Source organism: Schistocerca nitens, chromosome 1 (assembly GCF_023898315.1).
Source record: "Schistocerca nitens isolate TAMUIC-IGC-003100 chromosome 1, iqSchNite1.1, whole genome shotgun sequence".
NCBI classification, from domain to species: domain Eukaryota; kingdom Metazoa; phylum Arthropoda; class Insecta; order Orthoptera; family Acrididae; genus Schistocerca; species Schistocerca nitens.
In genome coordinates, this window is record NC_064614.1 from 135,889,205 (window position 1) to 136,033,383 (window position 144,179).

The 144,179-nt window shown below is 41.0% G+C and overlaps 1 protein-coding gene across 2 annotated transcripts; it reads right to left on the reverse strand.

Moving 5' to 3' along the window:
• Positions 1-9,103: 9,103 nt before the first annotated feature.
• On the reverse strand, positions 9,104-108,477 carry LOC126243247 (nuclear factor NF-kappa-B p110 subunit). Of its 2 annotated transcripts, none has more exons than XM_049948150.1 (20): positions 108,433-108,477; positions 108,047-108,151; positions 97,469-97,629; positions 89,457-89,626; positions 81,760-81,901; positions 69,431-69,572; positions 54,934-55,038; positions 54,599-54,835; positions 53,354-53,584; positions 53,127-53,234; positions 49,495-49,562; positions 40,517-40,638; positions 39,637-39,751; positions 36,436-36,646; positions 25,871-26,037; positions 12,197-12,310; positions 10,997-11,230; positions 10,699-10,819; positions 10,425-10,585; positions 9,104-9,399 (listed from the first exon to the last, which is right to left on the reverse strand). In XM_049948150.1, exons 2-20 carry the CDS (start codon positions 108,135-108,137, stop codon positions 9,292-9,294), a joined length of 2,808 nt encoding a protein of 935 aa, XP_049804107.1. In that variant the 5' UTR covers positions 108,138-108,151; positions 108,433-108,477; the 3' UTR covers positions 9,104-9,291. The 2 variants fall into 2 exon arrangements, with proteins under 2 accessions (XP_049804107.1, XP_049804106.1); XM_049948149.1 differs by lacking the exon at positions 108,433-108,477 and adding an exon at positions 108,245-108,418.
• Between the last annotated feature and the right edge of the window lie 35,702 nt (positions 108,478-144,179).

A 144,179-nucleotide genomic window follows, 5' to 3' on the forward strand; every position in this document is an offset into this window, starting at 1 on the left:
ACATTCTTCTTGAAGTCTGAGTATGTTTCACCTGCCTCATACATCTTGCACACCAGATGAAGAGATTTAGTGCTCTGTCAAATTATTCCTGTAGTATTGTCTCTCTCATGTCATCATCTCCTTCCACGTTTCAACTTTCCCTTCTCTGCTTAGAACTGGTTTTCTGTGTGAGCTCTTTATTTTCATACAGGTGTTCTCTTTCTCCAATCGTCCCTTTAATTTTCCTGTAGGCAGTATCTCTCTTTCCCCTAGTGAAATATGCTCCTGATACTTAAGTTTCTCCTTTAGCCATCCAGCTTAGCTATTCTGCACTTGCTGTCAATCTCATTTGTCTGACATTTATATTCCCTTTCATTTTTAAATTTTCTCCTTGCATCAATTAAATTTCATTATCCCGTGTTATCCGAGGATTTCTATTAGGCCTTCTCTTTTTATCTATTTGATCCTCTACTTCCTTCACTATTTCATGTCTTAAAGCTATCCATTCCTCTTCTACTATATTCCTTTCCCCTGTTCTAGTCAACTGTTGCCTAATGCTCCCTCTGAATCTCTTGACAACCTCTGGTTATTTCAAATTATCCAGGACCCATCTCCTTCAATTTCTACCTTTTTGCAATTTCTTCAGTTTTACTCTACAGTTCTTAACCCACAAATAGCAGTCTGAGTCAACATCTGCACCTGGAAATGTCTTACATTGTAAAATCTGGTTCCGACATCTCTGTCTTACCATCATATAATCAATCTATAACTGTCTGGTATTTCCATGTCTCTTCCAGGTACACAACCTTCTTTCACGATTCCTAACCCAAATGTTAGCAATGATTAAATCATGTTCTGTGCAAAATTCTACCAGGCAGCTTCCTCTTTCATTTCTTTCCCTAGTCACAATTGAATTTTCATTTCCCTTAACTTTCTGCATAATTTCCTTTAACTCATCATACATTTCTTCAATCGCATCATCATTTGCAGAGCTCATTGGCATGTAAACTTGTACTATTGTGGTAGGTATGGGGTTCATGTCTATCATGGCTACAATAACATGCTTGTTATGCTGTTCATATTAGTTTACCCGCATTCCTATTTTCTTATCCATTATTAAACCCACTCTTGCATCACCCCTGTTTGACTTTGTATTTGTAACCCTCTGTTCACGTGACCAGAAGTCCTGTTCCTCCTGCCAGTCACTAATTCCTAATATATATAACTTCAACATATCCATTTCCCTTTTCAAATTTCCTAATCTACCAGCCAGATTAAGGAATCTAACATTCCGAGTTCCGATATGTAATATGCCAGTTTTGTTTCTCCTGATGAAGCACCCTCCTGAGTAGTCCCCGCCTGAAGATCCAAATGGGGGACTATTTTATCTTCGGAATATTTTACACAAGAGGGCACCATCATTTAACCACACAGTAGAGCTGCATATCTTGAGGAAAAATTACAGCTGTAGTTTCGCCCTTGCTTTCATCAGTTCACAGTACCAGCGCAGCAAGGCCGTTTTGGTTGATGGTACAAAGCCAGACCAGTCAGTCATCCAGATTGTTGCCGTTGCTACAACTGGAAAGGCTGCTGCCCCTCTTCAAGAACCACAAATCATCTGGCCTCTCAAAAGATACCCCTCTGTTGTGGTTGCACCTACGGTACGGCTATTTGTATTGCTGAGGCATGCAGTCCAGTCCACCAATGGGAAGGACCATGGTTCAAGGGGAGGGGGCAGATGTTTCATACATTTAAGAAATGAGGATTGCTGAGCTATCGGCAACCTAGTTCCAACTACTTTACGAAGTCATGCAGCTACCCGCTTTTGGCTACTTTTGCAAGGTCACCATTCAAAAGACATGCATAAGAAAATTCTTTTAGGATTTCTGATAAAAGTTAATGAATCGAAAACAAATATTCTGGTACAGAATCTTTATTAGGGTATGCACATACATTTATGCACAGAAAAAACTCTTTCTTTAGTTTGTTTGGTGTAGTTTAAATAACTTAGCCCCTATAATTTAAAACTACACCCAGATCATGTAATTCTTTTTCAGACCTGCCAAAATCAGTCAATTTTGTGCAGAAATAATTGATTTTTACCAAAAGCAACCAATTTTATGTCAAAATTCTGTCAATTTTGGGTTGAAATCGGCAAATTTTGTGTCAAAACCATTGACTTTGCATCAAACTCTATTTGTATAAAAGATTTTTCAGAATTTTAGAAGCGGTATCAAATAGGTGTTTGAAAGTCCAGGAAAAATAAGCCCTAGACTGTAGGGAAAGATGGATAGTAAAGACATATAGAAGAACCTCCGGGAACCACAGGTATGTAAGTCCAAGAGAGGGAAGTGCTCTGATTGAACAGGGGGCTGGTTTTAAACTCTGCAAATCACACCTAACGACAATAACAACAACAAAAACATCACAGAACGTTTGCATCTAATGGTTGTTGCATCACCGAGTGTTTTGCATTATACACGTCACTGGTTCTTGCAGAAATGTATGTGATTGGGGTTGCCAAATTGAATATTGCATAATCACTCTGTAACCTGCCACAAGATGCCAAAGACCAAGGCTTGACTACACAAAGCAGGTTTAACTGGTTGTAGGTTGTGGTATTTATGCAGAGATGAAGAGAAACTTGTGCAGAATAGTCTAGTGGGAAGAACTGCACTAGTTCAGCTTTAGTGCATTGTCACAATGAGGGTGGCTACTCAGACTTGGAAAAAAAATTCCCTGAGAACTCCAGATGCAAAAAGCTCGTGATAATGGTGAGAAGAGGGGAGGGGCATACCACAATAATGACTTTTGTTTCCTCTAAGGTGAGCTATATTCCAGCCAAAGCAGTAGTTTAACCACAGTTTTTAAACATTGGAACTTCATATGGATTAATATTCATGTAATTCTTGAGTTTCTCCCGGCGTATTTGATAATCAAAATATCCACTGGTGTACTGCCGTTCTACAGTGTCCAACGGGCACAATATTTCGGCGATCATACATGTCGCCATCATCAGGTGAACTGACGGACTGAGCTCCTGTGAACGTGCCGGCACGGAGATCCGTACACTATAATATAATTGTTTTTATACTTGTATTTTCATCATTTAATACTGTTACATTGAATATAATTGTTTTTAATATAATTGTTTTTATATATATATAATTGTTTTTATACATATAAATATAATTGTTTTTATATAATATAATTGTTTTTATACTTATAATATATATAATTGTTTTTATACTTGTATTTTCATCATTTAATACTGTTACATTGAATTTTATTTTTTTAAATAGCGTTTCCAATCTCACGAGATCCGAGCCGTTACTGTGTGTGCTCCGGAGCGCCAATGCTTTCCTGTTTGGAATGGTCTGCTTTAGAGTAGGTATAGAGCATTTCCTGTGATTTAAGAAGTCGAAAGTAGTTAAGTTGTCGCAGAAATGGCACCCTAACAATAACTATGTCATTACATATCATAATTTTAAGTACTACTGTCTATTACTATTAATTACTCATTCAAAACTTAAATATATGCGGATGCGGAACTTGCGGATGCGGATTAATTACTGTGGATGCAGATTAGTACCTTGCGGATGTGGATTGCACTTTTCTTATCTGTGCAGACCTCTAGTTATAGTCTAGCTCATCAAAGAATCAAGTCTCTGGCCCAAGCCTTCCACTTGACTCAGAACCAGGTGGTCACGATCTGTTCTGGGGACAATGCTGCAGACTGTGAGTTTTGTTGAAACTTTGTGAGCAAGGCTGGTATTCTCAACCTTCTCTAGCAGTTGCTGGAATGATGCAAGCTTGACCTCAGAGTCCATATGACAGGCATCACTTGTTCCAACATGCACCACAATCTGCAATTGTTTGCATTTTGTTCCATCAGTGGCTGCTAGAACAGCCTCTTCAACACGCTGTGTGAGAGGCCTCCAGGCATACATGCACCTGGTGATCATCCACAGGAGAAATTATAGCTCAAGTGTAAAAGAATAGTTGACCATGCACTGGATAGGTATCTACTCAGTAGAACAATCCATAATTGGAGGTACCTTCCAGGATACACTGTCACTGTCAAGAAACTTCTAATGAAACGGACCGTACTCTTTAACATATATAATAACAAAAACAATCAATTTTTGACAAAGTAATTTAATTGGACAGAGAAAAACCTACTCACCAAGTGGCAGCATAACACACACATAAATTATTACCTTCTGTAACAGATATGAAACCAAACATAAGACCACAGCAGGAGAGATGTTAAATGAAACCCATTTGGCTGTCTGTCAAGACAATGTGTGATGCCTTCATGACCATTGTAGCAGAATATTGTTAAGTGATCATTCACCAAACCCATGGCAGTACGTAAAGGCTGTTAGTTGTACCAAAGTTAGTCAACAGTCAGTCAGGTTGGTTGGTTTTGGGGAAGGAGACCAGACAGCGTGGTCATCGGTCTCATCGGATTACGGAAGGATGGGGAAGGAAGTCGGCCGTGCCCTTTCAGAGGAACCATCCCGGCATTTGCCTGGAGTGATTTAGGGAAATCACGGAAAACCTAAATCAGGATGGCCGGACGCGGGATTGAACCGTCGTCCTCCCGAATGCGAACAGTCAGTCACCAACGAGACAAGAAGAGTAGCAAAACAAAAGCTGAAATGCTCAATTCCATTCTGAAAAGTTCCTCTACAAAGGAAAACCCAGGAGAAATGTCCAGATTACTCCTTATACCAACGAAAAGATGAGTGAAGTAAGTGATACTGTAGGTGATGTTGGGAAACCGTTGAAATTATTAAAACTGAACAAACCTCCAGGACATGATGGAATCCCCTCAGAGACTGTACTGAATTTGCAGTTGAGTTAGCCTTTCTTCTAACTATAGTCTATCACAAATCCCTTAAACAAAAAGCTGTGCCCAGTAGTTGGAAGAAAGCACAGGTCACATCCTTTTATAAGAAGCTTAGTAGAACTAATCCATAAAACTACCGCCCAATGTTCTTGACGTCAGTTTGTTGTAGGATCTGTTCACATATTCTGAGCTCAAACACAATCAGGCATCTCAAACACAGTGACCTTCTCCATACTTACCAGCAAAGATTCCAAAAACATCAATTGAAACCCAACTCACGTGTTTCTAACATGAAGTACTGAAAGCTTTGGATCAACGCAGTCAGGTAGATGCAGTATTTCCAGATTTCCGAAAAGCATTCAACTCGGTACATCTACGATTACTGTCAAAAGTACGATCATATGGAACTTCAGGTGTGCTCCAGGGAAATGTGTTGGAACCCTTGCTGTTCACATTGTATATTAACATTGTATATTAATAGTAACAACGGACTTTTTGCAGATGATGAAGTTCTCAGTCTGAAAGAAGCTACACAGATGTTCAGACAGGTATTGTTAAGGTTTCAAAGTGGTGGAAAGACTGGCACTTTGCTTTAAATGTTCAGAAATGTAAAACTGTGCACATCACAAAAGGATAAAAAGTAGTGTCTTATGACTATAGTATCAGTGAGTCACAGTTGGAACCAGCCAACTCCTACAAACACCTGTGTGCAACACTTTGTGCAGATACGAAATGGAATAATCATATGCTGTCAGTCTACAAAGGAGAGGTAAGTGGGTGGGACAAATACCAAATAGGACAAACAGGGGATATTGAGTGCATACAGAGAAAGGCAGCACAAATAGTCTCAGGTTTGTTTGACCCTTGGAAGAGTGTCACAGATATGCTGAAGAAACTGATCGGGCACACTCTTGAATATAGATGTAAAGTATCCTGAGAAAGCTTGCTTACAAAGTTTCTGGAACCAGCTCATCAATTATGACGACTCTAGGAATATATCAAAAACCCCTATGTATTGCTCACCTAGGGACTGTAAGGATCATTCTTCCCATGCTCCATACATGAATCAAATGGAAAGAAACCCTAACTAGTACAGTGGCACGTACCCTCTGCTGTGCGCATCACAGTGGTTTGCAGAGTGTAAATGTAGATGTAATATCACTTGAGGTACCTTGATATCTCTGGTACATGATACTCAGCAGCCCTCCCTAGCCATTTCACGGCAGTTTGCAGTTCTTGACAGCAATCCGGCGATTTCCACCTGTTTATGAACAGCAACTAAGAGCAGTGTATCCCATGCCTGATAACAGCACACACAGTAGGGCTACTCTGCAGCCGATGCAGTATTTTACAGAACAATAAAGAGATAATTTTAAATTAAGTTTGCTGTTTCTCTTTTAATTTATGGGTTTGATATTTCACAGATACTACCAGTAGTCATTTAGAACAGAAAACTTGGTAAAAAAAAAATTAGTTTCTCTTAAACATTTTTCACATTACGGACACTTCACTAATTTTACAATAGTGTTAATTTACAGTGAATGCACAAAAAGTACACTGCTGTTAAAAGGTAAGACTAATGTGACACTATATGTTAGTTATTTACAGTAACTGTAAATTACAAATGCCAGTTCACTATGGAATAGGTTTGTACAACAGCTGTAACTAACAAATATTCTCCGAAATGTACATCTGCCAGTGTCCAAAAACGACACTCGTAACTTCAGAAAATTCCCAAAAATGTACTTTTTTTCACATTGGTATACGGTGAAATTTTGTGTGAACAATTTTTTTAATGAGGATACTACTACTGGAATTGTATAAAGAACTAATGTTGATTACAAAATAAGTTTTTCCATGGAACAGTGTAAAAAAATACACAATATATCACAACTCATACACAAGTTTTAAGACAGTCACCTTAGTAGTGACATTTCATGCCATGTTTTTGGACCTGCATTTCTGAGGCACTTTCATCTGATATAAACAAATTCATTAGGTCACCAGCAAATTCCAGTCACTAATATACAGTATCAACACACACTATACTTGCCTCCATAGCTAAGGTCAAAAACACGGGTCCGTGCAGTGCTGGTTTGAATTGTGTTAGTGGGTGAAAATTTCACTGCCAGTATTTGGCTGGGAAGAGGAACAGAGGTAGTGATACGAAGTATCTGACCACCAGTCTTTGCGCTAATGTCTTGGGTTAAATTCCAAACCTCTCTGCAGTGCCTCATCATGTGAGGATCTGTGGCACTGTAGATGGTGATCACAGTTTGGCTTCAGTTGCTCGAGAGTGCAGTCGTGTGTGTGTGAGTTGCATTTGCGTTTGTGTAATATCTTCACTCGATAGAGAACAGAGTTTCTTCTTGTTATCCATCATTATTGAACAGCAGCAAATTAAATAAAACACTGTACAAAATTTGAAAGAGTCTGCCGAGATGATAATGCATTGCGTAAATTTTGCCTATGATTGATTTTTGCTGATACATTGTAGTGAATGAAATGTAGGCATCGAAATTTTATTTAAATTGAGCGCAGAATGATATTTTCTTTTCAAATTATTGGGTTTTACAACCAATAAATGGTTGGACGCAATGCGCCCAGTTCCACCCATGCAGATTGCCGGCTACGATATGGTCGTCTCAGTCATGCAGCTGGATTCGTGATTTCCTGTCAGTATAGAAGACAAGGGCTTATTTTTAGGAAATATGGGGCGAAATTGTGATTTAGTGTGTTTCAGTGCGCGATGCACCAGCCTCATGGCAGACAGCGGACGAAGGCTGACTGGCACAAAATGCAGGTGTGACAGTTTTGAAACGAGCGTGGATATGTGTGTACGTGCACGGCAGCCATCAGAACGCAGCGTTAGCAGAATTATGCAGGTGCGGACCACGTGTGGCGCAGTTGTGTTAGCCAACTCGGCAAGCTCGGGTTAGGGAAGGATCAGGAAGGAAATCGGCCGTGCCCTTTCAAAGGAACCATCACGGCATTTGCCTGAAACGATTTGGGGAAATCACGGAAAACCTAAATCAGGATGGTTGGAGACGGGATTGAACCGTCGTCCTCCCGAATCTTTTGTCTCTGAATGCAAAAAATATTTTGATGACTTCAACCTGCATAGGGAGAAACAATCATCATAATAAAATGAATGGAAATCAAAGCTCACACAGAAAGACATAGGTGTTCTTTTTCTCTGCATGCTGTTTGAGACTGGAATAATAGAGCACTGGTGTGAAGGTGGTTCAATAAACCCTCTGCCAGGCACTTAAAAGTGTGAGTTTGCAGAGTTAACATGCTACCACTCCCTAGCACACTGGAATCTACATTGCTTTCACAATGCTTATTACAATGGCCTGTTGCTATGGCACAATGTATTGTTTCCTAGCTAAGGTTGCCTACAGACTGGTTCCCGCTATCAGTATATTCTGAGCAGCAGCGTAAGCATGAAAAATGAGTTCTGTTCAACCCTGACATCATTATGTCGCTAACTTGTCTCACTTCCTCAGGACTATGGAATAATTGACAAGGAAGTCTTAAAAACTAATTTGAGCCATATCACAGCGTGTTTGGGAATAGTGATCTTAGCTGTACTCTTACTAGAACCATCATGCATACACTCGTTAATACATCAGATGCATAGTCTGATGTAACATAACTTGGTATCTGGGGAGTTTGATGCATATAGACATTTGAAATTGGGGAGTACATTTCTTACAGTCGTCTTCACTAACACCAGCACTATGAATTCTGCAAGTAGGAATCTTGCTCCAACATATCCTTTGAACCCACAATACCCCTGGCCTCAGTATCTGTTGATGGTTCCTGTCCCACACAGAGATGTGTGTGTGTGTGGGGGGGGGGGGGGGAGCACGAGCAATGCTTGTCGCTCTTTTCCCCTTCACCTCTTTTTCATGTTTACTCCATTTCATCAAAAATAACTGCTGCCCCCCCCCCCCCCCCCCCCGGCAAAATTTTTCGTTGTGTGGTCAAGTTCTTGTTTATATGCTTAACCATAAGGTGCCTTTGCCAGAAAGCTCTACATGAAACCATAATGATACACATATGGCAACAAATTAAAGCTGGAATAATTTGAGCTTTTAAAGTTACAACTGCAAATTAATACTGAAGAACTTGCCTCCAAGCTCATTAGATAAATTTCACCCATTAAGGGAAAATGTTTAGTACATTTTTTGAATTCACTGAACTTGATATGCAGGAAAAAGGAATGGTCAAACTGCATCTTGTGAAATAAAGACATAACTTACATAAATTCATCAGTTCTGTAAGTTCTATTTTACATATAAAACTGTCATAAAATCAACCACAAACAAAATATATTTACATATGGTAGGTATTGTATTAAAACATACAATAACATTTTTTTTGTAAAACTAAGACTAAAAACAATGGCACACTTATGGTGGAATAACAGCTTATACAAAAAAACTGTGATCTCAAGATTCCTGGCCGGCAAGCATGAGATCAACCAGCTCCACTGCCTTGTGTTCATCCAAGACATCCAAAAAATTTCGAATCTCCCTCACTGTCGCATTCCCATCAACCTAGAAAAATAGTTAAACCGGTAAGAATTATTTATAATAAATTACTATTGTACATTGCAGAATAAGTTATCTATCTTGGTAGTTTGCATGTGATCCGAGATTAAGAAGAAGGGAGGACTGATGTTAACTAATGGAAATTCTTGTTTTTATTCACATGGAATAAGCAAGCCTAAAATGCACTAGAACTTCTATCCTAATATACCTTGTGTACTTGAACATGTATCCAATTTGAGAAATTGTCTCATTTTGGGAACATAGAACTATGAGAACATAGAACTACCAAAAAACTGTCAAACTGATTTAGTCCAATGGTGATTCCTAATATGAGCATACTACAAAATCATTTTAACAACAGAAATGTTACACTGTACAATACAAGTGAATAAACAGAAGAGCAAGAAGAAAGTGCTGGAGGTCGGTAGTGAGAGAATGTCTCTCCAGGGCATCTAGAGTATAAATTCATGGGAACAGTTGTACCTATTTCTGAACAGATGGTCAATATTTTTAATCCAAAACAGAACAAAACTAGAAAATGAAAGCACAGAACAAATACTCCGAAGACAATTATTTTCAGTTGGCATAATTGATCAAAGCCACTTTAACGGATGGTCAAAAGATAAATTAAAATAATTCTATAGAACAGAAGCAATTTGTAGTTATTACTTAAAATGTTACACTTGAGAGTGCAATTACAAAAACAATGTGAAGGTAAAGGCATAATATTCCCATCACACATGTAACAGTGTCAATGCCATTGTAAGAATACTTGTAGAACATATTTCTGTGTGTCTCCTGATCTCAATCTTTCTTGCACTGTCAACAGCCATGAAATGTAAGATACTGCCAAAGACAACTTTACCAAGAGCTTCATCTCCAAAGAACATATTATGCTGTATTCATTACCCTCTTTGTGTCCTCTTTTGATTGCCAATTTTTCCCCCCAACTTTCCAAAGACTAAGATGATAAAGAAGATGACAATATAGCTACTGAAACTATATATAATAAATGTAGTTGATTTCCTTACATCAGCGTAGTTGAATAGTAGTCTTGATGGGCTTGTGTTGTCCTTAATACTAGCAATCAGGAATGTATAACCCAAGAGCTCGGCCAGATCTTGCCAACTTCCTGATGAATCCAGGATGTCACATAGCTGAGATAAAGTTTCGGCATTGAAGAGCCCATTTTCTGTAGCAAGAAAAGATTTTTATCTTAAAGTGATTAATTTGAACCAAGCCAGAAATGAATAATTAATTTCTTTAACAGGAAACTGTAGGCAGGAGTCTTAACACCATACATACCATCTGGAATTGTACATTCGGATACTGGGCTCGGAAACATCTCCTCCTTAACTTCAGTAATTTCAGGAGACTTTGTACGTCTTTCTGGTGACTTAGCCACTCCTTGCAGGAGAGACATAATCTGAAAAAAATTAACATGTTTTATTTCTGTATCACATCAGAAATTAACTTCATAAAGTGCTCCCTTATCTATAAAAAAAAGGTGAAGGAGTGTAGCTGGAAAACTGGCATTTTATTTGATAGCATATTCATCCCTAAATCACACACTTCATGTACACATTTATGACATCATACTAACATGTTTATTTTCAACTTCGTCTGGCACAGGGCTTTTCATTTCAGTACTGTTGCTTTCCTTATCTGTGTTGTCGTCATCGTCGTCCTCTTCCTCCTCATCGTCGTCATCATCATCATCCTCATCAATGTGAAGCTCGTCATCACTATCCTCTGGCTCTTCCTTTACTCTTGATAAATCTAACCCGATGTTACAGACGCCTTCCATCTGTGCTTCCACACTTTCCAAATTTGCCCACTGTAACATACAATTAAGGCCAGATACGTGGTCAATTGCATTTTCACTTTTCCATGTGCGTGCGCACAGGCATACTTTCTCTCTCTCTCTCTCTCTCTCTCTCTCTCTCTCTCTCTCACACACACACACACACACACACACACACACACACACACACACACACACATATAAATTGTTTTATTTATACAATTAACTAAGGCAGGCAAGGTAGTGTACGGCCCTCCGTATGTGCCGAAAACTGCTACCCAAAATTAGGTAGGTATAAGCTTCACAGCTTTATATACATAGGGAATTATCATCAAATTACTTATCATTATAAATAACAGAAATTTTATTAAAGATTCAGAATGAGCTATCAGTGATGGTATATCTTACAATCTACTTTAACGCAAAAACTACTGACTAATTTGCCAACTGAGACACTTCACAGTGAGATAGTGATAATTTGCAAATATGTGAAAAATACCAACAAGTGGAAGTTGTACATATAAACCAGTTGGTATTCAGTGATTCTCAGGAAAGTGTCGTATGTGACAATTAAAATCGAAAGTTCTGCTATTACCCATTCCTTTACTTAAAGGGATGTTTCACAGCCAACAGTGGGAATAGCATGTTTTGTTACATGAAAAACAATCTAAACTATGCTAGCTTATGGATTTTCATTGTTTGCAAGCACCTATGTGACATTTCAAACTGTAAAACAGTTCCACCAAAAGGATCTTTCTCTTTATGGAAGGAAACTGCAATTGAAGATGCACCTTTTCTTATTTGTCAGTACGAAAATATGGCTGCAATGGAATTGTATGAATCTCTGACATCTGTACAAGTAAACGAAATGATCATTAATCTTCCACATTTACTTTAAAAAAAGATAAATGTAAGGAAGAATCACACACAGAAAATTATTTCATGCCTTAATATCTGTCAAAACTATTTTTAAGGTGGAGAACAATGACTTAACTGTACCTTGGTATGATCCAAAATCTGACACAGTACTTTAGCAGCGCGTCCTCCTCTTGCACGTGCTCGGTCAAATGCTGTGTATCCCACCTTATCCTTTTTATTTACATCAATGTTTGTCTGAAATGAATTAAAAGAACATTTTGTAAGAACAGAAACTACAGTAGTAGCAAATGTAAATGAAAGATTGCAAAGCAAAGATAATAGCAACTAGAATTAGAATTAAGGTTTTGACAGTATACAGGCAGCTGGTAATATCAATACATTCATCTGAGCACTCAAGAGTCAGACAAAGGAAATGAAACATGAATTCTGATTTACTGATAGCATGAGACCACCCCAATGGCAGATAATTATGACTGGTTAAAACAAATGTAATATGGATTCATGTGTGACAGCAGTTAACTATATAAATAGGTAAGTAATGGTTTTCCCTAGACACAAATTTTCTACAAGAGCTGTCCTAGAGAGAATGCAGGAGCATATGGCACTAACAGAACTTATGTACATAAGGTAAGGGAAACATATGTATTGGATCTGCCTCTGCGGAACTATAAAACTAAGAAATACTGTTTATGTTACTGGCATATTTCATAATAAATGGTTCTTGCAGTCAATAACTCTGAATAAAGTATTTTTAGCCAGACTACCTTCTATCAATAACCTAAATAGACCATTAAATTTTTGGCCTAAGGCTGACTCAAATTAGGTGCATGTGCTTGGCTCCTCCTGGTTTGGCTAATAAAATATTTTATGATACTATCTTCAATAAACTCTGTCATTAGAAGTAATACATACTACTAATGAGAGAGACTGATCAAGGAAGTAGAATGGACATCAAGCTGTGATTCTTAATGTTTCAAGTTCACTGAGAATAGACAATTTTATACAGAAAGGTGTCTGTCACTTGAGTGTATCCAGCGAGACTTTTGCATTGAGCACAAAGAAATGTATCATGTAACAAGCCATGAAAACTTGATAATTTCAAGTGTCTGACTACCAGCAACCATGAAGTTCCTGAACTTCCATCTACTCCCACTCACCTTCCCAATTTGAGTATTACTATGTTCTCTAAGGAATTTGCTAGTAGATCCTAAACCTCTGAGCATCTTTGTTTCACTTCTTGTATTTCCTTGAATAACCCTATATCAAAGTGTAACTCTTCACAATGAAGAATGGTGTGAGAATTTGTAGACCTATAAGCACATCACTATTTGGCTAGCAGTGTTCTATGTATCTTAATGCATCCTGATTTATAATCATGTTCAGGTGCCGTAAAAAGTTGGGAAAGGTTGTTTTTATTCCCATTAAGTTTATGTAATCTGTTCTTTATGTGTATAAGCCAAGCACAGTGTGTTACCTACAACTAGGGATAATGAACTGAAAATCTTCAGCAACATTTTGAATTATTCTGTCAGCTGACCACAGACCTGCAAATAAGGATGCAGTCCTAAAAATAAAATGGCTATCACTGAAATCTGTCATTACCAAACTGTTAGAATTCAAATTTTTACACAAATTTATGTTTCCTTAGTGTAAGTAAGGGAAGAAAGATTTTTTCATAGCAAAATGTAATAACATTTCTACTGTGCAATTTGCTGTCCGAAAGTATTTCAAGCTTGCAAAGTATGAGGAATAAAATGTCTGTGTTACTTTAGAAGTCTAAACCAATTACGATAAATGAAGACCACAATGGTTTACCTATCATTTGAACCATGACCTTGGTTCACATGCAAAACATTTGGCACAATCCTCCTCTAGTAAATGATTGTCTTAAGATCAAAGATTAACAATGCAGCAAAAACAACAAAATGTCTACCAAACTGAAATCACCATTGTCTTTTCCTACACGATGGCATATGGGCAACAATCACCAGTCTTTAGCACTGAGGATGCCTCAGATACCCCCCCCCCCCCCCACACACACACACAAACTTTGTAAGCTGAATGAAGACAAAGAATAACCTAAGGGAATGTGTGTGCACTTAAAGCCACAATACAGCAAAAGCAGTAGGGAATAATTTGTTTATATTGGAATAACAACAACAAAACTCTTTTAATGCAATGTTCTCCCAGTAAAAAAGAACAGGATGATAATAGTTGAAAGTTGAGTATATGCCTTAACCTTAGTAATAATTAAGAAATGAAAGTATGAACTTTTACAAGTGCAGGATGTAAAGTAGGATTACCACTGTTTTTCAACTTTTGCATCAATGAAATTCGACTTGTGCACCAAAGAAACAACAAAAGAAGTGAAAGAAAATGCTGGGAGGTGCTCAGCATACAAGAACCAGTGCTAATGTTCTTGAATGACTTGATGGATTTATGCACACATCACCATTTAATCATAGCAAAACTACTTGTTTAATGATGATGAAGGAAGGTTGTATGCATGGATAAAGAATCCTAGAGACAGCACAAGCTATTTTTACATTGTGTAACAGTAAAGCAGAGATACAGAAACCAGATTTAGAACTGTGAAACACTTTCACAGGAGGAGATTTGGATTGTTAACCATGACTTGTTCATTATAGTTTACCAATTAAAGCTGAGAAATTGCAGAAAGGTAGGGAACTATGGCAATGTGACCTGATTACACTGTCAAAAGGGACCATTAGTTAAAAACTGACTGAAACAGTCAAATAGATACCTTTACAATATGTAATACTGAAGTCAACAGAGGATAAAATTTGAAAAAAGACAAACGTACAAGTAAGAATCCTTGGATAACACATTTACATCTCCATTCTGCAAGTCACCGTGAAGTGCATGCCAGAGGGTACATTCCATAGTCCCAGTTACAAGTGTTTCTCGACATTTCATTCACACATTAAGTGCGGGAAGAATGGTTGCTTGAATGCCTGTGTGTGTGTGTGTGTGTGTGTGTGTGTGTGTGTGTGTGTGTGTGTGTGTGTGTGTGTGTGTGTGCGCGCGCGCGCTATAATTATTCTTATCTGTCCTCATGATCCCTATGTGAACAATACATATGGGGGTTTTAGTATATTCCTTGAGTAACCATTTAAAGCTGGTTCTTGAAACTTTCTCAGGATAATTTACTACCTTCAAGGGTCTGCAAGTTCAGTTCTTTCAGCATCTCAGTGACATGTTTTCACAGGTCAAACAAAACCTGTGACCATTTGTGCTGCCCTTCTCTGTATACGTTCCAATATCCCCCGTTAGTCCTATTTGATACAGGTCCCACAGGCTTGAGCAATATTCTAGAACTGGCTGAATGAGTGACTCGTAAGCAATCTCCTTTGTAGACTGATTGCACTTCCCTAGTATTCCACCAATAAACCGAAGTCTACCACCACAACAGAGGCTAAGTGATCATTCTATTTCACAAAAAGATAAAAGGAAAGCTGCTGCTCACCATATAGCCGATGTGCTGAGTTGCAGGTAGGCAAAACAAAATGGGTCACAAATAAGCTTTTGGGCAGGGCGGACTTCTTCAAAAATAGACACCCCCCACCCCACCACACACGACTGCAGTGTCTGGCAACTGAAGCCACACTGCACACAGCAGCACCAGTGCATGATGGGAGTGGTGACTGGATGGGGATAAGGAAGAGGCTGGGGCAGGGAGGGGGAGGGATAGTAGGGTAGGGGTGGCAGAGAGTGAAATGCTGCTGGGGAGCACACAGGGAAGAGATGGAAAAAGGGTAGGGCAGCTATGTGCAATCGAGAAGTTAAGACGGAGGGCAGTGTAGGGGGGGGGGATGGTTTGTGGAAAAAGAGAAGACTGGGTGTGATGGTGGAATGAGAGCTGTGTAGTGCTGCAGTTGGAACAGAGAAGGAGCTGGATGGGTGAGGACGACGACTAATGAAGGTTGAGGCCAAGAGGTTTACAGGAAGATTGGATATAATGCAGGGAAAGTTCCTACCTGCGCAATTCAGGAAAGCCGGTGTCAGTGGCAAGGCTCCATATAGCACAGGCTATAGTAGGTAGTCATTGAAAAGAAAGATGTCAAGTTTGGCAGCGTGCTCAGCAACAGGGTGATCCACTTGTTTCTTGCCCACAGTTTGTCAGTGGCCATTCATACGGACAGGCAGTTTGTTGGTTGTCATGCCCACATAGAATGCAGCACAGTGGTTGCAGGTTAATATTGTATATTGTAAATCACATGACAGGTTTCACAGGCAGCCTTGCCTTCGATGGGATGGCCGATGTTTGTGACTGGACTGGAACAGGTGGTGGTGGGAGGATGTATGGGACAGGTCTTAATATATTATGTTTATTACCAGGATTTGAGTCATGAGGTAAAGGGTTGGAAGCAAGGGCTGTGTAAGGATATATATTATTTAGATTCGGTGGACAGCGAAATACCACTGTGGGAGGGGTGGGAAGGTTAGTGAGCTCATTTCAGCACACGACGAGAGGTAGTCTAAACTCTGGCGGAGAATGCAATTCAGATGCTCCCTTCCTAGGTGCTACTGACAAGGGAACCTCCCCATCGCACCCCCCTCAGATTTAGTTATAAGTTGGCACGGTGGATAGGCCTTGAAAAACTGAACACACATCAATCGAGAAAACAGGAAGAAGTCGTGTGTGTGGGGGGGAAATTAGACAAACTGAGTAGTCCATGTCCAAGATAGGCAACATCAAGGATGATATGCACTCAGGAGTGCCGTGGTCCCGTGGTTTGCGTGAGCAGCTACGGAACGAGAGGTCCTTGGTTCAAGTCTTCCCCCTGAGTGTAAATTTTATTTGTATGATCTGTCGTTCGTTCATTGACGTCTCTGTTCACTGTAATAAGTTTAGTGTCTGTGTTTTGCGACCGCACCGCAAAACCGTGCGATTAGTAAACGAAAGGACGTGCTTCTCCAATGGGAACCGAAAACATTGGATCGCAATGTCGTAGGTCAACCGATTCCTCCACAGGAAAACACGTCTGATATATTCTATACGACACTGGTGACGGAATGTGCGTCACATGACAGGAATATGTTGTCGACCCACCTAACTTGTACACTTGGTGAATGGGTAAAAAGATTCTTCTACGGACTTAGGAAGCATGTAGAAGGTAGGAGTGTAGGGAGTGGTATGGGCGAGGAGAGAGGTGAACTCTTGGAGAGGTTCTGGGATGGGCCTAAGGGTATGAGGAGAGGAGGTCCTGCTAGATTTCTGGAATGGGGTCACTGTGGCAAGGTTTGTAGGTGGATGTGTCACACAGTTGGCGAAGTCCTTGTGCCAGGTAATCCTTGCGGTTCAAAACAACAGTAGTGGATCCTTCGTCTGCAAGTAGGATTATAGGTAGGTATAATCTTATCTTTGGACAAAGGCTCTACTACTTTTGTTTTGAACCACAAGGATTACCTGGCAGAAGGACTCCGCAGCTGTCAGATACATCCACCTACAAACCTTGCCACAATGACCCCACTCCAGAAATCCAGTAGGATCTCCAGTCACTCCTCAAATCCTTAGGCCCATCCCAGAACCTCTCTCAGAGTTCATCTCTCTCCTCACCCACACCACTCCCTACACTCTTACCTCCTACATGTTTCCCAAGTCCACAAACCCAACCACCCAGGACGCCCCATTGTGGCCGGTTACTGTGCTCCCACTGAGAGAATCTCTGCTGTTGTAGACAAACACCTTCAGCCTATTACCTGGAACCTACCCTCCTACATAAGAGATACAAATCACTTCCTCCACCGACTCTCCACAGTTCCTGTTCCTTTACTACACAGTGTCCTGCTCATCATTGTTGATGCTACTACCCTTTACATTAAACACCCCTAATGCCCATGGCCTTGCCACAGGTGAACATTACCTTTCCCAATGACCAACAGATTGCAATCCAACAACGTCCTTTCTAGTCGCTACGATCAATCATATCCTCACCCACTCACTTCTCCTCTGAAGGCATCACCTACAAACCAATCCGGGGTATGGGCATGGTACCAACCGACTTATGGACCATCTTGTGGAATCCTTCATAAACACCCAGAATCCTAAACCCCTCACCTGTTTCAGATTCATTGATGACATATCTGTAATATGTTTTGACGGTGAGGACACCCTATCCACATTCCTCCAGAACCTCAACAGCTTCTTCCCCATTTGCTTCACCTGGTCCTACTCAACCCAACAAGCACCCTTCCTAGATGTTGACCTCCACCTTTAAGATGGCTACAACAGTACCTCTGTCCACATCAAACCTACTAACCACCAGTAATACCTCCACTTCGACAGCTGCTGCCCATTCCATACCAAGAAGTCCCGTCCACACAGCCTAGCCACCCACGGTCATCACATCTGCAGTGACGAGCTGTCCCTCTCGAAATGCACTGAGGGTCTCACTGAAGCCTTCACAGACCGTAATTAACCTCCCTACCTTGTACAAAAACAAATCTCCCATACTTTAGCTTTCCAGTCTCCCACCATCTCAGTAAGTCCCACTGTCCAGCCACAGAGGAGCATTCCCCTTATAACTCAGTCCCACCAAGGAGCAGAGCATCCGAATTGCATTCTCCGCCAGAGTTTCGACTACCTCTCATCGTGCGCTGAAATGAGAAATGTTCTGCTCACTATCCTTCCCACCCCTCCCACAGTGGTATTTCGCTGTCCAGCAAACCTAAATAATATATATCCTTACACAACACCTGCCTCCAACCCCTTACCTCATGGCTCATATCCTTGTAATAAACATAAGATGACAAAACCTGTCCCATACATCCTCCCACCACCACCTATTCCAGTCCGGTCACAAACATCAGCCATCCCATCAAAGGCAAGGCTACCTGTGAAACCAGTTGTGTGATCTACAATCTTAAGCTGCAACCACTGTGCTGCATTCTATGTGGGCATGACAACCAACAAGCTGCATGAATGGCCAGTGACAAACTGTGGCTAAGAAACAAGTGGACCGCCCTGTTGCAGAGCACACTGCCCAACACAACTTCTTCATTTTAACGACTGCTTCACTGCCTACGCCACACGCATCCTTCCCACCACAACAAGCTTTTCTGACCTGTGCAGGTGGGAACTCACCCTGCAATATATCCTATGTTCCCGTAACACACCTGGCCTCAACCTCTGTTAGTCATTTTTCTCACCCATCCAGCACTAAACAGCCCTCATTCCACTATTACACACAGTCTTTTGACTCTTACTTTTCCTCTACCCCCCCCCCCCCCACCCCTCCCCCCACCTCTCATGTCCTGTCCTCCGTCTAACCTCCCGACAGCACGAGCTGCCCTACCCTCTTTCCGCATCGTCCCTGCATGCTCCCCAGCAGCACTTCACTGCCTCCACTCCTATCATACTATCCCTGCCCCTCCCCTCCCTGCCCAAGCCTCCTCCTTACACCCAACTAGTCGCCACTAGAATAAGTGTGCTGCTGCTCATAGTGTTGCTACACTGCAGTCGTGTGTGAGCTGCGTTTCTGTGTGTCTCTGTCATCTATTTTTGACGAAGGCCTTACTGGCAGAAAGCTTATTTGTGACAGGTTTTTTGTTAAGTCTATCTGCAACTCAGCATCTCTACTGTATGTTGAGTAGCAACTTTCATTTTTATAATATTGTTACAATCCATCCGGGTTTTTCCATCGTTCAATATCTCATAAAAGATCAGTTTTGGTTCTAGAGTTGCATATGAACATGCTAGGCACACTACTGACTCTGTGGCTTGTCTGAAATATTGAAGAAAGACAAACCTACATTTATAGAAATATAGATAACAGATAGCTACTGTGTTAACTGGAATACTTGAGCTTTTGAAAATAGCAGGGATAAAGCACAGGAAATGAAAAGTTATTTGCAACTTGTACAGAAACCAGACAACAGGTATAGGAGGGAAGGACATGAATGAGAGGTTATTATTCGCCCTGGAGAGTGACCAAGCAGTGAAGGAAAGGTAGGAGATATTTGGAAAAAGTTCATAGAAGTCTATAATAATACAAAATTCAATGTTTGCAAATGTTCATAGAAGTCTATAATAATACAAAATTTTTGCAAATGACAATGTAATTAGTATGACCACAGAAAGTACAATCAGAATGGATAGCGTCTCAAAAAGACATAAGATGAATATTGACAAAAGAAAAACGAGAGCAATGGAGTGTAGTGTAATTAAATTGGGTAATGTTGAGGGAACCAAGAGTAGAACATGAGAGACTAAAAACAGTAGAAGGCATCTGCTGTGTGCCCAGTATAATAACCGACAATGGCTGAAGTAGTGATACTATTATGAAGATCATAGACCGCTAATCACCGTATACCGGAGATGCTGAGTCGCAGATAGGAACAACAAAAAGACTGTCACAAAGTAAGCTTTCAGCAAAAAATGCATTCATCTCAATGACTGACACACACACACACACGATCACAGTCTAGCTTCTGAAGCGAAACTGTGAGCAGCAGTGCATTATGGGAGAAGCAATCTTGGTTGTGGGGGTAAGGAGTAGGTTGAGGCAAGGAGTACTGCTCGTGGAAGCATACAGGGACGAGGTGGAGAGATGGTAGCATAGCTATGTGCAGCCAGCAGGTTAGACAGAGGGTGGCGGTGAGGGCAGCGGAAAAGGAGACAAGGAGAAAGATGATTTGGTGGAACAGAGGATTGTGTACTGCTGAAGTGGGAACAGGGAAAGGGTAGCTGGGTGTAGAACGACGACTAACAACAACTGAGGTCAGTAGGGTTATGGAAACATAGGTTGTACTGCAGGGAGAGTTCTCCCACCTGCGCAATACAGAAAACTGGTGTTGGTTGCAAGGATCCGGATGGCACAGGCTGTGAAGCAGTCATTAAAATGAAGCTTGTTGTGTTGGGCAGTGTGCTCAGCTACTGGGTGGTCCAGCTGCTTCTTGGCCACAGATTGTCAGTGACCATTCGTGCAGACGGACAGCTTGTTAGTTGTCGTGCCCATGCAGAATGCAGCACAGTGGTTGCAGCTTAGCATGTAGATCACATGGTTGGTTTGACAGGTAGCTCTGCCTTTGATGGGATAGGTGATGTTTGTGACCGGACTGGTGTAGGTGGTGGTGGGAGAGTGTATGGGACAGGTCTTGCATCAAAGTCTGTTACAGGGGTATGAGCCATGAGGCAACCCCCGCTCCAATCCCTTGCATCATGGCCCATATCCCTGTAATAGACCTACAGATGCAAGACCTGTCCCATACATCCTCCCACCTCATCAGTCCAGTCACAAGCATCACCTATCCCATCAAAGGCAGGACTACCTGTCAAACCAGTTGTGATGTGCAAGCTAAGCTAACCACTGTGCTGCATTCTACATGGGCATGACAACCAACAAGCTGTGTGTCCGCTTGAATAGCCACCGACAAACTGCTGCCAAGGAACAGCTGGAGCACCCAGTTGCTGAGCGCACCGCCGACACAAAAAACGAACTTTTCTGAATTGTGCAGGTGGGAACTCTCCCTGAAGCATATTCTACGTTCCCGTAACCCTCCTCACCTCAAACCTTCGTTAGTCACTGTTCTACACCCACCTATCCCCCTTCCCTGTTCTCACGTCAGAGCTACACAGTCTTTTTACTTCTCTGCTTTTCGCTGCCCCCTTTCTACCACGTTCTGTCTAACTTCCCCGACTGCATCTAGCTGATCTACCCTCTCTACATTGTCCCCGTATGCTCCCACGAAAAGCACTTTGCCATCCCCTACCCCTACCTTGCTTTCTCCCCCCTTCCCTGCCCCAGCCTCCTCCTTATCCTCAACACTCAGATTGCTTCTTCCATCATGTGCTGATGCTCGCAGTCTGACACCTTTTTCTTATTTAATTGGATAGATAAAAATCTACCCACCAACGGGTGGCAGAACACACTCATAAAAAGACTTGTGATTGGCAAGCTTTTGGAGCCAGTGGTTTCTTCTTCAGACAGAAGGGTGAAGGAAAAGGACTGCAGAGGTTTAGGAAAAGGGATAGAATTTGGGAAAGTCACCCAGAACCACAGGTCAGGGGAGACTTACCGTAAGAGAAAGGACTCTTCCTTCTCATCCTGTACGGTCTCCCCTGACCCGTGGTTCTGGGTGACTTTCCCAAAATCTATCCCTTTTCCTAAACCTCTGCAGTCCTTTTCCTTCACCCTTCTTCCTTCCCCCTCAACCCTTCTGTCTGAAGGAGGAGCCACTGGTTCCAAAAGCTTGCCATCACAACAGTGTTTTATGTGTGTGTTCTACCGCCCTTTGGTGAGTAGATTTTCTTTTATCTAGCCAATTAAATATTTTTATCAATAACTGATTGTTTTTGTTGTTATAGGTCTATCTTTTTCATAATATTGTCATTTCATCCTGGATTTTCCATTGTTTAAAGGCTGAAGTATTGGAGATATAAAATGCAGACTTGCACTAGTAAGAAATATGTTCCTGTATACAACAAAGTTGTTAACATCAAATATATAGTTAGGAATTCTTTTCAGAAGGTATTTGGAACACAGCTCTAAGTGGAAGCAAAACAAGGATGATTGGCCTCTCAGGCAGGAGCACAATATAAGCTTTTGAAATACGGTGCTACAAGGGAATGCTGAAGTACTGATGATCAGGCCGAATAACTAATGAGGTGGTGCTGAACTGGACTGGGGGAAAATGTATTTCTGGCATGATTTGGCTAAAGAAGGGACTGATCAGGAGAACAAGGCATCAAGGAATACACACCACTTGTTTGATAATGGAGGGTAGTGGTGCGGGGAGTCCAATAGCTCTAGAAGGCGTGATTACAGTAAGCAGGATCAAATGGATGTAGGTTCCTGCAGAGATGAAGAGGCTAGCACAGTATAGATTAGCACGGAGAGAGCTGTATCAAATTACTCTTCGGATTTTAGGTGATCCCAACATCACCTAGAGGAAGGGGATAAAAGTGACTGGATGCACTTAAAAACTTCTCGGTCTAAATCAGCTATGGCATGGATGTGCCTTAAATCCCCCCCATATTTGGAAATTGTGATTCGAGTATTACGAGGACTGCCCCAGGGATGTGTGACAGGACCACCTTTGTTCTCTATACACATAAATGATTTGATGGACAGGCTGAGCAGCAATCTGCAGCTTTCTCCTGATGATGCTATGGCATACAGGAAGAGCTCTTTAAATGACTGTAAGATGACGAAGAATATCTAGTTGGTGTGAAATATGGTAGCTTGCCCTAAAAACAGAAAAATGTACGTTAATGCACAGTAGGAAAAGCAATTCTGTAATATTCAAATAGTAGTATGCTATAATATATAGGCATAAAGTTCCAAAGAGACATGAACTGGAACAAGCAGAGAGGGACGGTAGTAGAGAAGGCAACGGGCCAACTTCGGTTTATTAGGAGAATTTTAGGAAAGTGTAGCTCATCTATAAAAAGATGCTGCTTATGGAGACTATTGCAATCCATTCTCGAGTATTGAGTTTTTGGGATCCTCACCAGGTCAGATTGAAGGAAGACATTAAGCAATTCAGAGGTGTGCTGCTCAATTTGTTAACAGTAGGTTCAATCAGTATATGAGCATTAGAGAAGTTTTCTGAACTCAAATTTGAATCCTTGGAGAGAAGATGACATTCTTTTCAAACTATTGAGAAAATTTAGAGAGAACTGGCACTTGAAGCTCTGATTGCAGAACAATTCTACTGCTGCCAAAGTATGTTTTGTGTAACGACCATGAAGATCAGAGAAACTTGGCTTGCACAGAGGGATATACAGTTGTTTTTCCCTTGCTTCATTTGTGAGTGGAGCAGGAAAGGAAATTACTGGTAGGTGTACAAGGCACCATATGCATCATACAGTGGCCTTGTGTAGTATGCATGTAGATGTTCTTTATGATGCATTACTCCTGCAGCAATTAAAAGAGACTATGTTATATAAAAATCTACACAGATAAAAGTTTTTTTCTTATCAGGGTAATGTTTGCCTTCCTGTACTCCTCATACTGTAGGTGCAAAATTGAAAGAGATTCACTTCAAAAAGCTAGAGAATCACTTCAAAAAGCTTTCACCTCTGCAATTAGCTGTGGTAATTAAGTTTGTCCTCAAATATAAAGTATTATCTAGGTGGACAAGTTGAAGCTTGAACAATTTATTTTTCACATGTGCCCAGTCTCCCAATATGGAGCTTAGTAAAATATTGGACAATGACTGGACTAAATGTATTGATTAGGTGACTGGACAATCACACCAGATCCTTAGTATTTGTCAGAATGGGAACTATTTAACCTCCCACGCAGAAAATGATACACTAAAAAACTGACAGAGTTCTGATCTTCATGTAACACCATCCCTGACGTGCTATGTAGAAGATGTTTATTCTGCCTAATGTAATGCATTTATTAATAAATAATGCTGTTTGTTCAACACATTTATTATTAAAGAAAATAAGTCGTCTGTCACTAAAATTGACAATTTAAATATGAATGAAGGCTGTGTCAAAACTGTTCAAGATGTTTAATTTATGCTCAAGTTGTAAGCTTCTTAGGTGAATAAAACTGGCTGTTTACCACAATACTGACCCTTGAAAAGTAAAGTGTATTAGCTCACAAGAGGTGTACAAAACTGATGATGGCTGACCACTATGGAAGCTATCCTTTATGCTGCTTTGGTAAATGAGACTTTACTAAAACATCAACCTGTTCTCTCCTATGATCATCAGAACAATACGACGTGTTTCATTTTTTTACCAATTCTACACTAATTTTACGATGTTACAATTAGAAATACATATTACAACACTTTTTGTGTTTTTGTGCACACTTGTCCTCATATGGGTGTTGGAGTGACCAAACTGTGGAATTTACTTTGCAAGAAAATTGGAAAAATCTTACCAATTTGTAGTGGGACAAAGGAGGTTGTGGTCACAGTTTATATCAAGAACAATCAATGGGAAAGTGCTTCAAGGCAGTATCTCCTATGCAAGTAGAAAATTACCCACATTGCTGTATCATTTGCAAATGGTGACCTGAAATTGTTCCCAAGTAATATTGACATCCTTTGTTGATTGTGAAAGAAAATGTTGCTGCAATATGGACCCAACATAGGGAGAAAGCTTAGTTTTGTTCTGTCAGACAGGTAAGCTTATGTTTCTCTGCACACGCAATTCTTGCAACTAAACAAGATGACATGAAAGCAAAGATTTGTATCTTATGGGCACTACACTCTTTGAAAGAGGAATAGCGGAGGAATGATATATGTGATGAAATGTCATCATCATCAAAATAATAATATTAAAAAAAGGGGAGGGAGGGGGGGAGGGAGTTGGTGTGCACTTGTTGCTGCCTGGAAAATATATAATTATGTTGTGTCAAAAGAAGAGAATGATGGCAGTAGTCTTCTTCATTGTAAAAGGAGTTGTAAAACAGACACATTTATCAAGGAGGGATAAAGCCACAACACATAGGAGAAAAAATTACAATGAGTAACTTGGCTGATACAAGAGTCCCAAATGATGCAAAATAGTCAGTGAAAAGTTGATGACTGGTTTCTTAGGACGGATAAATGCTCCAAATGCTGTTTTCTCAAAAAGTAAAAGAAATGGAGTATTTATTCCATAGCTTTCGTAGTGCTGTATTTGAACTCTTGCTCATCTACTACCATCTGAGTATTGAGTGGATCCTTGTAACTCTGCCACTTGATGATGACAATACTGCCAAAATACAGTGGCAATCTATTGATTAGGTATGTTGCTAATCTGAAAATAGTTCAAGAATTCAGCTAGCAAAAACAAAAAACACAACTTCAAGTTCCACAACATACATGTTTAACTAAATATTCTGCAATTTTTTCATCGTCTCCATCTGCAGCAAAGTGCAGCACTGTTCGACCATTTGTATCTTCTTCATTTACATCCGCACCAGCAGTGATGAGTCTCTCTATTGCACCAAGATTTTTGTGGAGGACTCCAACATGAAGTGGTGTCCAACCTACAAAGAAAAGAAACACAAGTGGTTAATTGTCACATTAGTGTTCAACTAAGAAGCACAGAATGAACATATAGTACTATAAGTTACCATTAAAGCCCCAATTTTTTAAAGAATCAACTCCCATGTATGTTTTATACATGCTTCAAACTTCTGATTACTTTACAAAAGATTTAATGTTTGAACTATTTGATGTTAAACAAGTAAGTGAAAGAAAGTTTGGATTAATTAAATTTGAAGTTTTTGTTGGGTCACTAAGTGATCATTATCAAACTATAAGTGAGTGCTAGTTTTTTCAAGCATCTCAATGTTTATGACACCGTATCTCCTGAACTACTTATCATACAATGATACAATTTTGTAGGTATGTTCAGTGGTCTATGTGGATACTGTCTGTAAAATATGTTGCAAATAATGCAGTAAGTGATAACATTTTTTCCTTTCTTTTTGCAATGAATGTCAGAGAAAAACTGTAAGCATGCACTTCCACAAACATACCTCCAGTCTTGTTTTGCTGCTATCTGTGTTTACACAAAAAATACAGGGTCCAGAAGTATTTCTTTTGGACTTACAATTACTGATGACATACTTGAGCATTAAGTTGATGAGTACTATGACATCCGTTTGTTTATGTGGTTACTCAAAAGGTTGCCTGGCCCAAAATAGAGGAATAGCGATGAGTAAAAGACATTAAACATATGACATAAAAACATACCCGCAGAAGAACCTGGACAGTTTCACAATAAAGTGCACCAGTAATATTAGATGGAAAATATCCTGCAAGAAAGGCCATTTTACATTTGGTGGAGGAGAAGCTGTGTGTTGGTCACCATATTTACATGATCAATCATTGCGTTAGCTTTGTGATAGCTGTAACCCTATCAAATTTGACAACACATTGCACTGGAGCACAAATGTGTATAAGGAGGAACATCCATAAAGTTGTATCTGCAGAACTGGGGGAAAAAAATACAATATCTCAGTATTAACATGGTGTGATGACCGAAAAATGGGACAAAATGAGAAATTAGTTACATCTTCACAGAGTTTCATCATACAACAGTAGAATTCATGCCATCGAGTAATCTCAAAAGCATTGCCAATTCTCCAATACAGTATCACACATGCTTTCTTATTACTGTGAAAAGAAGGCTGACCACTGGCATCAATACTATTTTTCCACATAATGGGAAGTCCATGGTTTCTATTTCCGAAAACGGAATTTGCCTGAGAGCTTCAATGTTTTGGCAGTATTTTTCATTGTGCCTGTCTGTGACTTGATGCCTCCTTCATGTGGTGAGTAGCTATCTACCCTCTCCATACAGTTATATTCCAGATAATTTACATGCTGCTTTTCAATGTACTGTATCTCCAATGGAAATTCCAAGAAATATAAAAAAGAAAGCTCTTATGAAAACTTGCTTTGTGTGCAAGTGGGAACCAACTGAAGGGAAAAAGCAAGTCATGAGGAAGAGAGACAAAAATTAAGCTGAACAAGGGAAAGCATACTGATACAAGGTATGAGTACAGACACTGTCCAAACAATCCTGCGTTCTGTACAATTACACACGGTTACTAAGCAAATTTGTTTTGTAACGGATGTTCTTAGTATTCCCAGGGAGGCCTTTTTTTTGTAGTATAAAGTCTGAATTTAAGCAATTCATGTTTCGTAGCTAATTTGTTGTTTTCCGAACCTTTTCTTTTCCTTGTCAAAAATGATGATTTGTTCATCATCTGAATAGTGGCTTCTTTGCTTTGGGAATAGATCAGATGTATTATTGAGACTGCTTATAGTAAGAAGGCCTGACCTCACTCATAACTGAATTTATGTTGATTTTCAAAAGCAGAGATTACCCTCTCGAACGTTAAACAGAAAATATATGAGAAGTTAATAAATATGGGAAATTTCTGTCTGTTAATACATTATCAAGTAACCATATGTTATCCACTGTTACATCCAAGTATTTTCACACTAGGATCAGTTCGAAAATCTTCATGGGCAACCCCGACAGTTTTCCATCATAATGGGGCTGGTGGAACATGATGTTTGAATGAATTACTCGGCAAAAGATAGTCCACCAAACGGACAACAAATAGTCCACCAAATGCATCTCATGTCATTTCACTAAAAAGCGAACAGGTCATGATAAGTTTGAATGACGAGCACTTCAACAGTGAACGTACTGGAAACGAGCAGAAACGAAAAACTGAAGAGACATGGACAAGCTACAGTAGGGCAATAGCAAAACACATTGAAATTTCGCAAGTGTATACTGTGCATTTTATTCATCAGACCTGCCCACAAAAATAAAGACCTTTCTCAAGGCGGTACATTGTGGCTTGGCCTAAAGTGGAATACGTCTACAGCCCAAATGTTTCAGAATATAAGCAGCAACATAATACTGATTATTTTTAACGCAGACAGACTGGCAGTTTGCAGGTAGGAGTTGTGACAGTATACAATTATGGGCAATAGTTACAGTTTGTTTTCCATAGTAATGCATGTTAGTTTTGGCCAGCATTCTAGGTCCTGTACACAGCAGTACAAAGTCGAGCAAACTTTGTTTCTAGACAGTGTCTAGAGGCAACCAAGCGATTTTGTACATAGGCAATCGAGAGAAATTTCTTGCCTATAGATATGCTTATGCTTCTGCAACAAAATTGTGGAACTTTATAGATATGCTTATGCTTCTGCAACAAAATTGCGGAACTTTTGACTCTTATTTGAAATTAGTGACGTGAGACAATTCTAACGACAATGTTGCGCAACATTTTTTAGTGTGGATGTATATGTTAGTCTTTATTATTTTTGTATTTCTTATTGTTGAACAACACTTAACACAATGTGGCCAATGCAGAAAGTGTCGCTGCAGATTGGAGATTTTTCATGTAGTATCATGTTTGTGGGAAGACAGTAATTCTGAATATTAATATCATAACAAGAAGTCCTCAAGTACATCGCCCTTGTATAGACCCTCTACATACTCTTTCCACCTTCTTGCTTTCACTTCTTTGCTTAGAACTGGGTTTCCATCTGAGCTCTTGATATTCATACAAGTGGCTCTCTTTTCTCCAAAGGTCTCTTTAATTTTCCTGTAGGCAGTATCTATCTAACCCCTAGTGAGATAAACCTCAACATCCTTACATTTGTCCTCTAGCCATCCCTGCTTAGCCATTTTGCACTTCCTGTCGATCTCATTTTTGAGACGTTTGTATTCCTTTTTGCATGCTTCATTTACTGCATTTTTATTTTTTCTCCTTTCATCAATTAAATTCAATATTTCTTCTGTTACCCAAGGATTTCTACTAGCCCTCGTCTTTTTACCTACTTGATCCTCTGCTGCCTTCACTACTTCATCCCTCAGAGCTACCCGTTCTTCTTCTACTGTATTTCTTTCCCCCATTCCTGTCAATTGTTCCTTTATGCTCTCCCTGAAACTCTGTACAACCTCTGGTTCTTTCAGTTTATCCAGGTCCCATCTCCTTAAATTCCCACCTTTTTGCAGTTTCTTCAGTTTTAATCTACAGTTCATAACCAATAGATTGTGGTCAAGAGACCACATCTGCCCCTGGAAATGTCTTACAATTTAAAACCTGGTTCCTAAATCTCTGTCTTACCATTATATAATCTATCTGATACCTTCAAAGAAGGGAAAACAGAAAGGTGGAAAGAGTATATAGGGTGTCTATACAAGGGCGATGTACTTGAGGACAGTATTATGGAAATGGAAGATGAAATGGGAGATACGATACTGCGTGAAGAGTTTGACAGAGCACTCAAAGACCTGAGTCGAAACAAGGCCCTGGGAGTAGACAACATTCCATTGGAACTACTGACGGCCTTGGGAGAACCAGTCCTGACAAAACTGTACCATCTGGTGAGCAAGATGTATGAGACAGGCGAAATACCCTCAGACTTCAAGAAGAATATAATAATTCTAATCCCAAAGAAAGCAGGTGTTGACAGATGTGAAAATTACCGAACTATCAGTTTAATAAGTCACAGCTGCAAAATACTAATGCGAATTCTTTACAGACGAATGGAAAAACTGGTAGAAGCCGACCTCGACGTAGATCAGTTTGGATTCCGCAGACATGTTGGAACACATGAGGCAATACTGACCCTACGACTTATCTTAGAAAATAGATTAAGGAAAGGCAAACCTACATTTCTAGCATTTGTAGACTTAGAGAAAGCTTTTGACAATGTTGACTGGAATACTCTGTTTCAAATTCTAAAGGTGGCAGGGGTAAAATACAGGGAGCAAAAGGCTATTTACAATTTGTACAGAAACCAGATGGCAGTTATAAGAGTCGAGGGGCATGAAAGGGAAGCAGCGGTTGGGAAGGGAGTGAGACAGAGTTGTAGCCTGTCCCCGATGTTATTCAATCTGTATATTGAGCAAGCGGTAAAGGAAACAAAAGAAAAATTCAGAGTAGGTATTAAAATCCATGGAGAAGAAATAAAAACGTTGAGGTTCACCGATGACATTGTAATTCTGTCAAAGACAGCAGAGGACTTGGAAGAGCAGTTAAACGGAATGGACAGCGTCTTGAAAGGAGGATATAAGATGAACATCAACAAAAGCAAAACGAGGATAATGGAATGTAGTCGAATTAAGTCGGGTGATGCTGAGGGAATTTGATTAGGAAATGAGACACATAAAGTAGTAAAGGAGTTTTGCTATTTGGGGAGCAAAATAACTGATGATGGTAGAAGTAGAGAGGATATAAAATGTAGACTGGCAATGGCAAGGAAAGTGTTTATGAAGAAGAGAAATTTGTTAACATCGAGTATAGATTTAATAGTCAGGAAGTCGTTTCTGAAAGTATTTGTATGGAATGTAGCCATGTATGGAAGTGAAACATGGACGATAAATAGTTTGGACAAGAAGAGAATAGAAGCTTTCGAAATGTGGTGCTACAGAAGAATGCTGAAGATTAGATGGGTAGGCCACATAACTAATGAGGAGGTATTGAATAGAATTGGGGAGAAGAGGAGTTTGTGGCACAACTTGACAGGAAGAAGGGACCAGTTGGTAGGACATGTTCTGAGGCCTCAAGGGATCACAAATTTAGCATTGGAGGGCAGCGTGGAGGGTAAAAATCGTAGAGGGAGACCAAGAGATGAATACACTAAGCAGATTCAGAAGGATGTAGGTTGCAGTAAGTACTGGGAGATGAAGACGCTTGCACAAGATAGCGTAGCATGGAGAGCTGCATCAAACCAGTCTCAGGACTGAAGACAACAACAACAACATGTCGCGTACCGAAGAGCTCTTTCGATTTCTTTCACTATCCATTGTCACCACTGCACAAGCTGCGGTTGTAACAAGGTCTGCCATATTTATCAAACAATGGAAAATACAGGACGGAATGTAACACTATTATGAAAAGGATAGTTGCTACTCACCATATAGTGAAGATGCCAAGTCGCAGATAGCCACAACAAAAAGACTGTCACAAAATAAGCTTTCAGTCAACAAGGCCTTTGTCAAAAGGCTGTGAGAGACTATGGTCATGTGTGTGTGAGATGCACTTCTCCCTCTCTCTCTCTCTGTGTGTGTGTGTGTGTGTGTGTGTGTGTGTGTGTGTTTGGGGGGGGGAGTGGGGGGGGGGGGTTAATTTTGACAAAGGCCTTGTTGGCCAAAAGAGTATTTTGTCACAGTTTTTTTGTCGTGCCTTTCTGTGACTAACACTTCCACTATATGATGAATAGCAACTATCCTTTTCATAATATCAGCCACATTTATCAAATGCTGAGGAACAAGTCATTCAAATATGTACACATGACAAAGTCTAGACTCTCTTCTCTTTCGCAACTTTTGACACTCGACATTCTTGTGAGGGTTTAACTGCTTGGTCAGTGAGTGTAGGAACTGAAGAAGAGCAGGCAGCCTGGGATCCTCAGTCTGTGGTCCCTTCAGCCACTGGCTAGTGTTGGGCATCTGATCTCTAGATTTCAGGGGACAGGGTTTCCGAGATGGTGACCTGTCTGCAAGTGAGGTGGTTGGTTCCCGAAGATAATGCTGTAGGAACAACGAGGCGGGGAGGAGGGGGCTATCACTCCCCACAGTCAAGTTTAATTGCACTGACTACTGGAAGTAGACATCCAGGCCGTAAACACATCATATACTGCTGACGACCCTGCCAAAGTAAACGCAAAGTACCCACTGGGACTCGGTACAAATCATCTTTTTTTCCCCTGAGTTTCAAAGAGTTCCTGATTTTGCATTCCTTGAGTAGGTTGACACACTTCTGGGATCAAAGAGGATGGTCGCTCACACAATTGACTTCAGACCAGTGGTAGCACAAGCGTTGAATTTTCATGAAGTGGCCAGCAACAGTCTCCACATATGGGGTCATGTATACACTGGGAAGACATATCCCAAAGCAGTGGCATTTAAACCACCACACTGGATGTAAAAAAAAAAAAAAAAAAAAAAAAAAAAAAAAAAAAAAAAAAAAAAAAAAAAAAAAAAAAGAGGCTTCACATTGTAGTGTTCAACACAATTCTGACCTTTCCTGGAAGTAACTCTGCCTAAAAATCGAGGCCAGTGTCTACCTTGTTGTCTGACACGCCTCTCAACGTACACAATGTATGAAGATGATCCCTCACCTCTTCACATGTTCACACAAATCTTCGTTCATTTACAGCGTAAGTGAAAATTTAATTGCTATACCTTGCTGAGGTACTTATGGAATGTGAAGGTACACCATCAAGGCGTTTAAAAGAGAGTAATACCTGGGACTAGAAAGAATTTGCCACCGTGATTAAAGACGGAATCGTTTTTGCAATATGCTAAGGGAAGAGAAATTGTTGAATACATAAAAAAATTGGTTTTAAGACACAAACGAACTAATGACATCTACTAATAGTGGGCAACTGATTAAATAAATGGGGAAAGCTGAGTTTATGCTGGACCAGGATTCGAACCCAGTCTCCTGCTTAGTAGGCAGATGCTTTGACCACTGATCCATCAGGATAATGGGCACGAGGGCCTACACTTGTAATGTCTGGATATGTTGGGAATTTGGGTCCTTTGGGAGGCGTGTTAGGGTAGTCCACGCAATTGTGATGAGCACTTTGTCCAGATGGCACAGTGGACAGTGCATCTGCCTAGTAAGCAGTAGGCTCATGTTCAAATCCCGGTCTGGCACAAATTTTCAGCTTTTCCCATTGATTTAATCCATGTCTATTGGAAGCTAACATCATTAATTCCTGTGTGTCTTGATTCACAGTTGCTGCAGGATCAAAATGTTACCTGTTCTTTCAGACATGTTCGAATGAGCATACACCAAATATATGACGGGGGGGGGGGGGGGGGGGGATCAATTATAAATGGGATTTTTGTTCCTGAACATCAACAGTTGGTAGAACTGGCCCCACACTTCTGCTCTGTTTTGTAACATCACGATGCCTGAGCAATAGGTGCACCCCTACATTGTGAAACCCATAATCATCAAATTTCTTGGTCGTGGAGGAGTTACTGCAGCGGAAATTTGCCAAAGATTGACTAACTACACAGTTCGGTGATTAATCATTATCAAGGACGCGTATGTTTGCCTGGCATACGAAGTTCAAGGAAGGACAAGAACATGTGGAAAATCAGAAACATGATTGCCTTCCTTGGACATGCATTACAGACAAAAACATTCATGCGGTTAAAGAGATTATTGACGATGATTGACTGGCAATAGTATCAGATATTGTACAATAAGTCTGAATCAGTTATGGGAGCTGTCAAGCAATCATTACAGACGACCTACAGTTAAGAAAAATGTGTTCCAGATGGATCCCTAAACTTTTGACTGAAAATCTGAAGTTGAGACATTTGGAGGCCTGAAAGAGGCTTACAGCAAGGTTTGCAGAAGAAGGTAATGCATTTTTGAGTCAGATTGCCACCTGGGACGAAACATGGGTTCACAAACACACTCCAGAATCGAAACAAGCCAGCAAGGAGTGGCAGAGGAAAGATCACTGAGGCATTTTGCCTATTGATTTTTTGAATGAGCGATGCACAATCAATTCTGCTTACAACTGCGAACTGTTGAACAAGGCCAGAGTTACATATCACCACAAAAGACGACCAATCGATCCTCCACGACAGTGCATGACCCCCATACTTCAGTTACTCTCCAGGCTACAGGAAAAGCACTGGACTACACTGTATCATCCTCCTGACAGTCCGGGCTTATCGTCCTGCCCTGCGATTTCCATTTATTCGGACTGCTTAATGAAGCTGCAGGAGGGCGACGATTAGAATATGATGATAGTGTGGAAGACTTGTGCGCAACTGGCTGCGGATACTACCCAGTTCTTTTTATGATGAGGGCATCAAAAAGCTGCCTATACACTGGGACAAATGCATTTCCAAAGCAGGAGTCTATGTGGAAGAACAAATTATAATTGCCTAAGTTTTTCAGTAAATGAATTTAAATAAAAAATAAATTCCTGTTTATATTTGATCCGCCTTCGTATACCATCAGTTTCACTTCGAGAAAGGACTTCCACCTTTTCGGATGCGAACAAGGAACTCTCAGTAACTGTCGAGAAGTTTGTTGGTTTCTTTTCCTTCCATGGCATAGCAAAAGAGGGAAAGTTTCTGCAGTCACAAAGATTCACACTGAACTGTGGCTTGTCTGACTGAAGACTGATGGGTCCTCCATGCCACTAGATGATAACTCTGGACATTCCATAATGCCACCTACTCAGAACGAGGGCTCTCACCATGGGTGTAACACAGCTGGAACAAAGGCTACCTGGTGAGATGGCCAGTGCCTGGAGACTCCAGGCGGCCACCTACTCCACAGCATGCATGACAGCTTGAGAACCAATAGTGAGACCCTGTGTGGTCAGGGAGTTACCACCATACGGGTACCAGACGATGCCTCTCACAGGCTGGCTACTGTGCTGGGTAGAGGGCGAGCTTGCCTACACAATCTAAAACTTTATTAATAGGGTAGAGGCTGAGTGGGGGCTGAAAGTAGTAAACCAATATACGTAGTGCAAAATAAAGGAACAAAGTAGGAGTATTCAGAATCGACATTCTATGAGTGAGCTTGGTTGTCAGCAGGCAGTCTGTTCTAGAAAGAGTAAGTTGCAGACAAGATATAGTTGGAATGTAAAACTGCAGCAGGAAAAGAGAAATTTGAGCTCCAGGGAGAGGGGGGGTCAGAGCCACCTAGGTTTGATGCTTTGTAGAGATACTATTATTTTACACCAACAGATGGTGCTGGCTGTATGAACTTTATACTAGTCTATGTTACTTGACAAATCATAGTGAACACATTCCATTACGTTGTTATCTGCTGCTGCCAAATTATTGTGTTGTGGTGCAATATTTCTAAGCAGACAAATTTCATAAATTTAACACACCTTTACTTGGTAAGTTAATGCCATTCATTTTTTTTTTTTCACTTAATGAAAGAAAACAATGTTATCCCTAAATTACATTTAAGGAGATAAAAAAGGACCATATTCTAAAAGCTTAATTTATTTCAATTTAATATATTTACACATTCCTCACTTAAATTAACTTTTAAACTTTTTCTGTAAACTGCTCTGTGGTTATTTGTGTTTTTCGTAATTTGTATAGGTGCCGTACAAAATGGGAGCTGAATGTGAAATGTTCACTGGCAGGTTCAATGCCTCCATGGTGTGAAATGTCTCAACACCAAAATTGCTCAAATTGACTGGCCTGGAAACAGTTTAACCTAAACGCTTTACAGCACTTGTGGATAGGGCTATAAGATGCAGTTTTCGAAGAACCTCATCCATGTGACACACACCAGCTTATTGCACATGTTCAGGATGATGATGACGATTGGTTTGGTTTGTGGGGTGCTCAACTGTGCGGTTATCAGTGCCCGTACGAATTCCCAACCTTTGTTCAGTCCAATATCGCCACTTACATGAATGGTGATGAAATGATGAGGACAACACAAACACACAGCCATCTCGAGGCCACATGTTCAGGAGCCATCAAACTCAAGCCACCCCTGAAGAGAGAGCAATGCTTGCACAGACTTTTTGCGCATGATTGAAGAAAGTTTTCCCAATCGTGGACACCATGTAAAATACTTAAAAGAGAACAGATAACTGTCCAATCATTCTATCAAATGTAGGTTTTTTTTTCCAGCAGGGGAGGGGGAGCTAATAAAAATATTCGAACACTTCTAACCCTTTGTTTTCTTTCTTGTCGTGTGAGAAGGGAATCCAAGAAGTCAAAGTATTTCTGATACACGCTGTAAATAAATTTTCTCTTGCATTGGAAAGCACAGTGGAGTTATATGTAAACTTATTCTGCTGCGTTTTGACGACAAAATATTGTAGCTCTCAATATTAAACACTCCCTTATGTCTTACTGAATGAAGATAACAACAGAACCAATAACATACCTGTTGAGTTTTTCTTGTTTACATCAGGTTTCATTTCCGATTTATAATTTGACGGTGTCAGCAGCTCCTCAACACACAAATTGGCATGATGTTTCACCGCAACATGAAGTGGTGTATCGCCATTTTCATCTTGCCTGTCAGGATCCGCACCTGCGTTTAGCAGCCATTTCACTGATACAGGATTCCCAGCTGCAGCCGTGTGCAGAGGTGTCTAGAGAAGAGACAACATTGGCATTACTCTGTTGAAGCACTATAAGAAAAAAAGGCATATTTACATATGGAAACAAATAACTTCTTCTCATGGGTATCACATAGCTTCACAATACTTTTATCAATGACCAGTGTTTGTCCTAAATTTTTCGCATTTTAGTATTGTGACACCAGTCTTCGAAGTTCTCATCAAATAACACAAAAACTTAAGAAATTGCAGATACCTTTTCATATCTAAAGTCTAGTACCGAACGCCGCGCAATTTCAATTGGCGCCAGACGATATGGACGTCAAAGACCCCTAGAGGTCTCTGCCGTGGCGGCAGGCGCTTCCTGGCATGCATTTAGTGTGAGAGTCCACAGTGGGACACATGGTCCCAGTGGCCAATAGCGGCATCCTCTATCATGGATTTAAGTGCCTGCCTTTCGCTCAGCCAGTCAGTCTAACCTTGCGTACATCTTTGGACATATCGCCTCGCCGTAAGACAATAAACTTACTTTCGTGTTCTGTTTACGAGTGGACATGGTTGTCTGGTTAGGTTTTCTTGTGACTCAGTTGTTTCGTTCTTGATGTTGTCCTAAGATCCTTCATCGGTCGTGTATGTCTTCTCCCGTTTGAGTTGTTCGCGGACCATGCCGTGCTTTCCGTCACGTCGACCCCGTGACCGTTCCGGTCGCAGTTACAACATTTTGGCAACGAGGTGGTCATTGTTGGCATGGAGGCAAAGTTGGTCTGTCTGCTGAAGCAACAGCAGCAGCTCATGCAGCAGCAGCAGCTCCAGTTAGATATCTTGCAGTGGCTGCTGTGATTGCTAACGGACAAAGTCGGTGCCTGGGGCGCATTACCAAAACAGCTCCCGAGTCCTCGGGGTGTCAGATGCGTTCCCACATCCGACGTCGTTCCCACCATTTAATGACGCTAAAGAAGACTGGAAGACGTACTTACATTGACTGAAACAACATTTCACAGCTTTTCAAGTCACAGACAACTCCTTGCAGCAGTCGTTGTTTATGTCTTGGGCCTCCCCAGACACGTTCTTTCCTCTCTGCAAGTTGGCACTGTTGTTCGATCCTGTGGCTCCCTCTTTCCAGGAGATATGCCTTTTGCTGACAAACTATTATTCCCAATGCTACCATGTGGTCGCCTCTCGGCTGGAGTTCCACCAGTACCATAAACAGCCTGGTCAATCCTATCTTTCCTGGGTCATGGACTTATACAAGGTCTCAGCCATCGATGGCAATATTGACCGCCTGATCCGTGGGTGCACCATGTGTGTGTGTGCGCGCGTCACCAGGCAAGCCGCCCCCCTCAGTCGTTTGCACCCTGGCCTGTGCCTCACTGGCCCTGGGATCGCATCCGTATTGATTTTGCGGGCCCGTTTTTTGGGGTCCATGTGGTTACTTATCGCTGATGCCTACTCAAAACACCCATATGTTGTCCGCATGGCGTCCACCAGCACGGAGGCTACACTCACAACCCAGGCCCAGGTTCTCGCCATTGAGAGACCGCCACTCACTTGGTCTCCAATAATGGCCCCCAACTCACGGCGTCGTCCTCCCACAACTTCTGTCAGGCCAACGGTATCAAACATATCCGTAGCCCCCCTTTCCGCCCTTCATCTAATGGCGTGGCGGAGAGGTTTGTCCGAACTTTGAAACAAGTTGACAAAGGCGGTCGACACATCTCCAACCACGGTGGGCCTCACCCTGTTTTTGAGCATCAATCGCACTACGCCAATTGACGGACGCAGTCTGGCGGAGCTCCTTCATGGGCGACACCCGCGGACCCTGCTCAATTTTTGATGATGCCATCCCCCTCCTGCTCCCACTCCCAGCCCTCGCAGCGTTACGCCCCCGGCACGGCCGTGTGGGCCCACGAGTATGGGCACAAGGCAGGTTGGACGCCTGCCACAGTCGTCGTGGCCAATGAGCGACATGTGACGTCGGTGCAGACGTCAAAAGGGTTGGAGGGCAGCCATCATAATCAGCTCCACCCGCATGCCCCTGCGGGACTCGAGCCGCCGCCTCATCCCCTACCTCCTTTGGGTACAGACGTGGTCCTCGAGTCGCCACCCCTGCCCCCAGTTGCCATCTCCCCGCGGGCCTGCCGTTGGCCCTTCCCGCCTCCGGGGTGATCGGCAGCTCCCCACCCTGCCCTGGACTCTGGGTCGGCCATCAGTGATACAGCGGGCATCCTTTCCTCATCGCCAACAGTGGCTGACGAGCCTGGCTCTTCTTCCCACTGCCACCCACCTCAGCATCGTCTGGGGCGTTCTGTCCCTATGCGCAAGTTTCAGGGGGGGAGGGATCTGGTACAGCGGGCCATGGAATTTGAATCTGCGCCAGACGATATGGACATCGAAGACCCCTAGAGGTCTCTGCACCATTGCGCCATAAGCCGTGGCGGCGCGCGTCTCCTGGCAGACATTTAGTGTGAGGGCGCCACAGTGCGACATGTGGTCCCAGTGAGCAATAGCCCCCAATCATGGATTTAAGCGCTTGCCTTTCATTCAGCCAGTCAGTCTAATCATGCGTATGTCTCAGTACATATCGCCTCACCTTAGACAGTGTATTTACTTTCATGTTCTGTTCACGAGTGGATATGGTTGTCTAGTTAGGTTTTCTTGTGACTCGGTTGTTTCATTCTTGTTGTTGTTGTCGTCATAAGGTCCTTCGTCGGTCGTGTCCATCTTCTCCTGTTTGTGTTGTTCGTGGGTACCGCCGCGTTTTCCGTCACGTCATCCCCACGACCGTTCCGGTCGCAGTTACAAGATAAAGCAAAACGATTTTTTGAATATGTCGGACTTTGAAGGAAATTGCAATGGCGTCTTATATGGATGTATATTATGAATGCTGGTATGTAACTAAATCCTGGCACATCCTAGATCTAGTGCTAGTAAATTGCTGTAGGGACCTGTGTAACACATATCCAATAATAAAAATTAAATAGAATACTTGATAACTGAAGTTTCAATAAATAAAAATAGCTTACCTGCTGGCTATCATTTGGGCAATTTAGCAAATAATGCTGTGGTTCCCTGGCCAATACATCCAACATGTGTCTTAGTAAGACTTCTTGCTTATGGAGTATTGCAGCATGAAGTGCACTGAAAATCCAATATTGAAAGATTATTTTTCCAAAAAATTCCATAGCACAAATAAAAATAATAGTAATAATGTCTTCTCAATCATATCATGCACTGTGCATACATTATTTACAAGGAGATGATAAACCAAATATGTAGTAGCTCTCAAAATTGTAATATCTGGGTAACAATCAACATAAAGAAAATATATAAAAAATGGTTTTTACATGGTTCATGAGACCTAAAGCTCTGACCAACTCTGAAGTTTTCCTCTTTTGTTCTCCGAGTTAAGTGGGGCAGTTAGCACTCTGGACTCCCCTACGGGAGAACAGAGTTCATGTACCCACCCAGCTATTACCATTTCCTCCCTAAATATCTGAAGGCAATGCATGGGATGATTCCTAGTCTTCCAGCTATCCTAGATGGTGTTCATGACGTGTGTGACCCAACACTAACAATTAGTCAGAAGACAAATTATACTGGATATTTCTTACATAATGTAATGGAAATGTTGTCACACAGCACAATAAAACTGTTTCTTAAGATACAGACTATGTAATAAATATAAATGCAGCCATCCCATAAGGGGCATACCTGGCAGTAAAGCAATAGTTTCTCAAATAATTTGTGGCTGGTTGTGGTCTGTTAACTTTCTTTCTATTGGCATTACTTTTCTGCTGATGACTTTACATTTTATTTCGGTTCATCAACATCAATCAAATTAAGAGTCAATGCTTCAATTTACCAGATTTAAAAAACTAAGGAACAAAAACCTACTGTACTTACGTATTGCCATCATGCGATTTCTGACTGAACATTTTAAGAACTCTTTCTGTAAATACAGGCTTTCTCAATGAAGCATTTCGCTTCATTTCATCCACTATTTGTCGAGCAAGCAGGGGTTCGTCCTGAAAATTTAAATTCATTTGTTAGGTAGTGCTGAACACTTAATGCATGTAAGAATAATTATTCAGAACAACAAAAAACAGAAACAAAAGAAATTATATTTTCTGAAGGAGATTTTTGCTTTCCCCTTGTCCTTACAAGAGTATAGTCCCCCTCAATGTAGGGTCAAAAAAAAAAAGAGAGAGCACCTCTTCCTTAACAAAGCTGACCTCTTTCCTCCTCAAGGAAGAACGAACAATTCAGAATGCTAAGTAATAGTTTCCTCTACTTTTAAATACATCTAATAGCAGTACTTGAAATTTCAACTCCTGAAGGTAAGCAAGCATTGTCATTATGTAACTTTACAAACTGCAAAGTTATTCTGTCACAAGGAATTTGTGATGGAAACACCACCAGTTTGTTTCATTATCGGCTCAGAAACAGTCTGGTAAGCTTGTAAGGGTGTTGCATATTAGGATGACTGAGAAATAATTGTTAAGAAAAAAATTGGATACATTGCACCATTTCTAATTTAATTTGCACTGAAGTTAGCCAATCAGGTCATTGCACACACGAATTCAAGCAGCCTACCAGAGATGATGTTGCCAAACATGTTCCGCGTTTAGTTTACTCAAACTGAAAAAGATGGTGACACAAAAACTGCACTCAGTTTCAGCTAGCCGAATGAGGAACACACATGGCAACAATGCCTCTGGCAGGCTGGTTGGATTTGCACACACCACTACCTTATGGGCTAATTTCAACCATTGATTATTTCTCCACACAAATTACCCTGCAACAACATTAAAAGCTTTTCAAACTGTTACTGGCCATCCTGTACTAATGACAGAGGCTATCCAATCCAAGACTACAGTTTATAAATTAATTTCTAGGCATTAGAAACCATAAACGACAGATAATGTCTGGCGTATCTAACTTTTGGCTTTGAACAATTTCAAAAGGTAAGCACAGTTACCTGTAATTGTTGAATGCAGCATTTTCTTATGTAATAATACTGACAGAAGACTTCGCCAATCCACCACTGTTCATCGTAAACACAAGCCACTATGTCTTTATTTTGAACAACCAGTTGTACAAGTTTTCCACACTGATGAAGTTCACTATCAGGTGAAGTTGGTGTGATCTTACACTGTGAATGGGCTACAAAACAATGAAAAGATTGAGTGCCTTTAACCTTCTGGAAAGTGTTGTACCTTTCCTTCAAGACACTGTCATAGACTTCTTGCATTTCCTCACATTGTACGAAAACATAGGTAATTCCTTTGATATGTTTTTTACAGATTTCAAACATTTCTTGAGGTGTTAAGATTGTCATCGGTCCCCTGTAGACTTGCTTTAGTGACGGCATGCTTTGTTGTATCCCCGACGCCATCACAAGCATTCTTCCCATGGCATGAAGCGAAAAAGTGCCATTCTACATCAAACCCAAAATCATCTTTATGAAAGGACATGTTTCTAATTTCTTGTTTTTATACTGACTTGCTACCCTATCCAAAAAGTAAATCAGCTTTTTAAGGAAGGGTAGTGCTGTTTAACGCAGTTTGTTAATTTTAGTTGAAAAATGTGCACTGCTGTAGTGTTGTGTTCAAGGCAGTCACTTTTGACACAAAAGCTGTGGCTCATTAGTTTATCTTTATTTTTATAATAGAATACAAATGAATGAACTGTGGCCTGTTTATTTACCCAATGGTGCCCCTGTACTTCATCTTGAACAACAAAGGAAAAATTTTCCGAAAAGTCAGCAAGAACTAAGCATTCATCAGCTGCCGAGGTTTGCTTTTTGTCTTTCAAACATTTACTTTGAGCTTTTGCAATAAAATGATGCATTTTCAGATTTTCAAGGTTAGCCACCAACACTTCAAGAAACTCTTCTCGTGATTTTATGACTGTCACCATTTCAGTTCTGTCTTGTGTCACCCATTGTTTGTATTTTATATTGTCAGGCATCAAATTGTCTTCTTCGGATTCTTCAAACGTCAAGTAAGCCTTGTTTGCCTGGACAATCTTCACATTTTCCCCTGATCATACAATTGTAACTGTCAACATTGCATACCATAACTTCCAAAAGGTCAACTCAATTGGCCCCCATCTATCATCAACTTTACGTTCTGATGATACAAACAAACACAAACATTATGGGTGCAAGATGCCCCTGCAACGATACACCATCTTGGCCTCAACTCGCAAAACTTCGATCTACCAATTTTAATGCCGGGATTTTTTTTTTTATTAAATTCAGTGAATAGTTCATTTAAATTACACAATATCAGACTTTTTTGTCTTTGAATCTTAGAACCATTTTCTCTCACAGAAGCAAGCCTTATTTTGGCAGACATCAAACAGCTGTTATTGTCATCGTCATAATACTTAATAACTTTATTGATTGTGTTTTCACTACCAAATTAGAAGCACTTTTCTTTTGTAATTCTGGTAAAATTCCCTGTTCTTTTACTAATTGCCATGATAACTTAAGAAGACGTTCTGACACATTAAATTCATCACTAACTTTTGCTCGATTCCAAGAATTTGGCAGTAAACAGATATCTTAATTTTATTCTCTTTGTTTGAAGTACTGCATTTAGTTTTTAGTTTTTCTATCAAATCATCAAATTCAGTTGGTGAAGTTTTAGAGCTTCCATCTGTTTTAGTGCAAATTGGATTTTGAGATGAATCTTCCAAATTCTTTTTGACTGTAGCTGTCACTTCCTCACTTATTGTATTCAAGGCACTTGGTCTTGTATCTTGACTTAGTTTTCTAATTTTACTAGCAGGCAATATACCCAGGATTTCATAAGCTGTATCTACTTTTTTAATGGTTGCTGATAAATCACAAAATGCTGTATCTGAGGTTTCACTATCCTCTCTCTTGTGAATTACAAATATCTTAGAATAACATGTTGGACACAACGATTTTCCTGGTAAGAGATTCGTAAAAGGGCTTTTATTTTTAGAATAATGATCAAATGTCATTTCTCGCAGACCTTTTGTTATAGGTTTCTTATGTTTCTCAAAAGGATCCATGCAAGACTGACCAAAAAGGTGACAAAATTTTTTTAAGTATTTCATTTCACGGTACTTGCATGTTGATTTGACCTCTGGGCCGATTCTTAAGTAAACCAACAATTTGTTTCTTCACTGTAATATTCAATTAAAGTAATTTCTTTCGGATACGCTCCATACACATTTCTATGACAAGTTTCATTAATAACAACACCAACAGAACCCTGAGACACCAGTTTTCAACTGCACATTTCAAGAACTTCTAGCTAAATAAGTGTGAGTAGACAATTGTTGGTGTAAGGAGGAGGACAACAATCAGACTTGTATAGGCTTGCAGATGGAATTGTTAGCCTGCTGAAACAATTGCCACAGCACTTATTTGATTAGCCTACCAGATAGCACAGGTATTTTTGACTTGTGTTAGTAATCTTTTTTCCATAACTTCCAATTGAATCTCAACATTGGAATTTATACTGAAGTTTGATATCATAAAGGTCTATCAACTGTGAAATTTTCAGATTCTTATTTGGTCCCCTAACAAAGATCCCCCCCCCATCACATGGACCTTGCCGTTGGTGGGGAGGCTTGCATGCCTCAACAATGCAGATAGCCGTACCTTAGGTGCAACCTCAACGGAGGGGTATCTGTTGAGAGGCCAGACAAACGTTCCTGAAGAGGGGCAGCAGCCTTTTCAGTAGTTGCAGGGGCAACAGTCTGGATGATTGACTGATCTGGCCTTGTAACACTAGCCAAAATGGCCTTGCTGTTCTGGTATTGCGAACGGCTGAAAGCAAGGGGAAACTACAGCCGTAATTTTTCCCGAGGGCATGCAGCTTTACTGTATAATTAAATGATGATGATGTCCTCTTGGGTAAAATATTCCGGAGGTAAAATAGTCCCCCATTCGGATCTCCGGGTGGGGACTACTCAGGAGAAAGAATACTGGCGTTCTATGGATCGGAGCGTGGAATGTCAGATCCCTTAATCGGGCAGGCAGGTAAGAAAATTTAAAATGGGAAATGGATAGGTTAAAGTTAAATATAGTGGGAATTAGTGAAGTTCGGTGGCAGAACGAACAAGACTTTTGGTCAGGTGAATACAGGGTTATAAATACAAAATCAAATAGGGGTAATGCAGGAGTAGGTTTAATAATGAATAAAAAAATAGGAGTGTAGGTAAGCTACTACAAACAGCATAGTGAACGCATTATTGTGGCCAAGATAAGACACGAAGCCCACGCCTACCACAGCAGTACAAGTTTATATGCCTACTACCTCTGCAGATGACGAATAAATTGATGAAATGTATGATGAGATAAAAGAAATTATTCAGGTAGTGAAGGGAGATGAAAATTTAATAGTCATGGGTGACTGGAATTCGAGACTAGGAAAAGGGAGAGAAGGAAAAATAGTAGGTGAATATGGACTGGGGCTAAGAAATGAAAGAGGAAGTTGCCTGGTAGAATTTTGCGCAGAGCATAACTTAATCATAGCTAACACTTGGTTCAAGAATCATGAAAGAATGTTGTATACATGGAAGAACCCTGGAGATACTAAAAGGTATCAGACAGATTATGTAATGGTAAGACAGAGATTTAGGAACCAGGTTTTAAATTGTAGACATTTCCAGGGGTAGATGTGGACTATGACCACAACCTATTGGTTATGAACTGTAGATTAAAACTGAAGAAACTGCAAAAAGGTGGGAATTTAAGGAGATGAGACCTGGATAGACTGAAAGAACCAGAGGTTGTACAGAGTTTCAGGGAGAGCATAAGGGCACAATAGACAGGAATGGGGAAAGAAATACAGTAGAAGAAGAATGGGTAGCTTTGAGGGATGAAATAGTGAAGGCAGCAGAGGATCAAATAGGTACAAAGACGAGCGCTAGTAGGAACCCTTGGGTAACAGAAGAAATACTGAATATAATTGATGAAAGGAGAAAATGCAAAAATGCAGTAAGTGAAGCAGGCAGAAATGAATACAAACGTCTCAAAAATGAGATCGACAAGAAGTGCAAAATGGCTAAGCAGGGATGTTTAGAGGACAAATGTAAGAATGTAGAGGCATATATCAATAGTGGTAAGATAGATACTGCCTACAGGAAAATTAAAGAGACCTTTGGAAAAAAGAGAACTACTTGCATGAATATCAAGAGCTTTGATGGAAACCCAGTTCTAAGCAAAGAAGGGAAAACAGAAAGGTGGAAGGAGTATATAGAGGGCCTATACAAGGGCGATGTTCTTGACGACAATATTATGGAAATGGAAGAGGATTTAGATGAAGATGAAATGGGAGATATGATACTGCGTGAAGAATTTGACAGAGCACTCAAAGACCCAAGTCGAAACAAGGCCCCCGGAGTAGACACCATTCCATTAGAACTACTGACACCCTTGGGAGAGTCAGTCCTGACAAAACTCTACCACCTGGTGAGCAAGATCTATGAGACAGGTGAAGTACCCTCAGACTTCAAGAAGAATATAATAATTCCAATCCCAAAGAAAGCAGGTGTTGACAGATGTGAAAATTACTGAACTATCAGTTTAGAAAAACTGATAGAAGCCGACCTCGGGGAAGATCAGTTTGGATTCCGTAGAAATGTTGGAACACATGAGGCAATACTGACCCTACGACTTATCTTAGAAGCTAGTTTAAGGAAAGGCAAACCTACGTTTCTAGCATTTGTAGACTTAGAGAAAGCTTTTGACAATGTGGATTGGAATACTCTCTTTCAAATTCTAAAGGTGGCAGGGGTAAAATACAGGGAGCGAAAAGCTATTTACAATTTGTACAGAAACCAGATGACAGTTATATGAGTCGAGGGGTATGAAAGGGAAGCAGCGGTTGGGAAGGGAGTGAGACAGGGTTGTAGCCTGTCCCCGATGTTATTCAATCTGTATATTGAGCAAGCAGTAATTCTGTCAGAGACAGCAAAGGACTTGAAAGAGCGTTTGAATGGAATGGACAGTGTCTTGAAAGGAGGGTATAAGATGAACATCAACAAAAGCAAAACAAGGATAATGGAATGTAGTCGAATTAAGTTGAGTGATGCTGAGGGAATGAGATTAGGAAATGAGACACTTAAAGTAGTAAAGGAGTTCTGCTATTTGGGGAGCAAAATAACCGATGATGGTAGAAGTAGAGAGGATATAAAATGTAGACTGGCAATGGCAAGGAAAGCGTTTCTGAAGAAGAAAAATTTGTTAACGTCCGAGTATAGATTTAAATGCCAGGACGTCGTTTCTGAAAGTATTTGTATGGAGTGTAGCCATGTATGGAAGTGAAACATGGACGATAAATAGTTTAGACAAGAAGAGAATAGAAGCTTTCGAAATGTGGTGCTACAGAAGAACGCTGAAGATTCGATGGGTAGATCACATAACTAATGAGGAGGTATTGAATAGAATTGGGGAGAAGAGGAGCTTGTGGCACAACTTTACTAGAAGAAGGGATCGGTTGGTAGGATATGTTCTGAGACATTGAGGGATCACCAATTTAGTATTGGAGGGCAGCGTGGCGGGTAAAAATCGTAGAGGGAGACCAAGAGATGAATACACTAAGCAGATTCAGAAGGATGTAGGCTGCAGTAGGTACTGGGAGATGAAGAAGCTTTCACAGGATAGAGTAGCATGGAGAGCTGCATCAAACCAGACTCAGGACTTAAGACCACCACCACAACAACAACAACAACAACAACAACAACAACAACAACAATGTAACAAAGATATTGCAGGCCACAAAATGGAAAAATTAAAAATCTCCATTTTTTAAAACAGTGTATTATTTAAGTGTATGCTGCTCACCATTGATACTCTACAAAAAGGAAGTACACCATAGAGTGTAACAGCAGAAAAGAAAGCTGAGAAATTAACCTTTCTTTGGAAAACTACTATTCAAAAATTGAGTTTTAATTTGTGGCTGATAACTTTGAACCATGAAAAATATACTAAAGAATACATTCAGCTAAGTAATAATGATGTTAATTTGTAGCCCAGAGAGTGTTGAACTAAATACATTTTATCTGAAAGGCTTAGGACAATCCACTACTGAATAATTGTAAAAAATGTAGATGCTTGCAAATACGAAAAAACGCATGCAGCCTGGAACAAATATGGATGCCATTTCAAAATAATAAACAATAAACTTAAAAAAAAAAAATTGTGGCTACTAAACATTGGGAAATTCACCCAGGAAGTATAATTTTTTTTTTTTTCTGAGATGGTCAAGCAACCAGTGCTGGACCATTTGGTATGGATTGACCCAACATTAAAATATCATATCACTAAAGTAGATCCTCAAAAGCATTAAAAAACCTCAGTCTAAGTTAACTTGCACTTTTATGTTTGTTGTGCAATGCTTATATTCAGCAATGTGTGTACCAAAGGCTTTTTATTCTCGGAATATGTATGCTCTTTAAAATGTGTTTCAAATGAAAATACTGTCTAACCTACGTAATACTCATCACATCCACTGCAATTCATCAAATACACACAAGTTCAGGAACATCTCGTTTAGCACATGCTTCCTCCCAAAGTGTCAACAGTATTTGGACTGAAACATACGTAACGCCCAGAATGAGTGGCGAGTGGGCGTTTAGTTGGAGGCACAGGCTATGGTGATGGAAGATTAGCTGCGTATTGTGTCCCCATATAATCAGACTAAGGTAATGTTTTGGCACTAGCTAACTGTGTTTCCTGCCAGCATGCTAAGATGAAGGGGTAGCTCGGATCGTCTGTAGTTGCGGAGTTCTTCAGTGCAAAGCAACCGATCAAATTGTTCGACTTCAGACTGCGACAAGCATGTGCTTGATAGGTGTGTATTTTTCGGTGGTGTGGGGTGAAGATAGGATGTCTTCTACTTCCGTACCCATTGCTTCTCATGTGCAGTCACTACGTAACTACATTTAATGTTGTCCAACATGGTGTGACTCAAGACAAATTGGTTCTCAAGTTGATGAATTACATTGCTGAAATATCTCACTAGAATGATGTGAGTTTCATCACAAGCAGACTGAGGGTCACATCTGCAGCCGGGAAGTCAATGCTTTCAGGATTCCATATGCTTCTCAGAGTAAGCACTGATTTTGCAGCGTAGTTGTTTATGAGCAGATCTACACGGCACAGTTGATGCAAAACTTACGTAAGATGCATTTTATCATTTAAGAGTTTCCAATTTTCCTGGCATGCAATGCATTTATCTCAGTGCATACTTTGGAAACACAGGGTTATCAAATGCCATGGGAAAATATTAATTTTTTCAACACAATGTAAATCATTAATTAAATCATGTATTCATAAAATGCAAAGAACATATATGTATATTAATCTTTTGTTTTAAGTAATGAGACAACAGGATAATCAATATGTTTACACTGCACGTAATATCCAGCAGAACATTTACTGTCCACAAAATAAAGTTGCCCATTACATAAATGTTTGTTAAACACTACTGTGTTTTACTAGGTACAGTACTTTGAAATTACCATGCACTTGGGCTTTGTCTTGCTTTAGGACCAAGTTTTACAGCCAATTGTAAGGAGACTTATGTTTAATGTGTTCTCCAAACCATGGTGTAACTTTGTGTATTCCACATAAAAAATCATTGCCAGTTGTGGAAGAAGGTGTCAATGGGTACACACAATTGAAAAGATACCGTGTATGTTTAGATCATGCGACATTTATGAAGAAATTCTGAGATACTACGAAACTGGACACTGTGGTTGGAAAATGGGTCACTAGCCACTTGTATTTATGCTACTCTAGGAAATAAAGGCATGATTTATAGGACTTTCAGTTTATTTTATATGCACCTGTCTACATGTATATCTTTATGTGTCTGATTAATTTTACTACTTACTGGACAGTCCTTTACATTTACCGAGTCTGTTGTATGGTAAAATTTTGAAGGACCAACAGGTGTTTTGCCTGAAATAATAAAAAATGTAATCAACATCTAGTCACTGTATAATCACCCAAACCCAACAATGCCTCAAAATAACTATATCAACAGCAGAATAATCACATAAATTAAAGAAAATTCATTCTTGAAAATATAAAGGTAGATGCACTACGGACAATCGCTGCACAGTAATGAAGCATAAGTGATCAAAACAGATAGCACAAGAAACAAAGCAAATGCAAGAAGATAGAAACTGAAAATACGTATAAAACGTGATTCTCACAATAATTGTTTCAGTGAATTTCCACTGTATTACATTTACCATAACTGAGCAGTGTTCAGATACAGTATTAGTAGTGTCCTGCTTGACACAGTCACATTGTTTAAATATCTGGGCAAAATGCTGCTAAGTGATTTGAAGTGGAACGAGCATGTGAGGACTGTGGTAGGTTGGTTCAAATGGCTCTGAGCGCTATGGGACTTAACATCTATGGTCATCAGTCCCCTAGAACTTAGAACTACTTAAACCTAACTAACCTAAGGACAACACACAACACCCAGTCATCACGAGGCAGAGAAAATCCCTGACCCCGCCGGGAATCGAACCCAGGACCCCGTGCTCGGGAAGCGAGAACGCTACCGCGAGACCACGAGCTGCGGACTGACTGTGATAGGGAATCAAAATTATCAACTTCCGTTTACTGGGAGAATTTTAGGTAAATGCGGTTCATCTGTAAACAAGACTGCATATAGGATGCTAGTGTGACCTATTCTTGAATACTGCTGGAGTGTTTAGTATATGTACCAGGTTGGATTAAAGAAAGACACTGAAGCATTTCAGAAGTGGGCTGCTACATTTGTTACTGGTAGGTTTGAACAACACATTAGTGTTACAGACATGCTTCAGAATATGACATGGGAATCCCTGGAGGGAGGGCGACATTCTTTTCGAGGAACACTACTGAGAAAATTTAAGAGAACCGGCATTTGAAGCTGACTGTAGAACGATTCTACTGCCTCCAACATCCAATGTGCATACGGACCACAAAGATATGAAAAACTAGGGGTCACATGGAGGCATATGGACAGTCACTCTATTTGCTAATGGAACAGGAGAGGAAATGCTTTTTAGTTGTACAGAGTACCCTCTGCCATGCACCATACAGTGGATTGTCGAGTATCGATGTTGATGCAGATACAGATGTAGGTAACATGCACACAACACTGACATCAAATAACTAATACAGTCTCAGACAACACAATTCATACAAGAAAACACTACACCATCAATATACAGTCTATGTATTGACCCACAATCAGTCCTTAGATATTTTGGAAACATACAAAACATTTTCCTTCCTGGGTAGTCATCCTTGATTTAATACAAAGACTGCCCTTTAGCTGTTCAGAAAGCAATGCCACCTCTTTCCCCCACTCCGCATATACAGGGTGTTCAAAATGAATATACATGTTTTAAGGCTTTGTAGCACATATTACATACACCTACAATTATAAATAATACACCAAATGAAAGAGAAACACAAACAGTTTTTCTTACAATTATTCAGTGTGAACACCGATCACACATCGAGTCGATAGGCGAGTTGCTCCAAAACAATGTGTGAGGAGTAACTGTTGCAATAACACTGTTTCTAAAGTCCGATAGATCAGCTGGTATCGGTGGTGCACACACACATGATCGCGTAAGATTGTATGTGAACGTGGAGGTCATGCATAAAATGCAGTGTCAACCAGCCCGTTGCTCCCAATCCACTGGTTGGGTACAATGTCGTTTAACCAGTCGCAAGGCGGCGCACCATCTTGCTCCCAAATAAAGATGTGTAATTCAGCTTCTTCCCATTGAGGCACGGGCCATAGCTGTAGCACATAAAGATAAGAAACATGAGTTACGGTTGATTCACTGAAATAGAAAGGCCCATAAACTTTCCGTGGGGATATTTCTTGGGGCTAAGGGACGAAACGTAAAAGACTCGCACTCGTTCAACACATTTTTCAGTCACTCTTCGTCATTCCATACTCTTCCCATTGCACACAGGTAGACAAACAAAACTGAGTTGCTCTTTCATTTGGTGTATTATTTACAATTGTAAGTTGAATGTATCGTATTTACTCGAATCTAAGCCGCACCTGAAAAATGACTCTAAATCAAGGAAAAAAATTTTTCCCGAATCTAAGCCGCACTTGAAATTTGAGACTCGAAATTCAAGAGGAGAAAAAAGCTTAAGGCCGCACCTCCAAATCGAAACAAAGTTGGTCCATTGTAATATGAGACACAATTTAGGTCGAATGAATGATGGTACAGCTACAGTAGTTTGGTTCGAGTCGTAAGCTTAGCAGTTAAGCTTTACCAGGTAGCCATTGCTATGTGTCAGACGCTCCATCCGTATTTATACGGGTACCCTTACTTTTTCACGTGCTTCGTCTCATTTGAATTGATTGCTTATTTTTCTTTGATCTGATAAGTGCCGTTCTCTTTGTTATAGGTGTTTACGTCACTCTAAGCTGAAAATGCATTACTGTACTGTGTCATACATTGTTTGTCACATTCTCATAATGAGTGTTTACGGCCTGTCACCGCTCGCGGCATGGCTTGCTTTTGTGCGCGCTACCCTGCTATTTGTTGTTATTTACACTGCTGCTTTCTTTGATAATGATCTTTGAAAATCATTGCAGGCGCCTCTTTAGTACATTACATTCTGCACAGAAATTAGAGTTACCTCAGATTTAAAAATCTAGGCAATTGCCGTGCTTCATTTCTGACTGTATCACTATTAGGCATAAGCATAATACGAATATAAACGTGACATGATATGTATATTCTTCCGCGTTTGCTCTTGTCTCACTCTAGTTTCGTAGTTTATTAGGCAGACAGGATTTAAATGAGATAGCAACAAACACGAAACAATACATGACAAAATGTTTATATTCATATTATTCTTATGGTTAAGAGAATACTGCAAGTGATTCACAATTCATAATGTTTCTTTTAGCAACAATCTCTTCTAACAGGTAGGAAAAAATTCAGAACGTAGAGTTGGCCATATTGACAAACATCCCAAACAGTCTTGCCAGTCGGATTTTCGTAGTACATCGAAATGCTGCTACATTCGAAGATGAACAATACGGACTTTGTATTTACTTCGTTGGATAATGTATGAAAATGCAGTGATCGAAACTCGGAGCGGAGGAAAAAGCTCGTCTTCCATTTTTTTTTTTACATTTACTTACTGACACAGAGGTTTTGGCACCAGTATTTATCTTTGTGCCTGCAAAGCATGCCTGTGTAGCGCTACATATAGTTGTGGCGGCACCTACCAACATTTTTCAGAACTTCTGTTTGCTTTGCACTCAATTCTAAGCCGCAGGCGGTTTTTTTGATTACAAAAACCGGAAAAAAAGTGCGGCTTAGATTCGAGTAAATACGGTAATAAATTCTACAACGCCTTAAAACCGATATGTTCATTTTGAAACATCCTGGATTATGGTATTCTGATTTCTCTTCATAAAATTAATAATGTAGCAAAGCCAAGAACTTTACACAAGAAATACATGAACACAGAATTTCTTACCAGTGGACTGCTGGGTCCTGTTACTTGCAGAATCCGTAACAAGGTCTCCTCCGTAGGCCTGCCTGACTGTCAGATTCTGCGGTCCTTGGGGCAACGCGTCGAGATATTCTGTAAACATTGCAAATATTTAAGTAATAAACAGATTACTAAATATACTTCCCTCACAAAAAATGAAGAAATGATTTTTTTCTATTACAACAGGCGATATGACAATAAATGTAACTCACCTTGAAGAATATCACTACCTGACAGTCTACCAAAGAACTCTTGAAATTCGGCTGAATTACTGCGAGGGTCACACAAATACGCATCCAGGCTAGTTGACGTGGTTGCTATACCACTAAAAGATGGATTGTTGCCTGATACTTCCAGGTTCAACAAATTCCGAGCCAGTTCATTCTCCTGTGAAATGTGTCTGTTGTAGGAGTCATTTACTGACATCCTTTGTCGTTTCCTGCCTAAAGAAGATAAAAAAAAAGTTATGTGAGAGATCACAGATCTTCATTTAGAAACAGGCAATTTCGGAGCACGGTAAAAGCACAGAGAAAGAATAGACTGTCACTGGCCAGTAAAAATCAATGAACAGACCCAAATTTTGATTGGCAATTAAGTTCAATTCCATGTAAACCCATCACTATCGATGACTTACATCCACCTGACATAAAGAAATGCTTACCAACATGTTAGTTACTTATTATCTCACCGTTTTATTTCCAATCATTGTGTTTACCACCCCTACCCCCTGTATCCGCGATTGATTTAACTACTGTTTTATCTTAAGCACTACCTAAAGCGCTATGAAAGCTAAACTTCTTTACAAGAACATTTACAAAATAGTTTGTTTAATGAGAACAGCCTATTCATTTATTCTACTGCTCTGGCTTTCATTAACAAACCCTACTTTCTCTTTTATGAGCACCTGCAACTGCATATGTGCACATGCACAGCTTTTATCTACCTTGATGCAGAAAAGGCACAGTAAAAATTTTCTAAATATTATGTAGGAAGGAATAAAGTAACAATAAAGCACTGCCACCACTGAAAGGGGAGTGCTACAGCACTGTAGCAATGTAACTCTGTTGGGTCTGTGTGTTTTGAAACACACACACACACACACACACACACACACACACACACACACACACACAGAGAGAGAGAGAGAGAGAGAGACAACATGATGGGTGGGCAGAAGAAATTAAAAACAGTTGATGATTTGCCCCACAAAAGCAACTTTTCTTTTATCACAGCTGGGATAATTTATGGTAACTTTTCCATGCAACTGGATCAGAAATAATGTACTAGTGCCCACATAACAAATCAGTCACTCATTATCTGTGTAAATATTTTGTTATAATAATAATAATAATAATAATAATGGGAGACACTTTAGAGCTTCAGCTGAAACTTTATATGACAAGAGTTCTCCCACAAAGGTGGCCAATTAATTTTTTCCCCTATGCTACAAAACTCACCTATTCTGTCCGATGGCTTGTACGAGAACTGTAATGGTTCACTACAATCGCCATCTGTCGGACGATACAATTGCAAATACACATTAACATTATCCGTAATTTCTGTATCCCTATATGGTGGGGTACGAAACACGATTGCATACTGGTGATGCACATCCAATTCTGAGAACTTTCCAAAGTCACACCAAATTTCATTATCTTCTTCATCAAGTTCAAAGAACTTTATTTTAATGTTTTCTGTGGAAACAAATGGATAATGCCAATAAAATTTATGTCTACATTCAAAGTATAACATTAAATATTTGTAAATCATTAAAATGGTTAGCACGACTCACTTTTCCCAACTTTTTCAACAAGAATAAACACTTCTTCTCCTCCTAAACAACTGCTGGAGTTCTTATCAATGCGACATATTTTTAGCTCTCCAGTTAGGGCACTCTCTGTAACACAGAATATCAGTTTATCAGTAAGTGCAAATGTGAATTCACCTTTGCTTACTAGTGAAACTGCAACATGACTGAACATATGTAATACTATAAACAAGATTCTTACATAAAGGGGATGGATTGCAACATAAAATAAGCTAACAGTCCTTTGTATAAAAAGTTCAAATTTTATTTAAAACAATGGAAAGTTGCTACGCACCATATAGCGGAGATGCCGAGTCGCGACAGGCACAACAAGAAGTGTGGCAGTGTGGTTTCAGCTCTCTGAGACTGCAGACGTGTGTGCAAGTTGCGCGCGTGTGTGTGTGTGTGTGTGTGTGTGTGTGTGTGTGTGTGTGTGTCTCTCTCTCTCTCTCTCTCTCTACTGTTGACAAAGGCCTTAATGGCCGAAAGTTACAATTGTGTGAATCTTTTTGTTGTGCCTATTGCGACTCAGCATCTCCGCTATATGGTGAGTAGCAACTTTCCTTCTCTGGCATTGTGCAGTTTTAACTGATTGCAATACAGGGTGTATACGTGGACAAGGAAAAAAAAATTCCCGGATTTCCCAGTTAAAAATACACTTTCTCCCGGATAAAAATACACTTTTTCCGTGTTAAGTGACAGTATACTCTTCCTTGGCACTGTAAAACTCATCAATTCTTTGAATGTTTATGGTTTTATATACTGACGTAGAATTTCCCAGCACTTTAGAAAACGAAACTCAGGGGGGAAAAAAACGTTTTGAAAGGCCTTTCATGTGCAGCAACATGTACGCTGCATATTTCCGTATTACGAAGGTATAAATTTGAATTCCACCCTACACCGCATGTCACTTTCCGAAGCACTGAAATCGAGATTGCAAAGCGCTTTTGTAAGGCAATCGTAGCTCATGTCACGTGATCTCACCAGCTGATGACAGGACACGTGATGTAGTCACCCAATAGCAAGATCACTCTTCAGTAGCGCAAACACACAAATAAGAAAAGTAGAAAAGTTAAATGGTTTAAATTACTATACATAGCACTCACATATAATATTGGTGTCTAAGATTAATAAGCTGGAAGAGAAGCTAAGCTTCCACATATTATGTTGATTTTTTTTTGCGCGTGTTACATTTCAAGATACATCACACAAATGTGCCAATAAAATTTTTAATAACGACGTAAATGTCTGATTTTCTGGGCTCGAAATTCTTCTAAATGGTTGTCCTCAAAGAGTTGATTTTTAAATGAGAGTCAAACACTTTGTGATTTAAGAAATTCATAGTACATTCTTGCACATAGTTCATCTTGCGTAAAAGGAAATTTGTTTTGAATGTAACGCTTTTCAAACCATCATTCACAAGATTTTCCTGCGACCTCTTAGAAATAAGTTCGTTTCAGCAGTTGGAAGAGAGCGCCAGATAATAGGCGTCACCGCGCTTCCGTAGCTACGATGACGCAGGAAGCCCATATGTTCATACGTGTCAATCATTAAAAGATCTTACACTGTGTCATAAAAGAAACAAGACAAGAGAGCATACTTCAAGAGCATAGGAATTTCGTGAACATACTAAAATGCATAATTCGGCTTAAAATGCACTTCGTATGTCCAGATTCGTATGTAAATTTTCTTGGACTACCAGTACTGTATTATATCATGTTTGGTTCTTTATTATGGTATAATGACATAAGTGCACTTGAAATGCAGCGAACAGTTGAAACTAGGCAACAGTGTGAAATTAAACACTTTGTTTCAAATAAAGCAGAAAAGATTAATGAAAGCCAAATCTCTTTAACAAATCAACAAAAATAACTTCATTGTTCTGTAAGGCAATTAATGCTCGACTGTCAGGAAGGTGGAAATAAAATCTAAAACTAATAACATATTTTAGCCTTCCGTAATTATGTGAATGTATTTTAATTCATTTGATAACTCCTGTCATCCATTTGTCAACATTTAACGTGAGAACAATAAATGACGAGGAAACAACAAAATCACTGAACGTAAACACAGGTCACATGGAGGCGACCAATCTCCCCACCACAACTCAGACTGCTCTGGGCATCAGCGCCAGATTTACTATATTTCCGAACTGGTGCACTATTAAGTAGTGGCGCCCAGCCATACTTCCGTAACCAGAAGCGAAAGAAGGTACTACTGATACGAAACTCAACTGCGCAAGAGCCCGCCCACAACTGCTCAAACAAATCTAATTTAAACAGTTACCACGTCACCCTCATTGGAGGCAATTTGTTGTTATGAAGCATTGCATAGTCTTCCTAAAGGCTTTGACACACTTTGCTGTTGGCAGACGCTTGTATGAGCACTGTGTTTTGTTGTTGTATACGGCACATTTCCTTTTCAACTTGTTTTATTTTCGTTATTTTTCCCCCTCTTGTTCATGTTTTGTTGCTGCAGTATTATTCTGCAATAGCGGGATACAGTAGTATCCTTTGTTAGAGTATTTGTTCTTACCAGTCAAAATCACAAAACTTTAACTGAAAACTAAAACAATGAAAAAAAAATAAATAAAAAATTAAAAAAAAAATCCCGGAATTCAAAACAATTCCCGGGTTTTTCCCAGTTTTCTACTGGATGAAAAAATTCCCGGGTTTTTCCCGGATCTCCCGGGTCATATACACCCTGTAATAGTGAAGTCACTTGGTGCTTATGCTTTAAGGCACATTCTACTTTACAAATTGTGTATAGTAAAAATTTTATGAGGAACCAACCCTATTTCCTTATTCGTCCTTCCAAGTGAAATGCGAAGGTTCAATCCTACCATATACTGCCTACTTACAACAGCTGAACTATTATCATTATGCTCAGGTGTGACGTGTAAAAAGGACACACTTCCAATTAATCGTATCAACTGCTTCACTCAGCAGTTTCAATGTCTATTATTTTATTTTCATGTCAGTTAATGAGAGTGATACAATTAGTTTTCTTCTGGCAGGACATACACAGACACACAACTGCTTGTGACACGTTAGAATGAGGCGGACAGGGATGCAAAACCACACAGGTGCCTTTGGTACAAAGATCCCTATCAATTATGCCATCTGGGTACACAGATCTACACATTGTTTCAACTTTTACTTGCCTCAAATTCCATAACTGCCATTCCGTGATGCAGCAGCACTAGCATCTCTCAGAATGGATTCAGTGGCGAATGTGACTTACCCATGACCTGAACATCCTATGACAACACAGTAAGTTTTCTCACACAGCAAAAGAATTGAATGATTCCAATAACAGTACAAAATAACATACACTAACACATGATAAGAACTGGGAAATGTACAATGATATGATATTTTGTAATTATACATAACTACAAAAAGAGGAAGTGTTTTAGAACATCAAATATTGTAAGAGAAAACTAGAAATTCCACTGACAATTAAATACAGCAGTTAACAACTCAAAGACACCACCAGTCTTTTACAGCAGTATTCAATACATTATCACGTTTAAACACAGCAGTCTCTCCTATTTTGACAGTGGTTCATTTCTCTCTCATTACCTAGTTTCACAGTTCATTCAACTAGCATTGTGAACCTCCAGCAACACAGCTGACAAACTGTGTGTTAGCTTATCACACTTCTGAGATATCAGAATGGTAATCAAAGCTGAAATGAAGAAATTATCTTCTAGACTATGCTGACACCTATAAATATGAAATATTTAACTGTTCAACCAAACAATAACTTCTCATTTTCAATTATGTGCACAAATGAACGAAATTAAGAATTAAATCACCCTAAAGAAGCCAAACTAATGATCATTTTATCACATCATGACATCCTCACGTGCACAGAAGAATTGACACTGTCTCTGGCCATCAAAGCCTATGCTCATAAATTGAGAATGTCTCATAACAACTGCCAAAAATATCTGCAATTACCTGCATTGAGCTGTTTATGAATCATTTTTTAATTCCAAGAGTGAAAAATGAAAGTTACACCTCCAATAATAGAGTCAACAATGATTTTTATCACAGCATACTTATTTCATTGATAGCTACGATTACTGAGGTGGCTTTGTGCATTTCATTGCAGAGAACTTTACAAGGTTTATGTGCAAGATACACTGCATGTCTATTAATGGGTACTTCAACACAAATCATCACCTGCACACATACAAAATCAATCCACATGGATATCAGTCAACTACTCAAAAAAACTTTTTTGAAATCTGCAAAGGAAAGAATAACCCACAGCATATCTTCAGTCAAATTAAGATGTAAAAGTGAACATAGACACATGGATGACACCAACAAGCAAAAAAACAAAGAATGATGACTGAATTTCAGTCTTCCACAGCAAAGACAGAGGGTGTACGAAAGAAAAGGCGAAATTTTGGGAAATTGAGGCAGACAGTGCTTAGTAGAAAGCTTTGTTTCTATCACGTTGATACATGTTAAACAACACTGCGTGCCATCCAAACTGAGTACTTTGCAGTCATGAATAGAATTATGTTTTGGGTGGTTGATATTGGTTGGTTCAGCAGGTGGAGGCAGTGGTAAATGGGCTGAGCAGTGAGGTCATCAGTCTTCATTAATAGGGCAGTCCACCTGGAGTTAAAGTGACTTAGCCAGAAATTTGATGAAATTGTGGTAGTACGTAGGACACAAAATATTGATGCTTACCACACGAAATAATTTAAAGAGAAAGTATAGGGGTAGGGCCAATCTGAAGGTCACAGTGCAACCCCCCCCCCCCCCCCTCTGTGCCTATCTGCAGCAAGAGAAACTTCATCACATCTGCCCCCCCCCCAACCCAATGTGAAGCTGAGAGAGTAATGGAATAAATAATTTATTCTAACCAGGAGGTCTGTAACAGTAAAAGTGAGAAGGTTAAAAATGTAATGAACACTAGTAGATTCGACAATACAGGTGGGAATAGCACCGACTCTCAGAGGAAGCATAAAAATATGTTCACATAATCTCTGTCATCACCTTGTGTCAAGGATAAAGGATCTTGAATATCTTGTCCCCTTCAGAGTACTGTGTGAAGGGGCACTTCTAAAAAAGAAAACCAGGACGTAGCAGGAACACAACAGTTGATGGCACCTATCAGTTAATAATAATAATAAAAAGAGAAACGAGTACAAGAGTGGTGGACAGGCCTGACACCATAAATCCAACCGCAACCCCAACCATTCTGCCCCTGCCCAGATTTCACAATAAAAATAACTTTCTTGGAGGAAACAATGAACCAGTTAACTGACTGTACATTGTCCCCCAACATCAGAAGCAAAAAATCTGGAAGACAACACTTGTGGAAGAGAAGGCGGGCAACCCCCCAGAATTTCAGCCACAGTCTACAAGGCTTCGCAGCCACAAATGGTAGGTGGTTCATTACATAAGGTTATGAGTTAATCCGGTATGATCAATGAGGCCATGACAAGGGGCAGTGGGTTTCTTCCAGGAGAGGAATGGTATGAGGACCGCCACACAGCCATTATAGCGCATTTAAAATTAGTTGCAACTTTTGACATTTGGCTCAACAGATGGGACACGACGCTGTTGCCCAGTTAACACAACAGCGAGCCAGCTTTCCCCTACAATGCTGCCAGCAGTTTGGTTGGTAAACCAACCCTGTTGCCGTGACAGACATTAAAATATCACGTGCTGTCGTGCTTAATGTGCTTCCGCATTCGTTAGCTCTCTTTGTGAAGTGTTATTTTCTGTCACTGAAGTGTTCTTCAGTGCTCAAGTGTTGTGCATGAGTGTTTTTGTGTCGGCGTTGCGTTGATAGTAGCAGTGCAGCATGTCTGAACATAAGATTAGCAGTAAAAGAGGTCATCCGAGAACACGTTCACCAGCTGTGAAGATAATGAGCTGTGGAAAGGGAATTCCAATCCGTGGCCGAGGTTACAAATTTGTGTGCTCTACGCACAGTTATTCTGAACTGGAGTGCAATGCAGCAGCACATTTTAGATGTTATGAGAGGGATGGACAGAACAGCTGCTGCATTGAACATCCAGCGATCTACAGTGCTGAGAATTGGCAAGAGGGAGGAAAGAAAGGAAGGCGTGATTGAAGGAGCAACACCAGCTCATTCTTTATTAGAAACTCCAGGCACAAAAATATGGTATGACATACCTGTAACTAAGATTGACGCATTCCAGCAGGATGCAATTCGAGACATGTACGCTTATTATCAGTGCAAGGAATATCCTACTTTAAACAAACTTCTTTTCAGCCTCAAAGAAGCAGAGACGTTTGAGGGGAGTAGGTCCATCACTTCTAAACTGTTTACACGAGCTTGGTTTCCAGCACGAAAAGTTTTCATCTCTGATATTTATTATCGAGAGAAGTGGCATAGTGGCATGGTGAGGCCGATATCTGCATGCAGTGAGGAGCATTTCATTCGAAGATATTATGTAGTTGGACGAGACGTGGGTTAATGCACATCACAAGCTGACAAAGGGGTGGACAGATTGCACAGCACAATGAAAGACGAAAGCAACGATAGGCAAGGGTGGCAGGGTAATTGTCCCCCATGCTGGCTCCGCTTGTGGTTTTGTTTCAAACTGTTTATTGCTGCTACGTTCTACGAAGCAAGGCGATTATCGTGAGGAAATGAATACCGAAGTTTTCACGAAGTGGGTTTCTGATGTTCTGCTACAGAATATTCCTCCAAATATGACAATAGCAATGGAAGATGCGTCATACAACTCTCTTGTGATAGATAAAGCTCTGACCATACAGTAGAGGAATGCAGATATTTTGCTCTGAGTGCAAAGGTATGTTCCATTGGATAAAGTTGAACCTGGCATGAATAAGGCATATTTAACCAAACTTTTAGCACTTTATTAGCCGGAAACTCCACACTAGCAGATCGACGAACTGGTTACCGATAAAGGGCATAATGTAATCAGACTTCCTCCATACCTTACTCATTTAAATCCTATTGAGAATCTGTGGGTGCAGATGAAAGGTAGTGTGGGGGGCAAAAAAAGCTTACGTTCAGTGAGGCTGAAATGCTGGCAAAAGAAGCCGTTGCAAGTGTTGCCCCACAGGATTGATCTCGAGTTAGGAGACCTGGATTCATGAAGGACTGCGGGAAAAAAGAGATTGAAGAGACAGTAATTTCAGTTGGCACCAGTACCAGTTCTAAGGAAGAGGACAGTGACAGTTCTTCCTTTGGAGTCGCTCCACTACACCATACTCTTGAGTATGTATATAAGATTCATTGATTTAACTTCTCTGTTCATTACTGTTGTTTCTTTATCACCAAAGAAGGTTTGCCTCATGGCCGCTAACATTTGCAATGTACGGTAACATGTGCAATGTACGGTAACATGTGCAATGTACGGTAACATGTGCAATGTACGGTAACATGTGCAATGTACGGTAACATGTGCAATGTACGGTAACATGTGCAATGTACGGTAACATGTGCAATGTACGGTAACATGTGCAATGTACGGTAACATTTGCAATGTACGGTAACATTTGCAATGTACGGAAGGCACGGCTTTATTGTCAGCCGGTGATGCATTTGGCACACACTGGTAACTATGCTTCCCCTACTCGCCCTTTGCAGTACTCTCAAAAGTCGCAACTAATTTTAAACACACTCTAGTCTCCTCAATAGTGAGGAGTTAATTACAGAGGACACTAGCTCAGCAGACAGTGTACCACCTCGGTGTGAGAAGAAGTCGCACAAACAAATCCCAAGTATAGATCTTATATGAACCATGCACCAACAAATACACACCTACAGTCATCAAAGTGAATGCTGAGCAAGTAATTGCTTCTCTAGTCAACAAGTCTGCCACTTCTTTCCCTGGGGCACCCACAACTTGTGACGCAGAGAAAGAGTGTGGAGGTAGTATGACCAAGGTGAGGGAGGCCGTCATGTGCAGCAGATATCAATCAGTAGCCAGGAGAATATTCACTGAGTCACTATAAATTAAAATGAGGTTGAGGTAAGTCTATCACATGGCTCTGGTAATGGCTAACAGCTCTCCTGAGGAAACACTACATGTTCATGGCGCTGAATGTTGTTCCTGATCCGCATGGGGCATAAAATCATATCCTGTTCTAGCCATAGTTCTAGAGCTGGCAGTGTAGATGATAGAAGCACTCTAATACTTCTGAAGATATGATAGAAGTTGCTGAAATGTCATGGAATGACAAACTTTAGGTACTGGAAATAGATCAGTCCTAACTTGTGGCCTGTGTACAAACCAAGGAGTAATTCGTGCAAATATACAGGGAGCATGTTCTACAAAGAGTAGGCAGAAGTTCCAGCAAGGGTCTTGAGGCGCAGTCCAACTGGGAAACCTGCTCGAGGGTGTCAGGAACAAGCAGCATGAAGACAGAATTTGGTGAGTCTGATGATTAGGAAATTGTTGTATAGTGATTGTATAGATGAGCAAGAGTTGGAACCATCAGGATTGAATAGGTAGTACTTCTGGTACCCCTATCTGATCCCTCCTTCCCCGTTCCATTCACGAATGGCCTGTGTGAAGAATGATTGTTGGTAAACCTCTGTACTAGACTAGCTCTAATTCCTCGAATTTTCTCATTTTGTGAGACATGTGTAGTCTTATTCTTCCCGGACTATATTCTCTAAGAATTTCGATATTAAACCACTCTGTGATATTAAACACCCCTCTTGTATAGTCTGGCACTGGAGTTTAGTTTGCTCCGGATGGTTGCTAGTAGATATTTTACAGATGGTGTACTGGGTCCAATAATTTCAAAGCCAAAGGTGTAGCTGAGCCATATATGCCTGGCAACCTCAGAAAGATGGAGGCTCATAAGGTGAGTATTCGTAAAGAGGCTAACCAGTCTCTACAAATTTGGTTGTTCAAACAGCGGGAAGACATGGTATTTAAACCACTGCATTGGCAGTAGGTAGTTGTCAACGTCATGGTCTACTGGGACTTTGATGAAGTGTCCGGTGGGCCTTGTACAAAGCGGACACTTTGCTTCGCCAACTTTTCGTGAAATTCCTCATCCATACACTCTGTTAAGACCCACCAGGCAAAAAGTAAACCCAGGGTGGCTACTCAAACTTGGACAAAAAAAGAGAGAGAGATCCAGAGAATTACAGGTGTGTCGTGTGGAAGATGGTGTCAAGAAGTTCCTGATAAATTAATGGTGATGAGTGAGGAGTGGAACAATATATCACAATAATTTTTCTTTCCTCTTCACTGACCTATATTCCAGCCAATACGTAGTAGCTTAACCACAGCTTTTAAAACATCAATAATTTATATAGAATGATTTTCATGTAATTAACACACTTCAAGATGCTAAGGATTTTAAAATTTGTGATTTATAAACTCAATAAAATTCATTTTCAACACTGGGTAAAAACGAACTATTCCCTTGGTTAATTTGTGAAAGTTTCCAGACTGCTTCTCGTAAAATGCAATTCCCTAAGAATCTCACATTTTCCAGAAGAATTGTCCCTCTTAAACCCATTACTGTGTTCAGCCTTTAATGGAGTAACCAGTACATCACAAAGTTTTTAACACACGAGTGTAAACTTGAAACTTTTCCATGGTATTACACACACACACACACACACACACACACACACACACACGTCTCAGTGACTACATCGTTGAGCCCTTACAAAGGAAATGTACCTAATTATTCAATTCATAATTATGATGATGATGGCGATAAGGGTGAAGATCTCTTCGGAACAGCATGTTGCAAGGCATCCCAGATATGCTCAATAATGTTTGTGTCTGGGGAGTTTGGTGGCCCGTGGCAGTATTCCTGTAGCCACTCTGTAGCAATTGTGGGTGTGTGGGGTGTTGCATCATCCTGCTGGAACTGCCCAAGTCCGCCGGAATGCACAATGGACATGAATGGAAGCAGGTCATCACACGGTATTCTTATATACGTGTCACCTGTTAGTCATATCTAGACCTATCAGGGGTTCCATATCACTCCAACTGCACACACTCCTCACTATTACAGAGCCTCCACCAGCTTGAACAGTCCCCTGCTGACACGGAGGGTTCATGGATTCATGAGCTTCTCTCCATACCCATACATGTCCATCTGCTTGAAACTAGACTCATCTAACCAGGCAACATGTTTCCAGTCATCAACGCAGGCGTAAAGCTTTGTGTCGTGCAGTCATCATGGGTACACGAGTGGGCCTTCAGCTCCGAAAGCCCATATTGATGATGTTTCGATGAATGGTTCGCACACACACACACTTGTTGATGGCCCAGCTTTGGAATCTGCAGAAATTTGCGGAAGGGCTGCACTTCTGTAACATTGGAACGATTCTCTTCAGTCGTTGTCGGTCCTGTTCTTGCAGGATCTTTTTCCAGCTGTTGGAGATTTGATGCTTTACCAGATTCCTGATATTCGTGAATTTGTCAAACAGTAAATTCCCACTACAACTCAGACACTGCATCCCATCCCTCGTAAACTGACTATCACACCACATTCAAACTCACTTAAATCTTGATAACCTGCCATTATAGAAGCAGTAAATGATCTAACAACTGCACCAGACAACTCTTGTCGTGTATAGGTGTTGGCAACCACAGCTCTGTATTCTGACCGTTTACGTATCTCTGTATTTGAATACACGCGCCTATACCAGTTTCTTTGGCACTTCAGTTTTAATAATAATAATAATAATAATATTTCCAATCACACACTCTTGGAAAAGGGAAAATTATAGATCTGATGGCCACTATCATAGGTAGATTGCGTGAATATTTAATAAGTTGGTTACTTTATACACAAAATTTCTAATAAAATATTAATTTCTGTCAGTATTCAAGACTTGTCAATGTGTTGCCGAGATACAGGACCACTGGATGGTGATGTCAAAATAAATTCAACAGGCAGCAATCATACCGATTAAGGGAGTCACACAATGGTGTATATCGTTAGAAAAAGTCCCCCCCCCCACCCACCCTCCTCCACTATCAGCCACCCAAAGTGGTACCCGACTGGTAGCACAGTGGAGTAGCTAACCTAGGTGCCGGGGGAGCTTCCTATGCCGCTCTGCCTAAATATCCACATGACAGGTCGGCACAGGCACAACCTCCCCTCTTACGATGGCTTCAGGAACTTTTTTTACTTGTGAGGACATCCCACTGTGTATCTACCAAGGCAATAAAGCCATGGAGACTCGCTCTCTGGACCTAATTTTGCTCCCAGTTCTCTGTGAACAGACTGCATGCCTCTCACTGATGCTGCACATAGGAGTCGCCGTGCTCACTGCCCTCTGATCTCTCATTATCAACTATACTCTCACCTTCCTCTCAAGATGGTTTCCCACGTTTTACTAGTTAGGATTCTCTGAAGGCACATGTTCACTAGCAAGTAACTTTCACAAGGAACTTCTGCAAGCACTTGCTGAAGTGTTTACATTAGAAAAAAAAAAAAAGGTTGGGCAAGGTAACTTCTACTAGTCGCTTGGGCAAGTTAATTTCTGGAACTTTCTGCAAGCTCCCTCAGAAGTGTTTGCGCTAGTCTCTCGAGGTGAGATAGGGAAGTGGTTGTTACACTTTTGTAGTTAAAAACCAGAGCAGCCCCCATCGTTGTTGCATTATTTGTAATGAAGAAAAAAACCTGAGCAACAAAACAGAGCTGCCCCCATTGTTGTATTATTATTATTATTTGTACTGAAGAAAAAAATCTGAGCAACAGAAAAAAGTGAGTGAAGAAATGGGAAAACAGGCATATCTATGTAAGTTATTGCGAAACACTTTTCAATGAACAAAAATCAGAGAACTCCAGTCAGATTAAAAACTTCACGAGAATTTTGTATGAAAGTTTCAAAAATCTCGTCTATTGTATAATAAAATATTCGAAAACAGGACCAAAAAGAGCTGCAAGCTGTGTCACCATGAGATAGCCTTTTAATAACTCTTAATTTTCGCAAATGTTTATTACTTTTATTAAATTTCTGTCCAACCATCTTTACGCCATTCTAATTATTGACACTGACATTTTCGTATCGGCATTCAACACACGAAACTCCCAGAAGATTGCAAGTGCCTGCAGCAAGATGCTAGGAAATGTTTCCACTAACTTGCGGAAGCTGCTTCTGCAAGCTGACAAACCTTATGGTCGTCAACCTGCTGGGGGCGTTTCCACTTTAAAGAACTTGCAGTAGCAGCTTCTCCAAGTGACTTGCAGAAGTTTACTTGTAAGTGGACACACACCTATAGGGCTGCACCAACATTTATTTCTTGTTTCATAATTTATCCCTTATCTTCTGACTGCTGTGGAGGACTGGATAAACAACAATCTTACATAGTAGACAGTTGTCATCCTGTGCTGTGAAGACAATCTTCTATTTTCCTTTGGTTAAATGGTCAATACATTAATACTAAATTGCCTTTCTGTCACGTGTTTGTGGTTTCGTCCCTTAGTCTACAAGCTGATATGACAAAGACCTGCTGTAAGTTCGATCTTCAATGCACCACAGTCTAGTACTGCATGCTGTAAAACAAAATCGCAAAAATTTGCGGATGGCCATATGTGCAATCTCTGCTTGCTCATCATAAATTGGCTCATGAACACCACCGACCACCATTATTCTGTATCTTTACTGGTGATGAAAAATGGTGTCTTTATGTGAACATAAGCTAAAGAAAGGGACAGTTGAGTCCCAACAAAGGAGCAACTCCCTGTACAAAGACCTGTGCACATCCACAAAAGATAATGTTATGCATCTGGCGAAACAGCGAGTTTTTTGTACCACAAATTGCTTCCCAAAGGTATAACCGTCACTTCTGACGTTTACTGCCAACAACTGAGACATCTCACAGACGCAGTCCAAGAACGACAACCAGAAAGACTGCGTGAAGCAATGCTACTCCACAATAATGCTCGAGCGCATTCTGCTCCACTGATAAGAAACACTATACAGGAGTTGGGTTGGGAAGTCATTCCGCAGCCACCTTATTCACCTTACATTGCACCCTCAGATTTTCACCTCACCTGCTCTCTATCAAACAACATTTAAGGAACTTCCTTTCCAAATGAAAATGTGCTCTGAACATGGGTCAATGAATTCTTCACCTCAAAGCCAAGTATTTCTACAGTCATGGAATCGAAAAGTTACCTCAGCATGGGCAGACTGTGAAACAGTGAAGGAGAATATATTATTGATGACTCAAGTCTCTGTCATACGTGTCTGTTGTGTTTATTAAACCAAACAGAAAAATCCTACAAACTTAAGCACTGACTCAACAGATAGAAAGGACCTTTCATCAGTCGAGTACAAACCAGTATCGGAGGGGATAAGTTTCCACAGTTGGCCCTATTTTGCTTTCCTCCCACAGCATGCCCAGACAGAGAAAGCTGCTAGGGTCATAACAATCTGCATTTTAAGAATTTCAGCGAGTCTGAAGAGACTGCCAGAGGCTCGCAGCCACCAGGTGGCAACCCAGGTTTTTTAGCTGCACCAAGAATATCTGCCACCATGTTGCCTACTCTGAATTACGGCTCTCCCCAGGGGTGCCACCTAGCCACACAGCAGTGGCCACCTGGCTTCAGTCACTGCCCGACGTCCCAGTGGCCCCAAACAGGTAGCCACCCATTTCCTGGCATAAGCAAACAGGTAACAGCATTTATCATTGACAGAGTATTCCTTTCTCTGCCTCGGGGGCTATCACCGTATGGTTATCTGACAACCTTCCACAGGGACTGGGTTCAACACTGGGCACCGGGCGACCCTCCCCATATGGCCTACACTTTTGTAGACAATTTGAAAAGGGAGGGGTCAATCCTGGAAGTGGGGCATTACACGAGTCAACTGAAATAAATGGTGTAATTGGGCAGATAAAAAATCTACTCACCAAGCAGAGGGTGTGTGTGTGTGTGTGTGTGTGTGTTCTGCCGCCACTTGATGAGTAGATTTTTTATCTATCCAATTAAATAATTGATTGTTTTCACTGAAGTAACTGGTGTGAAATAAATAAAATTTGGAAAGTCGTAATTGACATCCTACAAACGAGCTAAGTTAGGTTGTCAATAGGGAATTTGTCCTAGAGACCAAGTCGGAGAAAAGATATAGCTGGAGAGTGGTTTATTCCCAAAGGAAATCAGGCACTGTTTTCATAAATATCAAACAGACATGTCCCAGCATACAGTTTAAATTGTTACAAGATATAGCTGGAGAGTGGTTTATTCCCAAAGGAAATCAGGCACTGTTTTCATAAATATCAAACAGACATGTCCCAGCATACAGTTTAAATTGTTACAATTGCTCCAGTCATTTACCTATTTCCATTTCCTCACACTCTTCACCCCAGTTTCTTATAGAAATAATTCTGCCTGTGGCTTTATTAGTGTTTTTGCTTTTGATGCAACTGCTATGTATCTTTTGATATCATACAAATGCTTAATTAATACCTGTTGTAAACAGAAAACAATATAAAAAAATCATAGGAGTACTGAATGATACTCACTCATGTTATTTATAGGTGTCGAGAAAACTGGTTGGCATATAGGTTTTATGACCCCACCAGGACCTTCTATAAATGCTTCAAAGCATAATGTCACACTGTTCAGATTCATTCTTTTGGCTTCGGACTCTGCCTCAGCTCTTATCTGAAAAGCAAATAAGCAAAATGTTTATAGAAAAAAAAATATGTTCAAGAGGAGTGAATTATTCACATATTAGGGGGTTAGCATAAAAACAGTGTCACTAAACTGTTTCAACATAAAAATGACTACTTAGGAAAGGTCAATGGTATCTGTTATAAGATAACTGTGTCATATTTAACACACCCTTTATTGCAACTCCTTACTTAAGAAATGTAAAGAACTCTTTTATTGAATCATATGTTTGCAAATTAAATTCTCAGTAAAAATAGTAACTTTAAGAACTTGTTTAAAATTTACAAACATACAGAGAACATTTACACAGGATGCAAAAAAAAAGAAGGATGTCATTCTTCAGACATTTGGCTAGAGTTCATGATGACGGCCTGACAAAACAAATATTTAGTAAAACTATGAAGATGAAAGGACAACCAGCATGGTTTACACAGACACTAAATGACCTCAAAGAAGCAATATCAACATATTGAAAACATCAACATAAGGATAATTAACAATCATTTATTCAGAAACAAAATCCAGAAACTGACCTTCCAGGATGGGGGGCAGCCTCACAATGTTAAACAGTTCCAAAATCAGAGATCAGAACGTATGAAATGAATGTGGGCGAAGAGAGAGAAGAATGTCTGCAGCAAGAATTTAAATATTCATTTAAGACAGGGTGTATACACCTCATGACAACTGGGAAATCCAGGAAAAAAAAACCCAGAATTTTTTCATCCCAGAGAAAACCGGGAAAAATCTGGGAATTTTTTTATTGTTTTAGTTTTCAGTTAAATTTTTGTAATTTTGACTGATAGAAACTGATACTATAACAAAGAGTAACTTTAGCCTGCTACTGCAGACTAAAACTGCAGAAATAGAACATAAATGAGAGAAAAACACAAAAATGAAATTTAAATTACAAAGAAACTGCACTATTTACAACAGAAGACAGTGCACAAACAAGCGTCTACTGACAACTAAAGGCTTTAGGACGAAAACTATGCAATACTTCATACACTCCTGGAAATTGAAATAAGAACACCGTGAATTCATTGTCCCAGGAAGGGGAAACTTTATTGACACATTCCTGGGGTCAGATACATCACATGATCACACTGACAGAACCACAGGCACATAGACACAGGCAACAGAGCATGCACAATGTCGGCACTAGTACAGTGTATATCCACCTTTCGCAGCAATGCAGGCTGCTATTCTCCCATGGAGACGATCGTAGAGATGCTGGATGTAGTCCTGTGGAACGGCTTGCCATGCCATTTCCACCTGGCGCCTCAGTTGGACCAGCGTTCGTGCTGGACGTGCAGACCGCGTGAGACGACGCTTCATCCAGTCCCAAACATGCTCAATGGGGGACAGATCCGGAGATCTTGCTGGCCAGGGTAGTTGACGTACACCTTCTAGAGCACGTTGGGTGGCACGGGATACATGCGGACGTGCATTGTCCTGTTGGAACAGCAAGTTCCCTTGCCGGTCTAGGAATGGTAGAACGATGGGTTCGATGACGGTTTGGATGTAGCGTGCACTATTCAGTGTCCCCTCGACGATCACCAGTGGTGTATGGCCAGTGTAGGAGATCGCTCCCCACACCATGATGCCGGGTGTTGGCCCTGTGTGCCTCGGTCGTATGCAGTCCTGATTGTGGCGCTCACCTGCACGGCGCCAAACACGCATACGACCATCATTGGCACCAAGGCAGAAGCGACTCTCATCGCTGAAGACGACACGTCTCCATTCGTCCCTCCATTCACTCCTGTCGCGACACCACTGGAGGCGGGCTGCACGATGTTGGGGCGTGAGCGGAAGACGGCCTAACGGTGTGCGGGACCGTAGCCCAGCTTCATGGAGACGGTTGCGAATGGTCCTCGCCGATACCCCAGGAGCAACAGTGTCCCTAATTTGCTGGGAAGTGGCGGTGCGGTCCCCTATGGCACTGCGTAGGATCCTACGGTCTTGGAGTGCATCCGTGCGTCGCTGCGGTCCGGTCCCAGGTCGACGGGCACGTGCACCTTCCGCCGACCACTGGCGACAACATCGATGTACTGTGGAGACCTCACGCCCCACGTGTTGAGCAATTCTGCGGTACGTCCACCCGGCCTCCAGCATGCCCACTATACGCCCTCGCTCAAAGTCCGTCAACTGCACATACGGTTCACGTCCACGCTGATGCGGCATGCTACCAGTGTTAAAGACTGCGATGGAGCTCCGTATGCCACGGCAAACTGGCTGACACTGACGGCGACGGTGCACAAATGCTGCGCAGCTAGCGCCATTCGACGGCCAACACCGCGGTTCCTGGTGTGTCCGCTGTGCCGTGCGTGTGATCATTGCTTGTACAGCCCTCTCGCAGTGTCCGGAGCAAGTATGGTGGGTCTGACACACCGGTGTCAATGTGTTCTTTTTTCCATTTCCAGGAGTGTAACAAAAGATTGCTTTTGATGAGCATGACATCACAACTGCTTACATGAGTTTCATTTGAGCAGCTGCAACGGGCACACGCACATGTGCAGAGCTTAAGTCGCGTGATGCTGGCAGGAAAATTTTTTCTATCGTGCCACAGTTGCTGGATACACACAGAGCAGTTCAAGTCAGAGGGGGGAAGGAGGTGGAGCAGCCTCTAAGTGACCTGTGTTTTTGTTTTGTGCTTTTTGCTGTTTTTTCTTCATTTACAGCACTTGTATCAAACAAAAACAAAACAAATTTCTCTGGCTGGGAGCTATTAAGTGAAGTGAAACATAAACAAAATAGGCTAAAATATGTTATTAGTTTCAGTTTTCTGATTTTATTTGCACAATACTGACAACCAAGGATTAATTGTCTTGCTGGTTGAAGCAGTTATTTTCATCTTCTGGCACCTACGACGTAATGCCAAATAACAAAACAAACACGAGATAATACATACTTGTACTCCAAGAAAATTCGCATCCCAGAAACCATGCTAAAAAGCTTAATACCAGGTAGGGGACTACTTTAGTATGAACCTGGACATACAAATGTGCACTTTAAGCCGAATTATGCATTTTAGTACGGTTTATAAAATTCTTCATCTGCATGGCGACACTCTGCAAATCACATTTTAGTGCCTCGCAGAGGTTCCTCAAACCACCTTCACAATTCTCTATTATTCCAATCTCTCATAATGTGCAGAAAGAACGACTACCTGTATCTTTCCGTAAGAGCTCTAATTTCCCTTCTTTTATCGTGGTGATTATTTCTCCCTATGTAGGTTGATGTCAACAAAATATTTTCGCATTTAGAGGAGAAAGTTGGTGATTGGAATTCCGTGAGAAGATTCTGTTGCAACGAAAAACACCTTTTAATGATGTCCAGCCCAAATTCTATACCTCTCTCTCATATTTCGAAATAATAAAAAACGTGCTGCCCTTCGTTGAACTTTTTCGATGTACTCCGTCAACTGTATCTGGTAAGGATCCCACACCGCGCAGCAGTATTCTGAAAGAGTATGGACAAGTGTAGTGTAGGCAGTCTCCTTAGTAGATCTCTGTCTTAAAGGGTGACTCAGGTAAAAAAGAACAAATATTACATTTGAAAGCTTGGCTTTGCTTGTAACTATAATATATGTACATCAATCATTTCCTTTGCCTATTTGTGTGTTCGCATTACATAAAGTGGTGTTGCTGTTGGCTGATTACATCACTTGTCCTATGCTCAGAGTATCTACTGTCACTGGTTGGCGAGATCATGTGACAACGGCTAAGACTGGCCATAAAAGCGCATCGCTATCACAATTTCAGTGCTTCGGAACTGGCATGCTGTATTTGGTGGAATTCGTATTTATACTTATGTAACAAGAAAATACGCTATGTATATTCTGCTGTGCATTAAAGATCTTTGCGAAATACATTGCTTTTTCAGTGTGTTTCCTTTCCTAAATTGCTGTGAAATTCTACGCTGGTGTATAAAACCTTTACCATTCAATGGACTAATAGGTTTTACAGCTCTGAAAGAAAGTATATTGTCAATTAACACTGAAGACATGTATTTTCTCCCTGGAAAAAGTGTTATTTTCACTGGGAAATCCAGGGAAAACCTGTGAATTTCTTTTCCTTATTGTATGTACACCCTGTTGCTCTGCAAATCAAATATATAAATAATAAAATGCAAGACAATATCCATACTGAACTAAGGAACTGGTATGCACAAAGTTAAACATTTATTAAATGTATAAATTCACTGATAGCACAAAAAACTAAAGGATAATCCCAATTACAGAATGATATTTTGACTATCATAATAAAATGAACAATTATGTTTATCAAGATAAGAACATTTCTTCCCTCCTATGCAGAAACCACAAATGTGCAAAAATGACAATGCTGACTTACATGCAGCAATGAGTTTCACTCTTTGTGTTCTTTGTTGTGGCAAAACCTTTTATCAGCTGCCCCTTCGGTGTAGGAAAAAAATGCAAGGTCCACTGCCATGAACAGTGTAAAATGTGTGTAATTTGTAATGGCACAATGTCAAATGCACCTCATTTGTGATTTTGGTGTTCCATTAAGAACTTTTAATGCATTGTGCAAACATGAATGTGCTACATCCACTGATTAAATTCTTATGTGTGATTACAATCACATATATTTCATTATTTACTTTGCCTTGTTCTTACCAATGTGACTGATAACACTTCAGCTGTTCGTTCTAAAAGTGCAGTTCATGATACACACTGTTCCTGCTGAACAAAAATGTATTTCAACAATGTAGCCGAGAAAACGACCCAAATACTGATCCACAAGCCGTTCTGAACACTCCAAAGGGACATATGACCAACTATTCTGAGAAAACCAGCTGTGTATAATTTGACACCACAGTCCCAGAAATCAAGACAGCACTTGGGAATGAATATATATGGTAAAAGAGGATTGAAGGAAATTGCAACACATGCCTATAGGTACATCACAGCACAATCGAAAATTACACAAAGGAGGATGATGTGAGATGGATGAGCGAGTCAATACAAGGATTCTGTTTTCATGTCTGTTTGTGTCTATGTGTACTGGTCCACCATACAAGAGCCATCTAAACTTACAGTCAACTGATCACACATTGTCTGACAGTTTAATAACAAAATTTAGGAAAATGCTTAGGACACAGACTGTTCCACTCTCAGATCGAAAAGCAATGCAGAAATACCAACAGGGAAAAGGTGAAAATTCATATATCTACAAACAGATCAATGCATGAAACATACAACTTCCACTGCCATACCTCAGCAAAAGATCTTGCTGAGAAACGAGAAAATTCTGGTACTACTTAAAATTGCTAAGTGGGTCAAAGGCTTCTGTAGATTCACTTGTCAACTAGTCTGGGAGGTGGCAATAGAAGACAGCAAAAGTAAAGCTGCAGTTTAAAATTTCACATTTAAGAAATCATTAACACAGGAGAATCGTACAAACATGCCGCCATCTGACTGTCGCACAGACTCGAGCATGGAGGACAGAGAAATAGGCATCCCTGGCATAGACAAGCCACTGGAAAATTTGAATACAAGTAAGCTGCCAGGTCGAGATGGAACCTCAGTTTCGTTTTTAGAAGGAGTACTCTGCAATGCTGGTCCCTTACTTAGGTTTCATTTATCACAAAGCTATCGTCCAACGAGTCCCAAGCAACTGGAAAAAAGTGCAGGTGACTATTGCATACAAGAAGGGTAAAAGAACGGAACTGCAAAGTTGCAGACTAATAACCTTAACATTGGTTTGCTGCAAAATTCTAGCACTTATTGTGAGTTTGAATACAATAAATTTCTACAAGACAGGACAGCAATTGTGCACAAATTAGCATTGTTTTAGATAGCGTTACATGTTCAAAACTTGGCTTGCCCTTTCCTCAGATGAGGAAAGAACAAAGGACAACATGCAGATTCAGCATACCCAGATTTTTTTTTTTTTAAATAAGTGTCCCACTGCAGACTGTAAGCAAAGGTCTGAGGATACAGAAAAGTTTACAAACTAAGTAAGAGAATCCACTATGCTGCTCTCGATGGGATGTGTTAAGCAAAGACAAGGGTACCGTCAGGAGTGCTCTACGGAAGTGTGACAGGAAAATAAATGACTGGCGGACATGGTGAGCAGCTACCTATGACTGTTTCCTGATGATGGTGTAAGTATCTTCATCAAGTGACTCTAGAAGGATACAGGATATCTTGGACACAATTATTATTTGGCTTGATGAATGTCCACTTGCCATAAATACTGAATAATGTTAGTTGACACAGATGAATAGGAAAAAACAATCCTGTAATGTTCGAATACAGTGTCTGTGGTGTGCTGCTTGACAGAGTCACATCAAGTATCTATTCATAATAATAGGGTAGTAGAATAGGTAAAGTGAATGGTAGACAGGCTTTGAGGGAAAATTTTAGGAAAGTGTAGCTCATCTATAAATGAGACCATATATAGAACACCAGCGTGACCCATTCTTAAGTATTGTTATTCAGAGGTTTGCAACTAGATTTGTCACTGTTGGGTTCGATCAACACATGAGTATTACAGCGATGCTTTGTGATCTCAAATGGCAAACCCTGGAGGGAAAACAAACATTCTTTTTGCGGAACACTTCTGAGAAAATGTAGAGAATTCGCATTTGCTGCTGATTGCTGAACGATTCTGCTGGCACCAATTTACATTTGCGTAAGTACACAACAGATACACAGAATGAGGGAGGAAGATTACTATTATTATCTTTACTTTCTCAGACGTTAAGTCTGGTTAAGAATGGAATGACGCGGACCTTTATCAAGCGTCACTTTCTTTTTGCTGTACGGTACATGTTATATTGCATTTAGGAACTTTCGGGTAATTGAACATGTATCAATAATTACGGATTTCTGTAATTGTATATATATGCTGTATTGCATTGATGTATTGGTGGATATTGTGTGGTATGACTCCTGTAGTTGATAGTATAATTGGTATGATGTCAACTTTATCCTGATGCCACATGTCTTAGACTTCCTCAGCCAGTTGGATGTATTTTTCAATTTTTTCTCCTGTTTTCTTTTGTATATTTGTTGTATTGGGTATGGATATTTCGATTAGTTGTGTTAATTTCTTCTTTTTATTGGTGAGTATGATATCAGGTTTGTTATGTGGCGTTGTTTTATCTGTTATAATGGTTCTGTTCCAGTATAATTTGTATTCATCATTCTCCAGTACATTTTGTGGTGCATACTTGTATGTAGGAACGTGTTGTTTTATAAGTTTATGTTGTAAGGCAAGCTGTTGATGTATTATTTTTGCGACATTGTCATGTCTTCTGGGGTATTCTGTATTTGCTAGTATTGTACATCCGCTTGTGATGTGATCTACTGTTTCTACACTCCTGGAAATTGAAATAAGAACACCGGGAATTCATTGTCCCAGGAAGGGGAAACTTTATTGACGCATTCCTGGGGTCAGATACATCACATGATCACACTGATAGAACCACAGGCACATAGACACAGGCAACAGAGCATGCACAATGTCGGCACTAGTACAGTGTATATCCACCTTTCGCAGCAATGCAGGCTGCTATTCTCCCATGGAGACGATCATAGAGATGCTGGATGTAGTCCTGTGGAACGGCTTGCCATGCCATTTCCACCTGGTGCCTCAGTTGGACCAGCGTTCGTGCTGGACGTGCAGACCGCGTGAGACGACGCTTCATCCAGTCCAAAACATGCTCAATGGGGGACAGATCCGGAGATCTTGCTGGCCAGGGTAGTTGACGTACACCTTCTAGAGCACGTTGGGTGGCACGGGATACATGCGGACGTGCATTGTCCTGTTGGAACAGCAAGTTCCCTTGCCGGTCTAGGAATGGTAGAACGATGGGTTCGATGACGGTTTGGATGTACCGTGCACTATTCAGTGTCCCCTCGACGATCACCAGTGGTGTACGGCCAGTGTAGGAGATCGCTCCCCACACCATGATGCCGGGTGTTGGCCCTGTGTGCCTCGGTCATATGCAGTCCTGATTGTGGCGCTCACCTGCACGGCGCCAAACACACATACGACCATCATTGGCACCAAGGCAGAAGCGACTCTCATCGCTGTAGACGACACGTCTCCATTCGTCCCTCCATTCACGCCTGTCGCGACACCACTGGAGGCGGGCTGCACGATGTTGGGGCGTGAGCGGAAGACGGCCTAACGGTGTGCGGGACCGTAGCCCAGCTTCATGGAGACGGTTGCGAATGGTCCTCGCCGATACCCCACGAGCAACAGTGTCCCCAATTTGCTGGGAAGTGGCGGTGCGGTCCCCTACGGCACTGCGTAGGATCCTACGGTCTTGGCGTGCATCCGTGCGTCGCTGCGGTCCGGTCCCAGGTCGACGGGCACGTGCACCTTCCGCCGACCACTGGCGACAACATCGATGTACTGTGGAGACCTCACGCCCCACGTGTTGAGCAATTCGGCGGTACGTCCACCCGGCCTCCCGCATGCCCACTATACGCCCTCGCTCAAAGTCCGTCAACTGCACATACGGTTCACGTCCACGCTGTCGCGGCATGCTACCAGTGTTAAAGACTGCGATGGAGCTCCGCATGCCACGGCAAACTGGCTGACACTGACGGCGGCGGTGCACAAATGCTGCGCAGCTAGCGCCATTCGTCGGCCAACACCGCGGTTCCTGTTGTGTCCGCTGTGCCGTGCGTGTGATCATTGCTTGTACAGCCCTCTCGCAGTGTCCGGAGCAAGTATGGTGGGTCTGACACACCGGTGTCAATGTGTTCTTTTTTCCATTTCCAGGAGTGTATTTGTTGTTTACAAAGTCTGCATTTATCTGTTGTGGTATTGGGATCTTTAATAATATGCTTGCTGTAATACCTGGTGTTTATTGTTTGATCCTGTATTGCAATCATGAATCCTTCTGTCTCACTGTATATATTGCCTTTTCTTAGCCATGTGTTGGATGCGTCTTGATCGATGTGTGGCTGTGTTAGATGATACGGGTGCTTGCCATGAAGTGTTTTTTTTTTTCCAATTTACTTTCTTCGTATCTGTTGATGTTATGTGATCTAAAGGGTTGTAGAAGTGGTTATGAAATTGCAGTGGTGTAGCCGATGTATTTATATGAGTGATTGCCTTGTGTATTTTGCTAGTTTCTGCTCGTTCTAGAAAGAATTTTCTTAAATTGTCTACCTGTACATAATGTAGGTTTTTTATGTCGATAAATCCCCTTCCTCCTTCCTTTCTGCTTAATGTGAATCTTTCTGTTGCTGAATGTATGTGATGTATTCTATATTTGTGGCATTGTGATCGTGTAAGTGTATTGAGTGCTTCTAGGTCTGTGTTACTCCATTTCACTACTCCAAATGAGTAGGTCAATATTGGTATGGCATAAGTATTTATAGCTTTTGTCTTGTTTCTTGCTGTCAATTCTGTTTTCAGTATTTTTGTTAGTCTTTGTCTATATTTTTCTTTTAGTTCTTCTTTAATATTTGTATTATCTATTCCTATTTTTTGCCTGTATCCTAGATATTTATAGGCATCTGTTTTATCCATCGCTTCTATGCAGTCGCTGTTATCCAATATGTAATCTTCTTGTTTAGTGTGTTTTCCCTTGACTATGCTATTTTTCTTACATTTGTCTGTTCCAAAAGCCATACTTATATCATTGCTGAATCCTTCTATTATCTTTAGTAATTGGTTGAGTTGTTGATTGGTTGCTGCCAGTAGTTTTAGATCATCCATGTATAGCAAATGTGTGATTTTGTGTGGGTATGTTCCAGTAATATTGTATCCATAATTTGTATTGTTTAGCATGTTGGATAGTGGGTTCAGAGCAAGGCAGAACCAGAAAGGACTTAATGAGTCTCCTTGGTATATACCACGCTTAATCTGTATTGGCTGTGATGTGATATTATTACAGTTTGTTTGGATATTAAGTGTGGTTTTCCAATTTTTCATAACTATGTTTAGGAACTGTATCAATTCAGGATCTACTTTGTATATTTCCAATATCTGTAGTAACCATGAGTGGGGTACACTATCAAAAGCTTTTTGGTAATCAATGTATGCGTAGTGTAGTGACCTTTGTTTAGTTTTAGCTTGATATGTCACCTCTGCATCTATTATCAGTTGCTCTTTGCATCCTCGTTCTCCTTTGCAACAGCCTTTTTGTTCTTCATTTATAATTTTGTTCTGTGTTGTATGTGTCATTAATTTCTGTGTAATGACTGAAGTTAATATTTTGTAGATTGTTGGTAGGCATGTTATGGGGCGATATTTAGCTGGGTTTGCTGTGTCTGCTTGATCTTTAGGTTTCAGATAGGTTATTCCATGTGTAAGTGTATCAGGGAATGTGTATGGGTCTGCAATGTAACTGTTAAATAATTTAGTTAGATGTGAATGTGTTGAGGTGAACTTCTTTAGCCAGAAATTTGCTATTTTATCATTTCCAGGGGCTTTCCAATTGTGCGTAGAATTAATTGCTCGGGTGACTTCATGTTGCAAAATTATCACTTCAGGCATTTGTGGTATCATCTTGTATGAGTCTGTTTCTGCTTGTATCCACCGTGCATGCCTGTTATGTTGTACCGGGTTTGACCATATGTTGCTCCAGAAGTGTTCCATGTCTGTTATGTTTGGTGGATTGCCTATTTTAATGTATGTGTTATCTATTGTCTGGTAAAATTTCTTTTGGTTTGTGTTGAATGTTTGGTTTTGTTTCCTTCTATTTTCACTTTTTTTTGTATCTTCTAAGTCGTTTGGCCAATGCTTGTAACTTCTGCTTCTTTTCATCTAATTGCTCCATTGCTTCTTGTTGTGAGATTTTACCTAACCTTTTTCGTTTTTTGTCTGATATTTCATTTCTTATAAATTGTGTTAGCTGTCCGATGTCTTTTCTCAGTTTTTCTATTCTGATCTGTAGCCTGTGTTGCCATGCTGGTTTTGTGGGTTTCTTCTGTGTGTTGGTTGGTTCTGATCTCTGCCTAGTGTGTATATTTAGTGTAGTGAGTGCTCCTACATAAACCAGTAGTTGTAACTCTTCCATTGTTGTATTTTCATTTATTTTGTTGTGTATGATTGTGTTGATAGTTGTTATTGTTGTTTCGACTTGTGGGTTATTTGGTGGTCTATGCAAGAATGGTCTAATGTCTGTATTTGTGTCTTTGTATTCTATATATGTCAGCTGAAATTTCTCTTCTATATCTAACATGTGTGTCACTTCGTGTTCTATTTGTGCTTGTTCTGGTGGCTGTCTTAAGATGTCGTTTTCCTTTGATTGTTTAATTGATGTGTGTTGTTCTTTGTTTGTTTGCTCTGGGATGTTTGAGTCCATTACTGTGTTTTCTTCTTCTTCTTCTGATTGCACATTATTTTGTTCTAGTATTTGTTGTACTTGTTGTTTGATGTTTTCTAATTCTGACTGGGGTAACCTGTTATTTTTTATTATTACACGGATCTGATCAGCTAGTCGTTGTTCTGTTAAAAATTTTAATTCTGGGTATCTGGTAATAAATGTTGTGTGTACTTGTGATCTGTATCCAGTTGTGTTGGTTCCTAGGTTTGTTGCTTGGTAATAACAGAACATGAGGTGTCGATTAACTTCATCTGACCATCTCATCCTCTGTCTTTGTTTTCCTTCTAGGGTGGTTGCAGGAAGCATATCCTGCAAAACACCTCTATTTGGATTTAAATCATTTTCCAGTTGGCTAGCAGTGTCGTTACCATTGTGGGCGGGCATAGGGTTCAAGCGTCGTCCCCGACCATGACGACGCTTGTCTGAGGCTTCTTTAGTTCTGTCCTGAACCAAGTAATCACACTAAAAGGGGGGTTAGCCCTATTGGTGGTTTGTTCTTTTCGTCGCCTTTTACGACTGGCAGAACATACCGGAGGCCTATTCTTTTCCCGGGCCTCCATTATTATTATTATTATTATCTTTACTTTCTCAGACGTTATTATTATTATTATTATTATTATTATTATTTTACTTCAAGTTATACCATTACAATTAATAAAATAAGAACAGTATGCAACATTATCATTCTAATACTCCTTTACTCTGTGATCGGAGACAGATTTTAATTATCTTTCTTTAGATTAAATCATTAAATTTAATAAACGGTGTATCACACATAAGCTTTCAAGACTCTGTTACTCTGTCATCAATGATTAAAAGTGTACAAAATAACACCTATTTAGCTATTAATAATAATACTTACTTCTGTTTCATCCTTTGTTGGCAAGGATGAAATATTCATGTTATGCTGCCGTAACTGCTCCAATTTTAATGCTCGTTTCTTTTTAAGCAGTTCTTCTGCAATGTGCTTTTTAGCTGTGTGTATGATGCCCATACCTTGGAATCTGAAAAAAAATTTTTGCACTATTAATTATCAGTTATTATACTTGTCCTTCTTTATACACTCTGAGGCATCAAGAAGACGACAAAAGTGTATGTGTGTGCGCATGTGTGTGAGAGAGAAAGGGAGGGGGAGAGGGAGAGGGGGGGGGGCAGTACCAAGAAGCAAAAAAACTGTAGCACTGTCAAGACACACATGTAGAACCTAAAAGTGACACTCTTCCCAGCTTTCCAAACAAAGGTCTTTGTCCACTCCCAATAGTTCTGCTTCACAACTTTGACAGCCATATTTCTCTACACAAACATCTCCGACGATCATTGTCTTGGCATCACTGTACATCACCTTTCCCAACATCCAGGCAACTAAACCCATGACCTCATTCCTGGTAGTAACAACTAACTTACTGACTATATTCTAACACACAATTACTTCCCCTTACCATCCGCAAACAATATTGTGCACTGTATGCACTGTACTGGAACACTAATGGCATGATGTTCAAGGAGTTTTCTACCCATTCAGAATACCGAACCTCTAGCCTGGTACAAGCTCACTGATGTCCATCTGTTTCTTATCAGTTTACATCAATGATCCACTTTCCTGCATGTGGACCTTCATTCCACTGATGGCTCTACACAAAATGCTGTTCACATCAAACCTACCAGTAACAACTCTATATTGACATCTGCCACACTTTCCACCCTAAAAGTCTCTCCAAGAGGGGCCAGTCACCCGTGCACCCGTGGTCACAGCCTATGCAGTGATAAACAGTCCCTCCATCAGTAAGCTTAGGATCCTTTTAAACATCTTATTTCATTCTTCATCTTCAGTGTTGGGCAACCAAGCAGCTATTAAGAGAACAACTGTGAACATAAATAACTTAGAAGCAAATATCCTCAGTGTAGTGACGCAGCTTCTCACTTAAGAAATGCAAGGCTTCCACCCCATATTGTACACCAGTCAGATTCCTTTCACAATATTCTGATACAATGGCTCCATACTTAGCAATCCCATACAATCCCTTGCTCATATAAAGGTAAGTATGCAAAGACTCGAAAATTGCACAAGTCACACAAATACTCTAGAACGGAAATAGGAGCCATCTGCTGAATTACAGACCCATATCTTAACATCTATTTGCAGTAGTATTTTGGAACACACAATGTGCTCTAATATTATGAATCACCTCGAAGAGAACGATTTATTGACAAATAAGACAACACACATTCATAAAATATCATTCTTGTGAAAATACAACTAGCTCTTTATTCCCACAAGATAATAAGTGCTACTGACGTAATTCATGGAAGGTCATCAAATAAAACAGAAGTAATATCTGGCATCGCACAATGAGATGTTATAGGCCCTCTGTTGTTCTTTGATCTACATAAATGATTTAGGAGACAGTCTGAGCACCCCTCCCTGACTGTTTGCAGATGATGCTGTCATTTACTATCATGTTATGTCATCGGATGACCAAATCGAGTTGAAAATGATTTACACAAGATTTCTGTACAGTGCAAAGAGTGGCTACTGACTCTAAATAATGAAAACTGTGAACTCATCCACAAAAGCACTAAAAAGAATCTGCTAATTTCAGTTACATTATAAATCACACAAACCTAAAGCCTGGAAACTCAACTAAATATTTATGGATTACTATTACACATAACTTAAATGGAAGGATCACATCTACAATGTTGTGGGGAAAGCAAAACAAAGACTGATTTGTTAGCAGAACACATAGAAAATGTAAAAGCTCTACTAAACAGACTGCTTAAACCACACTTATTCTCCCTCCTTCTGGAGTATTGCTGTGCAGTATGGGATCCACTTCCGATAGGATTCATGAAGTACATCGAAAAAGTTCAAAAAGTTGTTTTCGCTGCAGCAAGGCCTTCTCGTGGAATTTCAGTCACCAACTTTCTCCTCACAGTGTCAAAATATTTTGTTGGTGCAATCTACGTAAGGAAAACTGATCATTGTAATACAATAAGAAAAATCAGAGCTTGCATGGAAAGATATTTAAGTGTTCGTTTTTCCTGCACACTGTTTGAGAATGGGACTGTAGAGAAGTAGCTTGAAAGTGGTTCGATGTACCAACTGCCAGGCACTTAATTGTGAGCTGAAGAAGAACATGTAGATAGATGAGACTGCTGATTGGGTTATTTCTTAGATTATAGATTTTGCATTTGCATCTTGTTGACCACTCCCATAGCAGTGGCCAGTCTTCTCCTTTGCATCTTGTTGATTCCTCCCATTATTGATGCCAGTATTCTATCATATTCCTTAACAGGTCATGTCTGTAATATGTACTTGGGCTTTCACACCAAATTATGCTCACACTGAAATACTACATCTCTGGTAAGCTTGTTTTGTTTTGCTTTAGGGTGCAACAAACAGCTGGGGTCATATGAGCCCAAGTCAAAACTAGAGAACACGAACACAGAACGGAGTTAAAACGACTATGCATCAGTCCCAATGGACAGAATAGGAGACAGCTAAAACAAAAATAGGTGGAAAAAGGGCTAAAAAAAACATCATATAGTAATGGAGGTCCAAAAATAAAAAATAAAACGGCCTTCGCCATAATGCTGCGGCGGATGAAAAGAAACGCAGTCGACAGCCCGCGCTTCATACGCTAAAAGGCTGATAAATCAGGTGGCAAACCCAAGCTGAGTGTTAATGGTTTGAAAAAAAAAAGGGCATCCCAGCAGGAAGTGGTGGACAATTAAAATTTGTGCGCAATGTGGAGAAAGGGATGGGGTAGTGCCACTGAGCAAATGACGACGGCTAAAAAGGCAGTGCCCAATATGCAGCCGAGTTAAAATATCTCCTCCCGGTGGGAGGGCCAAGAGGACGTCGTCCAAGGCGGTGGGAGAGGCTTAATAAGCCGAAGCTTACTCCCACCAAGGGAGGACCATTGGCGATGCCAAAGGGACACCACCTCCTGACACAGCAACGCCGAGATCATCGGAGGGAATATAGGTACTCGTGGGCTGTTGTACGAGGACTGCAGCCTTGGCAGCAGCGTCAGCAGCCTCATTTCCTGACAGGCTGCCATGACCAGGGACCCACAGAAACATGACACTGGCTCCATCAACAGTGAGCAAGTGACAATTCTCCTGGACCCGCTGCACTAAGGGAGGGGCGGTGTACAGCACACAGACTTTAAAGGGAGTGTGCCGGAAGCAGATATCGACAGACACGGGTGATAATGATGAAGGCACACCCGAGCCCATGGTCAGTCCAAGAGCCATCCGTGTATACAAAGGTACTATCGCAAAGTTACATGTGAAGACTGTGAAACTGGAGGAGATAGACCGAGGCTGGAGTAGTGTCCTTAGAAAGTGAATGAAGGCCAAGGTTAACATGGGCCGCTTCACGAAGCTAAGGTGGTGAGGGTTCACACCAAGTGGGAAAGTTGCAGGTAGTGTGAAGTTAAGCCACCGCAGTAAGAGGAAAAAGTGGACTCCGGGAGGTAACAGAGAAGAGAGAGGAGCACCATACTGATGATCAAAGGAGGCGGCATGGCAGACAAATGGCATGCATACCTGCTGAGGAGAAAGTCACGGCAGTAGGACAGTGGTAGTTCAGCAGCTTCAGCATACAGACTCTCAACCCGGCTGGTGTAAAAGGCACCTGGGGCCAAATGGATGCCATGATGGCAAATAGTGTTGAGACTGCGTAAAAGGGATGGGTATGCAGACGCATAAGCAAAGCACCCATAGTCGAATTTCGAACATACAAGGGACCGGTACAAATGAAGGAGGGTGGTTTGATCGGCACCCCAAGAGGGACTGTGTATAGCGGGCTGCCAGGTAACACACATGGGAGGACCAAAAGAGTTTCCTATCCAGCACGAGCCCCAGAAAAGTCATAATAGTTTCAACGAATGGAAGGGCGACAGGCCCAAGATGTAGAGATGGTGGGAGTAAACATTTGCAATGCAGAAATTCATACAGACGGTTTTGACAGTGGAAAAGCAAAAGCCATTGTCGATGCTTCAGGAGTAAAGATGATCAAGACAGCGCTGAAGACACTGCTCAGTGAGCCAGGTCCGTGGAGAACTGCAATAGATGGTAAAATCATCAACAAAAAGTGAGCTGGAGATGCCTGGCGGGAGACAGGTCATTATATGGTTAAGGGTGGTAGGAAATAGGACGACCCTGGGACACACCATTTCCTGGATAAAGGTGTCCGACAAGGCAGAACCCATACACACCCTGGAAACTCGGTCTTGTAAAACAGCCTGAAGAAAATGGGGCAGGCACCCATGGAAGCCCCACGTGTAAAGAGTACAGAAGATACCAGTTCTCCAGCAGTTGTCGTAGGCCTTTTCTAAATCAAAAAACATGGCCACAGTCTGGGATTTCCGCAGAAAACCATTCATCAAATGGGTGGACAAAGTAACGAGATGGTAAACTGCAGAACGCCACACATGAAAGCCACACTGTGATTCATTAGTAAATGGTGAGACTAGAGCCACCACATCAGCCGGGCATGAATTATACGATCCTTCACCTTGCAAACACAGCTGATAAGAGAGATGGGCCGGTAGCTAGAAGGAAGGTTTTTGTCCTTACCGGGTTTAGGTATGGGTATGACGGTGGCTTCACGCCAGTGTCGAGGAAATGTGCCCTCCATCCAGATGCGGTTGTACGTGTTAAGCAGAAAGTGCTTACCAGCATGAGAAAGAACTGCAACATCTGAACGTGGATGGCGTCTGGTCCTGGAGAGGAGGATGAGGATGAACTGAGAGCATGATCTACCTCCTTCATAGTAAAGGCAGCATTGTCACACTCGTGATGCGGAGAAGAGAAGGGTATCGCCCGAGCCTCCTCCGCTCGTTTCAAATACAGGAAAGCAGGGTGATAGTGGCGGCCCAAGGTGTTGGAGATAGCAAGCAATGGCATTGTCAGCGACTGTCAGGCTGGAAATTGGATCTTGGTGCCAGAAATCCGTCAGAGGTTGGCCCACAACACAGAGGAAGGTGTGGAACTGTTAAAATAACTAGTGAATGAAAGCCAGCTATCTGTTTTGCTATTCCGAAAAATGCGACAACACTTTGGACACTTTCTGTTTATAATGAATGCAGTTGGCCAGCGTAGCGTGGCGGTTAAAATTGAGGAGAGCTCGTCGACGTAAGCGAATTGCATTGCAGCATGGCTCAGTCCGTCAAGGGACTGGGACACGATGTGGCAAAGAGGAAGTGTGAGGAATGGAACGTTATGCAGCAGTAAGGATAACGTTGGTGAGATAGTCCACTTGGTCATCACAACTGGGGACATCTTGTTCTTTGAAGGTCGTCAGGGAGGAGTAAAGCTGCCAGTCAGCCTTAGTAAGCTGCTATTTGGGCGTGCACGCATGTAATTTAGGAGTTAACAAATGGATAGCACACGGGAAATGGTCGCTTGAGTAGGTGTCAGAAAGAACGGACCACTCAAGACAATGAGAAAGCTGGGCAGTGCAAAAGGATACATCCAAATGGGAATACGTGTGCGAGGAGTCTGAAAGGCAGGTGTTACGGCAGAAGAGATTAAGTTGGTTAAGATGTCAGCCAAGAGGGCACCTCTCTAACAGGTCCTGGGAGAACCCCAAAGGGGATTATGTGCATTAATGTCACATTGAAGTCTCCGAGTAGCAAAAATGGGGGAGGTAGCTGCCAATAAGTTGAAGGAAGCCTGCTCTGATGACATCGAATGACAGAGATACATAAATGGTACAGAGGGAAAAAGTCAGGTGGGGAAGGTAAAAGTGAACTGCAACAGCTTGAAGAGGGGTAGTCACGGAAATGTGTTGACTATGAAGGTGATCCCGTACGAGCAGCATGACGCACCACTAGATGGAATGCCAACCTCAGGGGGGAAGGTCAAAACGAATCGGTAAGTAATGTGAAAGCTCAAAGTGGTCAAGAGGGCGCAATTTCGTTTCCTGAAGGCAGCGTACAAAGGGATGCAGCGATGCTAAAAGCAGCCGTAAATCCTCTTAGTGGCACCAAAGACCGAGAATGTTCCATTGGAGGACACTCATGAGGATGAAGAGATGTAGGGGTGTTAACTCGGCGGCCACTGAGTGACAGCCGGTGTGGAGTTGCTACTACAAGGGCACATAAGCAGGAGGATTCTGCTCCATGTGGTCCACAGCAGCATCGGCTTACTCGTGCAGTTGGTCCGTGGAGTCCAACACTGAAAAACAGTTGGTGGTGCGCACTGGCGAGAAAAGAGGCTGGCCGGGCTAAGGTACCACGCGGCGACGCTGTCAAACAGGATCTTTAAGTTGCCTTTAGCGGACTTCTTCGAGCCCCCGTCTTAGGCGATTGGTCACACCTCCCGAACATCTGACAGAGCGACCAATCGGCAATTTGGGAAGGTTGTAGCTCAGGAAATCACCCTTCCCTGTGCCTGGCCTGTACCAGGAGGTACGTGCGAACCCCACCTGACGACCCAGGGCTGGAAATTACACGTTACCCAGTTGTTATACGTCAGACGCATGGGCCAGACTTCAGGAGCGCACAGGGTGGAAGAAGAGGAAACTCAAACACCGAAATGGAGGAACGAGAGGAGAAGGGAAACAAAGAAAGGAAAAGGGAGCCAAAAACAAAGGTGAGACTGTTTGTGCGTCAGCGACAGAATGCAGAACATTCCGAAGAATTCTCCAGACATGTTCCCCAAGGGAGGAGAAAAAGAATAGCAAGCAGATAGACACGCAGCATGGAAGAGAAAAATGTTGCAAAGGCTTGAGGCTCCATGGTAGCCAAGCACGAATCTGTCAAAGAGTGATGAGCCCCCTGGGGGGAGGGGGGGGGGGGATCTCTCTAAGTGATCAACAACCTCATTACTGGTGATCACATCATTTGATTTCACTGCAGCTAACATTAGAGATGTCTTTTTCACACTGATACCCGAAGTTGAATGGTACTGTACATGATGGAGGTCTTTGGTCTTGCAGGCACCAAAGTTCTTCAGACCTGTTACACCAGTTAGCGACACATTTGAGTGTCCTGCATAAAGATTTGCAGTGGCAAATATTTTATCAAAGCTGAGAACTCTCTCTTCAGTTCAATGGTTGAGTTGGCTGACAATTGTCAGGGCCGGGATCCTCTGTGTGTGGAGAATGTTTGACTGTGGGCGGTGTCCACTTTTCCAGCACATGTTACGTAACATAAACCATAAGTGTAATATTAACAAAATCCAAGTGTCTCGTATAATCTCCACTTTCTCATCTACACATGGCATTGTAGTAACTCTAGTTAAGGAATTACAGAATTTTTCCGATTCAAACTCGGGGTAACTGGCATTACAAATAGTTCATAAATACAGCACAATAGTTTGGAATAATGGCATAATTAGATCAGCCAATTTCTCTAATAGAGAGAGAGAGAGAGAGAGAGAGAGAGAGAGAGAGAGGCACACTTTTAAACTGTCAGTAGAAGTGTCCCAGTCTGCTTTCTGTTGACCATCCATTTATGTACTGATTAGATTCAGAATGAACCAGGAAAAGTGTTAGAAATTCCTACGTCACTGAAATCCATTAACATACAATGTTTGTATACTTACACTGCTGTATATTTATTTGCAGCATTAACTTTCAGTTCATGCGGATCATCCTTGTCATCATTTCCAACACGCACAACAAGCCTGTGCGTATGTGGAGTGCGCATATATTCAGTAGGGTGCGCAGTGTACAACGAGCATCGTACAATTGCCTCCCCACTGTAGTTCTGCAACTGAAAATAATGACGTACATATTTACTACTAACCGTATTAATTGATAAGAGCTTTTTTGTAAGTAATTTTCTACAGCTGTTAATATGAAGAAAGCACATTTGGGCCATCGGTTGTACAATTTTATGTTTATCCTCTAAAGGCATCCAGAAGCAAACTGCAGTAAATCCACTTTTTCTAAAAAATGATGTTGCCACCACTTTATTCTCCATGCTACTGACCATTAATAACTTTTTTAAAATACAAGCAAAACAACTTGTGAAACTGCAAAAACTGGTGTTTCCACTTCTGGTTGGGAACCGTGCTGCTGCTAGGGTCGCAGGTTCGAATCCTGTCTCAGGTATTAATGTGTGTGATGTCCTTAGGTTAGTTAGGTTCAAGTAGTTCTAAGTCTAGGGGACTGATGACCTCAGATGTTAAGTCCCATAGTGCTTAGAGCCATTACAAACTTCTGGTTGCAAAGCGAAACTGAGTGAATCCACTGCATGAAGAAGTAGCAGAACTTTGTGTAACCTTAGCAAATGTCATTGTCCAAGCAAAAAAATTGCTCTGAATTAATTCTGTATTTTGCCAAATTAATGCTGTTTTTCTAGCTTAATTACTCCACTAACATTAGTTTTGAGTTTGTGTGTGCCAGTTTTGCCAAGTTGTCCCTACTGCACACTACAGTGAAACAAAAGACAGTACCACACTGTTATCTAGTCATATTGGTGTTATCTAACTTGGCTGGGTTATCTCATGACAGCATGGAGAATGTTTGTGGTGTTTCTGTTGGATAGAATATTGAGAATGCTTTATAATTTCCTCCATAATCAAGGACGTTGATGATGGAATATGTGTACAATGAGTTCCAAAAGATAAAGGCCATAAAAGATCAGCCTATTCTTCTGACTGGAAGATGAACAAAGCAATGTGCATGAGTTTTATGCTTTTTTTCTGGATGAAAATAACAAGAACTTCAATATCAGTAAAATTGTAAACAGTAATTAATGCTATATGTGACTGTAGGCTTTCCCGGCATAAACTATTGATGAAGGTTTCTTGGATCATCAGTAATTAATGCTGTTAACATGTAAGGTTCTTCATGAGTCAGTTGGCCTGGGCGGTGTCATGAGTCAGTTGGCCTGGGCGGTGTCTGTGCACAGTTGTCCGATGGGAATGTCAGCATTCTTTCTGAGTGGGACTAGGCGCTGCAGGGCTACCGTGACCTTAAATATTTCACGGTCACGGTAGCTCACAATGCGCAGGTTACTGGAATTTTTGCACTTGGGAGGACGCTTCACGGGTTACAAGCCCATTATGCATGCGTGTACACCAGCTCTTTTCACGCATGTCTCGGGAGGGTACAGTGGCGTGGCATATGTCCCACCCCACAGCAGCATAAGCACGGTGGGGCTGAGCCTTTCATGTTCTGTAGACGTTCGACAGTGACCCAAGTGTCGGCTACCCTCTTCACCGAAAAGAGCTTCTTGTTCCCCTGGTTTCTGTTGGATCACCACAAATTAAGGTGACTCTCTCTCTCTCTCTGGTTGGATTTGATATGCGTCACTGTGTGCACACCACACCCTATGGCCTCCAGGGCTTCTTTTAGGTGGTCAATGTCTGTGCACTTTGAGAAACCCTTCAAGAACTACTCAATGCAATTGTCTGGTAAACAGCGTATGTGTACAAAGGAAACGAGAGCTCTAACTTCTTGCTTGTGACCTTCCTTAAGTCTTTGAATATCTGAGATTTGGACTTTCACATTGTCATCGCCTGCAGCCCTTACAGTCAAGACTGCTGTCATCAATTGTTTGGGGTGCTGCAATAATCCTTTGTAGTCCTCCTCTACCTCCACGATGAAGGGTGGAAGCCAATGTTCCGACTGCCTGGGAGGGAGTGCTGGACAGGAGCTGGCTTCATTTGCATTCTGCTGGTTCTCATCATCTGCACAGCCGACTATATTTGTAGGTCCTGCTCCCACCACCCAGCAGTGTGTGCCAGACTTGAGCTGGACACACCTTCTGTGGGTTAATTTTTGGCCATTCGTAAGGCCTGCCTCTGTTTCGTCGGCAGTGGCTGATGCCAGCTGGCGACTGGCGTGACAGCTGCTGCTTCTGTGGCCAGAATTTTTGGTCAAATAGAAAAGGTTCTCATGTCTACAGCCACAATTACCTCATCAAGTGAGTAAAATGAAGTGTTCAAGGATCATAGAACAGTTTTCCAATTAGGAATAGCTGTCTACAATCTATGTTGGGCACTTCAGATTTGCCCCATGTGATCACCAGACGTTAACAGGGAAACGCACTGGAACATGTGAAGTGGCCTACAGAATGAATGCTGGTTAAGGAAGAGGGATGTGCAGACAAGGCATAGCCTACTTGATCTGGATGCCAAGTGTTACCAGAATTGAAATGGCCTTAAAGGAATCAGAAGTGAGGGACACTGATTTCCTGCTCGAAACGCATTTCGGGCAGACTTGGAAACAAAACAAAACTCCTGCTTTCTACAATAATATTAAGTTATTGTTGTGAACAACGCACGAGAGGACACAGGCTCTAAAATTCACCTGGAGGATAATAAGTTGCCAGTGTACTTTCGAAGGGACGGGACAGGAAAGGAAAGGACTCTTAAGCCTGGGACACTTTAACAGCTTTCAAACTTTTGTTTAATGTTACATACTTTGTTATTACAGTCTACTGTAGTCATCAAAATGTTTTCTTTTCTCCTTTGTACCAGTACTAACGTGTCTTTTTATTGTAGTAAATAGTCTTAACGGGTTATAAGAAGTACCTAGCCACCAGCAAGGTTGAACCATATGAAAATGTCAAGACAGCTGTTTCGGAAAACTATCACAGAATTTGCACGTCAACCGGTGCCAAACCTGTGAAGATTAATTACAAATCTTCTGCCGGGTAAGCTTGAAGTGCGTTTTTATTGTTACATCATGATAAACAGATGTATATCCACCTCTAAAGAAGCGAAACTCTGTAGATCCATAGAAACGGAGGAAAACTTGGCAAATCCAAATTATCGTAAGTTACAACTAGTAAAAGAAAAGCCAAATATTTCAGGGAAGAAAAGGAATTTCTAGAATCTGTCATACGAAGGAGGTAAGAAGTTTTTGGAATTCCCTGGGGAAAAAAATGTTCTAATTCACTCACTGCATTTTTCTTCTGGACACCTCAAATAAGCTTTTTCCGACATATTAATTGACAATGCAAGAAAATAAAAAATAAAATATCCTGGAATTAAACTAGCTCTCCATATTTTAACAAGGTTATATCATATTGGACATAAATTTTTCATTCATTTTAAAGACTATTCATCAAAAAAGCTGTAAAGTCATTAATCGGTTATTAAGCTGATTTTGTAATATACTAACGTACATAAGCCTTGTCCGAAAATGAACGCTCACAGGGCAAGCATGCTTAGGTCTACTTATTAATTTATGAAAGTCACTACTATGAAAAAACAAATAACAAACCACTTCTGTAGCAGAGAGCACTGATGCAAGTTCCATAAGACCAAATTGAAGAGCAAATCTCCGAGGTCATGGAACATGTCTGTACACGATATTACAACGGAAGAGTATTAACAGATAAAATAAAATGTTTACAAACCCAAAAAAAGACAAGCCACAACTTGATGTAACTACAATCAACAATAAAACATAAGGAAACTTTTCAGCTTCGATTTGAAAACACTTTGATTACTGCTAAGATTTTTTAATTCTTGTGGTAGCTTATTGAAAATGGTGTTATGACTTCAAGTTGAACAAATATATTTCAAGGGCGACGCAATACCTGAAAGTCACAGATCAAGTTAACAGAGTAAGACATGTGCCACTTTAACAGTCAAATCACAACTGAGTCCAAGTCCAACGGCCGCTGGCTGGCTGGCCGCTTAGGTGGCACTGCTGCTGCATGGCTGGCAGACAGTGCCGCATGTAGAGGATGCGCGTAACAGCGCAGCAGCATTTTGAAAGATCGGCGCATCACAACACTTTTCCCCCATTTGAAGTTTTTGCACAGGTCTTGATGGAGGTGGCCTGTAGATTGCTAATGTCCATAGGTGTTGTTTGACTGGCCGTAAAGTCTTGAGGAGGAAGTTTCCCATACGGACGGAAGTGTCCGTGATGATAACAGGTCGAGATGACAGCAGACGTGGGGGTCGAATCTGCTGGGGCCCCGTACACCAATCCGCACATTGCGGCAAGTCAGGTTGTTATAACAGGAGACATGGGCGATGAGTCCGCGTCCGTAGGAAAAGGAGGCAAGTAGAGTTGCTTCGACAGATGATGGTCAACTGGTTCCTGCATGGGCAAGTCCCCTGTTGGCGTCAGTTCTTGTGCTGGCACCGATATGATGGGGAGAGGACTGCGTTGTGAGTAATGAGAGATTCGAGGATCGTGAGCGTCAGGGAGCGCCGAAGGTGGGGCAGCGGCATCCGGAACAGGCGTTCCCACCACACAAGGCCAAAGCTGGTCCGAATGATGCACTGCAACACCCGTGTCCGTCTGGATTTCATACAGGCATCGGCCACGGTGTCGTAAGATGCGGCCAGGACTCCATTTTGGCCCCCTTTCATATCCCCTGACCCATAGAAGGTCGCCGGTGGTGAATCGGCCAAGTGAAGGCACCCGCGGCCCTGAGGTGGAAGGTTGCAGAAGATGAAGTAGCGTGCGGGGCTGTCAGCCATGTAAGAGCTCAGCCGGGCTGTGGTCGCCCATGGGGGTGAAACGATAAGAAGCCAGAAATTGGAGAATCGCATCATCAGCAGCAGAAGTAAACAGGAGTTTTCTCATCTGAGCCTTAAATGTGCAGCCCAGTCGTTCAGCCTCACCGTTTGACTTTGGATGGAACGGAGGGGCCGTGACATGTATGACACTGTGACGGGCACAAAAATCCGCAAAATTGGAAGAGGCAAATTGCAGACCATTATCAGTAACAAGAGTAGAGGGAAGGCCTTCCAAAGAGAAAATGCGAGCTAGAGCATTGGTGGTTGCCGCGGTGGTAGGCGACGTGCAACGGACAATGAAAGGAAAGTTAGAGTAGGCGTCAATAACGAGAAGCCAATAAGTACCTAAAAAAGGTCCTGCAAAGTCAGCATGAATACGCTCCCAGGGCTTCTCAGGCAAAGGCCACGGCGACAAAGATGACTTTGGGGTGGCGGCCTGTGACGCACAATCTCTCAATTGCTGTTGATACTATCTCTTTGAAAACATTCCACAACTTTTCTACATTTACATATCAGATTGGAAGGAGTGAAGACTGCCTCTTAAAAAGGCGTTAAGAGCATTTTTATCAGCTTTTTTACACAGATATACTTTGTGTTTCTTTCTGATGGTTGTAGGTGTTACAGTATTCAGCCTAGCAGCAACTGCCTTGTGGTCGCTAATCCCTGTATTCGTCACAACACTCACTATTTGTCCACGATTATTTGTTGCTAAAAGGTCAAGTACGCTTTCGCAATCATTTACACTTTGAGTGAGCTCATGAACTAATTGTTCAAAATAATTTCCTGAGAAAGCATTCAGTACAATTTCAGATGATGTTTTATGCCTGCCACCGGCTTTAAATGTAGAATTTTTCCAGCAGATCGAGGGTAGATTGAAGTCACCCCCGACTATAATTGTATGAGCGGGGTACTTATTTGAAATGAGACTCAGGTTTTCTTTGAACTCTTCAGCGACTATGTCTTCTGGGTCGGGGGGTCGGTAAAAAGATCCAATTAATAGTTTAGTCCAATTGTCAGGTATAACCTCTACCCATACTATTTCATATGAACTATCTACTTCAATTTCGCTGCAAGGCAAACTACCTCTGATAGCAATAAATACTCATCCACCAACTGTATTTAATCTATCCTTTCTGAACACTGTTAGATCGTTTGAAAAAATTTCGGCTGAACTTATTTCCGGCTTTAGCCAGCTCTCTGTACTTACAACTATTTCAGCTTCAGTGCTTTCTATTAGGACTTGGAGCTCTGGTTCTTTCCCAACACAGCTACGACAATTTACAACGACAATACCAATCGTTTCTACAATTACCTTACTGTGTTTTACCTGCCCACTTTCTGATGGACGCCCCTTCTGTGGTTCCCTGAGACCCTCTAACCTAAAAAAACCGCCCAGTCCCTTCCACACAGGCCCCGCTACCCGTGTAGCCACCTCCTGTGTATAGTGGACTCCTGACCTATTAAGCAGAACCCAGAAACCCACCACCCCATGGCGCAAGTAAAGGAATCTGCAGCCTACACGGTCACAGAACCACCTGAGCCTCTGATTCAGACCCTACATGAATGGGTGCAGGTCATTAGACAGGATGCTTACTTACTGCCCACACCCCACACCATTACAGAGCCTCCACCAGCTTGAACAGTCCCCTGCTGGCATGCAGGGTCCATGGATTCTGAGGTTGTCTCCACATCCACTCAACAATGTCCATCTGCTCAAAAGAATTTGAAATGAGACTTGTCCGACCAGGCAACATGTTTCCAGTCATCAACAGTACAATGTCAGTGTCAACAGGCCAGGCGATGTGTGAAGCTTTGTGTTGTGCAGCCATCATGGGCACGCAAGTGGGACTTCGGTTCAGAAAGCAATTGTCAATGTTTTGTTGAATGGTTCACATGCTGACACTTATTGATGGCCCAGCATTGAAATCTGCAGCAATTTGCAAGCAATTGTCAATAATGTTTTGTTGAATGGTTCACATGCTGACACTTATTGATGGCCCAGCATTGAAATCTGCAGCAATTTGCAGAAGGGTTGCACTTATGTATTCTCTTCAGTCATCGTTGGTCCCGTTCTTGCAGGATTTTTTTTGTCCGCAGCGATATTGGAGCTTTCATGCTTTACCCGATTCCTGATATTCACGGCACACTTGTGAAATGGTCATTCGGAAAAATCTCCACTTCATCGCTACCTGAGAGATGCTGTGTCCTATTGCTTGTGCATGCACCAACTATTAACACCACATTCAAACTCACTTAAATCTGCCATTGTAGCAGCAGTAACTGATCTAAGAACTGCAACAGACATTTGTTGTCTTATACAGGAGTTGCCAACCGCAGTGCCACACTCTGCCTGTTTACATATCTCTGTATTTGAATATTCATGCCTATACCAGTTTCTTTGGTGCTTCAATGTATATTCAAAGTACTAATATAAAATTAAATATTTTATATATACTAATGAAATATGCTTAGCAATAAGTATAAAAAAAATCTTGATCCTCCTGTGCTACTGCACTTTTTCATGCCATAGAACACACAAACTCTTGGAAAATCACGAGTTCATGTAGCTGATCCATTGACTTTCTTCACCGACACTTGATGTATGTACATTCATCATGCGTTCAGCAACGGTTAAAGTTTGGTACTGGAGTGGCCCCCTCCCCAAAGTTTGTTACTGCCCCCCCCCCCCTCTGCCCCACATCTTTGTTGTGGTGATACACTCATCTTTGTTGTGGTGATACACTGATCTGTATCGCAGCCTGAGATCTTAGTCAGGCTTAAAGTTGACAATCCGGTTGTGAGCTGGCAAAGCCAAAAAATATGAAAGCCAAATAAAGGTTGTGGTAACAAACTGGTCGGTAGTGAAGCCTACTGTCTATGTCCACATTATACTGGAAAGTGCCAGTGGGGTCCAATATATACCATTTACCCTAAACTGGATATAGTCACAGATTTGGACCGATGTTGCTGTATCAGAATACCAAAGATATACAAACTGTCAGAGGGGAACAAACAGCAATACGAACTTCAGTTTCTGTAAGACACCAAGCTGAAAAAAATATTTCAATTATGAGATTTCCAAAAGCACAATTTCACTGATGTTAAATTAAATACTACTCACTTACCCGAACAGTAGGATAAACTCTTTTCCTGGATTTGTCGGAGCTTTTCGCTAAGATGCTCCCGTGAGTTCCCATCATTTCCGACTTATATCGAAATCTGAATTTATCAACCGGCTGTTCCACTATTTCCAAATGAGGTTGGCCCAGACATGGCAAATTAAAACCTGCAAATAGATAAAACATCAGTATGTGAGGCACGCTTCAACATAGCGACAGACAGAGCAGAAGTATTACCAAAATTTGCTGTACAATTAAAAATCTCGCAAAACTGATACAATCACTGATGTTCATCACAGGTAGAAGACACTTTCAGGTAGTATGTTGTTCTTTAGTGAGTGAAAGGAAAAGGGAGCAAGTAAATACACCACTGAGAACAATTTATTTCATTTTTGCACCACTGGACATCAGTGATCAGCGAAGGTGCAACAATAAAACAAGATAATCACACAATGCAGGTTTACACCATCAGTATTTATATTCTTGATAATTTATTTATTTTATGGAAATAGACTGTGGTCCAAGGCATATTTCTCTAACAGCTCATACAGGCTGTTTACAAACATTAAAACCTATTTATAAACAATTGCAAATAGATTCTTTATCTATCCAATTTTATTTTTAAAAATTTATTATTTTTGTTGCTATATATGTTGTTTAAGATGCTGGACAAATACATGGACACACAATTTGAAGTGAGCTGACACATAATTCTGAATGCAGCAGCAAACTCACCTGAAAGCCCTTGATTACTCACTTCAGTAAACATTTCTTTCGAATGTTATTTATAATGAAAGTTCTTGTCTTCTATATTCTTCCGTCTGTAACTAGTGCTTATTTCCAAATTCAGTTAGGCCTACGTAGGCTAATTCTTCTTATCACAAAAATACGCACTTGCACTACACAAAAATGCTTGTCTGCTGATCATTCTGTCTACAAAATTACATATATTAGTCATTTTTGGTGGGAACTGGGTATCCTTGTGGTGGTATAGAAAATTATTTACAATACAGTGCCTACACATGAAAATCTCCATATTAAAAGTCTGTCAGAGATTAATTTTCTGTCCTTCACCATGTAGTGAACAGTTCAACAATTTTTTTTAATGTTGTGTAGGCATTAGAACCGTGCAGAAAAAATTTTGACCACTATCAAGTACAGTGTAGTTATGAACTATCATTTGGTGAATTACCTGTATAAATTATCCTTGACAAACTGATCATCATAATACTATCTGCCCCAATAAATATGGAAAAGTATCAAGCTGATACAGCACTGCGTCAATCATTTCCAATTTGTCATCAATCCAAATTATAACAAGATATTAGACATCAATAGCACAGCTTCTGTGAAACGTCAATCACAGGGGAGCCACACAACACATTTCCAGCATTGGATGATGAGACACCAAGTGAAGATATATGCCTTGGCCGAAGGCCTAATGATCATAAAGCAAAAGTCATCAAAAGCATATCCAAGATAGTTTATAAGCAGGATATATGACGAGTTTCTCATGACAAAAGAGAGGCTGGTAACTGATATGTTTGTACTTTTAAGAGGGAAAAATAGCTAGCAGAAATGATGAGAATGCGGTAGGCAGCTTGGCTGAGAAACATGCTTCAAAGAAACTGTCTGCAATAAAGAGTTGCAAATATTGCATGTAATAGAGGGAAAGGAAGAGGGTGACTTCAAATGCTGGATAACATCAAAAGAACAAAGTTAACAGCTGATTACTCATCATATGCGACAGTAAATTTAGGAGATCCTCAATAAAGCTAAATACATCCACAGTCTTATCTATATTCTGGCAGATAATGTCAAAAACTGAGTGACAATGTTTGTGCAAGATAATACATTATATTGGATAGTTGCAACACAAGAAAATATAGCAAAATGCATAGAGATCTTCAGAGGATACAAACTTTGTGAAGAATTTACCAGTTAACCCTCAACAGAAACAAGCATTAACACATTGTGCATAAATGTGTACAAAAACTCATTGATGTTCAATGAAACTACAGCCAACAAAACACTGTAAACAATCACAACTCTGGAATAGGCCTACCTGAAAGTAGAAGTACTGTACCTGTCCAAAGATAACTGATGTAGCTCAGCCACACAAGTAATTCACAAAAACCAGGCAGTGTGCATCAATGAGAAGCTTACTGGTAAAATTCAGTGTGTATACATTACAAAAGGAGACAGAGAACATATTATTTCCTCCGATACTTGCATAGCTGGTGATTGGCTCCATTTATGGAAGTACTGCAATATCAGGTTGTCTATACATGGAGTGCATAGGGGCCTGAATATGGCATTACTGAGATGACAGAACTGGCTGTCTATATAAAATACTTCTCAAAACATACGGATGTTTGGTGATTTTCCTTGGCAAACATTTGCCCGGCTACTGTCCCTTATCCACAAAGGATCAACAGAAATATCCCAAGTCAAGCCTGGCTTCAAATGGTGAACCTAGGAATATATTACACCCTCCAACGTATCACTCACATAAGGGTCATGAGGGGTCCCACAGCCGCCAGCAATTTAAACTGACATTCCTTCCGTAACAATTTTCGAATGAAAGTGAAGATGGGAGCAACTTTACTAGAATTGCTTGGAAGTCGCTCCCCCCAGTCACTGCGCAAGTGTCAGTTTACACTGTGCGTCCATGTTTTTTCCAGGCATGGAACTACAGTAAGTGGTGTAGTTATAGAACATTGTTAAACATTTAACACTGTGTAAGAACCAGGACAAGGAATCCTTCTAAGGGACAATAAGTGTTCTTAATAAGTAAAGTGCAACAGCCTCAGTGCATGTTGTATACTCCAGGGAGTTGTTGTAAGATTTACAGTAGTGTTGATTTCATTACAGGTCATATTTGATGAAAGTACAATTGAAATGATCTGTGTTCTGTAGGGAGCACACTGCAAAGGAAGAGGACCTTTGTTTTTAGATGGGCTGAGCAATGAGACATCCAATCTGTCACAGGTTCATCTGCGTAGGATGCAACAAAAACACAAATGCACTCACAAACCTGCTGGTGGATGGCGTAACAGTAGCCACATTAGAACAGATTTGTCTCCCCCACGCCCCAACAACATCTTAAAAGGGGGAAAACTTAAAACTAGGAGTGCCAAGATTTAATCAAGTGGAGATACTGTTACCTTACTGGTAAGTTCATTAAGAGTGGAACTGGTAAGATAACCATCACCAAACATATTTGAAACCCACAAAGCTACTCTTGATGCTGGTGTCTAAATTAATTACTAATTTTTGACTGAACGGTATATATATGTTTGTACAAGTTGAGCAGAGCAGGAAAATATGGCATACACTTTTACACTAATGTATTTAAGAGTAGCTTAACATACACTATTTGTAAAAATGTGCTAACAAAATGTCAATTTGGTTTTCAGAAAGGCTCTTCAACAAAAAAAATGCTATATATGCTTTCACTGATTAAATATTAAATGCCCTGAGTAACCGAACGTCACCCGTTGGGATATTTTGCGAGCTCTCAATGGTTTTTGACTGTGTGTGTCATAAAATTCTTCTAGACAACCTTAAGTGTAGTGGTATGAGTGGGACAATGCACAAATGGTTTACTTCATGTTAACTGGAAGAATGTAGTAGGTTGTAATTAATGGTACAGACAGACTGCAAAAATCAGCAGTCCTCTAACTGGGGAGGTATCATGAATGGTGTCCCACATTGTTCTCAATATATATGTTAATGACCTGCCATTCTAAATTCATAAAAATGCAAAGGTAGTTCTTTTTGCTGACAACAGAAGTAATCACACTCCATAAACAAGAATTAGCTGATGAATTTGTAAATAATCTCTTTCAGAAAATTAACATGTGGTTCTCTGCAAATGGACTCTCACTAAATTTTGAGAAAACACAGTATACACAACTCTGTACAGTGAGTGGTGGAACACCATTAACGCAGAGTATTCAAAATCTCTGGGTGTGTACATTGATGAGAAATTGAATTGGAAGACACACATCGAGGATCTGCTAAAATGGTTAGATTCAGCTACTTATACTATCAGGATTGTTGCAAATTTCAGTGATAAACTTATCACTAAATTAGCCTACTATTCCTGTTTTCATTTACTGCTTTAATATGGCATCATATTGCGGGGTAATTCATCATTAAGAGAGAAAATGTTCGTTGCACAAAAACAATTAATCAGAATAATAGCTGCAGCCAACCCAAAATCACCTTGCAGACATTCATTTAAGGAACTCGGGATCCTCGCAGTACCTTCGCAATACGTATTTTCGCTTAAGAAATTCGTCATCAATAACCCATCCTGATTCAACAATAAAACTAACAAAAAAGGATGATCTTCACTATTCAGGGTTAAATCTGACTTTGGCACAGAAAGGGGTGGATTATGCTACCACACAAATCATTGGTCATTTGTCAAACTGCATTAAAAGTCCAACAGATAGCCAACCAACATTTAAAAACAAAGTAAAAGGATTTCTGTATGACAACTACTCCTACTCAATAATTTTTAGATGTTAAGTTGTGTAATGATAACTTATGTTAAACTGACACTTTCCACATCATTATGGAATGTCGTATTATTAATGTATGTAACAAGTATTAATGTAATGTAACAGATCCTGCAGAATCCACCAGCCCAAGTTCAACAACTTTACTTGAGACGGAAGATACTGCATTCCATAATGTGTCGTGGTATTAAAAAGATATATCGAAAAACCAAACTTGAATAAACTTTCTGCTCATTACATACACTGATCATTGCTACTAATCAAATATTACTGATGTTACACAGGTTAAGTACATCAAGGTATGCACCTGCCTACAGTAGCCTGGCTGTATTTTGGGGCAGGGCTGCTGGTTATCTTATGGTATGAAATACTGCCTCATTTGTAAACATTAAAATTTTAATCTTGTGTATGGAATGTAATATGGAGGAAAACGCTACTACTTACACAGGCATTCAAACAAACAAAGACATCTACTCAAATACCTGACGAAGGCTACATTTATACTGTCTCATATGTTTGGAGTTTTCTGCAGCTTATACATTACAAAATATCTTAATCAAATCTAGGTAGGCTATACGCGGGCAACGTGAAAAGTGCTTCCTATATTATGGTGTTATAGTGAATTTCTGTTTTCCTCCAACTGTAGAGCAAGATGGCGGCGATTGAGAAGTTTAGTGAATTTGTGCCTCCAGTTATTTCAAATTTTCAAATGTTATCTGGCATCAATAGCAAGAAGATGATCAACAAAAGTGCTTCGCAAAGTTTCAAGTCTAGTGCCACGCAAAAAACCTGCAGTGAAAAATCATCCAAATCAAAATGTAAGTGTGTAACATGTGAAGTCCATCCTGACAAAGCAAAACTAGTTGAAACTATTAATTCGTTGCAAGAAATTGTGCGCAGATCCTTGGCAGAAAACAGAGTGTTAGCTGATAGACTCAAATGTCTTGAAAATGATCATGGAAAACTAAAAACCGCCGAGCAGGGCGTAAGTGAATTCGACAGAAATAAAGTGTACACAGTAACCGATGATTCCGTCACCATTTCAAGTTTTCCAACACATTCTGGGTGTACCGGTAACGCAAACCATAGCGCAATCATTTCGTCGTCTTTAGTAATAAATTCTCCTGCCGTGCTCCAAAAAACAGTAGGCCTATCTACAAAAGATCAAATCGTGCACCATCTGAAAGAAAAGCCTGTTATTAAGCAAAATGTGGAACCTACACAACAGAGTCCGTGTAAAATAAAGTGTGCAGATATCGTAAATAGTGTTTCTTCATCAGTAATAGCTCAAAAAAACAAATTCGATATCCTACTACAAAACGGTGGTCATTGTGAAAAACAAACTTCTGCTGCATACAATAAATTTGCTCCCAAGACCGCAAAATTAACACAGGTTCATAGTTATCAAAAAAGGTTACCGAATGTGCAAAAACAGACCATATCTACACAGCAAAAACACGTTTCAAAACCTTCTAGCCCCAAAACTGTGATAAACAAAAAAATTTGTGTGCTTGGTGACAGTCATGGACGTGGAATTTCAGCACTATTGAAAGATAAATGTAATTTAATGGTAACAGGTTTTGTGAAGCCAGGAGCGCAGTTTTGTGAGGTAAATAAACTAACAAACTCTACTGATGTATCTCACTTAAGTAATTGTGATTTTGTCGTGCTTGATATGTTCTACATTTCATAACATACAGATAATTGATACATACGATTTAGGAAGAAGATTTCATACAGCTCATGGACTACATTTAAATATGTTAGGAAAAGACCAAATAGTAGAAAAACTCCGAAATCATATCCTGAAGAAATCAGCCCCAAGTATCAAGATTGCCAAACAACCACAAATTACAAAATGGTTTAGGCCAAAAACAGAAGCTTTGATGGAAGCAGAACTGTGTCAACCACTGAAAACCATCTCTGCTACTGAAAATTGCGTGCAAGAAGCCACACACGAAAATAAAATCTCGGCCAATTTTTTAGGGTAAGTGCTGTAATAATAATAATAATAATATCAGAAATACCTTTAGAAAAGAAATTAATTAAACCCTTAACTGAAAAGTCACAAAGTCCATCATTTCTTGTATTACACCATAATGTCCAGTCATTCAGAAATAAGATTCAAATGCTGGAAGTGTTACTTCAGTCTCAAATAAATCCAGATGTAATATGTATTACCGAACACTGGCTGTCTAAAGAAGAGATTCAGTCAACCTCTATTCCAAGGTACTCATTAATAAGCTTTTATTGTAGGAATTTCTCCACACATGGAGGTACTGCTATATTTGTAAAGGACCAGATAAAATTCAGTGAGGTAGGCCTAAATGAACAGATTGCATTATCTGAAGATAAGGAATTTGAGCTTTCTATGGTTAAGCTGCCTGAACTAAACTATATAATTATAAATGTATAGAGCACCAAGTAGTAATATTCCAAATTTTATGACCAAATTAGAAGTTCTGCTGAATAGTGTCAGCTCATTAAATATGAGAATAATACTTTGTGGCGATTTTAACATTGATTTATCAAAAAACAGTAATGCTAAACTTGATTTGTTTAACATGACCAAATCCTTTAATATGATCCCCACAATACACTCTCCAACAAGATCAACAGAGCATACTGATTCAATAATTGATCAAATCTTCATAACTGATACTGGTTACAAATTCACTGGCGAAGTACTGAGCATCGGATACAGTGACCATGATGCTCAGCTACTGAGCATTGACATGGAAAATAGTAAAATCAGCCCCAAAAAAGCATTTCAAAGAAGAAACTTTTCAGATGACAATATTAGGATTTTCAACTTCCTATTAGCTAAGGAAAATTGGGACAGTGTTTACATGCAAACAACTGTTGATAATATGTTCTTAAGCTTCCATAACACCTTTATTACTTTAATACAGCATTTCCTTTTGAAACAAAAACTTCAAGCAATCAAAATAGAAAGTCGTGGGTAACAAAAGGAATCAAAGTTTCTAGTGAGAGAAACAGATTTCTCCAAAATTGCTCCAAAAAATACATAGTCACTGAAGAATTTTCTGACTATTGTAAAGTCTACAAAAAAAAACTTATCTTAGAGTGATTAGACAGGCAAAACTTTTATGGAATGACAATTTAATAAGAAACTCTTCAAATAAAATGAAAGCTATGTGGAAAGTTATTAAAAAAGAAACTTGTAGTTCAACACCTAAAAAGGAAAACATTTCTCTAACACTTAATGCCTCTAAGGTCACAGATCCATACACAGTTGTAAACAAGTTCAATGAATATTTCACCTCACTAGCAGAAGATCTCATTCAGGCAAACTGCAGGGTATCGTTCTTCAATTCCACCAATACGTCAAACAGCACTAATGTTTGTTTATGAAACAAACCCTGATGAAATTAGGAACATAATAAAATTGTTACCCAATAAAATCTCTAGTGGCTATGATGAAGTACCTGACCTCATATTAAAGGTGTGTGCTCCCCATATAGTAAAGCCATTATTAACCATCTACAACCAATCATTAAAAACTGGCATTTTTCCAGATGCTCTCAAAATAGCTAAAAGTCTCACCATTACTAAAGAAAGGTTCCCCTGATTTAGTATCCAATTATAGACCATTATCCATATTAAGCATCTTTTCAAAAATCCTGGAAAAACTTTATGACAGGCTTATAAATTTCATAAAAAACCATGCACCAATCAGCATTCAACAACACCCAGACAGCAATTTTTGAACTGTTGGACCACATACTGAAATCAATTGACCAACATAATATAGCTGCAGGTATCTTCTTAGATCTCTCTAAAGCCTTTGACGTACTAGATCATAAAATACTGCTTGCTAAATTGGAAAGAAGAGGAATAAGAGGTGTGGCTCACAACTGGCTATGCTCTTACCTACAAAACCGCAGACAGAAGGTATCACTTCAATACGATATTAATGTACAGAATAAAATAAATAACACAGTTTTCCTCTCGGAGGAAAGAAAATAAGATATGGTGTTCCCCAGGGTTCTGTTCTAGGGCCATTACTTTTCCTCATTTACATAGATGATCTTGTTGAACGTATGTGAGCCCACAAAAAACTATCCTGTTTGCTGATGATACAAGCATAGTGTTGACTGGATCTAGCCCTGAATCCCTTCAGACAATATCTGATAACTCTATGAAAAAACTTTCTGAGTGGTTTAACAAAAATGGCCTAATTGTTAATAGTGGGAAAACTGTATGTATCAACTTCCATCTAATTCCCACATCCAATCAAAAAACTATCCAAGTAAAGTTAAATAATGATAAAATTGAAAACGTAAATGCAACAAAATTTTTGGGTCTATGGGTCAAACAAAATTTAAAATGGGACACACATATAAACAACTTATCAAAGAAACTCTCATCATTGTGCTATGGACTAAGAATACTAAAATCTACTACAAGTAAATCCACACTAATGCAAGCATACCATGCGCAGTTCCACTCATTGCTCCGCTATGGAATCATCTTTTGGGGAAATTCAACTCACAGCACAAATATATTTAAACTACAGAAAAGAGCACTGGGGATAATCTGTGGCCTCAAAAAGCTGGAATCCTGTAAATGTCAATTTATAAAACTTAATGTTCTAAGCATCCCATCCCTATTCATTCAAGAAACAATCCTATTCACCAGAGAATACCTCTCAAGAACAGGCAAATTAATCCAAAACAATGATATACACGCTCATTATACCAGAGGGCAATCTAATATCCATCAAATTTTTTAAAGGACATCATCATACCAAAAATATATAACTCATCTGGGTGTCGTATTACACAATAAAATTCCAGAACAAATAAAAAATGCTCCAGATCCAATATTTAAAAATAAACTAAAGGCATTTCTGACAAAGCACTGTTTCTATTCAGTACAAGAATTCCTGGAAATGAAAAATTATAAAGTTCCTTTGTAAAATACTGTGATTAGAGTAAAACATTCTGTAGGCAAAATAATAACCTAATTTCTACTATACACAACTATGTTTCAGTTTCACTTCCCCAAATTTTTTAACTCGCTTTTTGAATGTACAAGTACACATTCTATTAGTATTAAAACTTAATTGTCTGTGAAATCTCAATGTTAATTTCGTGTTTAATGTAGTTTTTAAATGACATTGTCCTTCTGTTGTGTTTCCAGTTGACATTTTCACTATTCTGTCATCTCAGTGATTATTTGTGTAAATTTAAAGTAGCACTACATTGCCTACATGTTTCTTAGTTCCCCATGTAAATTGTTTGTTTCATCAACGAACAATTTTGTGTACATTTTTTTAAATGGCAGTCCATTGCCTATTTTTTTCTCCAAACTACATATTTGTTAAGAAAAATGACTTGTCCTATATCATGTGTACTTTGTACAATATGTGATCCACAGGATAAATAAATACGCTAAATAAATACAAATACACCTTATGCGTAATTAACACTTTCTATGCTAGATCATGAAAATAAAACAGCCTTTAGCAGGTGTCTGCATGATTCAAACACGTTAAATAATCGGGGTAAGCATATAGAAATTTAGAGGAAAAAATTAATTTCGAGTAACAATCAAAAAGTGTTAGGAAGTACCACAACAAAGCCACGGGGAGAGGCGTTAAATCGAGTCTTCAAGATGTCTCACCTATTCCTTCGTATTCTAGTCACCTCAAATAGAGAGAACAAATAAGACTTCCACGTACTTTTAAGACACTTCATAAAAGAAATACCACCACTTCTACACAAGACATTTCTATTTGAATATGACAGACGCTTCCTACACTTAAACGTTTCGCAACTAGATGCAGTAGTTGTTCTCAAATTTGTCTGGTAGAAGAGATCTGCTGCTATTTACTATCTATCTCGAATATAGCTGTTTTCGACCGCAGAATATCAAACAGAGGATACACAATAAATCCGCTAACCTAAGACACAGATCAGCTGTGACACATAACCTATTCACAATTTTATAAAATAGAAGGCTACATACTTAATACCCAAGTGTCAGTCAAATATAATTAGTTCTAATATTTAATAGCACAGTTACTCACCAAGGTCTTCCTGATTTATAGTGAAAATGGGTGACAAAAATGATTCAGGAGTATCTGGTGAACTGGCAGAAAACATGTTCGGGCTCGACATTGAGCTCGTTGTGGCTACAAAAAATAAATAAATACCAAATTACTAAACACATCAAGCATCAATATGCTGCAACTAGCGCACACGATAACAAATCCTAAGATGCGTACCCGAAGACTCGTAATCACTAACATTTAATGTTGTTGAAATGTTCACAAAGTTATCAATCATTGGTAGTGCTGTATAAGCCACCTGCGACATTATAGTTACAATTACTTAATCGCAACAAACCCTGCACCACTGACAAAGCTCGCTGCTCAACTAAGCTTCGAATGCAACATACACACTGACTACTTACCAGCTCTCCGTCAGCCTTCCCACTCCTGCAGTTGCACAACGAATGGTTCTTCCCCGGCTGCGCTGTTGCCATACATTAGCACTCCGCCGGTACTCGAAGGGGAAAAATGCAGCGACAGCCGCAATTGTTGTAGCTTTAAACACACAACAACTCAGCAGCAGGTCACTGGATTAGTAAGATGTTAAAATATACATCTTGCACTTAAACACACCAAACCATATAATTGGATGAAAAATAAAGTGAAACCTGTTATCTTCGGCAATCTCGCAACGCAACTGATAACTCTCATCTGACATTACTTGTTTGCCGATTATAATATTTCTGTTATTATTTCCCGACGCGTTTGTAATTCTTTTGATGATCTATAATAATGTCTTCTACTTAAATATTCCGGCCGCTAAAGTCTGCAGAAGTAATTATCTTACAATGTGAAACGCCCCAGATAAAACAAAGCCTACCTACTGCTGAAGTGGAGAGGGATCAGCAGTACTAGAAAAAAGTGGATAAGAAAGGATATGAGTATCATTTTCTAGTCAACTGTAAAGAACCATGTTACAAAGTTTGATTTCAACTTGTTGCTAAATAGCTCTGGCGGCACTGAGCGTCAATTACTTCATGATACGACGTGCCAGCTTTAATGGGGTATCGGTACTTGCAATGTCAGCTGGAATCCGTGCCTCCTGGTTAAGAAGAAGAGACGACTGGAAAACACGAGCTACGGAAAGCTTCCGTCAAATTCTGGAGAATAAATCCGAAATCAGAAGAATTCAAAACAAGTACGACATTCTCGAGAACAGATAAACTGGAAATAAACTGCTAAAATGGTAGTCAGTAAACGTATGACTTCTGGCGAAGCATCTTACACTGAGAAAGCGGCCGCAAACCTTCACACGGGGTCCTTTTCGAGACCAGCCCGAAACTGTACACCCCTGCCATTTCCTCTGTTGGTCATTCTAGTGTTCGAGGTTTCACATACCTTGTCGGCAGTTGATTTCTTTTCTGTATTCCTATGGCTTCGGACTCTCGTTATACATCTACATCTATACTCTGTAAGCTACCGTGAGGGGCAAGGCAGAGGGTACATCTTATTGCACTAGTTGCTAGGGTTTCTTCGTGTTCCATTCACATATGGGGCGCGGGAAGCATGATTTTTAATAACTTTTCTTATGCCTTGACCACACTTTTATTTTTCCAACAACACCTTAGGCGTCTCGACTTTCCGTCATTTTCAAGGACTACAAAATATAACACAAAACTGGTATCAGAAGATATGAAAATATGATAGATTTCACTACTGATAATAGACATAATACAACGACTAGAATATGGTTTCCTAGCTTACCAGTGTTACCTCAGTCATATAAATTTGTTTATTACTATGTCTACAAATTTGCTTCCGCCATTTTCTCGAAGTTCAGGGCTTTATTGTGAAAAACTTACAATAAAATTATGATTCATACTGTTGCCATGGTTGGCCACTACATTCTCCCATCTTTCGCACAGCATACGAATCCCGTGGTGGAAGGACTGGGCGTCTTTTGTGGGGATCCATGAATCGATTCAATTTTGCACTTTTTCATATGATCGGAAGTGCTGGTCAGCCAGGCTGTACGCCACTGATCGAAAAAGGTGGTAGTCAGAGAGAGCAACGCATGGAGAATACAGCGGGAGGGATAGGACTTCTCATTTCAACGTTCCCATGTATATTTTGACGGGTTTGCTACATGGGGTCGAGCACTGACCTGCTACAAAATTACCTTTACCTATCGCTGTATTGTGGCCGTTTGTGTTTCAGTGCTGGGCTCGAACGCATCAGTTGCTTTCGATAATGATGTCCTGTGACTTTCTTCATCTGTTTCAGTAGCTACGAAAACGTTCTGTCTTCCACCGCCATGTCGGTCTTCGAGACTAAAATCACCGTTCTTAAGGCGTTGAAAACATTCTCTGCACGTTCTTCCATTAATAGTTCCCTCACCATTGGTCTTACCCAGCATTTTAAGAGCCACAGCCGCAGATTTCTTCATGTTAAAGCATAAAATTAAAACTTCCCGCAAATGGCGAGAAATGGGTACGTGATGTACTTAATCGAGAATAACCTTATGATGCAATATCAAATCGACTAACATTTTTATGGCATTATGTTTACAGTTGCCTAAGCTTCTTGTATTACACCTATGACCAACCACCCGAACCCCACTTGCCGCTACTGCCGTCTATTGCAAAACGGCGGAAGCGAAGTTGTAGACCTAATAGATACACTGTATCACGTCAACATTCTCAATCACGGGACAAGTGGAAACTGCTACCAAGTGAAAATTTTGGAAGCCAAGTGTGTTGGAAAAATAAAAGTGTGAAATTTCCTGGCAGATTAAAACTGTGTGCCGGACCGAAACCCGAACTCGGGACCTTTGCCTTTCGCGGTCAAGTGCTCCACCAGCTGAGCTACCCAAACACGACTCACGACCCGTCCTCACAGCTTTAAATCCGCCAGTACCTCGTCTCCTTCCAAACTTCGCAGAAGCTCTCCTCCATAGCTTCATTCTGGGAATAAAAGTTTGGTCAAGACGTAAGAACTGTTATTAAAAGTGCAAACAAATGCACGCGTCGCCTCACAGCATTTTCGTGCAAGTTGCAGAAGGGTGGTTGTTTGCCTCTGTGCGTGCAGTAATTATTTTAATCTTATCATCGCGTTCCCTATGTGGGCGATTCCTAGAGGGTTGTACTATATCCCTAGAGTAATCACTTAAAGCCGGTTCTTGACACTTTGCTAATAGACTTTCTCGGGACAGTTCACTTCCTTCAGTATCTCTGTGACTCACTCTCACGGATTAAACAAACCTGTAACCATTCGTGCTGCCCTTCTCTCTATACGTTCAATATCCCCCGTTAGTCCTATTAGGTATAGGTCCCATACACTTGAGCAATATGCTAGAACCGGTCGCACGGGTGATTTGTAAGCAGTCACTTTTGTAGATTGATTGCACTTCCTCAGTATCCTACCAATAAACCAAAGTCGATCGGCTGCTTTACACACGACTGAACCTATGTGATCGTTCCATTTCATATCTCTACGACGTGTTACATCCAGGTATCTGTATGAGTTGGCCGATTGCAACAGTCTCACTGATTTTACAGTCATAGGATACTAGGTTTTTTTCGTTTTGTGAAACGCAAAATTTTACATTTCTGAACATTTAGAGCTAGTTGCCATTCTTTGTACTACGCTGAAGTCTTATTAAGATCTGACTGAATATTTATGCAGCTTCCTTCAGATAGTACTTCATTACAGATAACTACATCATCTTCAAACAGTGTGCTTTTACTATTTATCTTGTCTGCATGGTCATTAATATACAACGTGGGTCCCAAAACACTTCCCTGGGGCACACCCGAATCTCGAATCTACTTCTACATCTGAAGTTGATTCTCCATCTAAGATAACATGTCGTGTCCTTCCTACCAAAAAGTCCTCAATCTAGTCACAGATTTCACTTGATACCCCATATGATCGTACTTTTGACAATAAGCGTAGTAGGTGCAGTATAGAGTCAACTGCTTTTCGGAAATCAAGAAACACTGCATCTACAGGGTCGCCTTGATCCAAAACTTTCAATACATCATGTGAGAAAAGTGTGAACTGGGTTTCACTTAATCGATGTTTTCGAAATCCATGCTAGTTGGCACTGACGAAGTCATTCTATTCAAGATACCTTATTATGTTTGAGCTCAGAATACAATCTAAGATTCTACAACAAATCGATGTCAAGGATATTCGAAGGTAGTTTCGTGGATCACTTCTACTACCCTTCCTGTAGACGGGTATGACCTTTTCCTTTTTCCAAAAACTGGGCACGGGTTTTTGTTCGAGGGATATACGATAGATTATAGTCAGAAGAGGGGCTAACTCAGCCTCAAATTCAGTATAGAATCTGACAGGGATTCCATCGGGCACTGGAGCTTTATTCAATTTTAACAATTTCATCTGTTTCTCAACACCACTGACACTAGTATTTGCTTCATTCATCTTTTCAGCGGCAGGGGGATTAAATTGGGGCACTTCGCCTGGGTTTTCTTTGTAAAGAAACATGTGAAAACGGAGTTAAGCATTTCAGCTTTTACTTTGCTACCCTCAATCTCAGTTACTGTCTCATTCGCTAGAGATAGAACACTATCTTTGGTGCCACTAACAGTCTTTATATACGACGAGAATTTCTTTGGGTTCTGTGAAAGATCACTTGACAATAGCCGGCCGAAGTGGCCGTGCGGTTAAAGGCGCTGCAGTCTGGAACCGCAAGACCGCTACGGTCGCAGGTTCGAATCCTGCCTCGGGCATGGATGTTTGTGATGTCCTTAGGTTAGGTAGGTTTAACTAGCTCTAAGTTCTAGGGGACTAATGACCTCAGCAGTTGAGTCCCATAGTGCTCAGAGCCATTTGAACTTGACAATATTCTGCCACGGTAGTCACTGAAGCATAACGCAATATTCCCTTGACAGCCAAACGCGTTGCATCCAGCGTCTCTCTATCTTTCTTTTACACCGAATATGTAGTAATCTCTGTTTCTATAGAAGTTTCTTTACAGTGACTATGTACCAAAGAGGTTCCCTCCCTTTATGAAGTGTTCTACTGGGTACGTATCTATCCAGAGCGTGGTCAACTATTCTTTTAAACTTCAGCCAGAGTTCCTCTACATGTTTTTGACCTGTGCTGAAAGTTTCAGGTTCCTCACTGAGATATGACACTACCGATTTTGTATCTATTTTACTGAACATACACTCCTGGAAATGGAAAAAAGAACACATTGACACCGGTGTGTCAGACCCACCATACTTGCTCCGGACACTGCGAGAGGGCTGTACAAGCAATGATCACACGCACGGCACAGCGGACACACCAGGAACCGCGGTGTTGGCCGTCGAATGGCGCTAGCTGCGCAGCATTTGTGCACCGCCGCCGTCAGTGTCAGCCAGTTTGCCGTGGCATACGGAGCTCCATCGCAGTCTTTAACACTGGTAGCATGCCGCGACAGCGTGGACGTGAACCGTATGTGCAGTTGACGGACTTTGAGCGAGGGCGTATAGTGGGCATGCGGGAGGCCGGGTGGACGTACCGCCGAATTGCTCAACACGTGGGGCGTGAAGTCTCCACAGTACATCGATGTTGTCGCCAGTGGTCGGCGGAAGGTGCACGTGCCCGTCGACCTGGGACCGGACCGCAGCGACGCACGGATGCACGCCAAGACCGTAGGATCCTACGCAGTGCCGTAGGGGACCGCACCGCCACTTCCCAGCAAATTAGGGACGCTGTTGCTCCTGGGGTATCGGCGAGGACCATTCGCAACCGTCTCCATGAAGCTGGGCTACGGTCCCGCACACCGTTAGGCCGTCTTCCGCTCACGCCCCAACATCGTGCAGCCCGCCTCCAGTGGTGTCGCGACAGGCGTGAATGGAGGGACGAATGGAGACGTGTCGTCTACAGCGATGAGAGTCGCTTCTGCCTTGGTGCCAATGATGGTCGTATGCGTGTTTGGCGCCGTGCAGGTGAGCGCCACAATCAGGACTGCATACGACCGAGGCACACAGGGCCAACACCCGGCATCATGGTGTGGGGAGCGATCTCCTACACTGGCCGTACACCACTGGTGATCGTCGAGGGGACACTGAATAGTGCACGGTACATCCAAACCGTCATCGAACACATCGTTCTACCATTCCTAGACCGGCAAGGGAACTTGCTGTTCCAACAGGACAATGCACGTCCGCATGTATCCCGTGCCACCCAACGTGCTCTAGAAGGTGTAAGTCAACTACCCCGGCCAGCAAGATCTCCGGATCTGTCCCCCATTGAGCATGTTTGGGACTGGATGAAGCGTCGTCTCACGCGGTCTGCACGTCCAGCACGAACGCTGGTCCAACTGAGGCGCCAGGTGGAAATGGCATGGCAAGCCGTTCCACAGGACTACATCCAGCATCTCTACGATCGTCTCCATGGGAGAATAGCAGCCTGCATTGCTGCGAAAGGTGGATATACACTGTACTAGTGCCGACATTGTGCATGCTCTGTTGCCTGTGTCTATGTGCCTGTGGTTCTGTCAGTGTGATCATGTGATGTATCTGACCCCAGGAATGTGTCAATAAAGTTTCCCCTTCCTGGGACAATGAATTCACGGTGTTCTTATTTCAATTTCCAGGAGTGTATATATCTTTCCGCTTGTTTTAGTTGTCCTTTGTACTTTGGTAATTACGGTTGCCACAACTGCGTCATGGTCACTGATTGCAGTTTCTGGCCGGCCGTTGTGGCCGAGCGGTTCTAGGCGCTTCAGTCCGGAACCGCGCTGCTGCTATGGTCGCAGGTTTGAATCCTGCCTCGGGCATGGATGTGTGGGATGTCTTCAGATTAGTTAGGTTTAAGTAGTTCTAGGGGACTGATGACCTCAGATGTTAAGTCCCATAGTGCTTAGAGCCATTTGAACCATTTTTGAGCAGTTTCTGTGTGGACATCCTCAAAGACGTCAGGTCTATTTGTTGCCATTAGATCCAACATATTTTCATTATGAGTGTGGCTCCTAACTATCTCTTCTAGACAGTTTTCAGAGAAGGCATTTAGTAAAGTTTCACAGGATATCTTATCACACCCATCACAAACAAAACTGTAATTTCCCAATTAACTGTTGGATAATTAAAGTCTCCACCGACGATTATAGTATGATTGGGGAACTTACGAACAAGTGAACTGAGATTTTCTCTGAAGTTTTCGTGGGCAATAGAAACACCCAGTTATCATTTTATGCCCACCCCTGATACTGTGTCTTGTCCAAACAATCTCACACGCAGCTCCAATTGCTGTTTCGGTTGATTTGAGATTCTTGTCTACTGCGATAAATACACCACCTACATTTCCCATTTGCCTATCCTTTCGATATCCTCTTAAATTTTTTCCCAAAAATCTCACTGCTGACAGTTTCAGGTTTCTAACAGCTTTCTGTACCTAGTGTTGTGTGAGCTTCACTGCATTTCATGAGCGCTTCAAACTCGGGCATTTTGTTGCGAATGCTTCAGCAGTTTACCATTACGATTGTGATACTCTCACCTGTGGGAGGCATTTCTTTCGACCTTACACTGATGCTTCTGTGTTTCCTACAGCTATCGTTATCTAGATTGGATGGAGAGTCACCTAATCTAAGAAAAACCTTGTGTGTACCCCACACACAGTCAGATATCTGAGTAGTCTCTGATGTGTAGTGTGCACCTGACCTGTTTAGGAGGAAACTACAATTCCTCTGGCGCAAGTCCAGTAAGTCGCAGCCTAGCGTGTCACAGAAACTTCGAAGTCTCTGGTTCAGTCCTTCCACTCGACTCGGAACGAAAGTGCCACGATCAGTTCTGAGGACAGTGCTGTAAATTGTGAGCTTCGTTGGACCTCCACTAGCAAGGCTCGCCTTCTCAACCTTCTCTGACAGTCGCTAGAATGACCCAAGAATGATCTCGGGAGTCCAGACGACAGGCATCATTTGTTGCAACGTCCGCCACAATCTGCTGTTCGTTGGCTCTGTTCCCTCAATGGCTGCCACAATAGCCTCTTGAACATGTTGAATGAGGCCCTGCACACACTGAGTGCACTTGGTATCCTTTACAGTCCCTTGCTGACATTTCCCAAAGGGGTATCATCATTCGCCGTACGTCTGAACTGCCGACGACTAATAGACCGCTACCCGTCATGGATGTCAGTGCTTGATGCAAATTTTCTGGACTTTATGAGGTAGACGTAAGAAGAAGATGAAGATAGCGATGGAAAATATGATCTCGAAGATGAAAATGACCCTTCTTACAGTAGTGAACATGAAACTGTTTCAGAGCAAAGCTGTGACTTAGACAATGAAGAGCGAAATGAATAGAGAGAAGAGGGTCAGTGATGTATAAGGAGTGTGGAGAGGAGAGCTTGAATACTGAACATTTGTGAAAAATTTTATATCAGTTCATAAGTGAAGTTCATTATATAGGGTGGTCCATTGATAGTGACCGGGCCAAATATCTCACGAAATAAGCATCAAACGAAAAAACTACAAAGAACGAAACTCGTCTAGCTTGAAGGGGGAAACCAGATGGCGCTATGGTTGGCCCGCTAGATGGCGCTGCCATAGATCAAACGGATATCAACTGCGTTTTCTTAAATAGGAACCCCCATTTTTTATTACATATTCCTGCAGTATGAAAAGAAATATGAATGTTTTAGTTGGACCACTTTTTTCGCTTTGTGATAGATGGCGCTGTAATAGTCACAAACGTATAAGTACGTGGTATCACGTAACATTCCGTCAGTGCGGACTGTATTTGCTTCGTGATACATTACCCGCGTTAAAATGGACCGTTTATCAATTGCGGAAAAGGTCGATATCGTGTTGATGTATGGCTATTGTGATCAAAATGCCCAACGTGCGTGCGTTGTGTATGTTGCTCGGTATCCTGGACCACATCATCCAAGTGACCGGACCGTTCGCCGGATAGTTACGCTATTTAAGGAAACAGGAAGTGTTCAGCCACATGTGAAACGTCAACCACGACCTGCAACAAATGATGATGCCCAAGTAGGTGTTTTAGCTGCTGTCGCGGCTAATCCGCACATCAGTAGCAGACAAATTGCGCGAGAATCGGGAATCTCAAAAACGTCGGTTTTGAGAATGCCACATCGACATCGACTGCACCCGTACCATATTTCTATGCACCAGGAACTGCATGGCGACGACTTTGAACGTCGTGTACAGTTCTGCCACTGGGCACAAGAGAAATTACGGGACGACAGATTTTCTGCACGCGTTCTATTTAGCGACGAAGCGCCATTCACCAACAGCGGTAACGTAAACCGGCATAATATGCACTACTGGGCAACGGAAAATCCGCGATGGCTGCGACAAGTGGAACATCAGCGACTTGGCGGGTTAATGTATGGTGCGGCATTATGGGAGAAAGGATAATTGGCCCCCATTTTATCGATGTCAATCTAAATGGTGTAATGTATTCTGATTTCCTACGTAATGTTCTACTGATGTTACTACAAGATGTTTCACTGCATGACAGCCCGCATCTCGTGGTCGTGCGGTAGCGTTCTCGCTTCCCACGCCCGGGTTCCCGGGTTCGATTCCCGGCGGGGTCAGGGATTTTCTCTGCCTCGTGATGGCTGGGTGTTGTGTGCTGTCCTTAGGTTAGTTAGGTTTAAGTAGTTCTAAGTTCTAGGGGACTGATGACCATAGATGTTAAGTCCCATAGTGCTCAGAGCCATTTGAACCATTTTTTTGAACTGCATGACAGATTGGCGATGTACTTCCAGCATGATGGATGTCCGGTGCATAGCTGGCGTGCGGTTGAAGCGGTACTGAATAGCATGTTTCACGACAGGTGGATTGGTCGTCGAAGCACCGTACCAAGGTGATCCACCGACAACGCCTGACAACATGTGTCAGCGCATTGTCAATGCATGTGCGAACATTACTCGCTGTTGAGAGGAATGTCGTTACACGTATTGCCAAATGCATTGAGGTTGACGGACATCATTTTGAGCATTTATTACATTAATGTGGTATTTACAGGTAATCACGCGGTAATAGCACGCGTTCTCAGAAATGATAAGTTCACAAAGGTACATGTATCACATTGTAACAACCGAAATAAAATGTTCAAACGTACCTACATTCTGTATTTTAATTTAAAAAACCTACCTGTTACCAACTGTTCGTCTAAAATTGTGATCCATATGTTTGTGACTATTACAGCGCCATCTATCACAAAGCGAAAAAAGTGGTCCAACTAAAACATTCATAATTCTTTACGTACTACACGAATATGTAATAAAAATGGGGGTTCCTATTTTAAAAAACGCAGTTGATATCCGTTTGACCTATGGCAGCGCCATCTAGCGGGCCAACCATGGCGCCATCTGGTTTCCTCCTTCAAGCTATACAAGTTTCGTTCTTTGTAGTTTTTTCGTTTGACGCTTATTTCGTGATATATTTGTCCCGGTCACGCACGATCAATGGACCACCCTGTATACTACTAATTTTTCACACCGTGTATGTTCGTCTTACAGCCATGTATTACTGTTTCACGTTACTCCTAAAACGTAAACTAGTTAGAATTTTTATGGTTCATTTCACTTCGCTGTTAGGCACAGTTACATAAACTTGTTTTCCTTTTGTGATTTATTTTGAGTTTTTTTGTTAAACTGACGCTTTGTATTATAATATAGGCAAATATGAAATTAATGAATAAATGTTTATGATGAAAACAAAATAAATTATTGTTCATGGCAAAAACAAAAGCAGTATCCTTTTCGATCCCACAACACCACTTATGATGCAAAGGAATCACAACTCCGTTTGTGGATTAACATAATAACTTATAAGTATCAGAATGAAAGACATACCGTCTACGAGGCCAGTGATTCAAGCGGAACTAACAAATGAAATTATGAATTAGGAGCAAACAATAAAAATGTCCAATTGTTTATAGTGAAAAATTTGTATCAGTTCATATGTGAAGTCTGTTATATATCGCTAATTTTTCACGATGTAAATGTGGGTCTTATAGCCATTTATTTCTATTTCATGTTACTCTTAACACAATTAAATAGTTTGAATTTTTAAGTTAGATGAAGCCTAAAACGTTGGCATTAAAAATTTTACAGGACAGAAAAAATGCTGAAACGAATATGGAAGAACATTATTTTAATGGGACGTAACTTAATAGCACTGACGTACAGAACAAGTGATGGAGAACGATAATAAATACATTTGAGGAAAAGAGTACCGATGCAACGAAACAAAATTGTTTCCTAGTTGCAGGTATTAAACGGAGATTTGGAAAAAAAGTGGCTTAGTAGCATCGCTACAAAACCTTCAGAAATCTCGAGTGAAGTTCTGAAGAGTTAGTTGCAAGTTGCAGGAAACAGATTGTTGACAAGATTAAATAACTAAGCCGGCCGCTGTGGCCGAGCGGTTCTAGGCGCTTCAGTCCGGAACCACGCGACTGCTACGGTCGCAGATTCGAATCCTGCCTCGGGCGTGGATGTGTGTGATGTCCTTAGGTTAGTTAGGTTTAAGTAGTTCTAAGTTTAGGGGACTGATGACCTCAGATGTTAAGTCCCATGATGTTTAGAACCATAAATAACTACAGAAGAATAGTTGAACGAAACAGAAAACTGCTGATGTCGCTAGACATCGCTACCTGCCATTGCCATTCTACTTTGATATACGTAAAACTCTCGAGATCTCATTTATGCAGAAGTTCGGTCACTGTCACGCCACCCCCATCCCTGGTCACGCACGAGAAATTAGATAAGAACTCGGTACGGGGGTGTCTTCTAAGACGGATTCTGTGCAGTAACAACCTGTGCCTATTATTAGTTTTTGCTCGTATAGGTTGGTTAGATTTGGTTGGTTTGGGGGAAGGGGCCAAACAGCAAGGTCATCGGTCACATCGGATTAGGTAAGGATGTGGAGGGAAATCGGCCCTGCCCTTTCAAAGGAAACATCCCGGCATTTTTTTGAAGCGATCTGGGGAAATCGCGGAAAACCTAAATCAGGATGGCCGCACGCGGTTTTGAACCGTCGTCCTCCCGAATGCGATCCCACTGCGCCACCTCGCTCGGTTCTGCCCGTGTAGAGACGCTTGCAAAAGTGGTGTTTATTTTTTGACCATAAGTAAGTATATGAAGAAACGTGGCAATGTGAAGCCCGTTGAACTGTGCCATGCATGAACTAAGGCTTAAAAGTATGTTCATAACGTCCTACTACCCAAAACTAACATTTTGTTATTATTTGTTCATTAGATTAAATTAGTTCTTGCCCAGCATGTAAGTCTACCTCCCCACCCCTACCCCTCCCAAATAAACTGTAAAATTTATGTGTCTGGAATTCACGCTATTAAATGTTATTATCATAAACAGAAAAATGAGACGCAAAATTGGCTGCTTGTTGAGTTGTGTTCAAAATTTTATTCTTTGAAGATTGTGTTACGTGTTGCAGGTATGACAATGACCAATCCGCTGTAAAAATATCTTAATTATCACTCCTCCTACAGTACCCACATGAGAAACAATGTTATGTATTATCCAGTTTGTGTACGTTTGTTCATGATAACGACAGATAAATACATCACAATAAATATTCTCGCTGTTTGCTCCCTCCCCCATAACCAACCAAATCAAACCAACCTGTTGTTGTTGTTGTGGTCTTCAGTCCTGAGACTGGTTTGATGCAGCTCTCCATGCTGCTCTATCCTGTGCAAGCTTTTTCATCTCCCAGTACGTACTGCAGCCTACATCCTTCCGAATCTGCTTAGTGTATTCATGCCTTGGTCTCCCTCTACGATTTTTACCCTCCACGCTGCCCTCGAATACTAAATTGGTGATCCCTCGATGCCTCAGAACATGTCCTACCAACCGATCCCTTCTTCTAGTCAAGTTGTGCGACCAACTCCTCTTCTCCCCAATTCTATTCAATACCTCCTCATTAGTTATGTGATCTACCCATCTAATCTTCAGCATTCTTCTGTAGCACCACATTTCGAAAGCTTCTATTCTCTTCTTGTCCAAACTATTTATCGTCCATGTTTCACTTCCATACATGGCTGCACTCCATACCAATACTTTCAGAAACGACTTCCTGACACTTAAATCTATACTCGATGTTAATAAGTTGTTCTTCTTCAGAAACGCTTTCCTCGCCATTGCTAGTCTACATTTTATATCCTCTCTACTTCGACCATCATCAGTTATTTTGCTCCCCAAATAGCAAAACTCATATACTACTTTAAGTGTCTCATTTCCTAATCTTATTCCCTCAGCATCACCCGACTTAATTCGACTACATTCCATTATCCTCGTTTTGCTTTTGTTGATGTTCATCTTATAGCCTCGTTTCAAGACACTGTCCATTCCGTTCCACTGCTCTTCCAAGTCCTTTGCTGTCTCTGACAGAATTACAATGTCATCGGGGAACCCCAAAGTTTTTATTTCTTCTCCATGGATTTTAATACCCACTCCGAATTTTTCTTTTGTTTCCTTTACTGCTTGCTCAAAATACAAATTGAATAACATCGGGGAGAGGCTGTCTCACTCCCTTCCCAACCACTGCTTCCCTTTCGTGTCCCTCGACTCTTATAACTGCCATCTGGTTTCTGTAGAAATTGTAAATAATCTTTCGCTCCCTGTATTGTACCCCAACCTATACGGGCAAAAACTAATAACAAGCACAGGTTATTACTGCACAGGACCTGTCTTTGAAGACACCCCCATAACGAGTTCTTACGTAATTAAATTTAATGTTCACAAATTACCATCAAAGTTCTGAGCCCACACTTCTATATCCGTTTAATATTAGATTTTAATTTTTCTGTTATATGAAAAGGGCATACTAAACATCTCTATGCACATTAATTGCTGTCGGGTACACTTCATACATGCAAAGTCAAATATTTTATAAGAAATTCTGAAAAAAGTTGCTTGTGTAGGTTAACCACCCGCAAAGTAAACATTGCCGAATCCTCAGAGAAAACATGGCTGACGATTCGAACTCCAACATTCACTTCACGATGGCGCGACGTACGGTTTGCTCGGAAGCGCCATGCAGCTTTCGAATGTCACTACATCACAATTACAGACAGATTCCGTTCAAAAGTACCGTGCATTTTATGTCTGCTTCTTCTTGGCATCTCAGCAATTTGCATTCGACGTCTGGAATGAACTAGGCTTAAAGCTTTGAAGAGATAAACCCAAGGGCATTTCGCTGGTTTTGTGTCACTACTCAGATGTTGTTAGTTCTTTCTTTCCCGTTACAGGAAAAAAAAAAGGACTGGCCATCTCTATTTTTCTAGGTTCTGTATTGGACTTCATCGTATTGCAAAACTATGTTCCAATAAATTATTGTGCAACGGCATTGCTAATTTGTTATCTTTAGCGCCAAAGTGGTATTGCTGTTGCCTTCAGTTCGAAGCTCTCCGCGCTATTGTATCCTGTGTCGTTGATAGCATTGCACTACACTAAACAAATGTGTAGAGTGCAGTAAACTAACGTCACTCATCATGTTTTCCAGAATACAGTGTACGCCAACACCCAACCGACGGATATTAAATACGCTACACGACCCCACGGTGCTGCAGACAATTAATAAATGTAGAATGGAAAGCAGAAAGGTGGAAGGAGTCCATAGAAGGTCTATACAAGGGCGATGTACTTGAGGGCAATGTTATAGTAATGGAAGAGGATGTAGATGAAAATGAAATGGGAGATATGCTACTGTGTGAAGAGTTTGATAGAGCACTTAAAGACCTAAGTCGAAACAAGGTCCCGGGAGTAGACAACATTCCATTAGAACTACTGACAGCCTTGGGAGAGCCAGTCCTGACAAAACTCTACCATCTGTTGAGAAAAATGTATAAGACGGGCGAAATACCCTCAGACTTCAAGAAGAATATAATAAGTCCAATCCCAAAGAAATCAGGTGTTGACAGATGTGAAAATTACCGAACTATCAGTTTAATAAGTCACGGCAGCAAAATACTAACACGATTTCTTTACAGACGAATGGAAAAACTGGTAGAAGCCAACCTCGGGGAAGATCAGTTTGGATTCCGTAGAGATATGGAAACACGTGAGGCAATACTGACCCTACGACTTATTTTAGAAGCTAGATTAAGAAAAGGCAAACCTACGTTTCTAGCATTTGTATACTTAGAGAACGCTTTTGACAATGTTGACTGGAATACTCTCTTTCAAATTCTGAAAGTGGCAGGGATAAAATACAGGGAACGAAAAGCTATTTACAATTTGTACAGAAACCAGATGGCGGGTATAAGAGTCGAGGGACACGAAAGGGAAGCAGTGGTTGGGAAGGGAGTGAGACAGCCTCTCCCCGATGTTATTCAATTTGTATTTTGAGCAAGCAGTAAAGGAAACAAAAGAAAAATTCGGAGTGGGTATTAAAATCCATGGAGAAGAAATAAAAACTTTGGGGTTCCCCGATGACATTGTAATTCTGTCAGAGACAGCAAAGGACTTGGAAGAGCAGTGGAACGGAATGGACAGTGTCTTGAAACGAGGCTATAAGATGAACATCAACAAAAGCAAAACGAGGATAATGGAATGTAGTCGAATTAAGTCGGGTGATGCTGAGGGAATAAGATTAGGAAATGAGACACTTAAAGTAGTATATGAGTTTTGCTATTTGGGGAGCAAAATAACTGATGATGGTCGAAGTAGAGAGGATATAAAATGTAGACTAGCAATGGCGAGGAAAGCGTTTCTGAAGAAGAACAACTTATTAACATCGAGTATAGATTTAAGTGTCAGGAAGTCGTTTCTGAAAGTATTGGTATGGAGTGCAGCCATGTATGGAAGTGAAACATGGACGATAAATAGTTTGGACAAGAAGAGAATAGAAGCTTTCGAAATGTGGTGCTACAGAAGAATACTGAAGATTAGATGGGTAGATCACATAAATAATGAGGAGGTACTGAACAGGATTGTGGAGGAGTTTGTGGCACAACTTGACTAGAAGAAGGGATCGTTTGGTAGGACATGTTCTGAGGCATCAAGGGATCACCAATTTAGTACTGGAGGGCAGCGTGGAGGGTAAAAATCGTAGAGGGAGACCAAGAGATGAATACACTAAACAGATTCAGAAGGATGTAGGCTGCAGTACGTACTGGGAGATGAAAAAGCTTGCACAGAATAGAGTAGCATGGAGAGCTGCATCAAACCATTCTCAGGACTGAAGACAACAACAACCATCTGATGAATCGCTGGGCGGCTCGAAACCGGTAATGGAACAATAAAAAAACTGAAGAACAAAACAAAAGGCGACTGGTTGCAGTAATTTCATTCATTTCAGTCGCAGTGTTCCTCATCCATAATGGATAAAAGTTTTATGTGAAAACCATTTCTGCAATGGTTAGCGCAGTTCGCAGACCCCCAACCACCCATACTTAAACGACGAATTCTTCGATACATTTAATTAGAATTCTCCACTCGCATCTTGCCTCATATGTAAACAAGTATGAATCTTCCATACTTTGGGGAAAACATGACGGACAGTGCAGCTAACGTTACAGGAGTCGTCGCCAAAAATTTCGCTCTACGATCGGAACGATCACTGTACGGGTTGATGAGTTGCTCGTCTTATTCTCCCCTGTCGCTATCACTGCGGCATCCATGATACCTCGCAGCGCAATTTTACTGTAAACAACGGAGCTAGGGCGTACCGCCCTCTAACGCGCGGGGTCGCCACAAAGGCTCGAGAACAGCGTAGGCGACTATAGAAATGCGCAGAATGTAGTTGAATGTTCGTAGGTTGCAGTGTGCGCACGGGTGTGCGGACATTTGCCACGCCGGACATTTGCCACGATTTTACCTGCTCCGAAGGGTTGGGTCCCTAGTCTGCCCCTCCTCCTCCTCCTCCTCATCGCTTACTGAGCCTTTCCGCTGGTTTACTTAACATAGAACCAGAATCTCTTTGGATTTTCTGCCACATTTCTAGAGAGAGTTTCGTTGTGGAAACTATTAAATGCATCTCGCATTGAAATCCGCACCAAATTTCGGTGATGACTGGGTGTTGTGTGCTGTCCTTAGGTTAGTTAGGTTTAAGTAGTTCTAAGTTCTAGGGGACTGATGACCATAGATGTCAAGTCCCATAGTGCTCAGAGCCATTTGAACCAAATTTCGAGCCTCAGTAAAACTTCGTACATCTTGGAGATTTTGCGTTCGTCTAAATTATACTTGCATTTTTCGGTGCCCCTGCAGCAGCTTTCTGTCGTGTTTTGTGTACCATGGGGGATCAGTTCCGTCTCTTATTAAATTATATGGTATGAATCTCTCGAGTGCTGTTGATACTATTTCTTTCAACTTAAGCTACATATGGTCTTCACTTATATAGTTTGGAAGGATTGGAGACTGTCTCTTAGAAAGACGTCAACCGAATTTTTAGTTGCTTTTATAAATAGATATATTTCGCGCTTTGTTTTGTTGAATTTTTTTGTTACGGAATTGAGCTTCGCTACGACTGTGTGTTCACTAATCCCTGTTGTTGTTGTTGTGGTCTTCAGTCCTGAGACTGGTTTGATGCAGCTCTCCATGCTACTCTATCCTGTGCAAGCTTCTTCATCTCCCAGTACCTACTGCAACCTACATCCTTCTGAATCTGCTTAGTGTATTGATCTCTTGGTCTCCCTCTACGATTTTTACCCTCCACGCTGCCCTCCAATGCTAAAGTTGTGATCCCTTGATGCCTCAAAACATGTCCTACCAACCGATCCCTTCTTTTAGTCAAGTTGTGCCACAAACTTCTCTTCTCCCCAATCCTATTCAATACCTCCTCATTAGTTATGTGATCTACCCACCTTATCTTCAGCATTCTTCTGTAGCACCACATTTCGAAAGCTTCTATTCTCTTCTTGTCCAAACTAGTTATCGTCCATGTCTCACTTCCATACATGGCTACACTCCATACAAATACTTTCAGAAACGACTTCCTGACACCTAAATCTATACTCGATGTTAACAAATTTCTCTTCTTGAGAAACGCTTTCCTTGCCATTGCCAGTCTACATTTTATATCCTCTCTACTTCGACCATCATCGGTTATTTTACTCCCTAAATAGCAAAACTCCTTTACTACTTTAAGTGTCTCATTTCCTAATCTAATTCCCTCAGCATCACCCGACTTAATTTGACTACATTCCATTATCCTCGTTTTGCTTTTGTTGATGTTCATCTTATATCCTCCTTTCAAGACATTGTCCATTCCGTTCAACTGCTCTTCCAAGTCCTTTGCTGTCTCTGACAGAATTACAATGTCATCGGCGAACCTCAAAGTTTTTACTTCTTCTCCATGAATTTTAATACCTACTCCGAACTTTTCTTTTGTTTCCTTTACTGCTTGCTCAATATACAGATTGAATAACATCGGGGAGAGGCTACAACCCTGTCTCACTCCTTTCCCAACCACTGCTTCCCTTTCATGCCCCTCGACTCTTATTACTGCCATCTGGTTTCTGTACAAATTGTAAATAGCCTTTCGCTCCCTGTATTTTACCCCTGCCACCTTCAGAATTTGAAAGAGAGTATTCCAGTCAACATTGTCAAAAGCTTTCTCTAAGTCTACAAATGCTAGAAACGTAGGTTTGCCTTTTCTTAATCTTTCTTCCAAGATAAGTCGTAAGGTCAGTATTGCCTCACGTGTTCCAACATTTCTACGGAATCCAAACTGATCTTCCCCGAGGTCGGCTTCTACCAGTTTTTCCATTCGTCTGTAAAGAATTCGCGTTAGTATTTTACAGCTGTGACTTATTAAACTGATAGTTCGGTAATTTTCACATCTGTCAACACCTGCTTTCTTTGGGATTGGGATTATTATATTCTTCTTGAAGTCTGAGGGTATTTCACCTGTCTCATACATCGTGCTCACTAGATGGTAGAGTTTTGTCATGACTGGCTCTCCCGAGGCCATCAGTAGTTCTAGTGGAATGTTGTCTACTCCCGGGGCCTTGTTTCGACTCAGGTCTTTCAGTGCTCTGTCAAACTCTTCACGCAGTATCTTATCTCCCATTTCATCTTCATCTACATCCTCTTCCATTTCCATAATATTGTCCTCGAGTACATCTCCCTTGTATAAACCCTCTATATACTCCTTCCACCTTTCTGCCTTCCCTTCTTTGCTTAGAACTGGGTTGTCATCTGAGCTCTTGATATTCATACAAGTGGTTCTCTTCTCTCCAAAGGTCTCTTTAATTTTCCTGTAGGCAGTATCTATCTTACCCCTAGTGAGACAAGCCTCTACATCCTTACATTTGTCCTCTAGCCATCCCTGCTTAGCCATTTTGCACTTCCTGTCGATCTCATTTTTGAGACGTTTGTATTCCTTTTTGCCTGCTTCATTTACTGCATTTTTATATTTTCTCCTTTCATCAATTAAATTCAATATTTCTTCTGTTACCCAAGGATTTCTATTAGCCCTCGTCTTTTTACCTACTTGATCGTCTGCTGCCTTCACCACTTCATCCCTCAGAGCTACCCATTCTTCTTCTACTGTATTTCTTTCCCCCATTCCTGTCAATTGTCCCCTTATGCTCTCCCTGAAACTCTCTACAACCTCTGGTTCTTTCAGTTTATCCAGGTCCCATCTCCTTAAATTCCCACCTTTTTGCAGTTTCTTCAGTTTCAATCTGCAGTTCATAACCAATAGATTGTGGTCAGAATCCACATCTGCCCCAGGAAATGTCTTACAATTTAAAACCTGGTTCCTAAATCTCTGTCTTACCATTATATAATCTATCTGAAACCTGTCAGTATCTCCAGGCTTCTTCCATGTATACAGCCTCCTTTCATGATTCTTGAACCAAGTGTTAGCTATGATTAAGTTATGCTCTGTGCAAAATTCTACAAGGCGGCTTCCTCTTTCATTCCTTCCCCCCAATCCATATTCACCTACTATGTTTCCTTCTCTCCCTTTTCCTACTGACGAATTCCAGTCACCCATGACTATTAAATTTTCGTCTCCCTTCACTACCTGAATAATTTCTTTTATCTCGTCATACATTTCATCTATTTCTTCATCATCTGCCGAGCTAGTTGGCATATAAACTTGTACTACTGTAGTAGGCATGGGCTTTGTGTCTATCTTGGCCACAATAATGCGTTCACTATGCTGTTTGTAGTAGCTAACCCGCACTCCTATTTTTTTATTCATTATTAAACCTACTCCTGCATTACCCCTATTTGATTTTGTATTTATAACCCTGTAATCACCTGACCAAAAGTCTTGTTCCTCCTGCCACCGAACTTCACTAATTCCCACTATATCTAACTTTAACCTATCCATTTCTCTTTTCAAATTTTCTAACCTACCTGCCCGATTAAGTGATCTGACATTCCATGCTCCGATCCGTAGAACGCCAGTTTTCTTTCTCCTGATAACGACGTCCTCTTGGGTAGTCCCCGCCCGGAGATCCGAATGGGGGACTATTTTACCTCCGGAATATTTTACCCAAGAGGACGCCATCATCATTTAATCATACAGTAGAGCTGCATGTCCTCGGGAAAAATTACGGCTGTAGTTTCCCCTTGCTTTCAGCCGTTCGCAGTACCAGCACAGCAAGGCCGTTTTGGTTAATGTTACAAGGCCAGATCAGTCAATCATCCAGACTGTTGCCCCTGCAACTACTGAAAAGGCTGCTGCCCCTCTTCAGGAACCACATGTTTGTCTGGCCTCTCAACAGATACCCCTCCGTTGTGGTTGCACCTACGGTACGGCCATCTGTATCGCTGAAGCACGCAAGCCTCCCCACCAACGGCAAGGTCCATGGTTCATGGGGGGGCACTAATCCCTGTATCAAAAAAATGGTTCAAATGGCTCTGAGCACTATGGGACTTAACATCTATGGTCATCAGTCCCCTAGAACTTAGAACTGCTTAAACCTAACTAACCTAAGGACATCACACAACACCCAGTCATTACGAGGCAGAGAAAATCCCTGACCCCGCCGGGAATCGAACCCGGGAACCCGGGCGCGGGAAGCGAGAACGCTACCGCACGACCACGAGCTGCGGAAAATCCCTGTATCCGTCGTGATGCTCAGGATTATTTGTGGCTAAGAGGTCAAATGTGTTTTCGTAACCATTTACAATTTGAATGGCCTCGTGAACTAATTGTTCAAAATAATTTTAAAAAGCATTTAGAACAATTACGGAAGTGATTTTCTATCTACAATAGGGTCTGAAAATGTATTTTTGTCAACATACGGAAGGTAGATTGAAGTCACTGCCAACTGTAATTGTATGAGTAGGGTACCTATTTGTGATGAGACCCAAGTTTTCTTTGAAATGTTCAGCAACTGTTTGATCTGAGACTGGGGGTCGCTAAAAGGAGCCAGTTATTAATTTATTCCGATTGTCGAATATAACCTCAGACCATACTAAGGCACAGGAACTATCTGCTTCAATGTCGCTTGTGAGCTGGAACACACATTTCTTTATTTTTCCTTAACTTGTGCTTCTTGTTTCTGTTGTAGTGCACATCATTACAATTACGTCTTTTCCCTCCCAAACCTAGGACGCTTTCTCTGTGACCCTGAAAATAACCACAGCTAAACAATGCAGAACAACAACGTACGTTACTAGCAAAGCATTCTGTATTACTTCATTTCCTTATTTCTAACATTTTAAAATTGTATGTCGACTTTAGATGACATGTCAATCATAGATGTTCTTATCTCTATTTAGTGAACGTATTTTCAGTCATGTTTTGAACATTGTCCCGCTACACTTTATTAGCTAATATTTCGCCGGAAGGGATATCGCATTTTAGAGAGTAAACTAATATTGAGTATGTCGTTCTTCATTTCAAACATTCCCATTTCTTCGTTCCTTTTGTCTTTTGGCAATGTAATTGTAGTAATTGAAGTAGGCACAAATGCAGTGATCAAAAATAAATGATTAGGGTACATTCGCATTCTCTTTACATCGTTCCTTGCTTGTTGTTCCCATGGCGATGGACTGTTTCTATCGCGTGAAAGGAAGCTACCGTACAGACAGAGGGATATATATTTATACTTGGCAGAACTAATTACATACTGACATAATCGTCGGCATTGCTTTCCTTTCCCAAAAGTTATAAATATTTCGATTTCGGAAAAGAAGCTCTGTATTTGGCCAAGATGTCGAAGAAGAAGGTCCCTTACGTACTGGTGGTATCGAGTAAGATGAAAGCGGACAAACGAAGTACGAGGAAAGGCGTCACTTACCTGAGGGATCGGTGTTGCCAACTCTAAAAAACCCAAGTCGCTAGATTCAATATCAAAAGTCGCTAGAAAGTCGCTAAAACTGATTTTACTAGGGGGTGTACTGAAAATTTCGTGCTGTGAATGGTGCAATAAGCCAGTGGGGGGGGGGGGGGGGGGGGGGTAATAAAATATTAATAAAAATTGTCTCATACCTAATTGCTATATTGTCTGAATTAAATGACGCATCGCTTGCAACAACATACATATAAAATACGCTAACGTATAATTAAACATGTTATCATAATTGACGCAACACATAGATTGTTGTTTCAATCACAGTAGTCAAATATACTAAAATATGCAACTATATTTGTAACAAAAGAAAGCAAGAACTCAAATAAGGTTATAAAATACATACATACCGGAATGTGAGCTATTCATCGTAGTCACTCAGAAGATCGAATAACTCTTCTGTTTCATGCTTTGACAGAACTGTAGTTGGTATTCACTGAGGCGTGCGAAACTGCAAGCTGAAGAGAGTGACAAATGCAACGGATCGCTACCAAATGCTTCAAACCATATTCTCTCTTGAGTTGTTCGAAAAGCCCATTGTTTATTCCAACTATTGCAGAAGCATTATTTGTGCCAATTCCTACCATATTAGCGATTGGAAGTTTGAGATCTTTCAAAGAATTCACAAGAACAGCAGTCAGATTTCTTGCATCTGCAGTTTCTACTACAGCGAGTTTGAGAAATGTTGATCTAATGGTTTGGTTGTTTACACCATAGTACCGTATATCGACACCTAGCATTTTAGATATTGATACATTTGTGGATTCATCTATTAGTACACTGTATTTTTGGTTACCTATATCTTCAACCAATTATTGTGTAAAATATTGAGCCAAAACTTCAGTTATAATGTTAGTGCACTTTGTACGATGTAATTGCATGTTTTTAGCGCCCTCATCACCGGAAAATAAAGAAAGGGCGCCTTCCTCTCTGCTTGCTATTCTAACTGTAGTTTTCGGAACAATTTTCACAGGTAAGGTGGTTTGTGTTTTTTTTTAATCAATTTTTTGTTTATGCTTAATAGTTTTCGAATGCTTTCTAATATCACAGAATTTAGCATAAAACTCTGTTGCACATACTTGACATCTTGCCTTGGTTTAAATCTCCAACGACTGGTTTCAACCACCCATTGAATTCAGGTTCTGCTTCCCACGCATCCTGATATTTTTTAGCGTACTGCTTCTTCTTCTGCGGTAAATCCATTATGTAAGCCACCACAGCATAAGTTTCACCAATTTATACCACTGAAAATACATTAAAACACAGGCGAACTAGAGGTCATGAAACAATCTACTCACTTCGTAACTCGATATTAGTCCTATTGTTCATTGTTTAAAACGTAATAATGTCTGAGATACTCCCACCGAATTGTTCTTGCGTTACCACTGTGCATGTGTTAATAATTTGACTGCGAGTTAACATTTCGAAAAATTAGAGGTTGCTGGAGAGAAATGTATTTTATTATACTTTTACGTATGTTTTTTGTCAATTCGAAAAATAAAAGGAGTTCAAAAGTTGAAGAATTATAGATCGATACGCTATCGACGATAACAGGCTAGTGAGTGAATGAATAGTGAATTGTTATATAGTCAAGGTTTTCTTACTCTGTAGGCAATTCCCACATTCAGGTTTACTAAATGCTGAACAATGCTACATGATCTGCTAAAAACTTAATTTAACTTAGTAAATCTAAAACAAAGTCAGTGTAGTACCCATTCTATAGTTAAAATCTTAGTTTTGTTAATGAAAATACTGGCCCAAAATAGTTTTGATTTGTACTTCAAAAGTCGTCAGTACTCCAAAAGTCGCCAGATCAGTCGCTAAAAAATTTTTGTCGCTAAAAAGTTTTTTTTGTCGCTAAGACGAAGGCAAAAGTCGCCATTTCTAGCGACAAAGTCGCTAAATTGGCAACACTGACCGGATCGCTACTTGGCGAAGGGGCAAGTGTGATGTCCGGCGTGGCAAATGTCCGGCATTCGTGCGCACGCACGCCGCAATGAAATGGGAAACGAGAAACACCGCCTAAACAAAGCGCAAGCGAACGAACCATTTCCTTGGATGTACCGAGTTACCGACACAGCGCGGAACTTCGTTGTTGCGCAGAGCTGCTGGCGCGGTTTGTCGTCCACACCGGGCGCCGACCTCTTTCGTTGGTTTTGCGCACCGCCGCGCGGCGGGTGTGGGCATGGCGTAGCCCAGGCAGCCGGTATTGTTGAGCAGTATTGTTGTGTTAAATCAGTAAGTGGATCGAAACAGCATATCCAGACACTCTGGGATGATAATGGCATTGAAACAGAGGATGACACGCGAAAAGCTGAAATACTAAACACCTTTTTCCAAAGCTGTTTCACAGCACTGCAGTTCCTTCTCTAAATCCTCGCACGAACGAAAAAATGGCTGACATCGAAATAAGTGTCCAAGGAATGGAAAAGCAACTGAAATCACTCAACAGAGGAAAGTCCACTGGACCTGATGGGATACCAAATCGATTCTACACAGAGTACGCGAAAGAACTTGGCCCCCTTCTAGCAGCCGTGTACAGCAAGTCACTAGAGGAAAGGATGGTTCCAAATGATTGGAAAAGAGCACAGGTAGTTCCAGTTTTCAAGAAGGGTCGTCGGGCAGATGAGCAAAACTATAGGCCTATATCTGCGACATCAATCTGTTGTAGAATTTTAGAACATGTTTATTGCTCGCGTATCATGTCATTTCTGGAAACTCAGAATCTAGTCTGTAGGAATTGACATGGATTCCGGAAACAGCGATCGTGTGAGACCCAACTCGCTTTATTTGTTCATGAGACCCAGAAAATATTAAATACAGGCTCCCAGGTAGACGCCATTTTCCTTGACTTCCGGAAGGCGTTCGATACAGTTCCGCACTGTCACCTGATAAAGAAAGTTAGAGCCTAAAGAATATCAGACCAGCTGTGTGGCTGGATTGAAGAGTTTTTAGCAAACAGAACAAAGCATGTTGTTCTCAATGGAGAGACGTCTACAGACGTTAAAGTAACCTCTGGCGTGCCACAGGGGAGTGTTTGGGACATTCACAATATATATAAATGACCTAGTAGATAGTGTCGGAAGTTCCGTGCGGCTTTTCGCGGATGATGCTGTAGTATACAGAGAAGTCGCAGCATTAGAAAACTGCAGCGAAATTCAGGAAGATCTGCAGCGGATAGGCACTTGATGCAGAGTGTGGCAACTGACCCTTAACATAGACAAATATAATGTATTGCGAATACATAGAAAGAAGGATCCTTTATTGTATGATTATATGATAGCGGAACAAGCACTGGTAGCAGTTACTTCTGTAAAATATCTGGGAGTATGCGTACGGAATGATTTGCAGTGGAATGATCATATCAAATTAACTGTTGGTAAGGCGGGTGCCAGGTTGAGATTCATTGGGAGAGTCCTTAGAAAATGTAGTCCATCAACAAAGGAGGTGGCTCACAAAACACTCGTTCGAACTGTACTTGAGTATTGCTCATCAGTGTGGGATCCGTACCAGGTCGGGATGACAGAGGAGATAGAGAAGATCCAAAGAAGAGCGGACCGTTTCGTCACAGGGTTATTTGGTAAGCGTGATAGCATTACGGTGATGTTTAGCAAACTCAAGTGGCAGACTCTGCAAGAGAGGCACTCTGCATCGCGGTGTAGCTTGCTGTCCAGGTTTCGAGAGGGTGCGTTTCTGGATGAGGTATCGAGTATATTGCTTCCCCCTACTTATACCTCCCGAGGAGATCACGAATGTAAAATTAGAGAGATTCGAGCGCGCACGGAGGCTTTCCGACAGTCTTTCTTCCCGCGAACCATACGCGACTGGAACAGGAAAGGGAGGTAATGACAGTGGCACGTAAAGTGCCCTCCGCCACACACAGTTGGGTGGCTTCCGGAGTATATATGTAGATGTAGATGTAGAAGTTCTCGCTCGACACAGCTCAATAACAATGCACAGTAATATGTGCAATATTTACTCTGGTTTGGAATGGTTCAAATGGCTCTGAGCACTATGGGACTTAACTTCTGAGGTCATCAGTCCCCTAGAACTTAGAACTAATTAAACCTAACTAACCTAAGGACATCACACACATCCATGCACGAGGCAGGACTCGAACCTGCGACCGTAGCGGTCGCGCGGTTCCAGACTGTAGCGCCTAGAACCGCTCGGCCACTCTGGCCGGCTCTGGTTTGGAATCTTGAATTATCAAGACGCTCCTGCTGCACCTAGTCGTAAACAGAAAAAGAACGTGAACGAAAAAGTGGTATAATGAGTGTCATGGATTAGGTTTTTGAGAGAACTGTGGTTGGAGGAAAAAAGAGAGTATCATAACTTTGTATGCGTTGATGCCTCAACGTTTTGATACATTACTGGAAATGCATAGGTGTTCGGAAACGATGGGCCAAGAGGGGGCAGTCCCCCCCCCCCCCCAGAATCTAGTGTATAGAGTTTCTTTATTCATTATAAAATTCTCATACACTTTCTGAAGTGATTTCCCATGATTCCACACAACCTCTCGTTTAGACGAATGTAGCAGCACATGACTGATCTTGGCGAGACAGTTCTATAGCTTTAGTAAGTGCCGTATTAATTATGATTGTTGGGTTTATCAAAGTAATCTGCCTACAACAAATCCTAAGTGGCTAACCATCAATTCTCTGGGGCACAATAAGTTTTTGTGTCACTTATAACATTTAGATCTTGTGGCGTGCCAGGACCTTGAAACCGACGAACTCATTCATGTTAAAAATGGTGTTTTAGAGACTTCTCCAGTGGCGGATACACATGAGGGGCGCAGGGCACCCCCCCCCCCCCCCGCCCGCCGCCCTTGCGGGGCCACCCGCGCCGCCCACGCCAGTCAGCCCAGGGGTAGTCCGCGGGGTAGTCCAGGGCGTCTTGTCACGGTTCGTGCGGTCCCCCCCCGCCGGTCGGAGGTTCGAGTCCTCCGGTCGGAGGTTCGAGTCCCTCGCGCATGGGTGTGTGAGTTGTCCTTAGTGTAAGTTAGGTTAAGTTAGATTGAGTAGTGTGTAATCCTAGGGACCGATGATATAGTCTGTCGGTTAACTGAAGAGCGAGCGAGCGAGTCCCCACTCTGCCTACGCAGCTACGTCACGAGGCGCTTCTACAGGCTGTTTCACAACGTAGTACCGACCCTGCCGCGGCGCGCGCTTTAAATCTGTGGCGACGCCGCGTACAGATACGTCCCGGTTGCGTTTATTTTTAGACAGATGCGTTAAGACCAGAAGGAATATAAAAGATGATAGCTTCTTCCGAAACACAACATTATAGAGTAAATAATATTGAGATAAGAACGGAAGTCAGGACTCTACTACAAACATAGAACCCAATGCCTGTTTATGTGAATGTATGTTCGTCTATTGCTATTAGTAAAACGAACCCCATATAATGCAAGTAATCTGTAGAATTTAAGGATTATTCTTACTTTGTGTTTCTACTAAAAGGTAGAAGTTTTCTTTGAAGGGCTACATTGAAACTTAACACTTCTTACAACAGTAAGATTGTTTAAAAAGTACCAGGAATTTATAATTTTGTTTGTTGTATTAGTTCGCTTTGCACTACTTTTTGTCACTGTCTTCGTAAACATGTCTGGAAAGTATGTGTACAATGTTATGCATATTGGGTATTTACTCTTTTGTCAGCTGTCAAAAAGGTTACATGTGTTTTGGTAGCATCAACGATTACTTGTTCGGTAAAAAAACAGATTAGAGAATCTGTATTAATTTTTTTTATAAGAATGGAATAAAGTGTACGAAAATTTTAGAAATGTTAAATATTACTTTTCGTGAGTCTGTTATGAGTAAACCAAGGGCATACAAGTGGTATAAACATTTCAAAGTAGGCCTTAAAGGACAGCGATTTTACAAGCGTGGACGAGATTAAAAATGTACAGTTCAGAGACCTATAAACTATCCCGAGGAAACAGTTCCTAAAGTGTTTCGGGACTTGGGAAAAAGCACTGGCATAAGTGTATAGTATGTAATGGGGAATATTTTGAAGAGGACAGCATTGATGTAGATTGACAAAGTTCTTACCAAAAAATAAAAATTAATGTGTGAACGCACCTCCTATGTCAAACCTCTTACTTAGATGTCCAGAATCGGTGTACATGTTTCGAAGGAAATTTCATCAGTGTTTAGAGCAGCTAATGCGCATATGTTTTAAGCAATATGTCTTAGAATCAGGTGAGTAGTAACCATGATAGACATTTAGCGACAGAATACATTTCAATGCTGCTGTTCCACAAGCATCAAAGGTTTTACGTGATTGTGAAACTGTCTATAACGATGGGTTTCTCCCAAAATTATTAGTTTTCTTTCGTGACGATTCCAGTAAACGACGCAGCTTATTTTCGCGTTCCTTCCTTATGCGTCCTATTGTGGCGAGGCTGACCCTTGCATAAAATTGCAGACGCTTGATTTGAACTGATGGTAATATTAGCCAACAGTTCTTTTTGTGTCGCCTCTTTAAGACAGGTTGTAATAACATTAGAGACGATTGAACCCTGGTTACTCCGCAAATACCTCCTCTTCGTCGTATTCTGCACATTTTCTTGCAATGCTGGGTGATTATCCATCGCTTCTGGATACCGAAGTATGTTGTTGTTGTTGTTGTTGTCTTCCGTCCTGAGACTGGTTTGATGCAGCTCTCCATGCTACTCTATCCTGTGCAAGCTTCTTCATCTCCCAGTACCTACTGCAACCTACATGCTTCTGAATCTGCTTAGTGTATTCATCTCTTGGTCTCCCTCTACGATTTTTACCCTCCACGCTGCCCTCCAACACTAAATTTGTGATCCCTCGATGCCTCAGAACATGTCCTACCAACCGATCCCTTCTTCTAGTCAAGTTGTGCCACAAACTTCTCTTCTCCCCAATCCTATTCAGTACCTCCTCATTAGTTACGTGATCTACCCACCTTATCTTCAGCATTCTTCTGTAGCACCACATTTCGAAAGCTTCTATTCTCTTCTTGTCCAAACTAGTTATCGTCCATGTTTCACTTCCATACATGGCTACACTCCATACAAATACTTTCAGAAACGACTTCCTGACACTTAAATCTATACTTGATGTTAACAAATTTCTCTTCTTGAGAAACGCTTTCCTTGCCATTGCCAGTCTACATTTTATATCCTCTCTACTTCGACCATCATCGGTTATTTTACTCCCTAAATAGCAAAACTCCTTTACTGCTTTAAGTGTCTCATTTCCTAACCTAATTCCCTCAGCATTACCCGACTTAATTTGACTACATTCCATTATCCTCGTTTTGCTTTTGTTGATGTTCATCTTATACCCTCCTTTCAAGACACTGTCCATTCCGTTCAACTGCTCTTCCAAGTCCTTTGCTGTCTCTGACAGAATTACAATGTCATCGGCGAACCTCAAAGTTTTTACTTCTTCTCCATGAATTTTAATACCTACTCCGAATTTTTCTTTTGTTTCCTTTACTGCTTGCTCAATATACAGATTGAATAACATCGGGGAGAGGCTACAACCCTGTCTCACACCTTTCCCAACCACTGCTTCCCTTTCATGCCCCTCGACTCTTATAACTGCCATCTGGTTTCTGTACAAATTGTAAATAGCCCCTCGCTCCCTGTATTTTACCCCTGCCACCTTCAGAATTTGAAAGATAGTATTCCAGTTAACATACCGAAGTATATCAGTGAGTATACAAAGTTAACTGACAATGGCAGCACGCCGATCTACGCTGCTAGACAGGTAAGGGGCAACTGATTTTTGGTGCCCCTGTAGGCCGGTTGCAGGGTTCTTCCGGGAAAGGCCACTTCCCCCACCAAAAGCGCTGCTCGCTCTTGAGTTTACAGACAGACTATATTAGCAGTTTGGTCCCATAGTCCTTACCACAAATTTCCAATTCGTTCGTTTCTTTCGTCAGTCGACTCGAATGAATCGAGTTATCGAGAACGTATTTTATACGTTTCTGTCTGGCACATAGGTAGCTAACACATACCTACGAGAAAAGTCGCGGCCTTTCTAGTGATCTCGATACGTTACTCTGTCTGCCATTTTGTCGAGAATAGTCGCGAATATTCTACTGTTGCCTTGTACAGAGGACCTTCGATGCGTAGCGTAATAAATACGGACTATTCGCCGAATAGGAAGCTAGTTTACATTCAGAGGCAGAAATATTAAGACTGAAGAATGTAAAAAGTCCTAGCCGTAGCAAGTGCAAGTGTGAAGATAAGTCAAGAGTGAGAGTGATCAGTTGATTGTGAAGTAGTGTTGTTGTTGTGGTCTTCAGTCCAGAGACTGGTTTGATGCAGGTCTCCAGGCTACTCTATCCTGTGCAAATTTCTCAGTAAAAATATTGTTACGAGACTCGTATCAATATTTTTACTAGTGACGTAACAATAGTTTCCCATACCTAACTCGTATTACAATAGTTTCCCATGCCTAACTCGTATTACGAGTATTGATGCTGTATCTCCGGTAATAGTGACTTGCGAGAAGATCTCTAAAAACGCATTGTTTCTATATAGTCCCTCTATCGGATTCACTAGAAAGGAACGGAATCGACAATAAAATTTCCACACACATAAATTGCCTGATTGTCCTATTGACGATGTAATTAACCAAGATGCCAGGAAGAATAGGCGCACAGAATTCATCATTTAAGGAAGAGAACTGCAATTGTAACTTTTTTATAGCATAAGATGGCATTGTCTTGTATATGTGTATAGTCAGTTTAAATAAAACTTGCTTAAACTTTGCTTGTGACTTGATTATTTTTTATTACGATAAAAGTAAAGGTAGCTCAAGGTATCTTTATCGCCCCCTCCTTGAGGTTTTTCTGTATCCGCAACTGGTCTTCTCTTAGTATTACCCCTAAATACTTGAACGATGTGACGTATCAAGATTTTCACCACTAATCTTGTTATCAGGTACTAAACGGTTATCGACATTTAAGGAGAACTGCCATTCGTCACCCCAAGTTGAAATTTTACCAAGTCTTCGTGTAGTTCAATACAATCGTCCAATGACGATACTTTCCGGCGAACACCCGACGGTACCTTCGTTTCTGTGGAATATTCAAATATTCGCTGTCCAGTATAACTTACTGTGTTGTGTTAGTCAAACATTCGTCGCATTATGATATCTTGGTTAGCATACGCGATGTGGTACACTGTCGAAGTCTTTCGGAGAACTACTAAGACGGAATATATCTGTTGACCAGCGTACACACTGAAATGACAAATGTCATGGGACATCACCTAATATCGTGTTGGATCTCCTTCTGCCCGGCTTACTGTAGCCTCTATAGCCGTCCACAGCTGCGAAATTGCTGCCTGAGCAGGATTTTGTGCACGAATCGGCCTCTCGGTAATGAACGAAAAGTGAGACTCAAACAAGAAGAGACATAGGTTTTGAAATATGTACGGGTAAACAAAAAGAAAATAAAGATGTGTTTTTGCACAAGACTTTGTAAACCATGTTTGATTCGTAAATGCAGGAGCGTCAAACATTCAGCAAGATGGTTGTTTTGGTATTCTACTCGGAAGAGCGATAGCTCGTACCTGTAAGGATGATGACATTATGAGTAATTCATAATGCAATTTCTACAGAGGATGGGGCTGGCAATAACGCTTCGATTACCAGAAAACTGATTATTCACATTCCATGTTTGAAAATAAATCGGTTCTTGAACCAGCAAAATACATGAAGTACTGACAATGGGGTTTAGTTAAATTTCATTTTATTTCTTTCGTAAAGAAGTTCTTTTAGCGACAGTATTTTGAAATATCCAAAAATGATACAATAACCTGTTACTTCACATGTGATTTTGAAATTTTAAACATCCGGACAGTAGGTAGACAACTTTTCAATAACTTGACTATTCACCACTTCCATTGTCACCTATTTTCGACAAAACAGGCCTACGAAAATACACTGTTAGATGCAAGAAGCGCATTTTCACAGTTAAACAGAACAAGACATTCTGTGAACGCATCTATACGGGACGAAAAAAACTTTCAAATTGTGTGTTTTTATTCAAGTAGTAAATTGAATTTTACGCTACAATCAGTAAGTTGCTTGGATGTAGGACGAGTCAAAACTGGAAACATAAAACATTTTACAAAGATTATTAGATAGATTGTCACAAAGTAGCACAGTATAATAATTTGGCGAAGATTAGCATCAAAATGTTAGTAAAATAATGAATGCAATGTGAGTAAATGAAATAGATTAACGGATATTTAAGGGTGAAAACTTCACAAAATAAAAAAAGTCCATAATTATTTGCTGATGGTTAACAGATCGTTACCGATTACCATTGGATTATGTACACATTAAAAATCGTGAGCTACAATCAAAAATATGCTACCACCAGGCAGTCAATAGTTAACACGCCCATGGGAAATCGAAGTTCATGAGAGTTGCGTTATTTTAGGTGGAGCATAGTCGCAGATTTATCTCAATGTAGAGAAAGTATTATTGTTGATTTAGACATTCGTATACAGTATTCTGTATTAGAATGACTTAAGAGGATGTTTACTATCTTTGGCCCGAAAAAAGCATGTTCTTTTTCTCGGGATGCGTTATAGATATCAATGTCAAATTTCGTCAAAATGTTTAATGATATTTCCTCTACAAACTGGAATTTTTTCGATCGGAAATGTCGAAGAGCAAAGGCTTAAGTGCCGTCGGAACGAAACAATATTTCGATGTAGACCTCCACGCGCGGTGTGTTACAGGTCAGCCGGCTCGTCTGAAATCAAAATTGAGTTGACGTTAGCGAAGTATATAAGATTCTTTAGGAGCTGTACCTCGCTTAAGTTATTTGGGCCATAGGAGACAAAATGGCGGCCATTTGAAAAAAATAGGATTTTTTCATGGATTTTTCAACTTCGTCGGCCTAGTAAAAATATTTATAGTTGATGGATCGGAATAAAAGTGGTACAACTCCTTGACAATTTAGTTAGCTTCGTTGGAAACAAAGCATCATGGCAATCGGTTCAGTAGATTTGAAGTTACTAAAACGCGCGATAAAAAAAAAACGTCATTTCGAGAAAAACGCGTTTGAAGTTTTGACTACATATAAATGCGATTTATGCTACGTACGTTCAATCTGCTATTCCATGTCCATAAACTAGTCCTTCCTCTTCCTCATAGAGGGCGTTCTGCTCGATCTGGGCCATCCTGCGCTGCTCCAGAGCCTCTCGTACGGCCGGTGACAAGCGGTTTTCGGCCGCTTGAATCCGGTGGTCGTCCGAATGCTTGGCGAACTGCGTCGAACAGAGTCCCAGGGTGACGTCCATCGTTGTCATGGTCTTCAGAATTGCTGGATACCCTTCGTTGAAGCTGTTCACTGCCAGGAAAGTCGGAATCTCCACAGTCTTCGCACCAGAATGCAAATGCTTGGGGGCTAACTTTCAAACACACGCGTTCAAACTTTCATTTGAATATTGTATGTTTCCTCCTAAGCGCCGGTACAATAACTTGTCCTCCGAAAGAAACAAACTGGTGCGTGAAAAGGTCGATTTCAGGCTGGTGCATTTTTTGTTCAACCGTGAATAACAAACATTTCCGTTCCGTATTCGAAAAAACCGTTTCAGGGGTGGATTCTAATCACTTTTATGGCTCCAAAAATGCACTTTAAAAAAAGTCGATTTTTTGAACCAAAGGATAGTAGTAAACCTCCCCTTAAGCAACTACTTGAATTTTTAAGATTCATTTACAGCAGATTTAATCTACGTACTTTTCTCATGATGTTATGCGTATAATGTATTATGGTAGTGGTGTGAATTTTTTGATTTACAGAGGAACAGTTCCTTAAGAATAAACACATCAGCGAGTGTATATAGTGTACGTTGGGATTTTGTTGTCGGAATTCCTCGTTCCCTGTAGAGGTATCTAGACGAATATCTAGGTAGAACTCTTGACCCGACTCTAATTAAAATATTATTGTGGGAGCGAAGGATTCTTGCTTGACGAGCACGCACGCTACTTACCGCTGCCAATCACGCAACTCGTAACACGCAGTCAGATCCACAAGAGTGCGTACGCCATGATTTTAAATGTACGCGACTTCCCTGGCAGTGCTCTCGAATCTGTACTTGATGCGCTTTGGCACAACGTATAGATAAACAGTGCGAGAGTTGAATGTTTTGTTTTGTCGGTTCCAGTTTTGGCTATTTGCACTTGTTCACAGCCAGTTTAAACTCTGAAAAAATGTGCGATATTTATATTGATTGGAACGAGGCGAACAGGGTGATTCAAGAGGATAATGACCCGAAAAATCGCAGCTGTGTCTATACAGCGTGGAAAGAAGACAATGGGGTGCCCACGATGGATTCGCCTGCAGTGTCTCCGTATGGAAATGCGAACGAAAATGTTTTGTCGTATATTGAGACGAAGCTTAAAGGAAAGCCAATATATACTATGAAGCAGCTGCCATATACAATCAGGACGATATAGATGTAGTAACCGAGAGAATATCCAGAAAATCCTGTGAAAAGCATGCCAGAAAGGTGCCAAGCTATAATCAATAATGGCGGTGATTGGCTGAACTATTAGGTAATTGTGCAATTAATAATAATATGAAACTTCCTGGCAGATTAAAACTGTGTGCCGGACCGAGACTCGAACTCAGGACCTTTGTCTTTCGCGGGGAAGTGCTCTACGAGGTACTGGCAGAACTATAGCTGTGAGGACGGGGCGTGAGTCGTGCTTGGGTAGCTCGGTGGTAGAGCACTTGTCCGCGAAAGGCAAAGGTCCCGATTTCGAGTCTCGGTCCGGACACAGTTTTAATCTGCCAGGAAGTTTCATATCAGCGCACACTCCGCTGCAGAGTGAAAATCTCATTCTGGAATAATAATATGTATTTTCATGTAGACATATATTTACAATGTTGTCTTTTATTTCGTACAGATAACGGTTTACACTTTCATGTGGAACTGACGGTACAAGACCTATTCTGAGGCAGAACATGTCCCACTACAACAGCAGCAGGGAGATGAAAAAAGAAAAGCGAAACTGAGATACTTGTGTTACACGAGACGTCACATCTTGGAGTATAAAAGATCACGAAAGGATAATTTTATAGCGTGCGAAAGGCGGCTCGGACATCCTAATTCCGATTCGATGGTGCTTTTTCTAGCGTTTACAGCTAGTGGTGGAAATCTTACTCTCTAAGTTCTGCCACTGTGGTTGTCACTTAAGACCACAGATAAAGTAGCTTCACACGCTCCGTGAGGTCTCTTATCTTATCTGGTCTTTACCGTCACTCGCACGTTCCATAGATTATTTTCTTCTGATATTCCTTTTTCATGCCGCTCATTGAAAGTCGCTAATATGTCTTCCTGTCAACATAATACAAAACGAAACCGTGTTGACTCAGTCGTTAACCAGAGACTACCAACCACGGGTGACTCTCGAAGACGTAAGGTCAAAATTCTAATGAACAGACCCTGCGTTATCCTACTTGGCGATCTGTTATTGTGAGTTTTAATGATGTCGGAATAATGTAGACATTTCTTCCACTAGTTACAACTGTGTTAAGGAAACCTTCACGAAACAGTCGTGCATGTCTGCACGTACATACTTCAAACTGACTGCCAAATGACGAACAGCTGCGCTTCAGTTTTGGACAAGACTGTTCTGGCTGTCAACTAGAATTGAAAGCAAAACGACAGTTAACGATATTGTAACCGCTCCTAGTTCCCAGCACACATTACCTCACAAACTCCACGGAGCAGCTCATTGTATCACTTCCAGCAAAATAACTATTTTCAGAGTTCCTGTCAGATAAGAAATATGAGCCGTAACGGACGAAAACCTGAGACCTAAATCTTTGGCGGACAAGCGCTCCACCGATTAAGCTCTCCAAGTACGATTCACGACCCGTCTTCACAGCTCCGCTTCTAC

What these genes read in the sequence shown, in the direction of transcription:
- LOC126243247 (XM_049948149.1), bottom strand. Translation starts at nt 108,335, where the DNA reads ATGTCGCAGGTGGCTTATACAGCACTACCAATGATTGATAACTTTGTG. An exon ending in TAGTGATTACGAGTCTTCGG is followed by an intron (nt 108,152 to 108,244) that starts GTACGCATCTTA and finishes TATTTTTTGTAG; the next exon opens with CCACAACGAGCTCAATGTCG. An exon ending in CAACAAAGGATGAAACAGAA is followed by an intron (nt 69,573 to 81,759) that starts GTAAGTATTATT and finishes TTTGCTTTTCAG; the next exon opens with ATAAGAGCTGAGGCAGAGTC.